General features: G+C 39.0%; 2 protein-coding genes across 13 annotated transcripts; one reads left to right on the top strand and one right to left on the bottom strand.

The window, feature by feature from the left end:
• The first annotated feature begins 33,419 nt into the window (after positions 1 to 33,419).
• Positions 33,420 to 76,518, top strand: ITGA4 (integrin subunit alpha 4). 6 transcript variants are annotated; one of them, XM_064161791.1, is made up of 28 exons: positions 33,420 to 33,849; positions 33,937 to 34,058; positions 44,745 to 44,851; positions 44,949 to 45,078; positions 46,390 to 46,457; positions 47,596 to 47,725; positions 51,180 to 51,265; positions 51,594 to 51,653; positions 51,742 to 51,879; positions 52,866 to 52,977; positions 55,552 to 55,646; positions 56,019 to 56,109; positions 56,626 to 56,671; positions 57,057 to 57,211; positions 59,383 to 59,537; positions 62,043 to 62,192; positions 63,420 to 63,496; positions 66,278 to 66,428; positions 67,406 to 67,504; positions 67,917 to 67,996; positions 68,356 to 68,442; positions 68,992 to 69,082; positions 69,758 to 69,865; positions 70,301 to 70,420; positions 71,804 to 71,923; positions 72,434 to 72,532; positions 73,260 to 73,379; positions 74,860 to 76,518. In XM_064161791.1, the coding sequence occupies exons 1-28, from the start codon at positions 33,665 to 33,667 to the stop codon at positions 75,049 to 75,051; spliced, it is 3,174 nt and encodes a 1,057-aa protein (XP_064017861.1). In that variant the 5' UTR covers positions 33,420 to 33,664; the 3' UTR covers positions 75,052 to 76,518. The 6 variants fall into 6 exon arrangements, 5 of the variants coding, with proteins under 5 accessions (XP_064017861.1, XP_064017870.1, XP_064017888.1 ...); XM_064161800.1 differs by having other exon boundaries at positions 74,238 to 74,952; XM_064161809.1 differs by lacking the exons at positions 33,420 to 33,849; positions 33,937 to 34,058; positions 44,745 to 44,851; positions 44,949 to 45,078 and adding an exon at positions 45,540 to 46,036.
• A 1,041-nt stretch (positions 76,519 to 77,559) lies between these two features.
• On the bottom strand, positions 77,560 to 139,031 carry CERKL (ceramide kinase like). 7 transcript variants are annotated; one of them, XM_064161736.1, is made up of 14 exons: positions 138,724 to 139,031; positions 113,648 to 113,890; positions 104,664 to 104,795; positions 96,519 to 96,582; positions 92,552 to 92,694; positions 88,466 to 88,540; positions 86,141 to 86,318; positions 85,207 to 85,275; positions 84,845 to 84,873; positions 84,653 to 84,761; positions 82,181 to 82,240; positions 80,539 to 80,635; positions 78,571 to 78,746; positions 77,560 to 78,322 (listed from the first exon to the last, which is right to left on the bottom strand). In XM_064161736.1, exons 1-14 carry the CDS (start codon positions 138,977 to 138,979, stop codon positions 78,241 to 78,243), a joined length of 1,713 nt encoding a protein of 570 aa, XP_064017806.1. In that variant the 5' UTR covers positions 138,980 to 139,031; the 3' UTR covers positions 77,560 to 78,240. The 7 variants fall into 7 exon arrangements, 6 of the variants coding, with proteins under 6 accessions (XP_064017806.1, XP_064017847.1, XP_064017838.1 ...); XM_064161777.1 differs by lacking the exon at positions 138,724 to 139,031 and adding an exon at positions 121,389 to 121,462; XM_064161768.1 differs by lacking the exon at positions 113,648 to 113,890.
• Between the last annotated feature and the right edge of the window lie 5,148 nt (positions 139,032 to 144,179).

Genomic DNA, 144,179 nt, shown 5'->3' with positions numbered 1-144,179 from the left:
ATCACTTACTGGGTATTTTTCTCTGACTCATTCATATTTTCACCTAAAATTATATAAAATACAGCAGGATCACATTACAAAGAAATTATGAGGTTTTAAAAATCACATACATTTAAAAAAAAATAAGAGAAGGGGTTGAAGCAGAAAACTCCCTTAATATTTTTCATTTTATACATGGTTTTGTCTCTAAAGAGGATGCTCCCTTCTGAGTGGCCACAGCAACATCATCATGCACTCTTTAACTGTGGGGGATAGCCCTCATTTAGATGTTGCTGTCAAAGTCTTTCACATACAGCCATCATCTTCTCACTTTGAAGACATCACTGAATAATACTTGTGTCCTTGGAAGGCTGTAAAGAATCAGCTGGCGTATGTATTAATGGGGGGATTTGTATGTGCCCATCAGTTAGCACTTTGCACAGAGAATGAGTATCACACAACCCTGTTAGCAGTCACGATTCACTTGCCCACTTCTCTCTGAATCAGACATGTGAATAACTTGAAACACAGCACTTCCTTTTCTGTCCTTTCTGCTCAAGGGACACATGGCATACATCCTTTGACTATTTAGGGAATTTAGTAGATACATGGTTATGCTGGTGTGAGGGTTTCTGCCCTTATAGAGAGTGACCCACCACACACTGAGCTGTGTGACACAGCTTCCTTCTTGAATCCAGCCATGGCATGTACATTGGTGTTGTTGGGACAGTATAACCATATGTTAGGATTGTATGGATCGTATTTTGATGGCAATGATCAGCAACAGCTTGATGCAAGGTGCATAAGGATGTGCATTAGCCTACAGCTAGCACTGCAATATCCAAAAGGATAAGGCTGATGTGTTTGATCAAGCAAAATATTTTAATAAATGACTGTGGAATAATTGTATGGGGTTTATATCTATGAGGCTCTTTGTATGGGATGAATCAACCAAAAAGTCACTGTGTGAAAGTGGCTCAAATTAATGTTAATGTATGGACAATTGTGTCCAGACTGTGCCATTTAAACTGAGTTTAAGTGAATAACGTTCTATGTTTTGGTTTGTTTTTTTTACACAGACATTACATAAAAAAAAAAAACCTGAAGCAAATAAATATGAATCTGTCATTACACATGGAAAATCATAATGAAAATGCATGTCTGCCAAGAGTTGAATGGAATTAAATCTATTTTTCTGAGAATTGCTATAAAATTTCTTTTGCTCATGATTTTTCCAGAAAATTAGCTTTATACTCAACCACAAAGTGCCAGTAAAAAGGGCCTTAATAAAGCTGGAATAAATTGTATTTTTCATTTGGGGATCAAAATAGAAATACTGATTTTATTTTTTTTTCAATCAAGAATCAAAATAAAACATTCAGAAATGTTTCAAATCCCAAGATGTTCAGTTTATTTTTTTCATGTGAATTAACCAAATAATTATCTTCTAATTTTCTTTTAAAAACTTTCAAAACAAGTGCTCAACATTTTATATTCTAAAAGAATATCAAAAGATTCACTGTTTTTTCTCTAAACAGTACTGCTTTTTTCTAAAATAGTTCTGTCAAATTTAGTATATTTTGAGTTTGACAAATTAATGTTGATGTTCATTTACTTACAAAAGTAAAAACTGTTGTCTGAGAAAATTTCTGATTCATCCATGCCCCTGTGAGCTCCAGGATCAGATTTTAGTTTGATAGATGCCTTAACCACTACTATACTGTAGGCTTACTTGCTTGGGATTTGAGGTTGTTTTGTGGGAGGGGTTTTGAACTTCTGCAATCAAATCTTGTAAACTACCAGGGTATCTTAAATAAAACACATTTTTTCCATAATAAAAATATTTCTGTAGTGGAAATTCTTCATCTTTAGGGTATGTGTTCTTGCTGATGTAGGAAAGGCAACACTGCAGAGAGCCAGGATGCTTGATATACTGAATCCCCAGATTCATCAGGAGTGTGGTAGACCTTTCTCACTAAGAGAAAATAGACATTTCAACATGACTCTTGGATTCTATATGAACATACTGATCCCTTGTCATGTTAATTTTTAACATGTGAAAGCTCAGAGTTGTGGGTGTTCTTTTTCCCCAACATAGAATGAAGGCTAAATGTTTAAAATTATTTGCAAAATGGAATTCTTGTTTTGCAGCCATTCTCACATCTGACTTCATTGGAGCTATTTACATGACTAAGAGAAGTAGATTTCAACCATAGTAACTGTGTTTAGACTAGTAGATTTAAGAGTTCCAAGGATGTGCTTCCAGGCACTGGAATTTGATTGTCCACACAGCTAAATCATTAAAAGAGACTCTGGCACACTCCTGGCTTTTCCCCAGCTAGAGCAGTTCCAAACAATTCACAAGGACTTTTCCCTATAGGTAGCATGGACACAAATGCCCTTTGGACAGTGAGACAGTTTCACGGCATGGATGTGGCCCAGTCTGCACCACACACCAAAGAACAGTTATGAGTAATGTTAATTTAGAGGTATAGAAATAATCAATGGATATCATAAAAGAAAATAAAAATAATGATTTTCTATTCATGGAAGAGAAGAAATGTCTGAAGAAAGCAAACAGATTTTTTTTTTCAGTTTACTATTATGTCTTTTCACCATTTTCCTATATTGTAGTAACATATCAATAAACTGCATGGATTTCACTTATTAGTAAATTTCACAATTGAAAGTGTAGCTATACTAATTCTGAGCAGGCCTTTTCCAGCCCAAACATTTTACTGAAGATTCTGTGCCAGGGGCAAAAAAGATGGCTGTTAGAAATCCTTTTCTTCTGAATAACCTATGACCAACAGAAAAGATGGTTTTGAACACCAAGGATCAGCTCACTCGGGGAACTAAAGGCTAAATTGTGTTTGTGTCTTTGCAGAAATACACTAGGGCAGAAGGGCATCTTCTTCAGGCATTCAGTCTCTGCCCAGGATGGAGTATAATGGCAGTGATTGTATTCATGGAATGACAGGACTCTGCAAGGCTAAAACCCCTAGAAATCACATGTGAGAAGGGCTATACTCTCTCACCCATTTTACTGCATCATGGATACGGCTGCAAATGGGAAGCAGAGCTCTTGGCTCTAAAGTTTGGGGTTTTTTTTGCCTGTACTGATTATGTTTACCTTTAGAAATCTGAGGACTGCTTCACTGAGGCACAATAGAGAGCCTCTGAACTCTCCACTGCTACTGCAGTGGTTCAGGCTCAAGGACCTTTTCAGGAAATGCACTGTATGCAATCCTGACAGATACACTGAGGTGGGCAGGTCTGCTAAGTGCAGTTTGAACTGGTTCACAGAATCAGGATTAAGGATCTGCTTTTCCTTTTATCTTTCTTCTAATTGGAATGAAGCAGCACTCCAAGGAAATGGTCATTGCTAGTTTCTCATCTATACACTGTAATCTACCCCATAGAGCTGATCTGTGTGATATTTTGGAAATGAAAAACAGTAGGCTGGTTAATAGCTATCTTTTTCAAGAGTACAACACAGTCTAAGCATGAAGGCCCTGTTATACAAAAAAAAAAAAAAATAAAGGTTGCATGAATTAGTTGATTTGAGGATTCCTCTAGCATTTCAGAGGGAATTTATTTAAAACCATGTATCCATGTATATTAATAAAGCAAAGCCCATGGTGTTTCCAAGCATGCTTGGTGACATGTGCAGAACTGCCAAATGGTCCATTATTTCTAAAAATTATGTGTCCCAAGGCAGTAGCAAGCTTGTTCTCCAGACTGTGGGCATTGGTTTATGTGCTAGATTTAGCACATCCCTTTATCCTATGTTTTCCAAGGCAAGTTTGTTTTATAAAGTCCTATTCTCTGAAAAACTTTCTTTTTTTTCCCAGAATGCACCCTAAAATAACTGCTTATTCTATGTTGTCCACTGAGCATCAGCACTGTTCAAGGCAGAGAATGGAAAAGGCAAAGTATGAAAATGAAAGGAAGGTCTGGAAAGTAATGGCTGTGTTATAGCAGCACATAAGGTCTATACAGTAGTCAAAAATAAGATAATGCCACACTTTTATATGCCCCATGTGTTTTATCATGTTAATTATCTGTTCATTAATATTGGTGAGAGCAATTGTTCTCTTTAGACATATAATATTCCATATAAATCACGATGTTTGAGGATTTTTAGAGCTTTAGTTTTGGTTTTGGCACCTACTGGATTATTTCATACTATAGTGACAGTAAGAAACACAGAGATAGTATTTTAGGTAGTTTACTTATAGGAAAAAGTAGTTTGCTTGCATAAGAAAAGGCTTTTGAGAAAGATGTTTAATTGAGTCAAAGCTTCTGGTAGTGGTATCTTGTCAAAGATAAAAGTACAGGTTACCAGTGACAAATACTTAGGAATTTTAGATTGAAAAAAAAAAACAAAAACCAGACATTATAATAAACCAAGACATATTCACTGTTCTTTACAGATCCAGAGGCTACTTGTGAGCATGTTGATCACGTTAGGTACTAATTCAGCAACTAAATAAATGTATTTTCAATGTTAACAGGCCTGCACTCTGGTGCAACAGACCTCTATCAAGTCAACTCAGTTATAAAGCATTTTGCCTAAAGACAGTGCTGACAACAATGTAGGATTCACAAGGAATTGTTGAACAGATCTCAGCTTCCCCCTGAGCCTGCTAAAGAGAATTCATGGGAATGGTGATTTAGAAGATGAGAACATTTATCAAACAGCTACACTGTTCTCAGCACAGTGTGATCTTTCCACTTTTAAACAGCCTTATAGAGCACTGAATGGCATAGCAGAGATATCCCTGGCTTAGTATCTGACTTCAGGGAAGTCCGTCTATCCATTTTTCATCCTCTCTCCTGCTTCTCCTGTTCTATCATGTGTGTGAACACACATAGTCACTGCCTCAGTTTCTCCAGTTTATAGACTGAGCTAATGACACTGAAGTCTGTAAAATTCTCTGAAAACTGCTGATGTGATGTAAGTAAAGCATTACTCATGTACAGCTAAATCTCATTTTCCCTTCTTGATGATTTGAATGCCTTAGAAAATAAAGAAAATTAAAACTTTTCTATTCATAAAATCATTAGTCTGTAGTAGAAGGATGAATGCTTGGAGTAGATCAGTTCTGCCCTCACCAGCAGAGCTGATAATAATCAGTCACTTATGTGCTATTTCACAGCTGATACCTCCTCCAAAAAAAAAAATTAATTGCAAAAGTTTCACAGATGTCTGCAGCAGTTGACCAGAGCTCTTGGGTTATTGCTTGTCAGACTATTAATGGGTTTGGCTAACCATGACAGTCATTACTTTCCCCCTCCTGTGAGCTACTTTCTGTGTAATTTATGCATAGGTTTTGCCAAGATTTGACAACTTTCAGGATATTAACATAAAATTAGACTGCAGAGCTGAACAATGGGTGGCATTAAAATTAGCAGCAGTGGAAACCAATCAAAGAGAATTGTTTTCTCTCCTGCTTTGCTTTTAAGTTGATATTTTTATTTATTTTTATCTTATTTCATTATCATTTTCAGTTTTGTTTTATTTTGCTGGGTACCTTATGAACCTTCAGAATGGTAGAGAAATTTCAATTAGAGAAAATGCCTGACAGCATCTTAAACAACAGCTATCCTGAAATCACTCACAGAGGAAGAAAAGTTTGAAGTGTTTTGGTTTGGGTTTTTTTAAAAAGGGACTTTAAATGGAGCAGAGTCTGCTCCACACAGATTGTTCAGTGAATGCCATTACAGAGTGCAGTGTGTGTGTTAATAAGTAAGGACATCTGGTAACCAGCTTTTTTCTGATTCATTAACTGACTCGGCTTCTGTGGCCACAGGGCTTGATAGTGAAGACTGTAAGACTTCTGCTCCCAGAAAACGGGACTTTGATGTATGCTTCATTTCTTTGACCCAACCATATCCTTTAAATTTCCTCTTATGCCTCCATTATAAATATTTAAATTTGAAATGTTGCTGGAAATACTTAAAACCTCACAAGAATGCATTCTTCTGTTTAACCATATGTAGCAGGAGGTCATAATTAAAATTCCTTCATTGATCTTCTACAAGTCACTCTTAACACACAATAGTATGTGACACTCTCTACTTGTTAGCATTTACCATGGCTGTATTTAAATATTAAGTTATTCTCCTGTTTCTGAGTGTTTGCACTCTTTCATCCATGGTTCATGACAATGGATGGAATACTCCTGAAAAAAAATTGCTTAGGAATTATTCCTCTTTTTGAAAACTACAATTTGTGCCAAAACAGTAGGATTTTTTTTTTTTTTCAAATCTTCCATGAATTTAATGAGCTTGGACAGAGAAAATAAAAGCATCACACTGCTCATATCAAGTGCTGTTTTTCTTCATATAATACAAGTAAAACAGCCCCAAATGCTCTAGAGAAAATGATTGAGCAAAAGAAATCTAACTTGATAGTACATGTTGAGGGATGAAATGGACAATGAAGTATCCATATGTTGTTTTTGCGCAGTAATTAGAAACTGTCACACACCGTTTCATTTTTTAGTTTCCTTGGGCTTATTTGCATCTATGAGGCTTTCCTTAGAGCAGAGTTGCAAGCATCAAACTGGCACCCAGTTGAAATCCGAGGCAGTGACACGTGGGCTTCTTCCACCTCATGGACAAAAAGCCAGCGGCAGGTACTGTGACGGCCCAGAGCAGCTGCCAGTTGCAGCCTCCCTTACCTCTGACTCTAAGTTTTCTTTTTCAGGTTGAAGCAGTGGCTGTTCTCATGGTGTGAGTCTGTATATTATTGGGTATGCAGACTAGTTTTTGTTTCCAACAGGAATTTAACATATTAACCTCCATGTACATTCGATGGGAGGTTGAATCCTCATTGCCTCAGATTCCTTTGAAAATTCTTGCTTCTTCTCAGGGGAAAGGCAGGCAAACAGTGCACTGGTTCTCAGTTTTCCTACAGATGCAGAAAATTGCCCACAAGATTTTGACATTTTTTTCCAGCTCTTTGGTAGTGATTTCCTTCTATGTCCTGATAAACAGATGGTTCATTTAAAACATCCAGATCTGATCTTCAGGATTGCACAAGAGCAGAATGATCAATAAAACTATTTGGCTTTTATCTTGGTCATCTCAGTGGTAATGATGACCAAGAATTTGGGTGTATTGGCATGTTTTTTCTAAAATAAGGGTGATAGGTAGATAGATAATGTATACATATATGTACACTTTATTGCCAGCTAAGAAACAAAGTCAGTGTGTCTGTTGTATGAGTTGATGTTTACCATCTCTGAACTATTTCCCAAGCCTCTGTAAAATACCAGAAAGCTTTATGCATAGTTCTTGTCCATACAAGATAGTTTAGGTCTCTGGACTGCTGTTAAATGTCAACTCTTAAATGATCTATAACCTCAACAAGCAAGCCTCTGAAAAAACATCAGAGGACATTGATTACATCCACAGTTACACCTAAGAGGCAGAATTCAAAGAACTGTCATTAAACTAGTATTTTTTTAAACACTAGGCCAGTCCCCTGATGTTACTAATCTTCCTTTGTTCATTCCTGACTAAAGCAAAATTGAATTTGTTTTCAAAGAGCTGAATAAACTTCTACTGTAATCAGTAATTATTTGTACTATAATAGCACTGAAACACTCCCCTCTGTCAACTTCCATACAGCTTCTCAGAGATCCTCATCTTCACACTCAGTATAAAATGGCTCTACATTAATCTACTTTATTCACACAAATAAGCCTTCAAGGAGAATGGGGCATGCTTACTCATAGTCACTCAAAACTGTGAAGCATAGATTCTTGCTTTTACATGTATTTTACTGAAAAATTTTAATAATTTTAGTTATTTACACTATATTCAAACAATAAGTAGAACTTGCTTCTAAATATTGAGGCAAATCCACAGGAAACTATGATGATACCAGGAAAAAAATGGAAATATTATACATTACAGAAAGTTTCAAAGGTAATTATGGTATCTTACTTTATTTTTACAATTGCAAATACAGGGAAAAAAAAAAGGAAAATTATGTAAAGCTATTTTGAGAGATATCAGAGTTATTGGTCAACACAGTGGAAGGCATGTCACTGGTTATAGCACAGCTGCTGGAGGTGACTGTGTTGGTATCTGTAGCATGTTGATGTGTGAAGTGAAAAAATGAATCTTATTCCTCAGGAGAGTCCTGCATATGTCACGTATATTGTCTCATTAAGCCAATCCATTTATCAAGCCACTGAATGCCAATTAAATTGCACAGGATGGTGCAGGTATATGGTGGGCTGATGGTGCCAAACTTTATTACAGCTGAGCTTTTCTGGCTCAGTACATTCCTACATAGCAAAATGGCAGACATATCAAAGCCAAATTAAATGTTCTTGAAATAATGCCTTTAAAGAGGAAGAAATGCCACTGTTTGGCACAAAAGGGTATGAAATGTAATGTCACTTCTTAGTGTACTTTTAGTTCCAATGAAGATGTCACGGCTCAGATCCAGCCAGTGCCAAATGTCTTCACAGCGTGCAAATTAGATCAGTGTAATTTCATCAGGACGATGATCAGACTCTGTTATAGTTATATGGCTGCATACACAGCTTCTGCTGTCTGATGCAGTCAGACTGGCACAGCTGAGCTAATGCTGCCATCCTCAGAAAGAGACAGAAGTTGATTTTATATCATTCTCCTGATGCCAGAGTCCAAAGAACATTCCTAGATTCTAAGAATATACTGAATTAGTATTTTCTTAGAAGCGTTGACTCAAATAACTCTCATTTTATCTCCCACAACAGTTCCCTTTTTATCTTCAACAGCAATAACATGAACACCTTTATTCTTTTTTTATATTATCAGATTATCAGAATTTGGGGGAAGGTTTTTCCTCCATTATGACATGAGTGACAGTATTCTAGCCAAGAAATCTGTTCTGCCCCTCTGCTCCAAGATATTGGCTGGTACCAGAGAGCAGAAAAGACCTATTGCCCTAGTTACTTCAGTCTACAGCCTATTATATGAACACAAACTTAACCCTCTTTGGCAGTATCAGTAAGGATCCTGACAGATGTACTCTGCTGGATTTGGTATCAGTCACTTAAATATTATTGCTCCGGCTGTCCATTTCATTCCTTTGCTGGAAGTTACAGCCTGCATAGCAGGGGTGGGAGAAGTGACTGTTTCCCAGCTCCCTCAGTTCACAATTCACAATTCAACATACTAGCTTGACTCGCTACTGCTTAACTGAATGTATCTAATATACTAAACCTTGGTATATGAAACCATCTCTGAGAACGGTTAGTGTATGAGCATGTATCTTCTGACGACCAGGTGTAGGTCTGGTAATTCCCAGCACCTTGAAAAACAGACACATGGGAAAAGTATTGTCTTCAAAAGGTTCAGCCTGACTGCTGCCTTTTTGTATGCCAGGTCTCCAGGTATGCAAAATGGACCTGGCTCTTCTCAAAAATACTGTTGCTGCACAGCAAGATTTAATCTACTAAGTCAGTGGCTTGCTGCTAAATGCCATGGAACGTGATATTTGGTGCTTGATAATGATACCAGGGCCAAGGCATACTTTTCATATATTGAAGATTTGGGTTTGCTTTATTTTTTTGCATGGAGGATTTTATACATTAAATTGTTGTATATTGTGATTTTTTTTCTCCCTAAAGCATTTGGTAAAGAGCAATTACTTACATATATAACAGCGAAAATCCCTGAACACCATGGCACGCAGCCATTTGAGGCAAGTTGCCAAGTCTGTAGCTTCAATTAACCTTCATATATCCCCCCAAACTTGGAACACTATCAGAAGGCTATTATGTTCAAACCTTACTCATGCAGTGAGTATTTAGACAATGAAGTTGAAATCAATAGCACTGGTAGATACATCATTGCTCATGTATCCAGATTTGCACAAGCAGACTTGATTTTGTGGCAGTCTCATGCAGACTGAAGTAGGGAGACACAGAATCTTGCAGACACACAGCCAGTTCAGGATTTTGTCACAGAGATCAAGCCCATTGTCCCTTAAACAGAATTCATTCATCACAGAACCTATTTGGGCTCAGGTAATAGCAACTGGAGGTGGACTGGACTTAAAGGGATAGGAGCACAGCAAGATTCAGACACCTCATTAAGCCTGTAAAGTAGCCACTGCTTTCAGTAATAGCTATATGTTCAACAGAGGTGCCACCTAAATGGGTTGCTCTCTATGAAGACTCAGACACTACGCATCTCAGATGTTCCTATGCAGTATACTTAACCTCCTCCGTGCACATTTAAATCTCAAGATAGATGGAGAGGGAGCAAAAATGGAACATGAAATAAAAAGTCAATTTTCACTCGAAAATGTTACTTATGCTCACGTGGAAAATGTAAAGCTTCAATAAAAGCAGACAAACACAGTTTTTATGTGGGGGCAGACAAAGGGCTAGATGCCCAGCTGGTATGAACTGGCATAGCTTCACATTGAAGTTGATTAGGCATACTGCAATTTGTGCCAGCTAAAGATCTGGCTTACAGTTACTGTTCAGTATCCCTATTGTGTGGGTGAAATCCTACCCATCTAGGACAGAATATGGCAACCAGTTATGGATATCTTAAGAGCAGAGGCCTCAGGAACCTCATAAGATTCTGCCTGAAAACTTCCATAATTTTTAAACCTCATAAATGCCACTACAAATTGCTAGAAACTGAGAAAAAGTACTGACACTGAACCTAAAATCATGGAAATGCAGTAGCTTCTATCAGTAGAAGAAAAGGATATAATATTTAATAGATGCATAAAATTTTATATTTAGTTAGAAATATTTACTTTGTGGTGCCTTTACTCAGACATTTCACATCTGCATTCTACAGGACATGTAGTCTGAAACAAATTAGATCTTTCAGATGAGACAAGAAGCAATTCACTCAGTCTTTCTGTTTGTGCACCTACCCCGATGAGGGGGGAGCACCTCAGGCCACTCCTGGGGCATGCCAGGACCCAGATGCCAAGCTTGGGAAGGCTCTAGCAGCAACATCTGGCTGCATGGCGAGGTCTGAAGGCAGTTAACGGATCTGGAATAGCCTCTGGGTCTGGGCTCACTCATGCTCTCCTAGGACACATTTTCCTTCTGCTCACCTTTGTTTTGTCAAATGTGTGGGGGTTTCATTTATTACACACTAGAGTAATGTGGAAAGGCTTTCTGTCTTATCAGCAAGGATATTCCCTTTTCTTCTCCCACAAATCTTTGCATCAGTGACTGCACTTTATACAAGCTCATGCCACTTGATTTTTACTTCCTTGATTTCATCATTCTACTCTTTGTAAGATCTAATTGATGATCACAAACATGTGATATGAATTTGTTATCCCATTGAAAAAAATTAAAAATCAGTTTAAGCTGACAAATATCAGGGATACTAGTACCTTGTGATCACACTTCATATTTTTGTACACATTTGGGGTAGAATTAAGCAAAACTGTTTGAATTTGCTCAAGAATTTGCTTGAGTTACTTCTGGTAATGCAAATAAAATAATATGAAGCTATGAAAAGTTGCTGCCACATTTAAAAATCAAACACTTGCATATTATTCTTACATCTATAAATCTTTGCTATGCATTGGATATACAATGCAAAACTTACGACAAGGCAGATCCTTGCATCATTAATACTAAATTTAAAAAGTTAAAGATTTTTTAATTCATAGCATGCAGTGTGCCCAGGTGGCCAAGAGGGCCAATGGCATCCTGGCCTGCATCAAGAATGCATCAAGGAGCAGGAGCAGGGAGGACATTCTGACCCTGTACTCAGCACTGGTTAGAACACACCTTGAGTAGTGTGTCCAGTTCTGGGCCCGTTAATTTAAGAAGGACATTAAGATACTTGAACGTGTCCAGAGAGAGCAACGAGGCTGTTGAGAGGCCTCGAGCACAAGCCCTACGAGGAGAGGCTGAGGGAGCTGGGATTGCTGCCCTGGGAGGTGGTGGAGTCGCCATCCCTGGAGCTGTTCAAGGCAGGATTGGACGTGGCACTTGGTGCCATGGTCTAGCCTTGAGCTCTGTGGTAAAGGGTTGGACTTGATGATCTATGAGGTCTCTTCCAACCTTGGTGATACTGTGATACTGTGATACTGTGTTCCTGAAGTTGCTTGAAATGTACACACATGACCTACTGAAAAATTGCTCAAAAACTTTGAGTTCTGTTGCATCAACTTTTACATGCTTCCAAAATTTGAGAGATTTCTTTGTTCCCTTTATTTTAAAATAAAAAATTAAGAATAATGGCAAAACATTTTAACATAATTTTAGCTTAAGATGGATGACAGCTTAGGAAGTCATGAGGTAAACTAAATAGTATCTTGCAAGTCAGACACTAGCCTTTGGCCCTGAGCTAGCAAGAACTAAGTCATTCCACATCTAACATTCACAAACATTGAGTAAATTAATGTTTACAGTGTGCATTTTTTTTCCATGGGCAGTGTACAACAAGAAATATTACAGGATGGCGTGTGCTAGTCACAATGTTCTGTGCACTGCTAAAAGTTTTCAACAAATGTTGATACAAACTGATTTTTTTTCTAATTCTATATAGCAAATAAGGAAATACATGGTAGAAAAACAATGCTCAGAGCATTACAGGTGTCTAATAGTAAAAAATTATTTTTTCCTCTAGCTTTGTGGGAATTATATGACTACAATAGTTACTGTTTTGTGGAACTAGGAAGAATTTTGTTCTTCAGGGATTTAACAAAAAAAAAAAAACCCAACAAACCACCAAAAACCCCACAACATTCAAGAAAGGATAAATCCAGAAAACATAATCCAAGTAATCAGAAAGGACATGTGGATTAATATGAAGAAAAATTAATTGGAGCATTAAATGTTAAAGAAAGCATGAAATGGATAAATGAGACATCTCTAGCTCAGAATGTTGCTTAAGGACTTAGGTGCAGCTCTGCTTTACCACAGGCCAATTCATAGTTTTAGGTTTGGTTTCTCTTTCATGTTAATCTTATGGCACATCTACAAACCCATGCCAGGGCTATAGCACTTGTGAAGTGCCAGAGTGTTGGTTGAAACAGTACATTTAAAGGAGTGTGGTGTTGGGAACTGAGATGATACTGTGACAGTCATTGCCATGATATCAGACTGTTACTGAGATATTTGATTGAGATAATCAATAACCTTAAGTGGGGTTATCACCAAAACTATCTCGGAAAAGACTAAAAAAGAAAGTTTGTAAACCATATTCACACATAGAAAATCAAATCTTGGGAAGATATTTACTAATAATCCATTTAGGAAAGACCCTTAACTATTGTTTCCTTGCATCACAAGGAACATGCCATTCACAGTCTCCTAGGCCATTATACACTGAGCTTCTCTGTTTTTTCCTGGCATCTGTGGGACTGAGAGAAGCCTTTCTTACTAAAATAATTCAAAATTACTGGAGTTAACTTCAAATTACTGTGGAATCTCACATTACATTCATCCTTTCTAAATTAACGTCCTTCAGTAAGCCTCTATATTCAATGCATCAGAGGCATGGATCAGAGTCTTTCCCACTAACTATAACAAGGGGAATACTCTGTTACAAAATACCAGAGTCCGGAATGTATTTGGCAGGTTTATGGCAATGACTTTGGAAAATGTTGGTTTACAGAAGTAATTGCCAGTGTTGAAGTAACTTGGCTGCTCTTGGGAGTTTCCTCTTGTTACTATTACTCTTGATTGTATGAACTACAGGGAACTGGGATCAAATGCTTGGATCCACAAAAATGAGCTTTCACAAAGGCCATATAAAACAAGCCATTGTCCCTTTATAATTGTAAGTAACAGTGCCAAATATTTGTTAAATAGGCAAGGTCCTGGAAAACTTTACATAAAACATTCTTGTGGAGGGTTAAGAGCTGTCATGACCTCGAGACTGATTTACATAAACTCTGTCCAGGACAGAATTTATTCTAACTTGATGGCCAAAAAGATCAGTAATGAGAAAGCAATTAACATAGATATCATTGCTAAATGCAATTACAAATGGTAAAGGAAACATGTTCTTATTCTGTTTCCCTTCTTGACTTCCCAGTTTCTTGGGTCCAGGTCAAGAAGGGAAACAGAATAAGAACAGAAATACTGTATCAGACAGTGATCCTCTAAAGCAGAAGCCATCATTTAAGCCCACATGCAGAACAAAGAGAAGTTGAATGTGCTGGAACACTTAAGAGGATTCAAGCTTATCTTTAAAATGTCTGATTGATATATGAAATATGTGTTGAAACATGCAAATCAAAACTACTCCATTCCATTATTCTAACTAAACCATTCCACAATTCTAACACTGCTAAAATCTAAACCTTGTCCTTGTTTGGAAAAATTTAAACTAACCAAGTTGTTTATTTAAATTCATATATCATTTATAGAGACTTGACTGTCATATTAAGTTACTCTACAATCTGAGGACAATATGCAGATGCTTCCCATTGTAGTTCTGTTTGAGGCTAACAGGAGTCTGTGTGGTTAAATACAACTCACTGCTTTGACAGCACATAATGCCCTTAAATTTTCACACAGAGATCAGATGTGGGTAGTGGAAAACATCTGTTTCTGATCGTATATTATAGGAAAAAAAAAACACCAAATATTAGAAGTTGGTAGAAGAGTTGCAAAATTCTGGACCAGAATTCAGGCAGTCATAATGTTAGGAGTCCCTTCTTTCCTGCTTTGCCTGGGCCTTGTATTTTAAAAATATTTTAATACCAATCTATTGTTTCATTCTATTTGAAAATTAAGCAGCCACAGATATTATTGCTAGTACTAAATAAATATAATTTTGTAGCTAAATTGTTTGAAGCTTTGAACAGGAAAATAAGATACTTTGAGGTCCATTCAGTCCAATTTAGGAGTATTAGCTTATTTCTGTCTGTTATGGGGTGTTAGAAGAGCAGCAGAAAACAAATTACATCACTCAGTGGCACAAAATTTCCAATTTGCCTACAAAGCAGAATGTGTATGGCAGGGAGATGGCAATTTCTGTTTTAAGGTCTCTATTCCACAACATGCACTTACTCTGCAAATACACAAACATCCAAGTCTTGACTGACAACTCAAGGGAGCATGACACTCACTCCAATGCACAACACATCCACATCGAACCAGTCTTCCAGGCATAAGACTCTCACCTCTATCTCAACTGCCTGCGTGGTGTTGGAGCTCTAAAGAGGTGTATCCCTGATCAACTATTTTTCTGTGATTTAACCATCACCAGGTTGGATGGTCAGGAAAACCACCAATAGGCTTATTAAATCATTTGGCTCTCTGGCATTAAAGGGGTAGGGGGGAATCTGTAAAAAGAGCCTTTGACTGTCTCATCAGGTCACCTACCTCTGTAGGTCTCCAGCCTTCCCATTCAGAAAGGCAGCTACTCTTCAGTGACCAAAGTCTGCAGGTCTGTTTGACCAAACTATAACTGCACTTTTCAGCAGAAAAGGATTCTGTTAGAAAACTTCTGCTTGCGATTGAGATGGTTTCTCTCTTGAGCTTTTCCATGTGAGTTCTGGATTCCGTTATTTTATTAAGTTTTTTCTCATATCACCATTAAAATTGCTCTTACAACAGTGGTAGTTTCAAGTTATATTATTTTCCACATGTATGTCATGGATACTGGTTTACTAAATTAGGCATTTTCAACAGTAGTCTAGTCTCTTTTGAATTCAGTGGGGAAATTCCAGGGTCCTGCCTCCACCATTTTTCTGGATAATTTAAACAACTTAAAATAACATTATCAGGTAATGTATGTTCTATTTATCACAAAGAGTGGTGATTTAATACAGAAGCTATCCAGTTTGTATTACTTTATAAATATTTAACAAAGTAACTTCATAAAAATATTCATGCTGTTTGTTTTCATTGTTCTTTATTATATTAATTAACAAAACTGTTAATTAATATAATAAAACAACCATTATAGCAAGCAAGAAATCTAACATTTTATTAGAGGTATCTTCTGTGACTATGCCAGGTATTACCTCCTAGATGTAGTTTATTTGCAGATGGACTACCTTCCTGTGTGAACTATCTTCACTATTTTTTCACACATAATGTTACTGTATTGCACTTTGGGGTAAGAAAAAAATTGCTACAGATAACTGAGCAAATACTAGATCAGCATCCACATATTCTGCCTGTTTTTTCTCCTGTATCTTATTCCTATTCAGTACTAGAGCATATTTGCAGCAGATGTCATCTGGACATTTTCCATGTAAGGTAGAAGGTTATCATGTAGATAACCCCAAGCAGACGTAATAAAGCACATCCCTCAAACTGTTGCTTATGTAATGTTTTGATTTCAGACAGGAAATGGACCCTAATGCTTAGCACCAGTATAGTTCACTGGGAACATCTCCTGGATAAGAAAACAAAACAAAACAAAACCAGCATTCTTTTATTCTAGTTCAAAACCAAAACAGTTTGCATAGTTTTTAATTTATTCCAGATATTGATGCAAGCTGGTATCTGTACATTTTAAAGAGGATGCTGGTACTGAAGCCTTTACCCCGAACTACTTCCACCTAGTTTCATGGCTAACTCAAGAGTACATGACATGGTCAGACCTTTGGGTTAGAAAATCATTACTGTTTTTACAGACCATGTAACTTCATCTTAATTCTGGTGATAGCAATAATAATTGTATCTAACAACTCTGACAATCTTTAAAAAAAAAAAAAAGCTATGTGCCAGAGATCTCATTTTTTATTCTGTCCTTCAAAAAATCAGCCCACTTTACCTCTTATATACAATAGTCTCTTTGTTATTCCCTGACTTCATGTTTAACTTTCATTCATAAGTACTTTGTATGTTCTATACTATCTAAAAGACTTTAAGCCTTCTTTTCCCCATAGTCAGCAGGAAATAAATTTGATACTGATTCTCAGATTTTTTATGTTCTTAACCGAAACCAATAAATAGAGTACTGGTTACATTTTCTTTCATTTCTTTGTGAAAAGAGAATAATACTTTAGGTATGTTTCAAAGAACTTTCAAAACCTGTATGTTTGCATGCTATAAAATGTTTTGCTAGTAAGCATATTACACTAGAAATATAGAAAAGACTATATTAAATTAACCAGAAGATTTTTCAAAAGCACTCAAGAAATACTAGGCAGTATCTCTAGAAAGGTCATAGGACGGGAGATAAAGATGTGATGAAAAACAAGTTAGAAATGTTCAAGTTATTTAACTAGAATGTAATTATTCTTATGAGTTGGACTATAATATAGCAGATTTTTCCCAGTCATACAGCATGGGAAGTTTAGACTGGATATTACTGAAAGAGTGCTAGAGTCATGATCCCTGGAGGTGTTCAAAGAACAAGTAGATGCGACACTTTGGGACATGATCTAGTGGTCATGGAGGTGGAGGTGTTGCATAAAAGGTTGGACTCCATGATTTTGGTGGTCTTTTCCAACCTTAATGGTTCTATGAAATAAAATTAATATTAGTATCAAACCATAATTGGTTTTCTGAAATGCCCTAATCCTTCCCAAAAGATGTCCTTTGTCTGTCAGGATCTAGCCATATATGTACATGCAGTCCCCTGCAAAGTTCTTTCCTGTTGGGCTTTGTTTACAACAAGCTTCCAATTACCAGAACCTCTACAGAAAGGTCTCGTGCAAAGCATTGCTGTTGGATTGTGAAAGAGAGCTCTGTGACTGTAAGGGGAAACAAGTATATTTTGAATTTATCTACGTAGAAGAATCAGATCATATAATGAAAATATTGTTGTAGTTTCAGTAAAAGAAGTCAACTCAAATAAGATATGCAACTAGACTTTGAATATTTTTCATCTCCTAGGCTCATTTGAGATTACATTCTGAGAGTATCAAATTAAAACTAAAACCTAGTGAAACTACTTGTTCTCTAATAAATCGTCCAGACTTATTGCTGTTTCATGCAATTAATGTCTCTCAGTTACATTCATGCTCCTTCAGGAAATTTCATCCCACTCCTAAAGTGTGTAGGAATGAAAAAGTTAGCAATCTCAGTCCTCCAAATCCCCCATGACTTATGGAAAAGTAGAATGACATTTTTATTCTGAATCTTTACAAGAAGTACTCAGCTACGTACACTATAGGGTGATTCAGTTTAGCTTCTTTCAGGGCATAGTTTAAAGTAAGTCAGAAGAAAGTAAAAGTAAAGAATTGCTAATAAGAGAGAAGCACTCATAAAACTAATTTGAAAAAAGTCTTTGCATTCTTTCTACTCCTTTACCTTAGAAAATGTCACCAAAGCTGGAAATAGAATTATCCTATTTATCTGGTTTTTGAAATTAAAACTTTCTAAAGACCATGAACAATTACATTGCATTGTTGGAAAACAGCCATTGCTGTTGCATAAATACTGCTGCACTCAAATGGGAGTTTAATGTTTCTGCTTCACAATTTCCTCTGTTTTGTACAGGCTAAACTGCTAATTTGCCTGCACCTTTCTTAGTATCTTTTATATTGTTTAGTCTGCTCTCACCTTGAGAGAAGATGTTTGCAAGACAGGAGACTTTGTTCTAGCACATCACTGGAAACATAATCTATCTAGTATCTATGCTTATTTGAGCATAAGGAGTTTGAAGAGGTCAAACCACCCTTTGAGGAGAGCAGAAATATCTAACCAAATAGAAATAGGTCATTGCTGCAGTTTCAGATGCTGAGAATGCATCTGTCCTCTCATTCACCTCTGAGATGGTTTAACTATTGGCAAATTCATTTTACAAAAAGAAAGATGACATTAGCTCTACCATCTAAAATCTCAACAATGTTTAATTTTTTTTTATGCCTCACAGAAAAATTACTTCTGTTCTAAATATTTAAAAGAAAACCAAAAAAAAGCATGAATATTTGTGCACTGTATCCTCCAGATCAATCTGTTTTTGCTGAAGTTTGCAAATCAAACTTAATTCCCTAAGTCCCTAGCTTTTGTTCTTTTGCTTTAAATATACTCTTCAGAATAACAGATAAGTATTGTAGCTACCAAACAGAAGGTACAAGTTCATTTTCCCTACTTCTGAGCCATAAAATTACTTCTGTCATGGTTTAGACCCAGTTGGCAGCTGAGCCACACACAGCCACTGACACAGTCACCCCCAAGCCCCAAAAGGGACAAGGAAAATCAGGAGCAAAATGCTCCTGATAGTTTAATAAAATAAATACAGAGAAACAACAAGAACAATAGTACTAATGAAGTAATATATAAAGTGAGTGCTATAAAACCCTACAGGCACGATGTCAGTATGGTAAGGAATAGTCCACTGACTGGTTCATGAAGCTACCTTGGAGATGGTCCCTCCCAAAAATGAATTCTGTCTACTTGAGCCCAGGACAACAGCTCAGAAGCTAGGACGCTAAGCTTAGATACACATCTAAGGTGCAGAGCTAAGACAAAGTCCTTTTATTTTGCCCATATATGCATGTTATTTCTTGTCATAGTTCATTAAAAAAAAAAAAATCAAAATGCCTTGCCTTCCTGCTGTTGCTGTGTTATGCTGTATGGTATAAGCATGAGTGTAATCACAACATAGCTCTCTTAACAGGGAAAAGTATAAAATTGCACTAAAGGGAAAAATATGCATTGCAATGAAATAAAGAGAAAACTTTGCTTTGCTTTCTATTCTATGTTTTATTTTCTGATGAAGGAACTTCCTAATCTGCATTGAAAGGTTACAAAACTGAGGACTGTTTTAGTACAAATGAATAATTTGATTTAAAAAAAAAAAACAAAACACTTATTAGCAGAAGTAGTGCATTTTCTTTCAGAGGAATTTTCCCAAATTCATTAGGGTTAAAATCTGTATCTGGGTAAAATTAGAACTCAGATATAAAAACAGTAAAATACTCAACATATCCTATCCAATAACTGAGATGCAACAGTGTATAACACCCCTTTCTTTGCTGGAGGATAGGAAAAATCTCTTTTTTAAAGATACTGCTGTTAAAGCTGTACCTAAAAGAAGAAAACCTGATTTTGCATGCATATCAGAGCACACTTCATCTTGGCAGGTCATACAGGAACAGGGAGCACAAAAGTTGCTTCCTTCTGCTATTTCTCTAACACAAGATGATAAAAAGGATTAAACAGATGTGCGTGCAACCAGCCTTCAGTGTAAGGATGGATGAAGATGAGCTGTGTGCTACTCGAAAGATGAAAGGACAGACTTGTGTAACATGGAAAAAATGACAAGAAACATTACTAGCTCTTGGCTGAATGCTGTATTCAAGAAATAATTTATGCTACTGTACACCTCAGATTGCAGGACTTTCATTCTAAATTCCTGAAATCTCAGAAAGATGCTACCTAAAAGATGTCAGGTCATTTGGACTGCTCTCCAGTGTACTTGCTCATGAAAACAAAAATCTTTAGGACATGAAAACTGGAACCATGTGAAACTGACAAGAAAATCAAATATGAAAATGTTATACATCTGGCTTTTCTGGATTAATGCTGTCAACAGAGAATGTTCTTTTGTACACACAGCTAGAGTTGCTCACGTTGTAAAAGGGCAATTTCCTAATTTAGTCTCTGACTTTTTTGCAGTACAGAAACTAATTGCTGAAATTGCAAATAGAAACCTTGTCATCCTTTCCCTAACAAGACTTTCAGAGCTGAATGAAGCATTCAAAATTAACACTCTGTATTCTATGTTTTTTCCCTGTTAGAATTGAAGAACAAACCAACAATGATCTTGCAGAATTTGCTCATTATTCATCACTGTTCACTGACACTTGTCCAAACAAATTACTGCCTATAGATTATCTGAAATGTTGTTTACACATAATTATATGTGATAGATCACTCAAGCCACATGTTAATTAGATGTTAATTAGATAATCTCTATTTCATAAAACTGAGCATACCTGAAAATCATTCACCATTACAATTTCTAAGTGATAAGACAAAGATCTAATTCCAGGAATCTGTTTATTTGTTTATTTTGTGTGTGTGTGTGTGTGTGTGTATGTTGCAGGGTAAATCTAACTAGACACATCTCTGCTGGTAATATATGGAGATTACAGACTTCAAAGCTCATTCTGGTTTGAGTGAGCTGCTTAAAAAACTTTCATTTCATTTTTTGTTGATGCTAAAGTTGCAAATTATAGTGTAGACATGTGCTTGATGTTGTTCATACACACTGTCCACAGAGCCTCATCTCATGTCAACTGCTTGCATCTGTATGCAGGAATCACTGTATCCTGCCTCAATAGCACTCTATTTCAGATGTCTCTTTCATGCTTGGCCTGAAGCCACTGGCCTTTGTATTAACTTGAAGAGTCATACATAATTCTGTTCTCTTAATTTTGATAATTTTCCATCTCACTAGACATGTACTGCATAAAAAACCTATACACAGTGTTACTAGTCCAATGAGTATAGCCCAGAGTACTACTGGAGCCCTGAATATCCCAGGCAACAGCCATACTCCTCTCTTCCTGCCAGTTAAAACTTCAGGACAAGACAAAACTTAGCTTTAAGATTCTCTCTATTAAACAATAACATCCCAAACCCATGTTTTTACTGATGAATGTCTGAAAACTCCTCAATGCCTAGTTATTTCTACTTTTTAACACCTAGAATCACAGAATCAGTTACCTAATGATTTCTTCTTCTTTTTTTTTTTTTTTTTTCAATTATCTAGTGGAGGGAACTTAACTTCTGATCTGCTGCCTGAATCTGAAAGGATTATACATGATCTGCATTTTGAGTTTCTTACAGTTGCAGGACATTCTATTTATTTTAAAGCTAATTGTAAGCATTCTGTTTCATCAGTCATTTTATCCTGCAGTCTTGGAGTTTCATCTGTTCAGGAAAAACATTCACTTCAGTCAATGCTACTTTTTGTGGAAGAACAAAAAAGGTATGAGCCCAACATGTGGCTCGATGAGTTAAACTTCCAGTATGTTACAATGGTGTATTTATATTGCAGATGCAAATGTAACTCAGTTTTCTTTCTTCTTGAGATAAAGAAACTAGAAGCAATTTTGTCAGTTTCTTAACATAAAATAAAGCAAGACAAATCCTAGTAATCATTTAAGTTAATAAGCCATTTGTGTCATTTCAGTGGAGGGTTGTTTTGATACTCGAAATGGTTCCAACATGAGAAGTTAAAGTTAGTCAGACACAAAGATTGCCACGCATTCCTTTAAATATTCTCTACTTCTTATATTTCTCTTTTGTTAAATAGAAGATCCACTGGATATATGCTGTGGGCATTTCCTCTGATTTCTTTGAGTAATTTTCAATGCCATTTGATTATTATATTTGTATTGAATAATTATTTTAGCGTAAGATATTAGTGAACTACAATTATTTTTAGACTTCAGGGAGTTGTACATTGTTCCTGGCTGCATCTGTTTAGATCCTGGAAAAAACGAGCCAGATGCTGCGTGGTATGCAAACACTCTGAGTTGCAGAGATCATATGTGCAAAGACTACAAAAATACTCTCTAAAAAATAACTGTGATAATGATCAACATGACAGGCAGCTAAGACTGAATTCAGTCAGTTTAAGTTGCATAATCCACACAAGTTTATGGGAAAAATTTCAGCTGTCACTGAAGTCTACTTCTGTCAGAATTGCTCTCAAACACTTACTGTCAGTAATCATTGTGGAACAAAGGCAAGAGAAGATGAAAATATTTTAGAAAGATAAAAATATATCGATTGCTCAAGGAGTGACTGGAAATAATTCACCATATCAAATTCTCAACTAGTGTAAATCAGTCTAACTCCACTGACCTCCCACCTCCAACTGTCTCTCAGGCGTATACTGTTTAGCTTTAAGACAGGGAATAAAAGTCTACAGACTGCCTAACTGTATTGTTACCTCTTACAGTTCCTAAGATATGATCCACACGATTTGCTATGGTGCATTTCTCTACAAGTCACAGGTCATTTTAAGTTCTGCTGGTTCTTACAGCCTAAGATGGCAAACTATTACTCGTACACATGCGTCTATTGAAGTCAGATCTTGTGCTCAACTGATTAGAACCAGAGTTGCAATTTTGATCCAAATACCAGAACTATGCATGACACTTCCTTTGTGCTTATGAATCTGTCTTTCAGATATTACCCCAGACCTAAACAGGCCTTTCCTCACTCATAACACAGCACAGAGCTTGCTGCATTCTCTCTTTTCAGTGACTATGAATCTTGTTGGAAAATATAGTTTGCCACACTATAGACTTTAGAAGATGCATAGACAACAAATCATTTTAAATGCTACTATTTTTCCTTTCATGGGTGTATGTGTGTGTGTATAGATCCTTATCTATAGCTATATGCATGTGTACATTTTACATTTGTCTTCCTCTATTTAAAAGTCATTACAGTAACAGACTTCAAAAAACGTTGTGACAAAGTTTTGTTTCCAGATTACATCTTTTTTTTCTCTGAAATTTTAATGCAAATACTTTTTTTTTGCTTTATCTTTTGTACAAATTAATATGAAAATGAAGGAAAAGTAATATGCCTTGTGAATAATTATCTAATGCTTATACTTACCAGTTACCAGGCATAAACAATGATTAATAGAAAAAAAGTTTAAGGTTCTTTTCAGCAAGTAATTTATGTAAGTGTAAACTAATAAAGCAAGTGTCAGGGAATGGCACATTTGCACTGAAGTTTCTGTCCGTGAACTTATTCCTTTAAACACAGACAATTGAATGGTTACAATTCTTTTTGCTTGTGGTAAGCAGACCTCTACTACCCGTAATTTTGGAGGCTATTCTTATCTATTCATCTATCATAAGCCTGAATTCTAACAGTCATTGCAATCTCCTAGTGTTTTCAGAAGCACTGGATTACCCTCTCTATGGAAAAGGCTCACAGACTTGGTTTCAGCATGCTATAAATGTATTCAAGTGGAGATGTACTCAACTTGTAAGCTTTCCAATATAAAAAAATTTGGTTGATTGTCAAGTTGACTTCTGTAAGTCTTAGTTACCATTTCAGATAACATGTAATTTTAAAAATTACTCAATGGCAAAATGGTAATTTTTTTTCTGGAACAGGTAAAATTACCACAATCAAATTCACCTTTTAACCTTTTTTTATTTTAAACCTGTTGACTGACTTTTTAAGCCTTTTGAATTTGTAAAGACCCATGACTTTGAAAGCTTTGCTGTCCACACAGGAATCAATGAGTCACAAGGGGGATGTTTAGTGACTTCCTCCTCACATTAATGGCTGCACATTTATAGCAGGAAAAAAGGTTGTTCAGAAAAACATGTATGATCTTACACTTGATCCTACTTATCAAGAAAAAAATATGCCAAGTTTTGGAGAGAATGTTAATTATTATATCAGTTGTCATTAGCTAGAAAATCTAAAAACAACAACAAAACAACAAACAAACAAAAAACCAAACATCACCTCAAAGCATGTTAATCTCATTCTGCTTCAGTCTCCACACAGACCAGACAAATGCACAGATGGCCAAAAGTGTGGTCCAATTGAAAACAACAGAAAAACTCCATTAGCCAGTGAAAGACCTAGAACTGCAAACTGAGTATAAGCTTAAATAATGAACAGTAAGGGCAAATCTCTGCTTTACTAAGTGAAATGCCAAATAATTTTTATGGCTACTGAGGGTTAAAGAGACATTGCCCGCTGACGAAAATGTTCAGCATTCACTATCTCTAGATCTGCTTGGGTTTGGTTGCTTTTCTGAGAAATGTAGTTTTGTCTTAGCTACATGAAATACATATTCAGTATCTTATTTTTACCCATCTGTGATGACACTTAAATTTTGGATTAATTTTCTCTGAACTGCCTTCTTTGAAATCAGTAAGCAGAACTAATTTGTTTTAGGTAAGCAACATTCACTTCTTAAAATAGATATTATGCCTAATTATCCCACAGGCATGTCTATGGTGGAAACGGCATGCTCATTTATGGTCAATCTGTGTGCATGAAATAATGTCAACTGTGAGAATAAAGAGAAAAGTGTGGTTCAGATAAATCTGAAGAAATAAGATGGCTCAGTTATTTTTCTTCTTATGAGGTAGATTAATACCCATATTGCATTTTATGAAAAAAATTAGGTGCAGTCACCAAATGGCTTATAATAATGCTTAAATGTAGGTGTGGGGTTTTTATTAACACATTTCAATTGCTCAAAAATTGTGACAGACCATAAAAAAATAACTGTTCTCTGCCTAAAATAAGAAAATTCTTTGTTCTCAAATTTACGATACATCTTCGTATCTTATTATGCAATAAATATTATAACCATAGATTCTTCACTCACCTTATCCAAAACTAGTACAAGTTCACACATTTAGGGCAAAATCCGCAGCCCTTTTTTTAACTTTTAAACCCTCAATACAGCCCAGGGAAGATTCTTATATGGGAGACATAGCAGGCAAGGGTTATCTCAAGACATAATCAGAGGCAAGATCACAAGACATAATGCTGTAGAAGATGTAAGCCTCAGAGAGATAATTGTGTAACCAAGAGCTTATAGATAACGTGAAAAAGTCCACATCACTTTCAAGTCTGGAAAAGGTGAATAATGCATGGCTGGGGAAAAATAGAATCATAGAATCAACCAGGTTGGAAGAGACCTCCAAGATCATCCAGTCCAACCTAGCACCCAGCCCTAACCAAACAACAAGACCATGGCACTAAGTGCCTCATCCAGTCTTTTCTTGAAGACCCCCAGGGACGGTGCCTCCACCACCTCCCTGGGCAGCCCATTCCAATGGCAAATCACTCTCTCTGTGAAGAACTTCTTCCTAATATCCAGCCTATACCTACTATAATTTCATGACAGTCAAACTAGATTTGAAGAGTGAAAACCAAAGACATTAAAATGCCACCTTCACCACTACCAGAGCTTTTTTTTCTGGCTCAGCTTCAGTCCTTAATTCCCAGGTGTCTACGTGCCCTAAATACAACCAGAAGGTTCAAGGGGAGATGGGGAATGTAACTACTGTAAGTGCATAATAGTACCTCTCTGTTTCTCCATCCTTCCCGCGTTTTTCCCCAGCTCCAGTGTGAGTCTTCTCCGTGGGCTGTTGCTCCTCTCCACAGGCCTCAGTTCTTGCCAAAAGAACCTGCTGCTTGCTCCTGTTCCAAGGCCATGTTTCCTGACAGGACAACATGCTGCAGCAGGAGGTCTCCATGACCCACAGTTGTGGACACTTCATGGCCACTGTTCCTGTCAGGAGAACCTCTTCTAGTGTGGGCTCTCCATGGGCCACAATCCCTGTAAAGATAACCGGCTCCGGTATGTGTACAGTTCCTGCATGGAGAACATGCTTCAGCATGAGACCTCCACTGGCCACAGCTGTCAGGAACAATCTTCTACAGTATAGGCTCTTCATGGATCACAGCCTCTGCTGGAGAACCAGCACCACAATGGGCTCTCCATGGACACATTTCCTGTCAGGAAAACGTGTCCCCGTGTGGGCTTTCCAGAGTCTGTAGTTCCTTCAGGGCATGTCCCCTGGCGCCAGGGTGGGTCCTCCACAGGCCACAGGCTGTTATGGCGTTTTCCTTCCCGCAGGCCTCACTGGAGTCTCTGCTCCGGGATAATTCTTCTCCTTCCTCCTTTCCTGTCCCTGTTGTTTGCAGGTCCCTTTCTTGGTATTTTCCCTCACACCTTGCTCCCTCTGCCGTGTTTTGCCCTTTGCTAGGTATTTTCTAGCCACCTGCTTTGCTGAGTGGCCTAGTCCGCAAGGATCCTGCTGCAGAGGTGGCTGCAGTCGGCTGGAACCAGCTAGAACTGGCTGCGTCCAGCACAGGGCAGCCTCTAGGCTCCGCCCCCATGCTCTGCTGCCAGAGGCTTGCCATGGACAGCCAAAAGGATTCTCCAGGAAGCACTCATTTAAGGCATGAAGGCTTTTAGGACTGTGCAGGACTTGGCTAGCCCTTGTGCCTCTTGGTGCTAGAGCCAGAGCAAGCACTGCTGGGGAGCCAGCTTCAAAACAAAAGCCAGGAGCTGGTACAAAGTCAGCCACCGAGTCTCTAATTAGGATAATGACGTATGAGATGAACTCTGAGTTCATTAAAATTCAAGGGTGTGCTTATATGGTCCTCCAGGTCTTAAGTGATTTTCTGAATCATTTTGTGTCATTGGAATTATCAGTTCCACTGTTCAGTCTGCTCCTTTATGAACTTCTATGTGTCAGACATAAAATGCCTGGATACGTGTGCCTTCAAGCTTCTCCACCACAAAGAAAATGATTAGTGTGCTTAGACGAAGGCAAACCTGCTATGTGGAAGGCAGGCATGTGGCCTTTCCTTGACTTTTGGAAGTATTGTCTCACTAAAAGGAAAAAAATCTGGCAAATCCTGCTCCTTCCTTAGGAAAACAATGATGCTTTAGAATTATAACATCATTTTTAGAAGACTCTTTAGATAAAGTTTCTGTTTTTCAAAGCATCGTGCTTGTTGTGTGGCTGTAACATGCAGTTGTTTTGGGAATGATACATTTTAGCACCGAAGAGCTGAATATCAATATTCTTTGATAACAGGAGGAGCACTGTATCCAGGGTGCTCTCTTCTCAGTACAGACCATCCTGTGAGGCACCTGCACAGGTACAATAAACACCAACCAACCAAGGAGAATAACAATTTTTCAGACCTGATCTCCTATGTATATAAAGTGTGTACATATTTGGAATAAGTTAGTGAAAGAGTATAATAAGTGTATGCTATGTGTACAATAGTGCTGCTGAGCATCATTTGACCCATTCCAAGCTGTTACTTGTCCAACTTTCACCAATCATTTGCCATGTGTGTTTTTGGTCACAAGATATTTTTTAAAATATGCAAAAAGAAAAGAGAGAGAGGGAAGAATAGCCCTTTTCCTCTCAAAATATTCAATCCTTCAATGGCCATCTTTGGAAAAGAATAGCTGTTAAGGCAGTCCTGTGTAACATAACTGTCTCATTGTATTGACAGATGCTTATGCTTCAGTGCTGACACAAATAGAAACTGTAGTATGTCCAAGTGATTTTAGTCTAGTGATGATAAGTGCTGTATAAAATCATATATGAAGACAGAAGTGATGCTTCCTGTCATCAAAACTAGCATCTACTTTGTTTGACTTTAGTTAAGTAACCAAAGTTTGTACTTTTAATCTGTCCTCTGGAATGTCTTTCCTAGCACAAGCAACAGACCAATTTGTAAGTTGAAGCTGCTTTGCATCTGAGAAATAAATATAGGCTTGTTCTTGTGGATTTTTTTCTGTTAACATTTCACCCTATCTCTTTAGCAGACATGAGGAACATATGGAAGAAAAAAAATATTAAATAAATAGAAACTTTGGATATCAAGAGATGGTCAAGAATTTTTCTGTGGAGATATTAATATGTTGAACTGGAAATGAATTGCAGGAAAGAGTCGATTAAAATAAGTTTTTCCAATGGGAAAAAACAAACAAACAAACAAACCTTTTTTAAATGTTTCAATTCTCTGAACATACATGTTTGCTTTTCATGTCAAAATAGCTGCATCAAATCTAGACTATTTGTTTTTAAAAAGTGAAAATAATAAAAAATGCTACAGCTACACTGACACAGACTTTTGCAGCAGAATACACAGAGGTGGAACATGAAAACTGTTGTCATTTGAGATGGGAAAGTTTCAAAAGCATAGAAATTTCTCTGTGGTGGTAAAAGAGATTACTACTTAGGTCCACTCAAAACTAAAAACTTAAGGTTGTATCTGATCTTGCAACTCAAAAATCTTAGACAAAATTCTAAGAAAGAAAACAGATACCAACATATAACACACATACATAATTAACTTCAAGTCTTATATCCATCTGTAAATCAGAATGCAGTTATTAAGCTGTCATTAACCATAATCATCTGTAGTTTGCTTCTCATAGTCAGGGTGCCATAGTCTTTGTACGACACCAATATAAACTTAAATATTGGAAACCCTGTCTTCACCAACACCAGCGTTCAAGGGAAGAAAAAACTACTTTAAGGTATTTCCTAAAATAATAAGTGTGAAGACATTATTTATAATTAAATTAAAGTATTCTTGTATTTAACTGATTATAAATTAAATTCAGAGAATGTAAGTAAAACGATAGAAAATAAAGACACTAATACGAGCTGCTTTTTGGTGCCTCAGACATCTGTGCTTAATGATACTTAGAAGTGGAGAATATTCTCTTTGTGCAAACTCATAATATCTTAGAGCACAGGGAAGATGACGTTTCATGAAGAGAGAATCTTAGAGTTTTAACAGTATATTTGGCCTTTATACATTCTCAGATGACAGTGTACAAATAAACTTTTTGGCCCACAGTCGTTGTTAAGGTGGGATGGGACACTTACAGAAAAACAAGACATAGTTCTGGCCTGAGCAAATCCCTAGATGTTCCATGATTTGGTGAAATTTCAGTTTTAAGTACCAATATTTAAGTGGTTAGACAATTTCAGAATGAAACTTTCAACTCTTTCTAGTTAGGAGCAGGAAATTAACCACCAATTTTTTTTTGTTTCTAACTGAAAGTGTGTTTGAAGACACTTTTCCAAAAGCAGTGATAGGTTTACATGACACAAAGGAAGCCAAGGACAAACACAGATGAAAGCAGACATATGCACAAAGATTTTTAGGAACAGGTGCTTTACCTTTTATTTGCAACACAGTGAACTCACTGATGTGACCAGTTACCCAATGTCAGGCAATATACAGGGCTTAATTTAATACAAATGCCTTCTAAGTTATGGAATCAACATGGAATCAGTACAGGGTGCACTGAAGAAAGCCATGACAGACATTCAGGATGAGCATATTCTTTCTACAGTGATTTTCTTTCCTTTCTTTTCACCAGCAGTGGGATATATTACAGGTAAGCAATGTTGACAGTGATTAAAGACTCAAACCATTGCTTTTCCCAAATTGAACAGCTATGGGGAATACAACTTGGGTTTGGTTGTTTTTTTCTTTTTTTTTTTCCCCAGGAACTTCCTTTAATATCCATTCCAAATGCAAAACCACATGAAAATCTCAGCAGTAGCTGCTACCCCATAAATGCATTTGAAATAATAAAATTTGAAGGATCATGTATGATCCTGTGTATCATCCTGTGTTCACGTGTTGCATGTTGATATTCATCGCATCAGTGAATCCAGTTTAAGCTCTCTTTAAGCTGGAACCCTCAGGGCACAGGCAGAAGAGTATTTGGACCAAGATGCCTATACTCCAGCAAGAAATCAATTTTAGGGAATGGATTTCTGTTTCCATTTTAAGGAGGATGTGTATATGTTAACTTTGCAGGCTCTTGCCACTTCTAGAAAGTTAAGGCTGTTGCCTGAGAAGGCTCCTAAAGCTGCTACTAATACACCTGTCCAGCCACACAACATATGCACTGCAAATATGATCTACATTTGGAGGTTTTGCTTGGTTATTTTTAACCTAAACCATTTCTCTGATTTGGTTCACTGCTCATGCACAGAACAGTATCAGTGTACCAAAAGCAGCAGTATGATTCAAGAATTACCAGCAAGACATGAGGACACAGTCAGATGAAGTGTACACATCTGGTATTAAAAATGCTTGCCAAACTGCAGACTAGTACACCTTCTCACTAAATAAACCATACCAACAGCTCCTCTGAAATTGCCTTAGATGGTGAATCAATGTCAAGTGGAAGAGCAAGTCACTGTGGTATTTTGCTTCTAGTGTTATTAACCCACAGAGGACTGTGGGAGATGTGCTGTCCAGACTGCATAATAGAAAGATATCTGGGGAATAATTTATTTTTATTAATTCAGGATAACTTTATCCATCTATTTACATATTTTCTTCATAAATACTTAGCTTCCAGTGTCAGTTTCACCTTTTCTGCAAGTTGTCCTAATTCCTAATGTAACTCAAATTCTTTCTCTACTACACCATTTTGTCAGTTATTGCATTGATTTTACTCTCTGCCTGGTGCTGCATCTGATAACTTAATTTTTTTTTTCTAGAAATAGGGATTTCTTGCACTCCAGTAGATTGATGTTTTGCAGATTTAATTGATGTCTGGTGGATCATGATCACACATACACTAGCACAGTCTAGGAGACGATGCATTTCCTCCTGCCAAGACAGGTAAAATGCATTTCTCATCTGCACAAGAAGCAATTTTTGTGACAATATCTGGATCCAAGAGTTCACAACCCACGTTTTCCTGTCTGTTAGGACCCCTGACACCTGTTCAATGCCCTTTGTAGAAGCCTATCAGACCACTAGACTGGAGGTTCTACAAAGTGCGTATAACTTTAAGCAGTGTCTCTCTTTCGCTGTATTCTCCCAGCAGTGCTTGTGTGGAGACTGAAATTTGTCTCTGAGTAGCATAAGTGGTTTGTGCACATTTACCCCTTGCTTATGTGACACTCATTGATAAGGTATAACATCAAGTGTGAGGGACAAGTCGTCTAACGAAGGGTTAGGGTGGGGTTCTCTTGAGTGGTTAGAAACACAGCTGCAATGAGATTGCTCAGACACAGTCACATATTTACTCCATCAGCTATACCAAGATGGTAGACTTAAGATTGCTCTTGAGAGAGGGCAGAAAGAGCAGAGACGTTAAGGACATAAACTTACAACGGAAAAGGAATCTGAAAACTGTTCTCTTTCCTGTCATTCGATGGATAAAGCTATCTATCCGTTTTTGTGAATAAAACAACCCCAGGAGTGGTAATCATGTCTTGGAGAAAAGCCTGAAAGTCCCCCCCAAATTGGCTAAGTGGTCAGGGCAGTGGTGAAACGTTAAAGTTTCCCACCAACTAAACCACAATTTAGAATTTCAGGTTTGAATCATACTTGTTTTCTGATGCTTTCAGAATGACAGTGAAAACATCTTGACTGGTAGAAATGCAGATTCACAGCTGCTGTTGATTGCAGTAATTCCTTTGATGTCAGTAGTTGGAGGGAAGATGAATAGCAGATGAGGAACTGCTTAACTTCTTTACACAAAACAGTCCTGCTCCACATCAGTGTGATCCCGGAAAGCCCTCTGATGATTCTACAGACAAAGACTTTAAAAAAGATACGTTTCTGACTGACAAACTACCAGATCTTGCAGTGTGCTGATCTCATTCTAGGAGCTACACATCTGCATATGCTTAGGATGACAAGATGCTCGAGCACTGCTTCAGTGTCCCGCTCTGGTAGTTGCTCAGCATTTGGCAGAAGCGTTAAAGTTTCCACATTTCCAACTGAATGCAAATGAAAGGGAATTTTACTCCAAGAATCTTGAAATGCCGTTTTCTTGAATTTCCAGGGGATAGCACTCTACCATATCAGTTACTTTCAATGCATGTAACATTTCATAGTTGAAATTATACTGGATTTCTTTTCCAGATACAGTAGAGTAGACGATCTTTGTAACTAAACTTTCCATTTTGAAGAACTGCTTATGTTATTTCTCCTCTGTCTCAAAATACCATTATACATATGTGATCTATATACACGGATTATTTTAGCAGCAGGGTAGCCCTAATATTCAAGGTATTAAAGCAAGGCAAGGTTTGCAGGAAGAAGTAACAGCTTTGATTTCAGTATAAGCTAAACCAGGAGTCAGTGACTGACTTAAAAACACTCTCTAACATCAAGGGAGCCTTCCCAAGTCCTGCTAAATACCTGATACAGTGCTCAGGTTTTACTTCGTTCCCACGGTATCTAGAGGAATGGCTGGTAATTTTGCCAGCAGCTGCAGTACTAAACAGGAACGTGAAAAAGTTACTCTAAAATGTTTTAAAGCAAGCAAACAAAACCCTAAACAAACAAATAAAGTAACAATGAAAAAGCAGTGGGAGGGTTGTTCCGATTTCACCCTACACAGGAGGATGTCAATCACCAGTGAGCAGTCTTTCACGGCCTGGGTAGGCAGAGCTCAGGATTGCCCTCTGCTGCTAGGGCACTGGTTACAGGACTCATACCCTCCCACCGGGTGGGAAGGAAGGACAAGAAGGACCCTCTCGGCACGGGCGGTGTGGGAAAGCTTACAACACAGGGGTAATAGATTTTTTTTCCCCCTAAATCTGAAAGGATAACGCAAGCACAGTTTCCCTCCCAGAAGACGGGCACACACGTGGCTGGAGATCCCTGGCTGGTGCTCAGGAGACGAAATCTCAACTAACCGAGCCCAGGTGCTTCAAGGGCTGGTGGGGTGGGAAGTTGTTAGGAAAAGCCTGGTAGCTTCTTCTGCCCCCAGAACTCTCGCCATCCACTCCAGCCACACAGGCAGCTCTCCCGCGCCGCCCTCCGGGCAGGTGTACTGGGGCGGAGGTGAGGTGACGGTGCCGTCCCGCCGCGGGTAGGGATGGCCACAGCCCACGGGTTCGTGCCCTGCCCGGGAATATGGGGGTCTCACACGCCGTACCGTCCCAGCGCCTGTCGGCCGCGGCCCCTTCCGCAGCAACCCCGTGAGGGCGGACTGGGCGGGGAGAAACCCGACCTGGGAAAGGAGCGGGGCTGGCGCTGCGCGGGAGGAGGCAGCGCGGTTGAGTGACTCCCTCATCCGGAGGGGACACCCCCACCCCAGCCTGCGGGGCGGGGGGCGACTCGCCGGTAGCACAGGCAGCGCAGAGTGCGGGCTACCGCCGTCCCGGGACAGGGCAGGGGTGGGGACGCAGCCGCTGTCTTCTCGCCGAGTGGGAGAGCGGAGCGAGGAGGGAAGCCGGCGCCGGGCCCCTCTCTCTCTCTCTCTCCCTCCCTCCGGCCGGCCGGCCGGAGCCATGCGAAGCTGCGTGAGGGTTAAGGGGGTTGCGGGCTGGGCTACCCCGCTGCTCCTGGTCTGGCAGTGGCTGCCCACGGCGCGGCCCTACAACCTGGACACTCAGCACCCGCTGCTTTTCCAGGGGAACAACGAGACCTTCTTCGGGTACTCGGTTCTCCTGCACAGCCACGGCGAGGAAAGATGGTGAGTCCCCGGCCGGGCCCGTTCTGCTGGTCGCGCCTTCTCCCGGCTCCGGCGGCCCTTCTTCATGCTGCCATCTCTGCCCCGCAGGCTTGTGGTGGGTGCCCCCCGGGCCAACTGGCCCGCCAACATCTCAGTGGCCACCCCTGGGGCAATTTTCCGGTGTCGAATTGGGAATAACCCCAGCGGACGATGCGAGCAGCTCCAGCTGGGTAAGTCGGCGGCGGGGCGAGGGAACCCCGGCACTGGGCCGCGATGGGGCGGGAGTAGGCGACTGCGGGGCTCGGGCGGCGCGGCGGGGCGGATGGCAGGAGTGACCGCGGCGGCGGGACAGGACGCTCCGCGCTCGTCAGCCGTGATGCTGCCTTCAAGAGGCAACGGGCTGTTGGCGCTTTCCCTCGAATCCTTTCCAAATTGTGCTTGTATAGCTCGCCGAAGGGTGAGATCAGCTCTGCTGACAAAGAGTAGCAAACGAGGCAACTTTTTTTTCTGTAGCCAGGATGAAAAGCACCAAAACTTAGATATCTAAGTCGCGTGTGACAGCTCCCGTTCCCACAGTTTTCTTTCCCACCTTTCAGCACCGGGTTCTAAAGCCTCGTGAGAGTTCCAGCCTGTCTCTCGTACTTCTTGGCAGAAATCTAGTTCAACTTCCAAAGCAAAGGGATCTGTCATGAGCTCAGAGATGGGCGGGTTGAAGCTTGTGCCTAAATCAAGCCGTCCCTTTGCAGAGTCCACTCCGAAGTAGCTCTGAGCTAGTGGTCGTGCAGATGCGTTCTCCCTGCCTGCAGATGTGTTGAAATTTTGAGTTTCAGAGGAACAAAGTTGTTGACTGAATCAGTTTTTCCTGCTTCTGCACTTCAATCTAACTTCTCCCTAGCTCCCTGGTGCCTGTGAGATGTAACTGGATGCACTTACCCAACCTCAGAGTGCTTGATACTTATTAGGAGAACACTTTGCAATGGGTTACTGTGAACATGCATGATTATCTTTGGGCTCTGTTGTTGTCAGTGCCATTAGTTCTACTCCTATGCTATTTATTCCTATGCTTTGCATAGAGAGCTTCCTGAACTTTCTGTCCTGCTGTGGCTAAGATCATCCAATCCGTTAGAACTGTAAACTTGCCGCCCAGTGAGGGTAAGAAGCGCGGGAAAGGGTTTTCAAAATATTTGAAACCAACAAAAGTGATAGTGCTCTGTGACCTGGTGGGCTTTCAGGGCAGAAGGCAACCTTCTGTAACAAATGCTTGTAAAAAACTTTCTCTACACATCTATACATATCACACAGAACTGGTGAGTTCATTTCTTTCCTACAAATGCAAATAAGAGAGTTTTTATACCTAAGTTACAAAAACATAAGTGGTGCTTTACTTGTAGGCACATAAGGAAAAAAAACAAGCAATTTCCCATGGCAGGAACAGCAGTAAAACTTATGCCAGCACAAGTAGTCTCTTGTTTGCTTTTCTTTTTTTTTCATTAAATTCATCCCAATATTAGATCTAATTAACTGGCCAACTAAAGTGGTGGAATAGCATATGCAAAGGGGCAATAAACTCCTTCTCCTGGCTTGGAGGTAAAAATAGTCCTTCACTATGTGAGAGGAAGGAAAGGAAGGGAAGGATAGAAAGGTTTAGGATCTTTAGAACTATGTGCTTTTTTAGCACTGCTCAACTCACTCGTTTAGCCAGTGGAGAGACAAAAGCTCTGAAAGTAACTTGATGGGTTTTTCCTCAGTGGATGAAGAGATTCTAAACCAAATGATGCAACAGGTGAATGAAAATGTTTGCATGGTTCCAGAGGTTACATTCAGCACAGCTTCTGTTCCCAGGCTGTACAAGAGATACTTCTTAAAATGTTTGTTTCCCTTAGTAGTAGATGACATCTTTACATCACTAAGGTGCATGTACAGTATTTCTGAAGTTGAACAGATACTGAAAAGTGTTCTATTGTACAAAACTGGTCAATGAGGTCAGTGAAGAAGCACCAAAGGCAGCTGTGGTTAGTGGGTTGTAAATGAAGTTGGGTGATATCTGAGTTTTGTTAAGCCTCTACTATCATGCCGAGTGGTCACTGAAATACACAAGAGAACTTGCAGTTCCAAAGCTGAACTTCATTATCTCTCATTTTACTCGTTCAGGCTGTCAGCAACTTCTGGACATAATTGTTTTATCCACATTGTGTGTTCAGTCAAATACATCCTCATTCTCCTGCTTGGATTCTCCCTGGTGACAAGTTTAGGTTCTGATCTTGTAGAATAGGGTAATTTCCTTTGAAAGTTGTGCAGGAATGTATTACATTGCTGAGACAGGCAACTTGAGAAATAGTTCATTCTGGTTTTCTCCTAAATACTTTAATTTGCATTTCTTTCAGTAAAAGACTCTTTTAGGTAATAAGTTTCTAATTATGAGTCATAGAAACATAGATATTACAACAGGCAGTGGAAGCTGGGTTTTTCACAAGTTTGGCCTCTGCAATAAATGACTGCAAGTTACTTAGAGACCTATGCTGAAATACTTTGTTGCTATTTTTCACTGAAGTTGCCTTGTAACCAGTGTAACTAATTAATGAAGAATTCATGCACAGTTAGGAAGCCTCCCATCATACAAAACCATCATTGTGTTTTTATGTCAGGCATTTGCTGGAAATAGTGCTGTGCAGTAGTTATCCTAGCATTTGCTGGAAATAGTGCTCTGCTTTAGTCATCCTAGCATCTGGAAATAACTCATCCAGGTGTTGCAGGGGCCTGGTCTAGTTTAAGAGGAGCCATGAGACCTACTGCCGTGAGATACATTAGCAAATCTTTGTCTTCTTAGTGGGCACTTTTAAATCCCACTCGGATTGCTGAATAGAGAAGTAATATTTTGAGAGTTTATTTTCTAGTACTTTTGTCAATGAAATCAAGTATTCTAGACTGCTTATGTATTTGGAGTAGTTTCAACATTGACTTTAATCAAGCTCTGGGCACAAATACTAAGTACAGTGGTTTAAATGTATTGTTTGGAGCATTAAGTGTCCATCTACCAGTTCTCTGGTCTTCTGAATTTGGGTACCTTGTCTATGTCAGTTTAGAATAGTCACAGATACTTCAGAGGATCTTGCACAAAGTTCTTTAGATGTTTTGGTTTATTACATTCTGGACTTGCAAAATGGCTCTCAGATTTGAAACAGAGTGATTCATTAACTAAAGATTCAGGAAACAATTTAGGAAAAAAAATGCTATCCAGTTTAAAAAACCAAAGTTTTAACTCAAATGTACACAGTAAAGTCAGTGCATATTGCTTAACATGGGGCCGGGAAGCTCTGCCCAGAGTTTCATCCTTCCACCCTTTAGTCCCTGTCACAATTAACCTATGAACAAATTGCCCTCTAGCTCCCCCAGCTGAATCATTGTAATGGGAAAGTGAAGGTAATGGTTTTCCCAAAAAAGCTGACCTGTTTGTTCAGTTTTGACTCCAGTAAGTTTTGGCTTTGGTAGTCTGGCTTCTCAATCTCGCTTGCATTGCTCACACGTGGTCTCCTTTGAAATAGCCACATTATTCTGAGACAGAACCTTTTGGACCTAGGTCTATTACAGAGTTATGGAAACAGCTGCCACTTAAAGTGTTTTGGGAACAGGCAGTTTGAGTTACGTAAAAGGACTAAGGCCTATCAAATTTGTGAAAAGATTAAAGGTTGCCCTCAATGAATGGAAAAAAAGAGTCTAAGATCCTGACAACTAGAAGCAAGGTTTCGAGGCTTGTAATCTTTGCAGTAGACTTCATTGTTTTAATAAATTAGAAATAGGGCCAGAGGAGTTCTACAGGGGTAAAAATTACCATGGGAGTCTACTGGATGTGAAAAGCACTGAAGCAAGTTATATAAAATTGGTTTCCCAGATGACATTGCAAACATCTGTATTAAAGTTCTTGAGGCCAAAGCTAGAAGTGGTTTTATAAGTTGTGACTTTTTTTTATGTGATTGTGCTGTTTCTGAGGATGCTTGCAGAAGGGATTATAGCAGAAGTGTATCTTCCAGCTGTGTAATGTACACAGGCTGGGCAATTACTTATCTCTTGGTGACTTTATGATAGTGCATGCTTCTTTTCCCTGAGGCAGCCAAGCTGCCATGTCCTCTTGAGCTTATGCAGTGCTGCTTTTGTTGCTTTTGCAGAATATAGCTTTTTTTTTTTTTTTCTTGTGAGATAAAGCTTTTATAATGCTGTACTCTGTGCAGGGACTCATCATGGTGACTGGGATGTCAATCTCATATTTCTCTCACCCACAAAGGCCTATAATTTTCAAGATAATTGCATATTTGTCAGTCAGAGAAAGGGAGGAGGTACAAGACAGCAGGTTAGCAGATGGCTAAAGTGAACCTGGATTAAGAATGCATGATGCAATCAAGGAAAAGGGGAGTGAAATGCAATGAACGTGAAGGAATGGTGGTGTTTGTCCTTGTTACAGACTTCTGAAATAGGCAACAGGAACAAAATGCTGAGAGAAGCGAAACTTCCTCTTATCTTTCACATCATCATTATCTGATCTTGCCTGATGTACCGGTAGAAATTCTCAGAAAGCCTTTTGAGATTTACATTTCTGGTACTGATCTTCTCCACTTCTTCCATTTCTGGCAAATCCATGTATGCTATAAAGCAAGTCCCAGGTAAATCACTGTCATAGGAGGATGGAAAGCATTGCTAGAAGGAAGTTACCAAGAGTAGCTTTTGTGATTTAAAGGACTAAGTCTTACACTTGAGAGTGTAATGGAATTTTATTTTCTGAGGGACATTCAATCAGATTAAGATGCTCTGTAATTCATGCAAACCATGGAAACACCTCCTTTAGGAACTGAAGACTTCTACATACCATAACTCTAAATCAAATTCCAGAAGTACATTCCAAACTTGTGTCTGAAAATGGTTTATATTCAGTACATGAAACTTCATGTTCCTGACATTAGACAAATAGGAGAACTCAGAAGCTCATAGCTTAAACCTCAGTAATTGACAACCTACAGAAATATCTTATTTTAGTAGATTTCTGAAATAATGCATTTTAGTTCATGCTTCTCTTGGAGCAAGAGCCCATATGTTAGTTACCATTCACCATCTGAATTGTTAAGTTACAGTAACACAAAGTCTTTTGGTCCAAAGACAGCCAAATGCGATATTACTGTGAGTGCTAAGGTCAGTTCCTTGGATTTTGCATACTCTTTCCTTGATGTCTTAGGGAAAGGCACATGGAGGGGGAAATGATAAAAAAGAAATGAGGAAGGTTCATACACCTCTTGGCCATGGGATGGGTGCTATTTTTGAAATAAGGTAGAGTACAATTGCAGTATGCAGGGTGCATCATCCTCTCTGCAGTATGATGAGAGGTTCTTGGCTGCACTACTCTGGTCTCTTCACTGGAGCAGGGTGACATTGTGATGCTTGGAAAAAGAAGTGGAGAGGCAGTCGTAGTATAGAAGTAGAATAAATCAAAGCTCCAGCAGTTTCTTCAGAGAAATGTCAATTGCTAGATGTCTCACAAAACTGAAAAGAATGATCTCTAAAATAAAGATGGTTGCTGAATTTAAATCCTACAAATGCTTCTCCTCACATTTTCTTGCCATGTGATAAAGTGTTATCTTGATTCCATTAATCTGGTATTTTCTTTCCAAATGTCTATGAGACTCTAAGTATACAACCATTTAAGTCAGTGTTGGTCATAAGAATATATGTAGCAAAGCCCACTTTATTTGTGTCTCTACTGGGTACTGAATAGACAAGATGTAACTTTTTATTCTGTTTCCATATGCAATCAATATTGTGCAGTTTTATGTCTTGTAAAAAGAATTCAATAACTTCACTAAACTAGGAGTATATTTATGTAAACTTCCTGGTAAATAGGGTAGTAATAAATTTAATCTCTGGTTTGAGTATGGTTTGGGGAAGTGGTTTGCTTTATTATTACTTTATTTCCCTGTCTGTCCCTGTTCCTGTCCACCCCACTGAGCTATGGTCTGCATTGGCTCCCTTTTCTGGGTAACTAAACCCTATCAACCTCAGAACTTTTGAGTTGACAGGATGTCAGGGTTTGAAAATGATCAAGTCCAACCCCTTTGCCAGAGCAGGACCATACAATCTAGCTCAGATCACAGAGGAATGCATCCAGACAGGCCTTGAAAGGCTCCAGAGAAGACTCCACAGCCCCTCTGGGGAGCCTGTTCCAGTGCTCCATGACCCTTACAGTAAAGAATTTCTCCCTTGTGTTGAGGTGGAACCTTTTGTGCTGCAGCTTACATCCATTGTTCCTTGTCCTATCACAGGGAGCAAGTGAGTAGAGCCTGTCATCCCCCCTCCTAACACCCAGCCCTCAGATATTTATAGACATTTATTAAATCCCCTTTCAGTTTTCTGTTTTCCAGACTAAAAAGTCCCAGGTCCCTCAGCCTCTCTTCATAAGGCACTGTTCCAGCCTCTTAATTATCATTGTATCCCTCCACTGGACCCTCTCCAGCAGATTCCTGTCTCTCTTAAACTGGCAAGCCCAAAACTAAACACAGTACTCAAGATGAGGTCTCACCAGGGCAGAGTGGAGGAGGAGGAGAACCTCTCTTGATCTGCTGGATACACTCTTCTTAATACACCCCAGGAGCCCGTTGGCCTTCTTGGCTACAAGGGCACATTGCTGTCCCATAGATAATTTGTTATGCAGCAGCACTCCCAAGTTCCTCTTCACAGGACTGCTCTCCAGCAGATCAGCTCCCAGACTGTACTTGTGCAGTTTATTATTCCTCCCCAGGTGCAGGACTCTGCACTGGTCCTTTTTGAACCTCATTTGGTTCTTCTGTGCCCAGTTCTCCAACCTGTCCAAGTCTTGCTCGATGGCTGCACAGCCTTCAGCTGTATCAACCAAGCCTCTCAGTTTGGTCTCATCAGCAAAATTGCTGAGCAGACACTCTGTGTCCTCATCAATACCATTGATGAAGATGTTGGGCAGCACCAGACCCAGCACTGATCCCTGGGGGACTCCACTAGTTGCAGATCTCCAGCTGGACTTAGCACCATTGATTACCACTCTTTGAACTCTGTCTTGTAACCAGTTCCTAATCCACCTCACTGTCTGCTCTTTCATCCCACACTTCCTGAGCTTGCTCACTAGGATGTCACGGGAGATGGTGTCAAAGGCCTTGCTAAAGTCAAGGTAGATTACATCCACTGGTCTCTCTGAATTTACCCATTCAGTTATGTCATCAGGTTAGTCAAGCATGACTTCTCCCTGGTAAATCACATGCTGACTACTCCTGATAACCTTCTCTTCCAAGTGCCTTGAGATGCCCTCCAGAAGGACCTGCTCCATCATTTTCCAGGGATAGAGGTGATTCTGACTGGCTGATAGTTTCCTGGAACCTCTTTCTTGTGCTTTTTGAAGGCTGGAGTGACATTGGCTCTCCTCCAGTCCTCAGGCACCTCTCCTGTCTGCCACAATTTGGCAAAAACATCGGAGAGTGGCAGTTCTCTCAGCATTCTTGTGTGCATCTCATCAGGGCTCATGAACTTGCAAATGTTCACTTTGTGTAACTGATCTCTAACCAAGTCTGCACTGACTGGTGGAGAGTATTCCCTCCTCCAGGCATTCTCTCCTTCATCCAGAGTTTGGAGTACATAGGGGAGTTCAGCCTGAGATGTAAAGACTGAAGCAAAGAAGGCATTCAGCAACTCTGCCTTCTCTGCATCCTCAGTTCTCAGGGCTGCCTCCTCGTTCAGCAGTGGTCCCACATCTTTCCCGTTCTTCCTTTTCCAACTGCTATATTTTTGAAGAAGCCCTTCTTGTTCTCTTTTACTTCTTTTGCCAGTTTCAGTTCACCAGTAGCTGCTTTGAATCTCTGAAAGACTTAACTCTGCAGAAGAACTCCTTCAAATTACCTGATGTATTTTCCTATTTTGTAAGAAGATTTTCTGTAAACTGTGCCATGATGATACATGGAAAATACTTATTCATAGAATCAGTTCAATAATCTTGTTAATAGTTGCTCATGGTAAACATAAAAAATAAAACCTTGGGGTTTATGACATAAAATACTTTAAAATATGTCATTTCTTACCATGGATAGAATCATAGAATCAGTCAGGGTTGGAAGAGACCGCAAGGATCATCTAGTTCCAACCCCCTTACCATGGGCATCAGGCTGCCCAGAGCCTCATCCAGCCTGGCCTTAAACACCTCCAGGGATGGGGCCTCAACTGCCTCCTTGGGCAACCCATTCCAGGCTCTCACCACTCTCATGGTGAAGAACTTCCTCCTCATGTCCAGTCTGAACCTACCCACTTCCAGCTTTGCTCCATTCCCTCTAGTCCTGTCACTCCCTGATATCCTGAAAAGTCCCTCCCCAGCTTTTTTTGTAGGCCCCCTTCAGATACTGGAAGGCCACAATAAGGTCGCCTCAGAGCCTCCTCTTCTCCAGGCTGAACAGCCCCAACTCTTTCAGTCTGTCCTGATAGGAGAGGTGCTCCAACCCTTTGATCATCTCCATGGCCATTCTCTGGACATGCTCCAGCACATCCACATCCTTCTTGTAGTGGAGGCTCCGGAACTGGATGCAGTACTCCAGGTGGGGCCTCACGAGAGCAGAGTAGAGGGGGAGAATCACCTTCTGCGACTTGCTGGCCACACTTCTTCTGATGCAGTCCAAGCTCTGGTTGGCCCTCCAGGCTGCAAGTGCACACTGCTGGCTCATGTTAAGCTTCTCGTCCACCAGCACCTCCAAGTCCCTCTCCTCAGGGCTTCTCTCCAGCCAGTCACTGCCCAGCCTGTGATTGCCCCAACCCAGATGCAGGACACTGCACTTGGTCTTGTTGAACCTTATGAGGTTGGCTTGTGCCCTCCTCTCCAGCCTGCCCAGGTCCCTCTGGATGGCATCCCTGCCCTCCAGTGTGTCTGCTGCACCACACAGCTTGGTGTCATCAGCAAACTTGCTGAGGGTGCACTCAATGCTTCTGTCCATGTCACCCACAAAGAGGCTGAACAAGACTGGTCCCAGGACTGATCCCTGAGGGACTCTGCTTGTCACTGGCCTCCACCTGGACATGGACCCGTTGACAGCCACTCTTTGGGTGCAGCCATCAAGCCAGGTCTTTATCCATCTCGTGGTCCACTGATCAAACCCATGTGTCACCAGCTTGGAGGCCAGAATGTGGTGCAGGACAGTGTCAAAGACCTTGGTGAGGTCCAGGTAAATGCCATCAGTTGCTCGCTACTTATCTACTAATGTTGCGACCTGTTCATAGAAGGCCACCAGGTTTGTCAGGCAGGATTTGCCCTTGGTGAATCCATGCTGATTGTAGCCAATCACCTCTTCACTATTTTTATGTCTCAGTAGTGCCTCCAGGAGGATCTGCTCCAGGATCTTACTAACTGGCTCCTCCTTCCTACCCTTCTTGAAAATGGGAGTTATGTTTCCCTTTTTCCAGTCAGTGGGGACTTCACCAGACTGCCATGAATTTTGGAGTATTATAGAGAGGGGGTTACCATTAATGCTTTCTAGAAGGAAGCAAATATTTGCTAACTCTACCTTTTGGGGGAAGCCAGAAGAAATTTCATTGTGTTCTACAAGGTTTAAAAAATTGACTCTCAAGAACAAAAGCACCTACTACTAAATAATTGCCACAGTGCAAGGAATACACAGGGCATGCATATGTTTAGATCTGTGATCCCTAGATCTCTTTGATAGCCTGTGCTAGTTTGAAGCAAGCTGGAATGTTTTGGTAAAAGAACTTGATAACGGGCAGTGAAATGAAAAACAATTGATGTCAACTTCTCTCACAGTCTCGCTGAGAGCTCTGGGAAGAAGAAGTAAACATTCTCCATTTTGTTTTTCTCTTGCCTTTGCCTTCAGACCTGGTCACATCTCATTAACCCTGCTCCTACTAACCCTGCTCCCTAACCTCTTGGCCGCACCTCTCTTCTTCCTGAGAACTGGGGTAAGGTTGAGAGGGCCGGGGGGAGGTGTTGGGGTGGTTTGAGAGCCCCTCCTGGGGACTCAGGTTTCTGGGAGGGGAGTTGTGCTTCTGTATTGTTTATCCTTTGTATATTTCTGTATATAATTGTATATAACTGTATATATTGTAAATAGCTGCTTGTAAATTCTGCTAGCTGTAAATAAATTGCTTCATCTATATTCCCAGGGTCCATCTGAGTTAGCTGGGGCAAATACAAAGTGTGTGTGGGGGGGTAAGAGCCCAAACCATCACATAGCCACTTGTAGTAGACATAATTTTTAAGAATGCTACTGGTAGATGTGTACTTGGAGAGCTGCTTGCATTAGAGTTTAGATAGGGCTCATGGTTATAAGTTGTGTTTCTCAGGAGCTTTTAGGCTGAAGAGCACTTGCAAAGCTAATCCTTCCATCAGGTTGAGTGTAACATCATTTTCTTTATTAATTTCAGTACCAATAGAGAAGCCAGTCCTCACTGCCAACCTGTCACAGTATGCTTCATTTGGCTATGTGCAACTGTCCCTTTGTTCAGTAAGAGTATGAAAAGTTTGCGTGGCCTATGTAACACAGAGCTCAGATCCACCTTAATTACTGCAGTCTCCCTGTAGAGTTCTTGGGAGTCACTGTTAGCCTACACATGCAGCACCAGAACAGAGGACACAGGCTCAGGCTGCGCCAGGGGAAATTTAGGCTCGAGGTGAGGAGAAAGTTCTTCACTGAGAGAGTCATTGGCTACTGGAATGGGCTGCCTGGGGAGGTGGTGGAGTTGCCGTCCCTGGGGCTGTTCAAGGCAAGGTTGGATGTGGCACTTGGTGCCATGGTCTAGCCTTGAGCTCTGTGGTAAAGAGTTGGACTTGATGATCTGTGAGGTCTCCTCCAACCTTGGTGATACTGTGATACTGTGAACTTGTCCTCCCGCTCAGAGCATTGCTCTTTGTGTCCTAGGCAACCCCAATGGAGAGCGCTGTGGGAAGACTTGTCTGGAAGAACGTGATAACCAGTGGCTGGGGGTCAGCTTATCGAGGCAGCCAAAAGAAAACGGATCCATCGTTGTATGTATTAACTGCTGGAGCTGCATGTCTATTTCTCAGCCTGCCGTCACCTTTCACGTGCTTCTGTGTCAAACATCCTATTTGTTTTTTTCCATAGGCTTGTGGACATAGATGGAAAAATATCTTTTACATGAAAAATGAACACAAACTCCCGTATGGTATTTGTTTTGCTGTCTCTTCTGATTTTCGAACTGAACTGAGCAGAAGAATATGCCCATGCTATATAGGTAAGAATAGTTGGGCCCTTTGTAGGAAAGGGTCAGATGCATAATTGCATGATACAGAGTTTGTGAGGACCTGGTGTTGCTCTAAGGCTGTCTGCAGCTGAGGGTTTGAAGATTGACTGCAGGTGACACAAACTCAGTTTCTGTTGTAATTTGTTAGCAAGATGTTTATCACTTTAAAGAAAATCTGTGTTCAACAGGTTAATAAATTAGTTTAAATTAGGGCATCAGAATACTTACTTCTTGCACTGATTTGCTGAAGAGTGTGTGCTCCTCGAGGGTAGGCCAATAAAGGACATCCTTCTTTCTTTTACTCTGTCAGTTGCTTGCTCTGCTCATGAGAGTGCCTCCCCAGCAGAGCAGCAGTTAATACCTGCAAGTGATTGTTGCCGTCTGCTCATTAGCTTTGATACAAAGCTGCTGTGGTTCCTTGACACAGTGTGTGTTCCTGTTGCTTATTTGCCTCCTGCCAAGGCCACTGCTGTGTTGTGAAACTTTTGGTGGTCCTTCTGCAGAGAGCTTCGGAAGCAGAATGAGTCAAGACCTAAAGCTATCAAATGAGTTCATCCCTACCTTCCATCTCATACCTACCTCCCATCCAGAAGAGCATTCTTCTGACCCTGCCCTGTGCCAATGCAAAGAAGAGCTGACAATGTGGTGTACTTGTGCAGACCAATAGAGTAATGCCACCAAATGTTCTGCTGCTCCTTTGGAGACTGTTAAAAGCATTGGTGAAATCATGCTTTTATCATCAGTGACTTTTTAAGTGAACAAATCTATGGTGGAGCTGAAAGGAACCCTGATGGGAAGCAGTTAGCAAAGAAAGGCAGGAAAACAGAGCTGGCAGAGGTGGATATAAAGATACCTGCAAAGCATGATAGATACTAATATGTCTAAGACATCCATAGCACAAGTCTTTCAGAGCACTAGTGGAGCATCAGGGCAACTGCTATCAAGATAGGTAAGCCTATCAATCAGATTATCCCTAAATTATGCACAGTAAAATAGTTAATCTCACTTAGCTGTACTGTGCTCAAACTGTTTATGCTAGTTTATTCATGGAAGAATCTAGAAAGAAAAATGCAGCTGTTAAAGTCAAAAGGATTCAAAGGCAGCTGTGATCAAGTGATACCCACTGCTTTGGGTTTGTTTCCATACTATATTGAAGCTAAAGATACCAGTGGTTTTAGTTTTATTACAGAACTGAAAGCCAATGTTGTTGCAGTTTGGTCTTTAACTTCTGTTGGTGACCTGGCAATAAATTGTGAAACTATTTGCTTCACATCCTTTTTAATATTTCTTGCTTGTTCACAGATCATGTGCGAAAGTTTGGAGAAAACCATGGGTCATGCCAGGCTGGGATGTCTAATTTTTATATTGAGGTGTGTATTAAAGATACCAAACCCCTTTCTATAAATACTTACATGTATACATATGGAAAAACATATATGTAAATGCTAATGGTAACACTGTCTTTTATTGTGGGAGGGAAAAATCAGACTATTTGTCATTTCTCTTTAATTGAATCTTTGTAGAAGTTGCCTGGTTATTCCCAACTAATACTTTTACATTTTATTCCCAAGAACACTTGTATACCTTTCTAAATCCAAAGTTACTTTAAATCTGGAAGAAGAGTGAAAATATAACAGAATAGGAAGCTTTATTATTGTCTTTGAAGTAATGCTTGATATAGCATTAATACCAATAATGCTTACCCTCTTGCTTATTTCCATTTCACCCTAATGCTATGATTTCTTAAAAAAAAAACTTCTTGGAAAAGAATATCCTCTTTGTTACTCTTTGAAGTTCTTCACAGCTCAAAGTTTTTAGTAATTATGTTTTTTAGGAATGTCAGGAAGATACTGTCTGTGATCTAGTAGCAATTCCCCAGTACTGAGCCAGATGAGTCTCCAGTAGCATCTCACTGAATTCACAGGAGTTTTGAAGAAAAGTGTTTGACTTATCATAGAATCAACCAGGTTGGAAGAGACCTCCAAGATCATCCAGACCAACCTAGCACCCAGCCCTATCCAGTCAACTAGACCATGGCACTAAGTGCCTCAGCCAGGCTTTGTTTGAACACCTCTAGGGATGGTGACTCCACCACCTGCCTGGGCAGCCCATTCCAAAGACAATCACTCTGTCTGTGAAGAACTTCTCCTAACATCCAGCCTGTACTTCCCCTGGCACAACTTGAGACTGTGTCCCTTGTTCCGTTGCTGGTTGCCCAGCAGACGAGACCAACCCCCACCTGGCTACAGCCTCCCTTCAGGTAGTTGTAGACAGCAATGAGGTCACCCCTGAGTCTCCTCTTCTCCAGACTAAACAACCCCAGCTCCCTCAGCCTCTCCTCGTAGGGTTTGTGTTCCAGGCCTCTCACCAGCTTTGTCACCCTTCTCTGGAAACGCTCCAGCACCTCAACATCTCTCTTGAATTGAGGAGCCCAGAACTGGACACAGTACTCGAGGTGTTTTTCTTATTTTTATGAATGACATGGCTTTGTTTTATTTTTTCTTGTAGGACTTAATAATAATGGGAGCCCCAGGATCATTTTATTGGACTGGTTCTGTCTTTGTGTACAATACAACTGCAAATACAATCCATGCTTATACGGATTCAAATAACCAAGTGAAATTTGGCAGTTATTTAGGTATTTAAAAACATTTACCATTTTACAAAAATACAATCCAAATACTTAGGTAATTAGCTGATGGAGTGCAGTGCTTGTAGTGCTTTCATTATTAATGCCAGAAGTGACAATGCTAAAGATGTGTTCTAACTTTGTTACATATTATTTAAGCCTTCCTCTGTGTTGTTCTTCCATGTAAATTTCTGGTTTTTTTTTAAATTTCTCCACTGATTTTCTGTTGTTTCTTGACTTAAAAGGTAGAGATAAGCTTCATTAGCAATGATTTGCACTTCACTGTAAAGTCTGAAATGCAGCCAAGGGCCTTCATAGCAAAAGGCATGACAAATTCACATATAACAGAACTACACAAAGTTTGTTACAGTAAAAGCTGCGAGAAAATGTGTCATAATTGCATTGTCAATGTGAGGAAATGTGCTATGACATTAGGAGACAGGCTTGCCTCCAGTTGTGTTTGGTTATATTGTTGAGTGGTTTTAAGGGCTTGGTTGGTTGGGTTTTTTTTTATTCAAGCCATATCTTGGACTGGACACATGGGAAAGCAAACCTTATCTGTGAATGCAAAGAAAGCCATGAAGTTCCTACTCATCTACCTGTATTCAAGTAATTAGATTAATTTAGTGCTAGAACTTGTTTTGCTAAGAACTATGAACAGCTTCAGTTTTCTCACCAGACACTAAGAAAAGCTTGTCTGTCCTTCCTGAACAAGAATATTTTTGCCTGTGACCACTGTTTTTTTGCATTTTCCCATTCCTGGGTCCAGTTCACATGGACAAATATTTCCTGTTTCTAGTTTAATTCTTCTGACAACAGGAAACAGGCATACATTACAAAATAACTATTATGAAATAAGAAGTGACTGACACTTCAGAATTCAGTATTGAGCCTTGCAGAGACTTTGGGCTCTGTGGGAAAGGCAAACAAAAGAGATGCTTGATGGGAAAAGGTGATTAGATACCCAGATCGCAATCATTAACCACTAAGGTTTCTAACTGTGTATAAAACAAATGAAAAACTCCAGAGAATGGTTTCTAGTGACAATCAGGAGGAAAAAGCTGTTGCATTTATCTGAGGGAAAAAGTCTCATTCCAGATTTCTGCTTCTACAAGTATAAGAATGACAAGGTCCATAATAAATGAGCCAAGTCATTGACAGACAAAAGCTGTTGGACTTGATGATCTGTGAGGTCTCTTCCAACCTTGGTGATACTGTGTGATACTGTGAATACAGGTGAATCAGTAAAAGCTTGCATAAGGACTCTACTGGGGAGGATGGAGGGAAAGCCTTCCCTCACATACATGGGATCTCCTGGTTCCTTTGGCCACCCAGGACCTGAGATCTGATGGAGCTTGCTTCACAAATACTTCTCCAGTAATGTGGTGCAACTGTTAGCAGCACCCATGCTGACTCAGCAGAGCCATATGCCTTTTAGACTTGCCATTTCTACAGGAAAGTGAAGAAAGGGTTCATTAGCTCATCTCTTCACAGTAGCAGCTGTCAGAAGTCTTAAGTTTTCTATTGTTTCATGCTAGCTATACTCTACTTTGTTCTCTTATAATACACAGTGTGGTTGATAGAATGTAAAGGTACAATCTTTCTCCTTTCAGCCTCTGTTCTGTTGCATCTTTAGCGTTAAGGCATTAAGTACTTAAGACCTAATTGTGTTACTAAAGTTTATATTTTTTTTTTAAGTCCAAGTTTACTTCTCTCTTAAACAATGAACAAAAATACTCTTAAGTAGTGGAGTATGTTCCACTGTACTCCACAGCAGTGGAGTGTATTGTGACCAGAGTGTAACTCAAACATGTGACTAGACATAACTATCTTCCTACCCTATCCCTCTTTGGGCAGGGCCTGAGAAGTTGGCTTCTTTTATTTGTATTTTCCATGAAAATTCTGAAGAGTAATAATTAATACATTGGAGATGGGCAGCAAGAGTGTGCAAAAATAGCCTTAAGTTGAAAGAAATAAATGTTGTGTAAATTCCAGAACATTAAAAGAAACTGGCAACACATAACTTTTGGTAGTATTTCCTTGAACACTTGAGAGTATCTTGGAGATTAATAATGGACTTATTTTTCAAAGAAGTATTCAGTCTTCCAAATCATCAGGGCCTTGACAAACTGCCATAAAGAAGTAATAGATAGTTTCTGTTAGAAGTCTGACATATTTTAATATCACAGTAAAATTGAGGTCACTCTGATTACTGTTGGGTTTTTTTGGTGTATTTTGGGTTGTTGGGGATTTTTGTTGGTTGAGTTTGGAGGTTTTTGTGTTGGGTTTTTGTGTGTGTGTGTGTTTTGGTTGGGTTTTTTTGGTTTGGGTGTTAGTTTTCTGTTTGGTTGGGGTTTTTGGTTGGTTGAATTTTTTAAGTTCACTAGGTTTATCAATATCTGGAGTTCAGCAAAACCAAAATAATTAGAAAATAAAGGTCAGAGGAGGTTAAATTAAAGTGCAACTACTCTAAGCTTAATTTTTTGTTGAATAAGTAAAAACTAAGTGTTGACCTTTAAAAGATAAATTGCTTTATTCACCTCTTTTAGCTTAAAATACAAAAAGAAAAAGCCAGCTTAATGAGAACTTGAATTCTAGACAGTTATCTTCACAGATAAAAGATCTGAGGCTCATTCTCATCTGATCCAAGACTATTTTTCCACTTTCTTTGCATGCTGTGAAACTCAACAGCCATCCAGTAAATGTGAGAGTAGCAGAATATGTTAACTGTCCTCCCTGTTTCAACTTAGCCATAATGTATTCTGGAAAGGGTAAGGATGACTTCTTTGTAGCTACAGATTAAGGTGTTAGTCTTCAGTTTGCAGTTCTGTGGCTGGATGTTTGCACCAAAATACGGTCCTGTTTGTAAAGAGCTGTCTCCACATGTGGCACTGTGTTACGTAGATTCACTTACATAAACTGATGCAATGTTTTCTTCTTGCAAAATCAATCTTTTGCTCTAATTTGAGCCTGACATTTTCATACATGGATGTCACAGTGCTCTCTCTGTATATGTGCACATGCATATAAGTAGCACAGTGTTTCATTTCTCTGAAATCCAGGTACAATAGTCGAAGAGTAACAACTGAATCAAGTATTTCCACATTGCACTGGGTTCATCATTTCAATTAGAATAAGAACTCACCAAACAGTTGCAGAATATGTAGTAACAGAAGGTGTATGCAATTATTGGTCCTCAAAATACAGCAGAAAATTGAGATCTTGGGAAGAAATTACTGTTTCTGACACTGCTCTCTGCTTGCAAAGACTTAGTGTTTGTATTGACCTTTTGCTTGTATTTTGAAACATTTTTTTTTTCTGTTTTCATTGTTAACTTGCATGAGGTCTGAATGTTGGATTTGGAATAATTTGTGGTGTTGATAGCTTTTATACGTCATGCTCCCATTTTTTTTTGTCTTTGCATAACATTTCCAGAATTGAAAAGCACATTTCTAATTTGCAGGATACTCTGTTGGAGCTGGACACTTTCTGACACCAGACAGTATAGAAGTAATTGGAGGGGCTCCCCAGCAGGAGCAGACTGGTAAAGTAAGAGAGCATTTATACTGTTGGTTTGAAAAATACGCCCCCACATACCCACTCATGATTTTCTAGTTAACTTACCAAAGACAACTATCAGACAGATGTGATTTCTCACAGAGAAAAAAGTCAAAGAAGGAATAAGGGAAGATGATTGTCTAGGCAACACTGCTGTGAACTACAGTGTTAAAGAATGGCACAGATAACAAATAGTAACTAGCTGTACATTGTGATATGTTTCTTTGTTGATTTACTAGTGCATTCTGTAGAGACAACACAGTGAATTATTTCAGATTACTGTTTGCTAAACTCCAATTACATTCTCTTTTCATTTTAGGCATACATTTTTAGCATTGAGAAGCAACTGAATATTCTATTTGAACTAAGGGGGAAAAAGGTAAATCACACTACTTCTCTGCACTTTAAAACTTCTAACATAACTTCATCAAAACTAAAACATAATGTGATTTCTTGTTTGCACACAGTTGGGTTCTTACTTTGGAGCTGCAATTTGTGCTGTGGACCTGAATTCAGATGGCCTCTCAGACTTGCTAGTTGGTGCTCCAATGCAAAGTACTATCAGAGAAGAAGGAAGAGTTTATGTTTATATCAATTCAGGTTCTGTAAGTGTTTTCTCTTAAAAACACATGGTAACACAGTCACCTAGTATAAAAGCTAGGAATAGATTTCCTTTCTCTTACTATACACTGTTTCAGGACATAGGAAAAACAGCCCTAGAACCATGACAATCCCAGTAGGGCTGTGCATGACACCTGCAAAGGCTACCTGTAGAAGCTAACTCATTCCTTACACTAGTGTTAGAACCGAGGGCAGACTGGTTTTGTTTCTTAGTAACTTTAAATGCTGACAGCCTGCCACTACACCCTCTTTGCAAGCTCTCCTCCATTACTATGCTTACTGCTGAATGTGAAGAGCAACTTCTTTAGTTGCTCCAGAGACAAGTGAGAATTAAAAATTTGCATGCATTTAGTGGTACCAGTTCAGGAAAGAGACTGATAGTCCTCAGTTTGGCAAATAAAATAACCAGACAGATTATGCATTAACTTTTCACTTCCTTTTATTGTTTTTAAGGATCTGAAGGGAAAGTACAATGACTACATATTGTGTGATTTTGAATTTATTCAACTTAGTGAATTTTACCTTCATTTCCTTTTCTTCCTTTCCACACTAATACATATTTATTATCTTAAGCTTGCAATTGACTTTCTCATAGCATTTTTTCCTTACAGAGAACTAAGTCGCTCTGGGGGATTCCTACAACTAAGGCACAGGCAATAGCTCTCAAGCAGCCATTGTTTTCCACTTACTGAGCAAATGCAGTTTTCTCAGAGCAGCAAGCCCTTATATTCTGATACAAGCTTGCTGTTTATTTGTTATACAGATACAACCTATGGGCACACACTGCTGTTCTCCTTTTAAAAAACAACTTTCTTATTTTTTATTTTTCTTAGACTAAATGCTGTCCAGTGACTTTAATAATGCTCACTTCTCCACCAAGCTGTTAAGTAGGATTATGTATTGGTGTCCCATGCAGTTCTATAACTTTGAGTAATGCTCTGAACGTGATATTGACTCTGCTTTCCTGTAGGAGGCAAAGATGGTAGAACTGAACATAGAGCTCAGTGGGAGTGACTCATATGCAGCCAGGTTTGGAGAGTCAATAGCCAATCTAGGAGACATAGATAATGATGGCTTTGAAGGTAAGTATATAAAGAAAATCCCCTAGGTTTAATTTTCTGTGAGCAGTGGACTGTTGTGATAAATGAGAAATTATGGAAGTCTTAGCAGGCATTCAAGTGGTGACTTGACCTTTCTTTTCTAAGCCAGTGTTTGAAATACTGCTGTTTCACAGTCATTGATATGTAATACCAAGAGATTAGGTTCTGTCACTAATAAAGAGCATGTTCATAAGTGGTAACAGTCTGCAAATTCAGGTGCTGGACCTTAAAACCTGTGTTTTAACACCTAAAATGATTGTTATGACTTTATACTTTCCTTCAGGGGTATGGACTAGATGACTTTTAAAAGGTTCCTTTGCAACCCAAAAAATTCTATGATTTTGCTTGCAGTCAGGCTGCCAAAAATGTGTTTGCTACAGAAAGCCTCATGGGCTGCTTCCAGGTTCTTTCCTTCCAAGACATTCACTGGCTGTTCAGGTAGCCTGCAAAAGCATAGCCGACTGAAGACAAGCAGAGGTGACCTGATACAGTGGCTCCATTCATCTTATCATGGTTTCAAACAAATAGGAACAGCCAGTATGCCTGAAAACTGGCATGTGCTACCCTCCAGCAGAAGGGCAGGCACAAAAGGCTGTGAAGGGACAGGATAAAAACACGTTTTTGCATTTCCAAAATTTCATAAACAGTTTCATTTTTTTCTACTAAAACTTGGTCTGTATGCAGGAAGCCAATATCTTGTGTGCAGAAACAAACCATCAGCTTTTTCTGGGCTGTATCTTTATCAATTCCACATCTTTCCTATCACTTCTGAATTAACTTTTTGTATTTGCAGTTAATACCCAAGGTTCTTCTTGCACTTTCTTGTCTTGTGCTTTTGATCCTGTTCTATAACCTGCAAAGCTTGGAACAGTTGTTTTCTTATCTTGTTTCCTTTCCCATAAAGTATTCCTCTGGGTTTTTTTCCACCCATGGTCCCTGTTACTCAAGCTTTTTTTGCATTTCATTTATCCCATTTTGCATTATTTTCACAATTAGACAAGTTTCAGTATTTGCCCTAAAACATTTGCAAACCACAAAGGAAAACCATATCCAAATGTAGGGCTGGGGAACAGAGAAGTCAAGTCAAATTAACAGCAGCATAGCAAGTAGATGAATGACACAGAAGGTACTGTAAAATGGGCATCCTAAAGCTGCAGGGAATCATAGAATCATAGAATCAACCAGGTTGGAAGAGACCTCCAAGATCATCCAGTCCAACCTAGCACCCAGCCCTATCCAATCAACTAGACCATGGCACTAAGTGCCTCATCCAGGCTTTTCTTGAAGACCCCCAGGGACGGTGCCTCCACCACCTCCCTGGGCAGCCCATTCCAATGGGAAATCACTCTCTCTGTGAGAGGCAGACCAAACAAGTCTATTAGCTTTTGAATGGAACAAAAACATAGAAAAGAAAAACTGAAGGCAATATTGTAAGTGGCAGCAGAAAAGTTTGTAAGAAAAACAGCTGGAAGAAAAATATAAAGAGAAATTAGGTGTTAGAAACCAGTTGTCTATAGTAAATAATAAAAAAAAGTACATCAGTACTTTTTGAGTGACCTAAGCAGTGTCAGGCCTGTGAATAGAATGGCAGAATGGCATGCATGTTGGTGTGGCATATGACCTCTTCAAGAACATATGTGTAATCTTAATGAGCACAAGTTGGCTCTCCTATTTTCCTCTCGCCAGTAGAGACTACATATTTTTGTATATTTTAGTCACTAAAATATGGGTTCAATCATGGAATTGTTCAGTAAAGCCACATCATCAGATCTTAGCTTGTCTTGTGATTTTGATTTGTTGCAGCATGTGGTGTTTCTCATTTGCAGATCCATTTTGCTTACTTGCAAAGGGAAGTTTACTCTCATTGACTTGTAATAGTGACTTTCAAAATTAAGTAATTCATCTCCCCTTCCACCACTTTTTGGTTAACAATTCCTGGCTACTGGAACTGTGGTTTGTTTGGTTTTTTTTGGTTGGTAAGGACTGTTGAGGGTGGGTGGGTTTGTTGTTTGGTTATGTGTCACCACACTACTCTGAGATTAATTCATACAGCCATAAACCAAATCACTTTGTGTAAACCGGCTACCATCACTTACTTGCTAAATGCCTGTTCAATCCTGTTATCAGCTGTTAAGGATATTACACTACCTGAAGTGAATAATTTATTTTTATGTGAAATAAGAGCACTTTAAGTCATTTTATCCACGTGGAAGTAGCACAATGCAGGAAAAGCAGCATAGTTCTGTGAATACAAGGAGGGTTTTATTTTGAAAGACTAGGATAATTTTGGCTATTCTCCATTCAGTAATGGTAGCAACAGACTTGAGCAAAATGGCTCTATCTGGCCCTTATTTTCCAGAAAGCTAGCATTTATGGTAGAGTCAGGTTACTGAGCAGGTCTGTGTTGTTTCCATTTGCTTTGTATCTATCATCAGCTCTTTCGAGTTCGGTTAAATAAATTGGACTGGCATTGCATGCATCATGGTTTGGGTTTCTTGATCACTTCCCTGTATTTCCTAGTCAACTGATTATTGTTAAATTGGTTTTTTTTCACAGATGTAGCAATTGGAGCTCCACAAGAAGATGATCTAAAAGGGGCTATTTATATATACAATGGCAGGGAAGATGGAATTAGACCCTCATTTTCACAGGTATGCTCTTCAATGTAAAGTGTTAAATCCAGGAAAACCTCAAGTTTAAATTTGGGAGGGTTTTCCCTTAATTGTACCTTTTGACTATCTGAGATACTTTAAAAATATTTTATATAGTCTGTGACTTCCAGTTATAATATAATCTGTATCAGAAAAATAAGTTGGTTTGGAAGCCTCAGGCAGGATTTATGGGACAAAACAGCAGCAGAAACTTAGAAGTGTTACTTTCAGAGATATACTTTCTAGCAGAGGCAAGCATGTAACTGCCTTCAGCAGCAGGATGGTTGTGCTAACATTTTTCGTTGGCAGTTGTAACTCAAAGATTAGCTTTCCAAGGATAATTTTCTCTATTGCTGTCTTTTTCCTTCTCAGAGAATACAAGGACATCAAGTCAGTAACTCTTTAAGCATGTTCGGGCAATCCATAGCAAGTGGCGTTGATGCAGATAACAATGGCTACCAAGGTGATTTTGTTTGTTTGTTTGTTTGTTTGTTTTTCATTTTCAAATGAGTAGAGAATCACGGGGGAACAATTCTATCGTGGTATTTGTTACAGAAGCAGATGCACATGCCTAGGATCCTGACCTGTGTTTATCACAAAACAAAGCAAGCTGAAAAACAAGGCCAAATATGAGGTCTGTGAGAGACTGAGAGGCACCAAAGCTTTTGTCTGCTTTCCCACTTCTTCCACCTGGGAAGAAGAAGCAGGAAGGGGGGGGGGAGGGCAAGGTGAGTATTCGGGCAGGTATGTAGGGCATGTGATGGATATGTGTTCTAAGCATAATTTGGACCTTCCACCACATCTAGATGGAGAAGAACACGTTTAAATGTTATTATATGCCTTGTAATAGAAGGCAGCTGGTGTTTTAATGCTGACTAAAAGGTGAATACGCTACAGAATGCTCATACCTGAGCAGTAATTCCTTTGGACAAAGATAGATACTGATCTTTTTGGTTTTTTCATTATTTTTTGTTGACAGATGTGGCAGTTGGTGCATTTCTCTCTGATTCTGCTGTGGTTCTGAGGTAAGACTCTTGCATTTCAGTGCTTTTAAAGACCATACAATTTAACTGCATTTTTAATGTAGCTTAATACAACTCAGTAGTATATTTTTAACCTCCTGATATTCTTCTTGGTGTCTTGGGCTTCAGTTGTTAGGTTCTAGAATGCTCTACATCTAAAATGTTTAAGTAAACACTTTGAAGTAAAAGCAAATATGGGAAAAGAAAATATGGGTAGATGAAACACTTTGAGGCAACAAATACTATGCACACAATTATTTGTTTTCTGAAAAATGTATATAGTTTAAACATAATCATAAAATATAAACATAGACTGTCAGAGATTACGTTCTTAACAATAAGCTACTTCTGAAGTATTTTAAGAACATTTAATCTTTTCTATTCTTAGAGCAAAACCAGTGATAATTGTTGAAGCTTCTTTAAAACACCTTAATTCAGTAAATCGAACTAATTTAAACTGCATGGAAAATGACCAGCCTGCCGTCTGTATGAATTTGAAGATATGTTTTACCTACACAGGACGAGATGTACCTGGTTATATTGGTAAGCTACTTGCAAAAAATTGGAGTATATGTATAACTGCACCTATTTACAGAGCGATGCTGTGAGTATTCAGTGGAGCATTAATCTGAGTTGAGTATGAAATGAAAAATTTACCACGTGGATACCTATTTTAGCTCATAGTTGTATAGGGTTAACACTCACAGTATCACAGTATCACCAAGGTTGGAAGAGACCTCATAGATCATCAAGTCCAACCCTTTACCACAGAGCTCAAGGCTAGACCATGGCACCAAGTGCCACGTCCAACCTTGCCTTGAACAGCTCCAGGGACGGCGACTCCACCACCTCCCTGGGCAGCCCATTCCAGTGTCCAATGACTCTCTCAGTGAAGAACTTTCTCCTCACCTCCAGCCTAAATTTCCCCTGGCGCAGCCTGAGGCTGTGTCCTCTCGTTCTGGTGCTGGCTGCCTGAGAGAAGAGAGCAACCTCCTCCTGGCTACAACCTCCCCTTCAGGTAGTTGTAGACAGCAATAAGTTCTATCAAATTTATTAGAGTATGTGGGAATTTAAATTAGAACCAAGACAATAGTTACCCTATGACGTTGAGCCATTACACATTTATTCCTACTAGGAGTAAGAGAGTTACATGGCATAGAAGAGACAGTGATGAAAAGGATGAAGGTAAACTCCAGGTTGTCTACTGCATTGGTGATGTAACCTAAATTCCAATGGCAACTGATTTAGACAAAGGAAGACTAGTTTTTAGTTGGGTTCTGATGTTAGAGTTTAGCTGGGGCTATGGAGAACCATTTAGTAATACTTTCATATGGGTTTTGCAGGAGCACTCAATCAGTACCATCTTAGATACACTATTTCCAGTACCTGAATTACCTAACAGTACCTAACAGTGCTGCAATTAAATTCACACTATACTTTTGAACTACATTACAATGATGCAAATTCAGGTGGTCCCTTTCATAGCATCCTAATAACTAAATCTATTATCCAAATAGGTTTATAAAATGCTGTTAGGTTTTATGAAAAAATAGAGTGCACCTATTCTGGGAATGCCTTCTTTTACATGGCTACCCAAGGACCTAGTTAAAACATGAAAATAAAAGTTATAATTTAAAATAACATTTAAAGTAGGGGGAAAAAAAAGTGAAATGCTTGTCCATGTATGTTGAGTGTTGAAAATTAATATCTGCCCTGTAAGTAAATGAAGCCAGTTTGCTTTAAATAGATTCTGATAGAAAACTAAGTGAGCTCAGGGTTTCAGCCTAGAGAAGAGAAGACTCCAGGGAAACCTTTTAGCAGTCTGCCAGTACCTGAAGTGGGCTACAAGAAGGCTGCAGAGGGACCATTTGCAAGCCTGCAGGGACAGGGTGAGAGGAAATGGTCTGAAATGGGAGAAGAGCAGATTTAGGTTGGACGTCAGGAACAAGTTCTGTACCATGAGGGTGGTGGAACACTGGCACAGGGTGCCCAAGGAGGTAATTGAGGCCACATCCCTGGAGATATTCAAGGTCAGGCTGGCAAGGCTGTAAGCAACCTGATCTAATTGGGATGTCCCTGCTGACTGCAGGGACTCTGGGGCTAGATGACCTTTGGAGATCCCTTCCAACCCAAACCATTCTGTGATTGTCATGCTCAAATATTTCAATGTGATTTAATTCAGGTAGTGACAGGACTAGGGGGAATGGAGCAGAGCTGGAGATGGGTAGATTTGGACTTGACATGAGGAGGAAGTTCTTCACCATAAGAGTGGTGAGAGCCTGGAATGGGTTGCTCAGGGAGGTGGTTGAGGCTCTATCCCTCGAGGTGTTTAAGGCCAGGCTGGATGAGGCTGCGGCCAGCCTGACCTAGGGTAGTGTGTCCCTGCCCACAGCATAGGGGTTGGAACTAGATGATCCTTGTAGTCCCTTCCAACCCTGACAGATTCTATGATTCTACAACTATAAATGCAACCTGACAAAACTATCCCTGCTGTAAAAACACGTATCAGGGATCAGGCATTATGCAAGCTTCAGAGGGCCAGAAGCTTTCATTAGATATGGATTTATGTCAAAAAACTTTAATCAGAGCACTTCAAAATGGATATTATGGAACATACTTAAGGAGTCAGAACACATAATTTCTGTAATAAATTCATTAAAATTATAACACTTTAGTTTTAATAAGTTGCATTTTCCATGGCTTTTATTTTGCAGTACTGCTTTATAATCTGAGTGTTGATGTGAACAGAAAAATGGATACCCCAGCAAGATTTTATTTTTCCTCCAATGGAACATCTGATACAATCTCAGGAAATGTCAAGATTTACAGCAAGAATATTGCCTGCAAAGATCACCCAGCATTTATGAGGGTAATGTAATTTTCATTATGTATTGCCCTGTAAATCCTTTGTTCTCCTTTGTAAAGCACACCTGCTGCAAAAGAACCTATTTTGTTTTACAATTGCATCCCATCATTTTATAAGTAAAATATTTGTGTTTATAACTTTCACACTTAGTGTGTTTTAACCCTGCTGCTTTCTCAGCTTTCTGGGTGGAAGTCAGTAGATCTGCCATCTCTTCTGTCAGGGAGAATGGGCATAATAATAATAACCATGGTGATCAAGCAGGACAATTGTGTACTTGACATTTTTTTTCACCCTTTTCAATGTTTGACAGATCATAGATTGAGGCTGGATTGGAGCAACCAGGAATATCCAGTAAAACATCCTTTTTCTGATGGAAATCTCTTCTTTATTCCTTAATGCAAAATCTTCAAACTTATAATTACACAGAGAAAATGTGCACTGTTTTGCCACTTGTAATTATTTCAAAGAACATATGTATGGTCTTGCTGTCCTTTTTGCTGTGAGTAGAGGAGGTAGACTCACTTGATGATCAGAAAAAAGCCACCACATTTCTGATCTATATGAAGTGAAACAAAGATGATTGCTAGATGGGAGTCCATAGTGAGGTCTGTTTTGTAAATTTGTTGAAAGGGATGCAGCACTCACCAAGAGAAGTACTCAGATAATTATGATGTGGAAATAGGGTAGGAAGAACTTGTAAGAGTTTCATGAATTAATTTAGAGCTTGGAAACTCTTTGATGCAGTTTTCTTCTACCTTCCTTCTACCTATTTATGACACCATTAGAAGCCAGTTCCTCATGATAAAGCTTCAGGATAGAGAGGAAAATGCCCAGATGCATCTTAAATGGTAGTTGCACCTAAGTGAATGTTACTTAGAGGAGCAATGGCGAATTGCCACATCTAAGAGTTTTGTAAGCTAAAAAAGATCTGACTGTCAGTTGACCACACACAGATTGCTGTACCAGCATCAGCAGGTATTTGTGTAGGAGGAAGGATATGATTTGGCTCATCATTCCCTATAGTCTATCATTAGTACTGTTTCCTTCATGTAATTGAATTTTCTTCTTAATTAATAGCATTGCAAGCATCTCCTTCCACCTGCTGAGGTTTCTGTTCTTGTATGAAGCTCCTAGAGTTAAATAAGTGTGAATGTCTGTCAAGTACAGTCCTTGTGAGAGACAATGTACGTTTTATGTATTTTGAGTAAAGACTAATTAATAGCTAATTAGTATAATGGAAGTAATATAAAGCAGATGCAGAGAAGACCTTGTGGAAAATGATTATGAATTAGATAATACGTGATTTGGCCAGAGGAAGCTTGCAGATAAGAATTAAAGTAGTGGCCATGTGGAGGGACAATCGGTGTCTGTCTATCTCCTATACTTGGGGAATAATTTAACCAGGTTTGCTATTGTTAGTACTTGGTGCTTCAAGCTGTTCAGTTTTCACAAGTAGGTAGTTTGGGCTCTGATCTGCAACATTCCTACACAGTTAAGGCTTCATGTGCAAAATGGTCATTTATTGAGGCATTTAATCTTTTTAAGACAGTAAAGGGAATAAAGCGGCAGAAAATAAAATGTAGCCATGATCTGATTTAGCGGCGCTGTGGGAGAACTGCTTCTGAATTCACACAGAAATATCCATGGGTTTTGTCTGGTGGTGTCCCACTGATTAATTTTCTCCATTATAGCCAACTTTTGCCTGTTTTTCCATTTGGGCAGTTTTCCATTTGGGCAGGACTGCATTTCTTAGGTATATAAGACAGAATTATTGGCAGAAATAGGTTCACTATTCAAACTTCTTTTAATGGCAGAATCCTTTGTTTCAAACCAGCTGATGCTGTCATGGCATGTATTGTGCTTTTCTGCATTTCTTTCAACAGAATATCTGGGGGGAAAAAAAGTATATGCATAGGAAATTATTTTACATGTAAAGAAATAAGTGTTCCTGTTTAGTTCTAGGGAACTTGATATTTAAAACATAAGTGTTGGGAACTGGCTGGAAAATAGGCGGCACGAGCCCCTGGAAGCTTGTACTATCAAGCCTTGGATGTGAGGTCTGAGTGTATTGGAGCTGCAGTAAACCACAGCACTGTGTGTGAAGAAGCTCAGAGAAATTTGTCTTTGAGCCTTCTGATAAGCAGCCTCTGTGGGACTGTGTCCAGAGTAGGAGGGAAATAGAAGGAATATGCAAATTCTAATGTCTAGGTGCACTAAATGCTTTTGCAGTAACCGCAAGTAGGGAGGATTATGCACGTTCAAATATTTAGATGTGCCAAATGCTAGTGAACAGTACCATGTTGCATGCTGTGTATGCTCACTTTTCTCACCCTAACTGAAAAGTATGTGCTTTGTAACTTGGAAGTCTGATGCTCTCAATAAAGAACTGGATTGCTTGGATAGCACAGCTCATATTGAGCCGTCTCCTTGCTTTCCCATTCCCATCCGCGCATAAGCATACATGTCTTGTCTTATATGATTAACTCATTAGGTTTCCAATTTTCATAGAAAGATGTAAGGGATATCTTGACCCCTGTAAATGTTGAAGCACGTTATCACCTGGGGCATCACATTCTACAGAAAAGAAACGCACAGGAATTTTCACCGCTTCAACCTGTTCTTCAGCAGAGGAAAGAAGAAGATGTTATAAAAAGCAAGGTTAGTATACACATTCTCAGCAAGGTTAGTATACACATTCTCTTTCTTCAAATGTACTAATACTCACATTTTAATCTTCAGTTAAAGAAAGCTTCACACATCCATGACATGTGAGAAATGCGTTTCCCAGACCAGCACCTACTGCCTCGATGTTAAAATAAATCAGTATTTGCAGAACAAGTATGCAATTTGTAGTATGATTTTCTTAAAGAGAAAGCTTGCAAGAGTATGAAACACACTTTGAAATACTCCTTGTTTCTCAGCTACACAGGATGAGTGACTTTCCAGTATAAAACTATCCATTCATCTCTGTTATATACACAATATCGTGTTGGTACAGATCTTGAAATGTTTCACTGGTGCTGCTGAAATATACTGTGAAGGTATTGCAGTCCTTCAAAGACAAAAGTGTGTGGATTAAAAAAGATCATGCTCTTCATCCTTAAATGAGTATTAAATTAGGGCTGGTATTTTGTTGTTTTTGTTGTTGTTGTTTTTTTTTTAATTAGTAAGAGTTAATTGCTTAAGTCAGGAGAAAAACCTAAAGTCAGGATGCTCAGCATTTTTAATTACTAAATGATTCTAAATGTATGATGACTTCTCAAAACAGTAAGCTTTACAGAATTTCATTAGAGTTGACCATCTGAACTCTAGATAAATAGAAGCTGCTTTTAAATGGCATACTTTTCATTTTCATCTTCATTCAAAATTTTATTTTAGTAGTCATAGCAACAACTTTGTTCTCTCTAATTCTATAGAGCACATTTATCTTCCTATATTCAGCATACTTATAAGACATAGACATGTGCAACTTATGGTATGTCTAGTCTCATCAAACCCTACCTTATCAGTACAATATATAAAGTTTGTGTAATGAAACTCTCTTGCAAAAGTTAATGTGTTGTATTATAGGAAAGACTGCAGAGATGTCAGTTCTGGATCCTGGAAAACACTGCCCTTTTTATGTACTATTAAAAGATCAGCTCAATACACCCACCAGTTTGTCTGTGAGGTACTGACATCTGAGCCTGGAAAACATCTCTCTAGTTTGGGTGCAAGTGATGTGTTTGGAATAATGGCAAATTGTAGCCTGATTGAATAGTTTTTAGCAGTAATTCCAGATACTTGCTAACAAAGTGATAGGTTTCTTTCTTTGGAAATATCTGTCCCAACTATAATGTGCACAGTATGCTAAAGTGGTGTTTTAAATTTACTTGTCTTTTGTAGTTTGTTTTTGCCAGATTTTGCTCCCAAGAGAATTGTTCTGCTGATTTGAGAGTTTCTGGAAAAGTTGCTTTTCCAAAGTAAGTATGATGTGGCTTTCATTTTTTGAGAGGTTCAGTTAAGATTTTGACACAATTATTCCTTTTTTTTTGTTTTAGTTTTGTTTTTGTTTTTTTGCATGGAAACAAAATTAATTCACAAAAATAAGACTATAGACTCCCTGAGAAAATAAAAGGAGTAAAGCAGTGTTTAGTTGAGAATAGTAAATCTTCCAAGAAATGTGGCAGAAATCCATGGAACTGAAATACATGATTAGAAACAGAAATATTAGCTGATAAAATACGTCTTCTCAAAAAAGTGAACTTGAATTCCACCTTCTCTGGAGACTTAAAAGACCCACATGGGCATGTTCCTTTGCAACCTGGTCTAGATGAACAAGATTTAGCAGAGGGCTTGGACTAGATGATCCACAGGGGTCGCTCTCAACCCCTAACATTCTGTGACACTGTGTATAAGTAACTTCCTAAGTAACTGGGCTAAGATGCAGTGCACACTGTATACTCAGGATGTAACTAATGTTAAATTGACAAGCTGTTATCTATTTCTGCTGCCCTTGTGAAGATACTGTACTTCAACTGTTCAAAGAAGGCACTTCCTTTTGCACTGGGACATTCTATATTTATTATTTCAATTATCAAATAATTAAGTGTCTCTTTTTTCTAATTTACTTAAGAATACTACATCTTCAGTTTTATAGTGAGATACCAGATAGTTAATTATTCTGTAAAGTTTAAACTTCTTTTCTCTACATGAATTAACTTTTTTCATAATTAATCTTGCTTTATGATATTTCTATTTTAATTACAGCCCTACTTTTTATATATACCCTTTAGGATGTTTCCCTTTTCAAATCCTTCCTATCGTGTTATTAAACAAGACAAAGCACATTAAAAATATTTAAATACAATCATTATTGTAACACAGAATCTGCATTACACCAGGCAATACTTTGTGAGAGTATTTAGTCAGAGTTTTACTACTATGTAGCATCATCTTTGCAAAGTTTTAAGCCATGCACCATCATTTCTATCCAGAATGCTTAAAGTAGAATCATTAAAATCCAGTTTTATCATCACAACTTTTCTTGCTTCAGAGCACAGTATTTGATAAAAATGTAGGTTGTTGGTGTGTAAAAAAAAGGACATTTTACCTGTTGTGGATCTCTGCTAGTTAAGTATTTTGTGTGTGACCTGGATTTTCTCGTGTGATTTATCACTTTTAAAGTTGACTCAACTTTAATCAAGATACTGGGCCAAACAATCAAAAATGAAACCAAATTATGATGGCAGTCAATGTTGTTTAATCACACCCATGTGATCCTGAGCAAAACCTTTTTCATCTTCATAGATTTCAGAATAAGATTAGCATTCTTTCTGCCTCCTTTAACACATGGCTTGTAGCATGTGTTAAAAACACCTTTGTTTGCTCAGGCTTGATGGTTATTTTATTTGAACCACTATAAACTTTACAGAAAGAAAGGCTGTGCAACGTTTCCATTTGTGACACTAGCAATGCCATTTTGGAAGCTTTCTAAGAAATGAAAACTGATTACAACATACCTGCTTAGCATTAGGTACCAGTAGCAGATTTTCAGTGTAAATAAATAGGCTAAGTATCTTGATACAGTGTGAAGTATCACCTTAAATTACATTGTGCCCCTAGAATCTCGATTCAAAACTAGTTAGCTGTGAAGCGTTAATTTATTTTGTCTAGACAGAATGCATTCATTATCCTTGAACAGTATAGCAAACACTTCCAGTCTTGAAAGAATGAAATAAAGATTATCAATGTAATGCTTTGCTCACTGAGTCTTCATATACACACTATCATGTTTTGCTTAAATTGCTCAGATTTTGGCCTGCTCTGTAAATTTCTAGTCTGCATCATGCATTTTTTAATGAAGAATGAAATACGATTACCAGGGAAAAGCTCTAGTTCAGCTTTGTAGTCCCAGATGTGCACCTGGTGCTTTTTGTTAAGCTGGGAGGCATCTTTGTTGACAGCATCTTGTTAATGAGCTTGGCTTTTAATGCATATAAGAAGACTAAAGGGTAAGCATATAACTAGTACAACAACTTTAAAATTTAACCTAAACTTAAGCTATTGAAATGTTAACGTTAGCTCTCTCTTTAATTTGCTTTTGTCTTGGAACCTCTCTGCTTATGCAGTGCTTTTACCTTCTGTTGCTTTTCTAAGTGCCAGCTCCTTTCCCAAAGGTGTTTGGTGACTAATGCTTTGGTTTCAAGCCAGAATATCTGATAAATGTCTATTTCTAGGCAGCCTTTCTACAAGTCTTAATTAAACTTTAATGTCAAGCTGAAGTTTACTTTTAGTCCCCCATAGGGTGTAACTTGTAACATGACTACAGAACACTGCATAGATCTTAAGACAGGCATGTTCATTTGCCCTCTTTGGGACCTGTTTCATATTAACTCACTTTTCTACTTGGAGTACAAAGGCTGAATTTTGAGATGATGTCTGAAAAGACTGTAGCAGTAGCACATTGCTCCTCTCCTTTGTAAAGAAAAGGACCTATCTTGTAAAAGCCAGAAGTACGACTCATCTGATAGTGCTCTTGCATTAACAACCTCAGGATTTGAAAAGTACATTACTGGAGCTGACCATCATGTAATTGGAGTACTTTCAGTTCCAGGTCTGCATAAAAACTTTCCTAATGATCTACAACTGAGCCTTGTCAGAACTAAACAAAATCAACTGACAGAGCAGTGGAGGACACTTTTTGCATACCAACTGTATACAGAATTACTTTTCACTTTATATTGTGGCAATTATTTTTACAGGCCTTATGATAAGAAAACATATCTTGCTGTTGGAAGCATGAAGACTTTATTATTGAATATTTCTCTTCTTAATGGTGGAGATGATGCATATGAAACTGTTCTCCACATTCAACTCCCTAAAGGTCTTTATTTCATCCGAGTTTTAGATATGGTAAGAACAACAACAAAAAAGATCTGTCAAATACTAATCCTTTGATGTTTTTTTCTTTTTAAGTCATAGCCTTTAAACATGACGTTAATGGAACACTGAGTTTCTCTAGATACTTATAACCATCCCCCCAAAAAAAGAGCTGACAGAACTCCAGTTTTTAACTCCTCAGATTTCTAGCTACCTAAAGCACTTCAAAAGTAATCGGTACAAGTGACTTAATTTTAGTAACAGAATGTAACATTAATAGCTACAATTAAAATAATGGTTTCTAAATGTATTTCAGGATGTTACTGCTACTTTTTGTCTGATGTGTTTGTGTTTTAAGTGATGGGAAAGGTCTCACTGAATCTCTGCTTCACAGAAAGTCTTAGAAAGAAGTTACAAATTAATTGAGCTCTCTCTCTGTGTCTTTTTTTAAGTAACTGTTTTCTGTAGAACCCTCCAAATACATTTCAAATGTTGACACTAAATTTGAGTGGGTCTGGGCCCAAAGCACACACCTAGCAATAGAACGAGGGGACACAGTCTCAAGTTGTGTCAGGGTAGGTATAGGCTGGATATTAGGAAGAAGTTCTTCACAGAGAGAGTGATTTCCCATTGGAATGGGCTGCCCAGGGAGGTGGTGGAGGCACCGTCCCTGGGGGTCTTCAAGAAAAGCCTGGATGAGGCACTTGGTGCCATGGTCTAGTTGATTGGTTAGGGCTGGGTGATAGGTTGGACTGGATGATCTTGGAGGTCTCTTCCAACCTGGTTGATTCTATGATTCTATGATTAACTTCAGCATTAGCAAGCAGAAGATGTAGTAATAGGACGCAGTAACCTATGTAAGGATTTGTTACAATAGTCATGAATAATGTGAATGATCTGCATATTTGCATCAGGGAAATAAATCATTCTGTTTAGTGTGTGCATGTAATTTGAAATGTCAGGGGCAAGCTGTTTTATTTTAATCATTGATAATTTGTCTTTCATTTCAGGAAGAAAAGCAGATATATTGTGATGTATTAGATAAAGAACTTCATACAGTAAAACTTGAATGCAGCGTTGGTGATTTATATGTTGATCAAAAATCAAAGGTAAGCCATATGTGAAATAGCTTTAAAAACACCCTCAATATGTTGTGAGGATTTTCAGGGGGGTAAAAACCTTATTTTTCAGAATCTCTCCCTCACCCTCTACCAGTATCTTTTGTCATATTGGTATCTGAATCTCTCTCCTACTCTTAAAATTAGTGGCATAAACACTGTCTGGAGAAACTGATTAAGCAATAATATTTGTATTATGCATCAGCTGATTGTGCTTGGCTTCCTAGACAAGTAAGCTGACTAAGGCTATGAACAGATCTGTTAGGGTGATAGAAAGGGAGTAGAAGACAAAAAATGAAAGGGTTTTCTTAGTTCAATATTTTTCAGAGCAGGAAATTCTAAATGAGTTTACTAACAGAGTTTAAATGAAAATATTTTAAGACTACTTTTATTTGTTCTACAGCTGGATTTTAGTTTCCTCTTGGATGCAAGCTCATTTACCAGAGCAGAAGATGACCTCGACATCATCATTAATGCTACCTGGTAAAGTCTAATAAAAAATGCTTGATAAAAGGTACAGCTAGTTTTGGAAAACAGTAGGGAACAGTGGAAAATACTTATCCAAAGTTATCAAAACACAACTGCAAGAAAGCAAATCAGTTGCAAATCTGTAGAGAAAGGGTAATTGCAAAACAACCCAACAACCAAGTAATAGGTATTTAAATTAAATGAGCAGATTCCTGCCAGTATAAAATATACTCCTTTTTTGCAGCCTGACATGTTTTTTTTTAAGCAGTGTTTCCAATCAGCCAAAATGCCTGATTAATATTTGTATAAAGAAATAGTGCATAACCTATGATGGTGCATTCAATGCTCACTTCTCTCTCATTGCATTTTCACAGTAAAAATGAAGATGGGCACATGTTGATGGATAACACGCTAAGCTTAGCCATACCTCTGAAATATGAGATTGAGTTAAATACTCATGGGTAAGTCAGCTTTTGCTAGAGCTTCACAGCCATAGAACTGCCACCTCATTACTATTCTAAATTGCCAAAGCCTTGAAGCAGAAGTGCAATGAAGCTGTAAAATCCAGGAGACAGCACAGCTGTCCTGGGCTCTGACCCATACATTTTGAAGATATTGTTTCTACTGCCAGGAGATGAGAGCAATGATATCCATGGTGCTTTCAGCTTGTTTCTTAACAGACTAGTATTTTTTTAAGAATTGGATTTTTCTTTAATGGAAAGGGCTGTTTAATAAGAGCACAGCAGATCCTCAGACTCCTTGCTTAACATGGCCAATATTCTGGATTTGTGGTGGGGTGCTCATATGAGTGAGGATTTATGACTTCCAATTCATCTACCTTTAAGAGAAAAGACTGCAAATACAGAGAGGATTTCTGTTCAGTGATCCTAGAGTATGTGTATACTTAGGCATTGTTTTGGAAGCTGTCTCCCTGGAGAAACCATGGAGCAGAAAGTTATGCTAAGGATATGTAGCAATTCTATTCCTTAACAAGTTCTGAACCTCTGCAGGTTTGTGTCACCAGCTTCATTTGTTTATGGGACAAATGAGAAAGATTTGCCAGTTACATGTATGAAGGAGAACATCAACTTCACTTTTCATGTAAGAGTTTTCCTTTGTAAATCTTGCTGTTGTGAAGGTTAATGCTTGTATTTCCAGTGCAGCTAATGATAGTCTGAACAGTCCGTAGGGGAACTTTAAAAGGGCATAGTGAGCCATTTCTGTGCATTAGTGATGGAAAGTGGCTGCTAGTACTTCTTTGAACACTTTTTTTTCAGCCTGGACATTCTTCCACTGAATGGTGAGACAACACTTAGCACAAGCAGGACTGAAATTGGTAGAGCACTTCTGACTTGCCACTTCTTCCGTTAAGACACACTTTAAAAGAAATTATCTTACGAGAAGAGGAACGAGTTGCTCCTTTTAAGAGCATCTATGGGTATCAGATTTGTCTCCAGTGGATTAAAAGCAGGAGTCAGACATTAATCACTCCTAGCTCCTTTTGCATATTCTCCCAGAAGGCAGTCTGTATGACCTCAGGGGAGTTATCATAGATTAGGGCTACTTACTCCTTGGGTTCAGAGAAGTGAAGTGTTCAGGAAGCCCATGACTAAATTAAGCAACTGCTAACAAAATCACTTTCATGACAGCCTAACAACACAGGTACTACTCCATTCGGTGAAGTTTCATATATTAGTACTTTAAATATACATATTTTGTTACTTGAATAACAACCATGAATTAAAGCTTTATATGTCTAACATTCATCCCCCCAAGGTTATCAGTGCAGGACCAAGCATGGCTCCAAACACAAACTTCGAGATAATGATACCTAATGCTTTTCCACCCCATGACTTCAAATTATTCAACGTGCTGGATATCAAGGTAAGCACAGATTATTTAATATCATTTTAGTAGCTATATGTATTCTATTAAAAAGAGAAGCAGAGCACAGTAAAATTAAGATCAGTTTGCTAGCTATAGTGAAGCAGAGAGAGCAAGAATAGTGTGATCTTTTCACTGTGAGGGTGACAGAGCCTTGGAACCAGCTGCCCAGGAAGGTTGTGGAGTGTCTCTCTCTGGAGACAGTCAAGAACTGTCTGCATGTGTTTCAGTGTGAACTGTTCTGGCAAGGGGGCTGGACCAGATGTTCTTTCGAGGTCTCTTCCAGCCCTTGACATTCTATGATTCAGCCCCCTGTGTTTAGAATTCAGAAAGTAAAATGTACATTTCTTTTGAGCTTCTTGCCTTTTAGAAATCTGTATTGTAATTATTATCTGGTGTTTAGATTCTAACATTGATGATGCCATTTATTTCCAGACAACAGTTGGACAGTGCTCCTATAATAAATATCCCAGAAACTGTAGTGCAGCAGAAAAAAATGAAAACATACTGAAGGATGTTGTCACTTTCTTTTCAAAGCCTGCTAAGAGACAAATGGTAAGGTCTGTCTTTTGGCATCAGTGACTATATGAATAAGCTTTAAGACAATGGTATATCTTATCCTGTGAGGTCACTAGAGCAGTCTTTCAAGGATTTATGATGAGACCCATAGTAAGTTCAGCACAGTCATAAGTGACTTCAGTGGAAGGGGTGAGAACTGAGATGAGAAAGTTGATTAATGACATGTCCCTGAAGTCAATGTGGATGACAGTCATCTACAAAGAACTGGCAAAGGGTCATGTAACTGAATAAGTGGGCAAAGAGAACAGATGAAATTCATTAACAGAAAATGATGGAAGAACAGTCTTAACTTTAATTAGACAAAGTATGCAGATCAAATATTCATTACCTTTTCCACGTCAAAAAAGTGCCATCAAACAGTAACTAGTAGGAGCCATGTTAAAAAAAACCAACAAACACCACACCAAAACCTGTAAGTAGTACTTAACAGTGGAACCTCTGACTGAAGGGTGTTACAAATGCTAAAAATAGGTTAGTTTCAAGGGAGATTATACAAGTTAATGGGAGTGAAAGACATTAAGAATTGCAAAATATATAGAAATCATTTTTGGCTCAGGAAGTTCTTACTAAAAATATTTGAGAGTCTGGAAGAGTATCACACCTGCCTGGCCTGTTCAAGTTCATTCCTAGGTACCTGGCCTGTCCAAGTTCATTCCTCTGTACCTGCTGGAGACAACAATCAAAAATTGCTATCCTGGCCCTACATTTGCAAGGGTTTGTTTCATGTTTCAGCCTTTTAAAAAGGTGACAATTTTAAAATATATAAATTTGGTACCCTAAGGAAGCATGTTATAAGGAACATCAACCAGTGATTGACACACAGCCTGCACTAGAGGATCAAATCAGAACTCCACAGAATCTTTAAGGTTGGAAAAGACCTTTAAGGTCACCAAGTCCAACTGTAACCCAGCTACGATGACCACTAAACTACATCCTGAAGCACCACATCTACAGATGTGTATGCATCTACTTGGGCATTGCAACCTTGGATCAAGAATGTAATCACACCCAGGCTTGCTTTTTGTCATCTCCAGAGTGCTTGCTGTCAGCATACACGTGTAAGGCTCACTTGTACTGGATATCATATACCTATTGTTGTTTGCCATTCTGTAAAATCTGTTATTTTTCAGTTGGAAAAAACTTGACTTTTTCAGAAAAAAATATTTCTTGTCTTCTAGAACAATTAGGTTGGTTCCCTGTACTGTTCCTTTAGCACTATGGATCGACAGTGTAGGGGCACACTCTGAATTTCCAAGAACAAACATGGATATTTTAGTTTTTCTGGATCCCTGAATGTCTTTAATGGTAAAATTATTAACTCAAAAAGCTTAAGCTTTAATCTTTCCTTCCCTTCTACAGTACTGCATGAAAAATGACAGCCTTTGCTTACAAATACATTGCAAGCTTGGAAACATGGAAAGTGGGAAAGAAGCAACAGTTCAGTTGCAGCTGGAGGCTACTCCTTCACTTTTAGAAATGGTAACACATGAATTTTTGATACTTGAGGGGAATATTTCAAGGCTTATCTCCATTATTTTCTGCATGTAAATCCCAAGTATTATGTATTTTTGGAAACAGTACAACTAAATCCAACTCTCAGGTTTTAACCTCTTTTGTTTTCAAGGCATAGTCTCAAGGTTATATATAAAAAATGAAGGCGCTGAAAAACCTCTATTTTAGCTTATAGCTTTATTTTATAGTGGGTATTGCTTTGCCTCTTCTGGCTGTGTTACACAGGATTGAGATTTAATTTCAACTCACAATGGTACTTTTCTAAGAAAAGCAGCATGGATGGGGACTTAAGTAAAATCCAACTGGGCTTCATTCCAGCTCCTGGTACTAATTTGTTTTGTGATCAGAAAAAGGCCATTGTGTGTTTGTGTGAGATTCTGTTTCTGTGAGCAGCTGGGCTACCATTTTTGCTGGGCAGGAATTAGTGTTGGAGTTATTTGTTTTAAAGATGGCATTTTTAATTTTATTTTAAATCAGGATGATGTATCAACACTGAAGTTTGAAATAAGAGCAACAGCCTCACCAGAAAAAAACGTTAAAGTTATCGAACTCCACAAGGACAAACAAGCTGCATATGTAAGAATGCTCTTAATGAATTTGTGATAAACTTGTTAAAAGTAGTGTTTGGGTGTTACCTGTCGTGTGTCCCCTCCCCCCCTCAACTTAAGAAAATCACCCAGACTAGACTTAGCCCATATGGAAATTGAATGAAGCTCTATATTTACAGCTTAGCACAATATACAAGCAGATATTTACAATATATGCAGCTGTAGACAGAAATATACAAGTAATACAGAAACACAACAGCCCTCCCAAAAACCAGAGTCCCCAGGAGGGGCTCCCAACCACCCTTCCACCTTCTCCCCACCCCTTTACCTTACCCCAGACTTTGCCTTATGCACAAGGTGAGTTTGGAGGGTCGGCCAGGGGTTAGGAAGCAGATGGATTAGTCACACAGACAGCAGGTTAGAGAGAGAGAAGTTCATGCAGCCTCAGAGACAGCGAGAGACTCTGTTATCTGTGTTTGTGTTCTTGTTCTTATACATCTCAGCAAGCTTATGAGTGAAGTAGACATCACCATTGTTTCCTTTCCACAGCCTGTAATCTAATTCCTCTCACCAAAATATCTCAGCTAGGCTCAAACTAGCACAAGTAGAAAAACCAACAGCAATTAAAACTGTGTAATTTTATACACAGGCAATTACACTTTTGAGTACTTAACATTATAGTCATTAATTTTCCTAGGTTGTGTCTTTTTAAGGGAAAATAATCATTGGTACTAAACTTATTTGCTGCTTTCCAGGTCTATTTGGAAGGAGTGCACCACCAAAAGCCAAAATACCATGTTACTGTGCTAATCATTGGCATAGGCTTAATAGTTGGTGTTACCTTGCTTTTGATTCTTTCACTTCTATTATGGAAGGTAAGTTTTCAGTATTTCTCACTTGTTCTCAAGTTAAAAATTCACATTGTTAGTGGATGGTGTTTGCTAATGCAGGTTAAAGGATAAATAATATCTGTCCTTTCTCCAAAAAAAAAAACAGGCAGCCAGAATTCCACCCTTAGCTTCTGTTTTCTAAATGCTTCCCCATTTTCCTTCATTCTGTCTTTTGCCTATTTTACATCTCCTGTTATTTACAGCACAAATTTTCTTCCCGTGTTTTCATGTGGCATCACATCTTTCCAAGTGACCTTGTATCATTTAATACCTTCAAATGGATCAGTAAAGGTGGAGCACCATCTTGCAAATATGCCACTTGACACATGATGATTAATTGTCTACAAAATAGTTTCATGCCAGAATAAAAGGTTTAAAATCTTAAAACTGCAACATAAATGCTAAAAAAATCCTGTGCTTAAGTAAACCAGAAAACTATGAGAGATTCACCTTCTCTGATGAGCAATTAAGTGACTGTCAACTACTTCACCTATATGCTGACCTTCTCCACCCCTCATGCTTCCCAAGGAAGTGTACAAATGAAATTAATTCAACAGGGAAGTTCTATTACCATTTTACAATTGAAAAAATCCTGTATTCTGTGCAATTCACTAGCCCACATGCCTTTAACTCCTTGCAGGAGAGTATTAGCTCCCCAAAACAATAAAAGAATCAGCAAACCCACTGTTATGATTGAGAAGTAATACTTGCTTACTACTTGTATGACAAAACAACAGCAAATACTGTTGTTCCTTAACACCATGCATATTATTTTGCTTTCTCTTTTATGGGTTAGATAGCAAAAGATGTTGCTGACAATAGATAAAAAATTCTGTATTTCAGGTTGGCTTCTTCAAAAGGCAATACAAACCAATTTCTCAAGACAGCAACGGAAGAAACAGCTGGAGTTTTACAAACGGGAACAAAGATGACTAAGATGGCAAAAAATGTTTGATTTTTTAAAGTGAAGAATTTAAGATTTGGGTTAATTGACAGGAGAAATACCCATGTCAAGAAAACTGGTCTTGAGGTCACTCACTCTTACAAAACACACTTGTTTCCTTGAACTTTATGGAGGACTACATCTTAGAGAGTACTGTTGTGTTTCTAATTTGATAAACCAAATTGATTCGAAGTCATATTTGAAATGCTGGGTTCAAACAGACAGAAGAACACTAAAGATAAAAGAAGAATTACTTTCTGGAAAGAAGAATTTGTAAAAAGTTTTATGTTGGGCCAGTCCTGGAAAAAAAGATCTCAAACATATTAGCCTGAGTTACTCTATTCAGTAACCTTTTCACGTGACATTCAAGAAGAAATCCTCCCTTGTCTTGCTTTGGCTTTTTTACAAGGGTAAATTAACTTGAACCAACAGAAGGACTGGAAATAAGCACATGGATGTACAGAATGGCTATCAGAAACTCTCTGGGGCTTCTGAAGGTAACCTCAAACTTTGGCTTCACAGGTACAACCCCAACACTGCAGAGACTTACAAATCCAGGTAAAGCAGAACCAGAAAAGTCAAAGGTGGATCCAAACTGGGACTTCTGTGGGGCAGCCTGGAGATGCAGCACAGAAGCCTCCTTCAACTGTAGAAAGAGTAATGTATTTGAGATCATCATTTGTAGCCATCTTGGGCTGGGACTTGCAAACATGAGCTGTTTCATCCTTTCCTCAGTTACTGCTGTCATGATGTTTTAGACTTCTCCAATGACAATTTCTCTGTGGGGTTTTTTGAAGCAAGTATTTATTTTTATTTATTTGAAGATTTTTCTATAGTACTGGGCATAGTTGTATTTAGTACAGGCATCCTTCCAGGACATGAAGAAACCCCAAAGACTTCACATGATGACAAAATAGTGAAACACCTACCCAAAAGATTCCAAATAGCAACCTTCCTGGGCCAAATTTTATCTTTAGATGTGCCATCTTTTGCCTGACAGTACTTAGTGAGGAAGTAATTTGGAGAGCTAGCTTGGGTTCGGAGGAAGCTGTCAGATAAATATGATCCAAAACAGGCATCCTCAGGAGCCATTCTGGAGAAGCAAATGACTGAATAGAAACATGGTTCAAACCACTGTTCTGCTATTACAGGAAGTTTCTTCAGCTAGATTAAGTTTGCACTGCCACCTAGCTTTGGAGAAACAGTACAAGCCAGGGGAAAAAAAAACTTGTTACTTTGCTCCCCAGCACAACTGGAGAACGTACAACTTCTTCAGTAACTGAATTAACTGCAAGAGCAGGATGGCCTTTTTTGCTGTGCCTTTGATGTCTTTCTGAACTGCAAGGAGAAATGAATGTAATATCTACATACACTTTGAAGCTGCACCATCTTACAGGAATTAGCCTGAGACACAAAAGCAAATGGAGTGCCTTCGAAAAGCACTTTTGCTAATAGAGTGTTTGGTGCCATAAAAGTCATATTGTCCACAGCCTCTAAAGTTATTTGGGACCATTTTGTAATTTCCTTTCACTGTTTGATGCCAAAGATGTGGATTACGCTGAAGTAAATATTCTCTCTCAAATCTTTTGCAGTGTAAGGACAAACCAAAGTGCATATATTAAAGAAAATCTACACAACAAGAAACTCGCACCCCCCAAAACCAAAATAAAGTCAAATATTTTCTTGTAAGTCTCTGAAAATAGACACAAAATGCTTATCTTCCAAATTTCTGCACTTTAACAAAAGTACCTTTGAATAGAAATTGATTTGGTAAGTATATACCTCAAGTACTGGAAGAAGCATTAACATTCTTTTTTGTACAAACAATGCAAAGAAGTGAAACCAAAGCATTCTTTTTTTAATCTCTGAAATGGTTTACATAAGGCAGTAGCTGTAATAATACTGCCTTGGAAATTGTATGCTTCCTACTCAGATTTTATTACAAAGATGTAAATGTTGGCTACCTATTCTTAGGTCATGAAGCAAAATTCAATTAGCTTTTATAAGCCAGATTGTCAAAAATGAATGTACAATGTCCTGCTGGTGGCAAGGTTATAAATTATCATTCTGTTTCATGCTATTAAAAAGAACTCCAACCCATTAAGCACATGAATGCTATTTCTTCTGCAAGTTCAATTATTTTGTTAATGTTCACTTATGTAATAAAATCAGGTAAATCTACTAGATGTAGCTGGAATCTCCTTCTTGGGCAACTTAAGATAATTTGAACTAAATTTCTTAAACATGTTAAAAATATTTTATGTGATGTAGTATCAGCTGTAGTGGCTTACCTGGGGACTACTCACTGCGACTCAGACAAGAAGTATATGCTGAAGTGAGAGGTTCCAACCAGATGTGAGGAAAGCATCTTCCTCCTGAGGACAGCCAGGCCATCTTGGAACTGAGGTGCAGAGAGGCTGTGTCATCTCCATCCTTGGAGGTTTCAAGGCTGGACTACATAAAGCCATGAGCAATCAGATCTGATCTTGTAACTAGACCCACGCGTAGCAGGAGGTTGGAATACAGCCCCATTAGGACCCCATCCAGTGCAAAGAGTGGTGCGACTCCTATCCTGCCCTGCAGCCACTCGCTGCAGCACAGAGAGCAGAACTAGCTGTAAGACTCCTATACAGATTAATTGCTTATGAAACAGGCATTTGATTTTCTATTAATTTGGCCTCTATTACTGGCCAGGTTTGTCTGCAGAATCTGCACAGGACTTCCAACAAGCAACAGCTTGTCCTTAGAAGACAAAGAACCATCTGCAGCCCTGTAGGTGTAGTACATCTTTGCCTGACGCATTTAACAGTTTTGCACAAATAGTATTTAGAATAATATAATAGCTGTAGCTCCCATCTATAAAGACTTAGGCACTGCATTTACCACAGTCTTAAAAGGACTGGATTTCACCTTATATTCAACTGCTTGAAGAACTTAAAGCAAGTCACTCCAGCTACGAGACAATACAACTTCCATACCGTTATTTGTCCAACACCTGAAGGACTCACAGACAAGCAAGAAGGGAAACGTCTGTTATACCTGTGGTCCTGCAGACAGACGAACTTGGTCAATCCTCTCCTTTTCATCATGGCAGAGAAGGAATTTGAGATGACAGCAAATAAGCCTATAGAACTGTATTAATAAATTACAACCCCCCCAAACATTCATTAAAAAAAATATGCTTATTCCCTATAAAGAAGTAATAATAATTCAAGCCAGGTCTAAGTCATTTATCATTACTTTATTCTCAGCAACTAGGCTGAATATCATTTCAGTTCTAGGGTAGATAAAATATTTTTAAAGATTTCTTTTGTGGAAAGAGTAGTCTTTAAAATACATTTCAGTCAGGAAAAGCCACGTAAAACAGCAGCATATTGTTTGGTTCTACTTTTTGACTACAAACAATTTGAAAGCAAACACATTAAGGCAAGAGTAAAACTGGTAACTACAAATTAAGTACTTGATTAAAAAAATATATCTAGTTTTTGACATTGTTCTTCACCATGAGGTTGCACCAAACCTCCATTCACTCACTCTACTTGAACTGACAAGGAGAGCAGCATAGTACTGGTAGCACAGGCTTACAACTATCTCATACTGTATAGCAGTAGGTAAAATAATATTACAGAAAATCATTTTCTTCTGCTATAAATGTGAGGTTTCACTAAGGAAACAATATATAATCAGATTTATTTTTTTCTTGTTAGGCCCAATAGTTTCTTTACAGTTAAATACAGCCAGATAAAAATATATAACTTTATAATAGTTCTGGTTTAAAATGTTTATAAACAACCCAGTTAAGCACAATAACTGAACTCAGCGAGTGAAAAACTGGGGCCTTGAAAAACTCTGCACAGAGGTAAGAAAAGGATTCTTTAACATAGAACTTGCAGTGCCTCCCTTCTATATGCAATTGCATGTTGCTTGGGAACGCTCCAGGTCATCAGTGTTCACTCCATAGAGATTGATCAGTTGAGGATGCACCCTGTGAAATAAGGAAAGTCAAACTTTTATCAGTTTCATTAAGAAAAGTCCATATGGGTCATAACAAACCTTTCCAAAGATGAGCAGAGGCCCAAACAACAGCAAAAGAGCCAGGCTGGGCAGTGCATGCCAGTACTAGCCTCAGTCCCAGTTTTGGCATCACCTGTGTTCCATACAGATGTCACACAATTCTGAGGGCAGTACTCATCTGCTACAGGTGCTCATCCACAAACACAGCATGGGCCTTACCGAACGTGAACTTCCGAGGCTTCTTTCAGTAGGTCTCCATCTATATTCCAAGGGTGATGCCGTTCTGCAGAGGCAGCATTCATACATTTATTTTCTTTGGCATCAAGCCCACTTCCAAGCCTTGGTTGTACTTTTACTTCTTGAACCGTGTAGGTCTCAACAAAGGGAAAATTAAACTAAAGCAAACACAGATATATATTAAATGAAGATGAAAGACAGAGGCAGTAACTTAGCAACAAACTGGATTACCTGAAATAAAGAGCTTCCCCCTTTTTTTCTTTCTTAAATAAATGAGAACACTTAATTCCAGTAGGCATTATGTAGTCCAGCTAGCATTTATAGATTAACATGCTATTTTTGTCCCAAACTGCCTCAGAAAGAATGGTAGTGTCCTGTTTCTGTTTCCATGCCAGACTTGCTCTGCCTGCAGATGAAGTGGTATATTTTGCACACTCCAAAATGGCAAAAGTCTTCTGAAAATGTGGCATTCCAAGCAGATTTTTTTTTCTGTGCTATATTTATCACAACCACTAATCCTGTCCTAAACAAAGCTAGTCAGAATTCTAGTAAATGGTTAAGGTTAAAGGAAGGTCCACATCTCCTTTTCTAATTTCTAAGTACAATGGTAGAGATAAAAACAAAGCCTTTCTTCAAAGGCATAACTGGAAAACATATATTATTTCCTAAATGAAGCTGCTTGTGCTGTCACATGGAATTGTCAGTTTGCTCTCCAAACTGTCTGACTGCTGATGCACACAAAACTAAACCTTGTAAAAGTGATTTCACATAATCCAGAAACATCTGAAGGAGTTACCAGTGTGCTTAGCCCACACATCAGGTCTTTTAGACAGCTATGAAGCTCTTTTCTGCAGACACGCAATAATGACCACAGTTTGAAATGAAGTTCTGCAAAGAGTCATTAACTAGGTGAAGTGCATACCTGCTAAAAATCAATGATCAGAATCCACTGCTACCAGCATAGCACAGAATCACAGAATCAACCAGGCTGGAAGAGACCTCCAAGATCATCCAATCCAACCTATCACCCAGCCCTGTCCAGTCAACTAGACCATAGAATCATAGAATCAACCAGGTTGGAAGAGACCTCCAAGATCATCTAGTCCAACCTATCACCCAGTCCTAACCAATCAACTAGACCATGGCACTAAGTGCCTCAGCCAGGCTTTTCCTGAACACTTCCAGCAATAGCAACTCCAGCACCTCCCTGGGCAGCCCATTCCAATGGCAAACACTCTCTCTGAGAAGGACTTCCTCCTAACATCCAGCCTAGACCTCCTCCAGCACAACTTGAGACTGTCCCCCCTTGTTCTATTGCTGGTTGCCTGGCAGAAGAGACCAACCCCCACCTGGCTACAGCCTCCCTTCAGGTAGTTGTAGACAGCAGTGAGGTCACCCCTGAGCCTCCTCTTCTCCAGGCTACACGACCCCAGCTCCCTCAGCCTCTCCCCAGAGGCCTTGTGTTCCAGGCCCCTCACCAGCTTTGTCACCCTTCTCTGGACACATTCCAGCATCTCAACATCTCTCTGAATTGAGGAGCCCAGAACAGGACACAGTACTCAAGGTGATCTGCAATTGTGGATGTTACCTATTTCTGACAAAGAGTTGCCTGATGCGCCTGTCCCCCACCCCCCCTAGTCTGTGTTCTCGATCTCTGTACTACACAAAATTTTACCACCCCACGTGTTTCCTTTATTGTGGTGAAAGGGCTTTACATCCATAAACCTGCAGTACAACACAAATACAACTTAAACCACAACAGATGGGCTGAAATAGGCTAATCGGTATTAGTCTAGCGATTTAAAAAAACCCTCAGATAAAAAGGGGGCTAATGTATTCTGACAGGAAGCTAAGTCTCCTTACCAGAATGCTAACATTAACACTTGCAGCATGGCTACCTTCACCATTAACTGTTCTCTTTATAACCACCAGAAGATAATTAAACCCTACCTGATTTCTTTCGCTAGTGTATCTCTTCAGGTGCTTGATAAACTCTGTCCGAGAAGTATTTTGCACGAGAATAAGAGCCATGCTTCCATTATTCAACCTGAAAAGCACACCAGTTTAGTTCTCAAAAGGAAAAAAACATTCATTTGGAAGTTCAACAAGCTCTGTAATAGTCTAAGTTACAAAAAAACCCCCAAACCAAACCCCAAAACCCTACCAAGAATAAATAAAGAGCTTGCTAAATCTTTTTGCCAACTTGCCCTGCAGCTTGGTAAGAAATGAGGTTACTTAGATTTATAACAGGTACTGTAATAACAACATTGTACTCCCCTTTATCAATACCCATTATTTATTGAACATACAACATATGATTTTTTAATACCCTGCTTTTCCACTTAACAGATTGCTTTTAAACGTTTGGGATCACAAATTTATCTTTTTGCTTTTATCTCTAGCAAAGCATAATGATTACCATAAATGGTAGAAGGCAGAGCTTTAACAAGAAAGCCTTGCTGCATGCAAGCACATCCCTATCGTACAACCCAGTGCAGATGGGTTCATTTACCTGTGTGATGGTTTGGGTGTTCCCTGTCACCCCACACATTAGAAATCACCCAGACTAGACTCAGCCAGCTCTGGAAATATGATTGAAGCTTATATTTACAGCTAGCACAATATGCAAGCAGATATTTACAGTATACACACAAATATACAAGGTAAAAGGTAATACAGAAACACAACTCCCCTCCCAGAAACCTGAGTCCCCAGGAGGGGCTCTCCACCACCCCTTCACCCTCCCCCTACCCCTCTCAACCTTACCCCAGTTCCAAGGAAGAATAGAGGTTCGACCAGGGGGTTAGGAAGCAAAGTGGATTAGTCCAAAATGGAGGGTGAGGTTAGAGAGTAAGATGTAGCTCAGCCAGCAGCCCCCAATGAGAGTGGTTATCTATGTTTTTATTTCTTGTTCCTATCCATCTCAGCAAGCCTATGAGTGAAGTAGACATCACCATTGTTTTCCTTTCACAGCCTGTAATCTAGTTCTTCTCACCAAAACATTCTAGCCTGCTTCAAACTAGCACAACCTGCTCCACTAACACCCTTGCTGCCCTAACAAAGATCCTGATAGTCAACTGCGCTGCTGTTCAAACTCTTTGAGCAGTTCTCAGTACAGATCTACTTACACATTTCACAAAGCACCTAAAAGTTAAAAGCCAAGGGAATTTTGTTCAAGGTGAAACAGCCATACCCTAGAGATTAATCAAGAAGAGAGCCTACAGTGCAGACACTCCACAGTTCTAGGTACTCAGCTGCTGTTGATATTTTAGCATCTTTAAGAATTCAGGTCAGACAATGAGCCAGGGTCAGTTTGGAAATTCCTTAATGTGATTTTACCTTGTCAGAGGAGCTAACAGCCTGAATTTCAATTATTCCTCAGGGTTAAGTTACAGAGACAAATCAATGTTCAACAAAAGTAGCTGACAAACATGACAATCACTGCTGAGATTGTATTCTATAGAGAATACAGAATCTTCTGCATGCATACATAGGTTATATATATTTATTCAACATGTATGCTTGGAAAATACACAAAGAATATTTTTGAAGAGTACTTACAGACTACCTCCATGGATTTCTTTCTACTCACAGTTCTCTGGCTACTGAACAACTGCTCCAGGAATGTCCACAGACTATGCAACAGCACAATCTATGAAGGTAATTTTTACATAACCACTGAACAAGTCACCTGGCATAGCATTACTTTACTGATTTAGAAAACAGTGGTAGTAAAACTGAAGTTGCCTCATCATATCTGCTGCAACATATAGGCACAGTAGGCTACTGGGCACGTTTGGCACCGTGACCTCTTGTCTTTAGAGATCACTAAGACTTCTCATTAAGTCTCTTGAAAGTTCAATGTGCAATGAAGCACAACATCTATGCTGCAAAGAAACAGATGTCCCAGAAGGCTTACTTAGTACAGTTAAACATATCTTGACAATTTCTGCAGATTTAGACTAGTATAACCAAAGCCACAGGCAGCAAAGACTTCATTCCATGTCAAATGTCTTCACATGGCAAAAAAAACAGAGAAAATATGACAGAGCAAAAAAAACCTTACTGAGTTTAGCTGATGCTTCCATGACCAGTCCTGAGTCTTTAACTATTAGTGCAACTGCATCAGGAACAGTGTGGCCAGCAGGACAAGGGAGGTTATTCTTCCCCTGTACTCAACACTGGTCAGGCCACACCTTGAGTACTGTGTCCAGTTTTGGGCTCCTCAATTCAAGAGAGATGTTGAGGTGCTGGAACATGTCCAGAGAAGGGCAACAAAGCTGGTGAGGGGCCTGGAGCACAAACCCTATGAGGAGAGGTTGAGGGAGCTGGGCCTGTTTAGCCTGGAGAAGAGGAGGCTCAGGGGTGATCTTATTACTGTCTACAACTACCTGAAGGGAGGTTGTAGCCAGGTGGGGGGTGGCCTCTTCTCCCAGGTAACCAGCAACAGAACAAGGGGACACAGTCTCAAGTTGTGGCAGGGGAGGTATAGGCTGGATATTAGGAAGAAGTTCTTCACAGAGAGAGTGATTTCCCATTGGAATGGGCTGCCCAGGGAGGTGGTGGAGGCACCGTCCCTGGGGGTCTTCAAGAAAAGACTGGATGAGGCACTTAGTGCCGTGGTCTAGTTGACTGGCTAGGGCTGGGTGCTAGGTTGGACTGGATGATCTTGGAGGTCTCTTCCAACCTGGTTGATACTATGATTCTATGATTTATGTTTCCTCTACTGAAAAGCCTTACAGTCAAGATGCTATGCACTGTGAGAAATGAAGCACCTGTCTGAAGAGTCTGCTCTTCCTACCCTACTAACTGACTACACACCTAAGATTACTTTTAAAAAGAAGGAAAGATAGGTGCCCTTACATAAAAGGATAGGGGGACACACTGAGCTACTGCACAGCAGGAGAAACAGGTTCTTTCAAACTGTAGTCACGGCACTGAGTTGTCAAAAAATCCCTGTCACTGAGAAATGTGCCAAAACAGACAGAAAGGAAATGTAAAGCTACAAAACAATTTCTTCAGTTCTTGTCAGATTTTTTTTCCACTGAATGCTGCGTAGCACATTAAAGGCTGAACAGAGTAAGTGCCTAAGAGGAGACAGCCTTGAGATATGCAAGGCCTAGCAAGACTGCTGTAGCAAAGAAAAATTCTTAACAAGAGCTTCATCCAAAGGTGGAGTTTTCTGCATTGTTTCCAAGAAGACAAATCCTACCAGACTAGTCAATAATTTTTAATCAAATCACCTGCTAAATTCTGAGGCACATTTTCACCTATTGATTATCTATTTTCACCTAATGATAATCAAATGAAACAGAATGAATCATTCCATAAACTCCTCTGAGTGCTGTTGAGGTTTTTTTAAGAGAGAGACTGAGAGAAATGTTTCTGTGTTCTTGTTTGAGAGTGTTGCTGTATTTCAGGCACATCTTATTATTTTACTTGTCAACTGGATACAAGTACAAATATTTATCATACAATAACTGTTTTGATCACCACAAAGTATGCTCTCAACAACAAGCTAAAGGCAAAATGAGTCAGTATCAACACCTAGACTACAAACTTCTTTGTTTCCTAAAATGCCACAGGTAGAAGCTGCCTTTCCCAATTTGGGGGAAATAAAACTAAATAGAATACAAGTGTGAAGTTCAGTTTGTCATAACAGGAGGAAGATTCACAGCCTGGTTTTGCTTGCTGTGAAGCAGAAGATGAGGGGCAACTTTACATCTGAGAAAACCAAAACGCAATCAAAAAATGAAGTATCTGCATAGAGCCAAATCCTATGACAGATGACTGCTCAATGACTACTCCTTAAGCCAGACTTGCCAACTAACTTAATCACAGCAATTATCCACTCATTCTAGTTAGACTGCTTGACCTTATTTGCCTGATCCAAAAACTGATTACAATTCCTGGGATTACCAAGTCTGCTGCGGTGCGTGCTCCCTCCCCCATTCCAGAGGGACTAGACTACCTAAACACAGGCTCATATTCTTGGAAAAGACAAGGTCTTAAGGTAAGATGTCAGAATTTATAGACATGTCTAATTCTCTAAACCCCTACTGACCTCGTATTAGGTGCCAAGCCTCTTGGTGCCATTGAACACAGACAAGGGATTGCCATAATGCTCACATTCAGGAAGTGACCCTGAGTTTTGTGCCATTGATTCTTGCTACCTAAATATAACAGAGTAATTCTCTGTTACTCCACTTTCAGCAGCCACAGTTAGCTTTCAAACAATCACAAAAGCCAAACTCACCTTTTTTTTTGGTTTTCACTTTCTTCTTTCTAAAAGAGTGGAAACATGCAAGCATAACAAGTTAAATTCATTTTAGCACATTCAACCCACATCTATTTCAGAAAAACACTAAGGTATTAATGCAACTGAACAAGGCAGTAATCCTCAGTGGAAGACTGCTTTGTAACAAATCCTCTGCAGTCTATAGGGAATGTTTTACAAAGTGCACAAGTTTGCAGTTCTCAAGGCATAGATGTATGTTTTTTTTCCAAGATTGTTTTATCACAAGATCAAAGCTGAACAAAATGAAGAATTTGTACAATTTTATCTTCAAAGAGATATATTTTTCTCACTTTGGAACTGTTTGACTTAGTTTTACTTACCTGTCATTCTCATGATGGTCTCCCTGTGGAATTTGTACTGGTACAAATGATATTTCACATTCCTCTGGCCTAGAAAAATACTGATATTTACCATCATGTACACCAGTATTCTGACTGCTAGGCAGACTTTTATCCATGTCAAGGTGGCTTTAAGAAAATCATGAACATAACAAAATTTATCTCCTTTTTAACTTGTAAGAGGGATATACACCACACCTGAGTTAGAATAATAGAATCAACCAGGTTGGAAGAGACTTCCAAAATCATCCAGTCCAGCCTATCACCCAGCCCTATCTAATCAACTAGACCATGGCACTAAGTGCCTCATCCAGGCTTTGCTTGAACACCTTCAGGGATGGTGACTCCACCACCTCCCTGGGCAGCCCATTCCAATGGCAAATCACTCTCTCTGGCAAGAACCTCCTCCTAACATCCAGCCTAGACCTCCCCTGGCACAACTTGAGACTGTGTCCCCTTGTTCTGTTGCTGGTTGCCTGGCAGAAGAGACCAACCCCCACCTGGCTACAGCCTCCCTTCACGTAGTTGTAGACAGCAATGAGGTCACCCCTGAGCCTCCTCTTCTCCAGGCTAAACAACCCCAGCTCCCTCAGCCTCTCCTCATAGGGTTTGTGTTCCAGGCCTCTCACCAGCTTTGTCACCCTTCTCTGGACACGTTCCAGCACCTCAAGATCTCTCTTGAATTGAGGGGCCAAAACCTGGACACAGTACTCAAGGTGTGGCCTGACCAGTGTTGTGTACAAGGGAAGAATAACCTCCCTCGTCGTACTGGCCACACTGTTCCTGATCCAGGCCAGGATGCCATCAAGAAGTCAAGATAGCTAACTACTGTTGCCTATATTTTCAGCACAGTAACCATTGCAGTTTCTTAAAGGTAATGAGAAATAATAGAAAGCCATAAGAGCTCATGGCATACTTAAGATCTGCCAGTGTTTTGAGAAAAGCAAAATCCTTCCGCTGACTGGCGGGCATCCAACGGTGCTTTTCAGCCAACTCTAGAGTCCTTGCACCAAAACCAAACATAGCTGAGAACCCAAATCGCAACAGCTTGCTTGGAGTACTGAAAGTACAGACATCCACTGGTTGAATATGTCCTAAAATTTCAAAGAGAAAGATCAGCAATTACAAACAATGTCTGTGTAATTTCAAACAGAATGAAAGTTACTCTTTCTTTTTCACCTAATTTAGCAGCAGGGAAAGAAAAAAGCCCAGACTCTTCTTCCCTTAGGAGGTCAGGTTTTACTGTGGTAGAGCAGAACCAATCTAGATATAATTAAGACTCCATAAAAGTGGTCATTTCAAAGAAAAACATCCAGATGCTTCAAATTGTTAAAGAAGTTATGGTGAAAATTCATCTGCTTCATCAGGAGGAAGTTTTTCCCCAGAGAGAGTGATTGGCATTGGAATGGGCTGCCCAGGGAGGTGGTGGAGTCTCCACCTCTGGAGGTGTTCAAGAAAAGACTTAGTGCCATGGTGTAGTTGACTGGCTAGGGCTGGGTGATAGGTTGGACTGGATGATCTTGGAGGTCTTTTCCAGCCTGGTTGATTCTATGATCCTATTCAAATTTTCAACAATTAGTATTAAAGGAAATGTAATATTGCAACCTAAATATTTACAACCACATTTCACCAAATACTTGTAATGACCAAACACTGCGCTGAAAGAGATGTGGGAACTCTTAAATATAGGTTTTAAATGTATTTATGTTTACAGTTACAGAATTTAGGCATCTAATTCTGTTCAAGACTGGGTATGTAATTCACTTTTTTCTTTTATAGCATCTGTGTGGTTTCCCTTGGAAAAGACAGTTTTAGGTTTTGACTGTAAAGGCCAATTACTATCTAAGAAACAGAACAAGGGATCTTCCACTGCTGACTGCTAGGTCTAGAAAACAAATACTCAAGATGAACCCATTCCCCATTATTATGTTTCCATTTATTTTTTTTCCTTTTGACAGGAGGAAGTGCTCTAAACAAAAATTGCTTTGAGAGGAATACTAACACTGCCCAGCTAAGTATTTGCTATTCCATAATTCCTGAAAACAAGGTTTGGAATAGCAACCTCCTTTTTTCTTTTAGCATCATTAGATTTTCACATTCAAAAGCCTACTTACAATGCAGACCAAGGGGAAAGTGGCACAGGGTTTTTTTTCTACTAACAAAGCTTTCTTACAAGAGCCATTAGTATTTAAAAGAAATGCAAATGGTGTTAAAAGGTGAATGATACTTTCTCAGAAATAAGACAATGCTTTCCTGACCTGGCCAGTCCTAACCACTTAAAGCTGAAAGTACTGCATATTTCTCTATTGTCTGGAACACAAGGCCTGTGAGGAGAGGCTGAGGGAGCTGGGGTTGTTTAGCCTGGAGAAGAGGAGGCTCAGGGGTGACCTCATTGCTGTCTACAACTACCTGAAGGGACATTGTAGCCAGGTGGGGATTGGTCTCTTCTGCCAGGCAACCACAGTATCACAGTATCACCAAGGTTGGAAGAGACCTCACAGATCATCAAGTCCAACCCTTTACCACAGTGCCCAAGGCTAGACCATGGCACCAAGTGCCACATCCAACCTTGCCTTGAACTGCCCCAGGGACGACGACTCCACCACCTCCCCGGGCAGCCCATTCCAGTGTCCAATGACTCTCTCAGTGAAGAACTTTCTCCTCACCTCGAGCCGAAATTTCCCCTGGCGCAGCCTGAGGCTGTGTCCTCTCGTTCTGGTGCTGGCCACCTGAGAGAAGAGAGCAACCTCCCCCTGGCCACAACCACCCTTCAGGTAGTTGTAGACAGCAATAAGGTCACCCCTGAGCCTCCTCTTCTCCAGGCTAAACAACCAGCAACAGAACAAGGGGACACAGTCTCAAGTTGTACCAGGGGAGGTCTAGGCTGGATGTTAGGAGGAAGTTCTTGCCAGAGAGAGTGATTGGCATTAGAATGGGCTGCCCAGGGAGGTGGTGGAGTCACTGTCCCTGGGGGTGTTCAAGAAAAGCCTGGATGAGGCACATAGTGCCATGGTCTGGTTGATTGAACAGGGCTGGGTGCTAGGTTGGACTGGATGATCTTGGAGGTCTCTTCCAACCTGGTTGACTCTGTGATTCTACAATAGAAGCACCTGGGTTTAAAAGACTTACAATACAGTGACAGAGCACAGTGAGTATGCCTTCATTAACCTACTGCTTATGACAAACTTCTAAATCCTGTTTCATTATTTTAAAATGTGGTAGTTTTTGTGAAAATATTTACCCATTACAATGTGCAACGTTGCAGTCACTGCATGCTTAACACCATAGAGAGTGTGGGCCAAAATATTAGTAGTACCTGTAAAAGTGAACACAAAGTATTGTAAAAATATGACAGGTACAGAATTGCAAAAGAAAAGAATATTAAAGTTCCTACTATGTGAAGGAAATTGTCAACTTGAAAAGCTAAATGCAAATCTTGGCTATTTTTTCCCCTCTGGAAAATTTCTCTGGATACTCTAACAGGAAGTTCACTTTTAATTATTTTTATCCAATAATTTATATCCAACAACTCAAAAGGAATTTGAACTTTCCTTTCTGTACAATGCCCATTAAAAAAGGCAACATTGTAGCTCTGAATACTATTTACTATGCAAAATAGTGAGTTTTTCAATTAAGTGAACATAAGTTCTATAAGGAACATCCAGAGGGGGGATTTCACCCATTACAATGTGCAACATTGCAGTCACTGCATGCTTAACACCATAGAGTGTCAACCTAAAATACACAGAATAATACAAATATATGCCCAACACCATTCCATGTTCTAATAACTTATGAGATTTAGCCTCACAGTCTAATTAATTCTGTTTAGCCAGTGAAGCTAAAGCAGTAGCTTGAAAATACTCCAATGCTCTCTCAATCAAATTTTTGCATCTCTTATCAGTTTTCTGGGTACCTCTGCAGAACCAAAGGAAATCACATGCAGAAGCAGTAGGTCACCACAAGTCATGCAAATCATGTTTATCTCCTGTAAACTGACAACAGGGAAGTCGTCACTCTGCAAATATTTGTTTCTTGTCAGTGAAGGTCAATGGAATGGAAGAGGATAGGATAGAATATACTTCTAAAGACCAGGCTTGGCATGTCTGAGAACTGGGATTCCTCATTTAAGCAAAAGTAATTGATCAATACAGATGGCTGCAAGATAACAAATGACCACAGCTGAAGTCAATACCAATCTTCATGGTGACTTTAATGAGAGTTAAATCTCAGTCTTACTGAACAGGACAGGCACAAGTAATTGCATCCTTCTCTTAAATCTGTGGAGCTCATTAACGTTTGCAGAAGTAAACAAGGCAAAATCCCACCCTTTCATGACAAATTCTGTCGGTGTTTAAAGCCATGTACTGCATCCAGCCTTCCACAAGCAGAACATCTAGAATGAGCACATTTTTCCAGTAGCAAGTACCATCATCTTCTCTAAAAACGAGTCTTAGTACAAGCCTAACAGAATTTCAATCAAATAATGGCTGAATAACACAGCAGCTCATTGCCTCATTCCTACACAAGCAGGATGCCACAAACACAAAACCCCACAAACAAACAAAACCAACCAAACAAAAAGAAACCCTAAACCTCACAGGGTAAAAACAATGAAAATTACCATATCAACATAGTGATGATACAAGCTTTGCTGATCTAAGTGGCGATTCAACGATGGTTTTAATCCCATTATTCATCTTTCCAGGTCATCTTTTTCTTCCCTATGTAAGCTCAGTTTATTTACCCATAACATGATGGGTCCCCTTCAACAGTGTCATATTACTTCAGAGACTAATAACCCTCTTTGATGCTGATATACATGCTTGCACCCCTCACAGATTACTAAGTCACATTTTTAGATCTCTCTCCAACTACTCAATTTGCTGTAAAAATATTTCATCTATACAAGACCAGCCTCTCTGTCACCAGCACCTTTTAAAACAGAAACAAAGAAGAGTTTATCATTCCAAAACAACAATTTTGTTCAAAATATTAACCCCTTTTCCTGACCCTTTTTCCCATCACAGTAAGGACACAGTATCTGCAGGTCCTGTAAAGCATGACTGAGGAAGGTACCAAACAGAAATTGGAGAGGAGAAAAAAAACAAAACAAAACCCTGTCCTTGGAAGTGCAAGCACTTCTGCAGTACAATTAACTTAATTAACCAGACAACATGAATATTCATAAGGCTGTTAATGTCTCCCCCATCCAAACAGATAACTGTGATGTAATGACTTCCTAGTCAAGCATAGCTAAAATTCTCAGGAAAACTGCACCAACATTTTGGTTCTTTGCCTGACATAGCACAGGAATTAAAAATCCTTCAGTAATTTCTGAATTAATTGGAAATAATTAATTTATTTAAACGAATCACTTAGGACCAAAAGGTTCAAAGCCATGAGACAGAGAATGTCTCTTGTTCTGTAACAACTGGATAGCTTTTATAATGTCCTTCCAATTTCCCCTCCCCTTTCTCCCATTTCCCCTCCGTACAGTTTCTTGGCAGTAGTTCCCATAGCAACAAACACTCTTGCTAATGGCCAGCAGTACAACTGCAGGCTTCCCTACATCTCATCCATCTGACTTGGACCAGAATAAGGCAGCTCAGTAGTGAAAACATAGTCCCCTCTGGACCTTCGTCTTCAGGAAGTAAACTGTTTCAAGAGCAGTTCCTTCACATTACATTGGCTGAAACTTCAAAATGCTGTCTTAACAAATTACAACAGGATCTAAACCCAGATTTTAAGCCACTCAGATAATGCCACTCCCCAGTACAGTTTTTATTTTGACACATCTGGAGAGCCCTAGCAATTTGCCACAATGGATTCCTGGGAGAAGAAAAAATAATGGACCACCAAATTCCATCATACTTAGTCACTTATACAAGTATCATACTTAGCTGTTTCCTAACTGAGTACTATATGGAGTATTGGTGATATGGAAATAAAAAAAGCTGTAGGTTACTTTTAAGAACCTATGAAGGGTTTTTCCACACTGTTTTTCTATAAATTGTTGTCACCTGCTTTTAACAGTCTCTGGAATTAATTGTAACAAGGTGTACAGCACTCCTTTAGGTTCACAAATGCATCTGGTTATGACATATTTGCCTCAAACTGAAGTGAGCAGTAACGATGAGGCACAGTGACCTAAAGATGCCCAAAGAGTGTTCAGTCAGGTGCTGGAGTGATTTCATTCTCCACCATGTGGCTGTTTGAGCTGATTTTCTAGCTCAGACATAGGGGAGGGATGGCCACTCCAGGGATAGGCCATATAATGACAACAATAGATGTTAATATAATTTCATGTGTCTAGAAGCACAGCTTGTTCTCCCCCTTTTTGCTGGCTTCTAGACATTAAGCTCTTGATGCTCCAATGAAATTATATTAACTTATCTATTGTTGTCATTATATGGCCTATCCCTGGAGTGTCCATCTCTCCCCTATCTGAGATAGAAAATCAGCTCAAACTGCCACACACCATGAAGATATTCACAACAACTGAACTACTAAGTGATGGTCTAATCATCATACTAAAATGCATTTGCTCATGACTTTGAGATTACCTTTTACTAAGGATTTTTGAACCTTAAAAAATAAAAGCTAGCACAATTTTTACAAGCAATTAGTCCCTGTCTTAATACTGCTTTTACAAGTGCAAAGAAAGTCAGAGCACTTAAAACCTGCTTGCTCGGTTCAGAAATGAGTTATTCCCTTTTTTGTGAAAACTAAACCCAAGAATTTGCTGTTCACACAGCTGCAGGAATTTTTTTCCTCACTAATTAAAAACATCTGAGAAATTACTTCACATAGTCACATCAACATCCACAGCAGAGGGTAGTGTCTACTGAAAAACAGCTCCCCTCCCAAAGAGTAGTGATTCATATGCCAGTCCAGAATCAACCCTGTCTGTATTAATCCTAGCTCAGCCTTCCTACCTGGTCTGAGTTACACTCTGAAAAGAGCACATAAAAAAAAAACCTGACAGGAGAAGGGAGACAAACCCATCCAAAATCAAAACAAAGCAGCAAACAAGGGCAAAACTTGATCTGTGCATAGATCAGCTGAAAACTATTTTGGTTTTCTTCTCCTTGAGTTTCTTCCTTTAGGCAAAGAGCTCATCTGTGTCATTACTATAAATTGTCATAATAATTTAAAGTCTAGTCGTTTGTAATCAATCTAAATCACTCATTTAGGACATTTATTCAATAGTTCCCTTAAGTAACTGAAGCTTTAGCACCAAAAACTGCCTTTAGTAGCCAAAACTGTACAACATGTGGGACTTAATGCAGATGACTTACAAAATGCAACTACCTTTAAGTCTCACCTGCTGGTATTACTCCAAGAGGAACTGGTGCTTTGACAGGCTTTGGTATATAGTCTGTGTCCTTTCCAGCATCTATCTGGGCTTTAAGTAGAAGACCATGAGCAACTTCACTGACAGATCCATCTCCACCAACACAAACTACCCTATTGCAAAACAAAAATGCAAAACACTTCAGAACAAACTCTTGCATAGCTGAGCAAGCAAAAAGGCAGCAGCTACCACACACCTTTTACATCATGGTATTTCAAACAGCTGAAAAGCATTATTTCTTATAAGGACAAGCCAGGGCTTCACTGTCAGATCAGTGAATGTTAACTAGCAAGATATAAACATCCTTATTTCTGCTTTCTTCTCGATGTGTAGGAGTAAATATATTTCACTTACAAAGTATTTCTTACCTTATCACATGTTTTGCAAATGAGCTGTTCAGGTGGAAGTGCTCAAGTGCCCCAGTGGAAAAGTTCTTTAGATCTTCCAGTGCTCACCCACACAAACATTCCAGTGCTCTTTAATTGCCCTTATAACAATATGCTACAAAATATTACAATAAAAATAGAAATACTTGAAAACAGCTAATTCCATGCACTATGCAGGCAGTTGAGGGACTTAGCAACATGGAAAACCCAAATGCCAGCAGTCCTTTGCATGAAGGTACTTAATCACTGCTTCTGGAGCATGTAATTAAACTCCCACCTGCTGTGGCTATAAAGAGAAATGCATTTGTCTGTAAAAGCTCTGTACAGCAAACATTTTTTTCCCTTTCCTTTTTTTCTGGTTTTATTTAAGTTACTATTAAAGTGATTTTTCCAAATCAGTAACGTTTGAAAGGTAGATTTTTTTTAAGGTAAACCTTTTAATGATAAAAACAGTACACAGTACACTCAAAATATTTGTAATACAAATGTCAGGGTTATTTAAGTGCCTCCTGAAGTGTTTTGTCACGTATCTAGAAGAACACAGTTGCTAAACTATGTCTAATAATTCAACCACATAAAACTGGTGAGCTCTTTATTAAAAAAAATACTCATTACATTATTAAATGCTTACATTAAATTATCTCAGCTCCTTTAACATGTTCTTCCAGTTCCTATTATAATTTCCTAGCTACTCTTTAATTTCTAACTCTTTAGGAATGTTTCCTCTATACAAACATAAAAGAGTATATAGCAAAACTTTGGAGCACATTTTCCTTCTGCTCATAATCAAGCATCATCTCCTGTCTTTTGTCTCATTTTGGGTTTCTATTGGTTTATTTCTAAGCCTAAAGGGTTCTGCTACAGCACTAAAATCAGTTAATCTTTGTAGTCTGATAAACTGCATATCTGGAAGGGCTTGTGCAGGTTGTCATCTGGCAATCAGACTTTTGAAAACAGATGTATTTTCCTCTGATTTTGGGGAGCCATGTTTATTGTAACTGGAAATAGATGAAAAGTCCAAGGAATAACATAAAAATGCTGATAACTTTAATGCTACATTAATAAATACAAATCACTAAGAGTTGCCTTCTTGGTGAGAAATACAGATACTGACTGGGATCAGAGATTTCAAAGCCAATCTGCAAGAATCGGCTATACATAAGGAGTAGAAAGTCCTGTGCAAACAGATTTGACTAAGGCTTCTTAGAGGAAGGAACATCTCTCTAACCATCAGTCTGACCATCACACACAAGTTTTCTAACCAACTATTCACTAAAATCTGACTAACTCAGGCTACTCTAAACTATAGCCATAATACCTTTGGCTTCTGATTAGGGAAAAAGTACTTTCATGTACATTGTCCCCCTATACAAACAAGAACATGCCACTGAGACAGCAGCATCACAAACACACTTTTATTTGTCACCATGTTTTAACTCCAAGGTGGAGGTTAAAAAAGCACATTACCAATCTGGAAAAGTAGCTACAGGGCAATGGGTTCAAGCTTGAGAAGAGCAGATTCAGATTGGATGTTAGGAACGAGTTCTTTACTGAGGGTGGTGGAGCACTGGAACAGGTTGCCCAGAAAGGTGGTTGAGGCCCCTTTCCTGGAGACATTTAAGGTGAGGCTGGGTGACCTGGTCTAGTAGGGATGTCCCCACTGACTTCAGGGGGGCTGGACTAGATGACCTCTAGAGGTTCTTTCTGCATGGACCACTCTATGAGTCTATGATTTACAGTATTGATTTTTAAAAAATGAAATAGGAGAAATACTTGACATGCTTGTGACTAAAACATAGCAGTACTGCTTACAGAAAGTGCTGATATACAACCTTCCAATTAACTACTGCAAATCATAAGCTTCAGTTTGCTTCACATACTGTTTGACATGTAAGGGGCAATAACCTCTGAAATTCAAGATTAGATATCACAGTATCACAGTATTATCAGGGTTGGAAGAGACTGTACACTGCTGTACTGCTTATTTACTGTAATGAATAAAAAACTACTGTGTCTTACCTTTCATACATTCTATTGAATTAGCTTTCAATCAGTTTGAAACAGGCAACACCAGAAAAGCATATGCTCAGTTAGAGCAGCAGACCTATGCATGCAGGCACAGCCTTCAGTTCACACCTAACTCACCTAGAGCTGCTTCCATGCATGGGCAAGGCAGATCAGGTCTACATGAACACTGCCACACAGAAATAGCCCCAAAGCCACCTTACCTCTTAGCACCACATGTAGTGCCTTCCACATCTAAAAGGAGGTACAGCAGTGCTATTCTGTTTTCTAAATAGGGAACAGATACAGCATCTGGCTTGAATAGAACTGGACAAGAAGCCAGGGCAAAACCATAAGGAGGTGAAGCTTGCCAAGTCACAATCAATGCTGATCAATAAACAAGAGAAAAAATTACCAAGACTTAGTGGAAATAGTGAAAAGATATTGCATCAGGTGGCAAAAAGCATAATTTTTCATCTGTAGGACAATTTCATTGTTAATTTTCAATTCAATCATAGACTCATAGAAGCATGATTCCATGAAACCAAATCCCAAACATTTTCTGGTTTCATTGTCAATAAGCCACAACTGTCATTAAGATTTTAGTTAGGAAAGACTGAGATAGTTTTGGGGGCCTATAAGATTTTTATGGCAAGAAAAAAAGTCTTAGGCTAGACAATACAAGGACTTCATAGGAACACAATAAAAAATATACCATAAGCCTTTGAACAATCTAAAAAATACCAGTTTCAGTTATTCTCATTCTGTTCTTAAGAACAATTCCAAAACTTATGGAGAAGCAACAAAACAAGGGGACACAGTCTCAAGTTGTGGCAGGGGAGGTATAGGCTGGATGTTAGGAGGAAGTTCTTGCCAGAGAGAGTGATTTGCATTGGAATGGGCTGCCCAGGGAGGTGGTGGTGGCACCGTTCCTGGAGGTGTTCAAGCAAAGCCTGGCTGAGGCACTTACTGCCATGGTCTAGTTGACTGGGTAGGGCTGTGTGCTAGGTTGGACTGGATGATCTTGGAGGTCTCTTCCAACCTGGTTGATTCTATGATTCTAAGAGAGAGGTTAGTGATGTTTTGTAGGTTTGTTTTCAAAGTAACAGACCTGAATTCTGCCCTCAGTCTAGAAGTCTCTGTAGAAAACACCCTAAGTTAGCTATTTAATAGGATCTCCTGTATTGAGCACATAGATGGAGGCCAGGCTATTTAAGTTACTTGCAGATAAAATGTTCTCCTATTTGAAGGGATAAAGTGAAATACAAGGCACTTGTGCCATTCTTGCAAATACAGAGATTGAAGCTTTCAGGAAGTATACTTAAGAAAGTTTTATGTTTATTTGCTTTATGTTTATTTGCCATTTTTTACATCTATAAGCAAGTAATAAAACCCAAACTGTCTAATGAGGACTAATTTCTCAGGATTGCTACTTATGTGAACCAGAGCAACTCATTACATACCTAACTAGCACAGTGTTGGATGGAATACAAATGAAAAATAATGTGATGAGGTTTACTAATATTCATCATCACTAACCAACTTACCCATCAAATGCCTGCAGTTCACAGTCTTTAAGTACTGAGAGAGCATGTCCTTCATATTCAGTTACTGTGAAAAATCACATTGTTTCATTATTAGAAGATTAGTTTTAAAGGGTTTAAAGTTTTGTTCTTCTAACAGAAGGAATATACAACAACTCAGACTGATTTTTTTTCTTCTCCAATTATTAAATGCATTAGAAGTATGAAAAAGTGTGGTTTACAGCTATGCTAGCTAAAAGGCAAGACACAGCAAAACTCAACTTCTATCAGATATGTGGCTTTTTAGTTCATTTACATTCAGAGATTTAGAGAAGATGTTTGTTGTATCAAAATGCAAGTTTTAGCACTAACACAGTTGGTAAACTTCAGGAGAATGTAAACATACACTCAGTTAAGACTGAATTATTTCAGTATCAATCAAATGTAATTGCTTTGTGTTAGGATATGCAAATTGCTAAATCAAAAAGATGAGGAGTTAAACACAGAAGTATGAAATCAAGCCAAATACCAGTGACAACAGAATATAAAACACAGAGGAAGGTGGCACAAGTATACACCAGAGTTCACAGCCTCTGGAGGAAATGAATCTGTCACTCTACATTGATGTCTCTGTGTTTGCTGATACCCTATATAGTACTTTAAATGCCAGTGAAGACAGGATAAACTGGCATACTACAGATGGCACAAAGCATCCTAACTACATTTAGCATTTTCTAGGCCAGCTTTGCCAGAAGAGACAGCCCAGCTGCAGCCACCCATCAAAGATTTTTGCTGACTGACATGACACTTGCAGATGGATTTTTTGTGTAAGAATGTGCATCATTATATGCAAAATTACATTAATCTTTCATGCTTGTCTGTCCTTGGTGCTGGCATAGTTCAAGGCTGTTCTCCAGTGTTTCTAAACACTGCTAAAATTATTAGTCTTGGTGTCTAAAACAATCATTCCATATCCTTACCTGTTATAACAGTATTTCTACAGAGGAGTTGAGTACTGCTTACAGAAACTGGAAACACAACTCCCTCTCCCTACATATATGTATATTTATATAAGCATGCACAGCAATGTGTCTATTTTAATTCTTTTTTTATTACCAGAAAAAGTGAATTTTTTGCACTTTACACTAAACAAGTGTGCATCAGTATTGTGATGGTTTGGGTGTTCCCCGACCCCCCCGCTCTAGAAATCACCCAGACTAGACTCAGCCAGCTCTGGAAACATGAATGACGCTTATATTTACAGCTAGCACAATATACAAGCAGATATTTACAGTATATACAGTTATATACACAAATATACAGGGTAAGAGGTAGTACAGAAACACAGCTCCCCTCCCAGAAACCTGAGTCCCCAGGAGGGGCTCTCATCCTCCCCTTCACCTTCCCCCTACCCCTCTCAACCTTACCCCAGTCCCAAGGAAGAAAGGAGGTTCGGCCAGGGGGTTAGGAAGCAAAGTGCATTAGTCCCAAAAATGGAGGGTGAGTGTCCTGGAAGTCCTGTGTACCCCTAAATTCCTTTCTCTCCGTGGCTTGAATGGGAGGGGGAAAGCCACCTGGTTCCCCCCCCTCACCTGCCCTGCAGGCGTGAAGTGGGTGAGCAAAGGGGTCCTGCCTGCATGAGGAGTGCCCCGTGCAGTGCCCGCGCTGGGATCGAGCCGGGATTGGCTGTGCCTTTCACACCTAAGGTGTGGTAACTCTGCCCTTTGTCTAGCAAGGGTATAAACTGGGGGGCTTCCCGCCTTTGGGGGTTCCCGCCTTGGACTTGGTTACTGCCTGGACGGTGGTGTCTGCCTGAGATCCCGCTTGCCTTGCTCACCTAATGTGAATACAGAAAGCTTCAAAGGATGCTTCCCCATTGACACCTTTGTAAGAGCTGAATACCGAATACCTCTTAACGACTCTCCAACAGCTTCTGCAGGAGAACGAGAGAGACAAACCTCACCAGGAAGCCAGCCTGATCGTGAGTTATTTTGGCTCAGCTTTATTAGGAAGAAACCCGCTATTAATTAATAGCTAAAGCCTTTTCCAACTTCTGACTTCCAAAATAGAATCATAGAATCATAGAATCAACCAGGTTGGAAGAGACCTCCAAGATCATCTAGTCCAACCTAGCACCCAGCCCTAACCAATCAACTAGACCATGGCACTAAGTGCCTCATCCAGTCTTTTCTTGAAGACCCCCAGGGATGCTGCCTCCACCACCTCCCTGGGCAGCCCATTCCAATGGGAAATCACTCTCTCTGTGAAGAACTTCCTCCGAACATCCAGCCTATACCTACCCTGGCACAACTTGAGACTGTGTCCCCTTGTTCTATTGCTGGTTGCCTGGCAGAAGAGACCAACCCCCACCTGGCTACAATAGTCAGATTATTGATGGTATCCCTGTAGATGATTCTCATGCAACTGAATCTGCTAATTAAACTAAATTAATCTTTGTATATATAGTTTTGGGGGCGGGTTTTTGGGAAAATAAAATAACTATTTTTGTATAAATTCCCGACTCAGCCACACATTAATTCCTGCCTCCACAACAGTGAGGTTAGAGAGTGAGATGCAGCTCAGCCAGCAGCCCAAGCTAGAGTGGTGCCGAGTGTGTTATCTATGTTTTGACTTATGTTTTTATACATCTCAGCAAGCCTACGAGGGAAGTAGACATCACTCTTGTTTTGATTTCACAGCCTATGATCTAGTCCTTCTCATCAAAACATTCTAGCCTGTTTCAAACTAGCACAAGTATTTAACTTCAAAACCTCCCAAACAATATTAGCACAGTTCTAGTGCTTGGTACTGTGGAAATTCTTAATTAAAACCTAGTTATTTTCACAGTATCACACAGTATTATCAGGGTTGGAAGAGACCTCACAGATCATCAAGTCCAACCCTTTACCACAGAGCTCAAGGCTAGACCATGGCACCAAGTGCCACGTCCAATCTTGCCTTGAACAGCTCCAGGGACGGTGACTCCACCACCTCCCTGGGCAGCCCATTCCAGTGTCCAATGACTCTCTCAGTGAAGAACTTTCTCCTCACCTTAAGCCTAAATTTCCCCTGGCGTAGCCTGAGGCTGTGTCCTCTCGTTCTGGTGCTGGCCACCTGAGAGAAGAGAGCAACCTCCTCCTGGCCACAACCTCCCTTCAGGTAGTTGTAGACAGCAATAAGATCACCCCTGAGCCTCCTCTTCTCCAGGCTAAACAATCCCAGCTCCCTCAGCCTCTCCTCCCTGCTCCTGCTGATCACACCATTATTTTGATTATATCAAAGGCATTTTGCTTACCACTGTAACAGCTTTCAGGAATTACCTATAGAATTTATTTGTAGGACCTCTTCTGGAAGATCAAAACACAATATTTAAGCTATTGTACTCAGTTTTGCTTTTATGCATGGGAACTTAATCATTATCTGTAGACTGTGGGAAAAAAGTGACCAATAAAACTGCACAGCATGTGAAGATGCAAAAAGGTTTGAATATCTTACTATGTTGTAACTGTGAAAGAAGCTCTTGCCATGAAAACAGAGAGTTGGTTACTAGGTTACATGCCTTTTTAAATGAACATGGTGACATTTAGAGAGTTATCAGGGTAGTCTAATTAAAATGGCACAGCAAATAAGATTTGATTTTCTTAAAAAGAAAACATGCTCAGTGGTTTCCTAAAGTGTGTAAGCTGTATTTATTATCACAAAATTAATTCACTCAAAAGAAGGGCATGAAAATAGAGAACTCGTGTCTGCAGAGAAATCAATAAAGGCAGTGAAACTGACTAGTGTTAGCCAGCTTGACAGGGACTGCCATCCTCTTTGCATCTAACAGCTTACATCTGGAAATTATACAGAAGGACTGCTATAAGGCTGAACATTGGCAATAATTCCAAGCAATATATTAATTTGATGAGAGAATGACAGAGGTATGCAGCACCTATTTTGAAAAACGGTGACAAAAAAGGTAATAGAAAAAAAAAGAGGAGAGACTGAGGGAGCTGGGGTTGTTTAGTCTGGAGAAGAGGAGGCTCAGGGGTGACCTCATTGCTGTCTACAACTACCTGAAGGGAGGAAGAGACCTCCAAGATCATTCAGTCCAGCCTATCACCCAGCCTTATGCAGTCAACTAGACCATGGCACTAAGTGCCTCAGCCAGGCTTTTCTTGAACACCTCCAGGGACAGTGACTCCACCACCTCCCTGGGCAGCCCATTCCAATGCCAATCACTCTCTCTGGCAACAACTTCCTCCTAACATCCAGCCTAGACCTTCCCTGCCACAACTTGAGACTGTGTCCCCTTGTTCTGTTGCTGATTGCCTGGCAGAAGAGACCAACTCCCAGCTGGCTACAGCCTCCCTTCAGGTAGTTGTAGACAGCAATGAGATCACTCCTATTCCACGTAACAAAAATTACCCAAAACCCAACTAGTTTGAAGCTAGCTAAATTGTTTTGGTGAGAAGACTTAAATTACAGGCTGTGAAAAGGAAACAATGGTGACATCTATTTCACTCATAGGCTTGCTGAGATGTATAAGAACAAGAACACAAACACAGATAACAGCGTCACTCTCTGTCTGGACTTTAGGATGAACTTCCCTCTCTAACCTAACCTGCCATCTGCGTGACTAATCCATCTGCTTCCTAACCTCCCTGGCTGTCCTTCCAAACTACCTTGTGCATAAGGCAAAGCCTTGGGTAAGGGAGAGGGATGGGAGGAAGGTGGAAGGGTGGTTGTGAGCCCCTCCTGGGGACTCTGGTTTCTGGGAGGGTTGTTGTGTTTCTATGTTGCTTTTTAACTTGTATATTTCTGTATATATTCTAAATATCTACTTGCATATAGTGCTAAGATGCAAATGTAAAGCTTCATTCAATTTCCAGAGCTGCTGAGTCTAGTCTGGGTGATTTTACAAAGTGTCTGGTGGGGGCAGGTAACACCCAAACCATCACACCAGCAAAACACAATCCACTTTCTGAGATCTTTGGTTAATTCCATTTAAATTAATGCAGCTGTAGTACACAAAGCAATCTGGGAGGAAAAATATCCAAACCCAAACCCAACCAAACAAAAACACCCACCAAATTCTAAGCTAATTGGAGAAAGCAGATGATATTCAAGAAATAATTTACATACGTGCCCTTTGACTCAATACATCCCTGAGTGAAAATACCTCCATTCTAACCTTCCAAATAATGAAAAAGAAAGTTTATTCCAACAGAAGTTACAATGAAGAATGAGATCTGGCAAGTTTGGTCACATAGGAAGCCACAGCTAGCTATCAAAATATGAGATTGGATGAGGAGAGTTCTGTCTTTCAGCAATCCATTGTCAAAGTTTCTTGTGTGGTTGGGGTTTTTTGGCTACCTGCAAGTCTGGTATTGTGGCTGCACTCAAAAGTCACTTCAGATGTTCAAATTTCCTTTTAAGATTTTTGTGGGCAATGAATTTTAAGCTGTGTACGTGAAAAGGCTAAAAGTAAACTATCTTCAGGGTATAAATTGTATAAAAGCCTTCAGGTTCTACCACCTTAAAGACCTTTTCCACACTACTATGTATGTAAATACTGGTAACATTTCAATAACACAGTAACAGCAAAATGTACGCTGCTACTTCACAAAATCCAAAACAATTATGGGAGGAAAAAACTCAGACGTTCTATTTATTTGAAATGAGACAGTTTTAACAGAACATGAGATCAATGGGCAGGACTTTCACTCCTCATTCACCAGCATCACTCTATTATTATTATTATTATTATTATTATTATTATTATTATTATTATTATTATTATTATTATTATTGTTTCTGGTTTTGAATGCCTACTTAATTGTTCCCTTCTCTGTTGGCATCTAAAACTGCAATGTAGTTTTGTTGTTCTGCCTGTAGGAGGAGTGTTAGGCAGTTAATAAGCACAACAGTATTTGAACACTGCCAAAATAACCTTATTGTAAGCTAAACCCATTAAGTTTCTTTTCAAACTTTAAAAGAAAAAACAATATAAAAATTCAAACTAAGTTGTTTATCCAATTAGGAAGTTTTTAAAGCCGCTACAAATTCTATTCATACTTTACATCAAATTCTAACAATTAATCTTTAAAACAAACCAAAACCAAACTATTGACACAGATTTTTTAGGTCAGCTTCAGGACTTCAGGTCACATCACACAGCTAAAACTGTAATCCTACACATATTAATGATAATGCTGTATTTAACAGATTTTAACAAGGTTATGCTCACAGCAAAGATTAAAAACTAGTCAGCAGTAAAGAATGAAAAAGGTACTTTCAATTAAAGGGTTGTCTAAAGTAACAACTAATTTAACAATATTACAGTCAGGTTTCCATGACATTAAAAAAAACCAAACTAAACAAGCCACAAAACCAAAAAAACCCCACCCAACTCTGCCCAAATGATGCTTACTTCAATTTGTAAGAAGACAGCCTTATTGTTAATCTGTTTATACTAGTGCCTGCCTTGTGGGTCAAAAAATATGCCTCTGGGAATCAAATCTTAAACAAAACTGCAAGCATTCACAGTATCACCAAGGTTGGAAGAGACCTCATAGATCATTAAGTCCAACCCCTTACCACAGAGCTCAAGGCTAGACCATGGCAACTTCCTCTATCAGTTAGGGGAAGTTAAGAAAAATATCACTACAGAATTCTAATAATCTTTTCATACTTATGCATCTTTAATCTTCAATTGATTTTATCTTGAGTTGTGGCCTAAATAATTAAAAAATAGATGCAGGTACTAAAATTAGCAAACATTCGTTGAGTCATTTTATCCTCACGCCTAAATCAGACTTGCTCAGAATGATTTTTGGCCTGCAAAAGCCAAACTAGTCATGATTACACATGCTGAAGGGACAACTTTAGGCTGAGCACTCTGTTTTATAATTTAAGCTGGAACTGATTATTTTCCAAGCCAATTAAGACGTAGGAAAAATAATTTTTGGTGTTAAAAGTTCTTGCAGCAGAGTTTACATTTCACATGGATATGAAATGCATAATAATAAAAAAAAACCCAGTATACTAAAGGACTTTGTAATACTATGGATAAAATATATACATATACACAAAATATGTATATATTTTATCCATAGTATTACAAAGTCCTTTAATATACTGTTAATTTTATATATCTAAATATATATGTGTATATATATATTAATTATAATATTTATATACAATTATAATATAAATAAAGGTATATTTATATATTTACATGTTATTATTTATATGCAAAAAACACAATATGAATGAATAAATATATGTTTATATGTAATATATATTTATTTATATACTGTACTCTATATATAAAATATTTTTAATATATATATTTCCCATTTTATATATGTGTAAAATGAGAAATATGATTTCTCTGTTAACTTGAGGGTGGTTTTAAGGCCAAATTTGATGCAGTACAATTTCAATCTCTTCACATAAGGGGACAGAAGTAACGATGAGGTCATTAATATTTTACTTTCTAAAGAAAATTCATTGTTTCCCTGATCAATTTCTTATTTAAAGAAATCAATCAAATGAAACAGCCAAAGGATACATTCAAGACATGAAGTAGAACTTGGGCAGAAATTAATGCCTTAAATCCAAACCTGCTACCAGGAACTCATTGTTTTGCAGAAGGCAGCATCACTACAACATTAAACTGGCACCTTCACGTTCTCTAGGCACCAAGTCATGCCCATGTGCCTTGTGAGAACTGTCCTCGTCATCATAGAACTTAATCACTTAGGCTTCCAGGTCATCCCTGAAACTGAGTCAGACTCTGAAATAATGTGTCCTCTGGATAAGCCACTTACATTATGTCATCAGGCCTATATATGTTGTCATAAGTAACATTTAAGGCATGTGTTTGTCAGAATGCAGGAACAAGTCTGATCTCCCATATATGAGACTGTCAGATGTGTAATGCTTGTTTTGTTTTAAAGAATAAAATTATAAACATATATGTAACTATTGATATCTACAGGGGAAAATAATGAATAACAAAAGTATACCTTTTTTGACAAAATAAAAACATACTGCATTCACTACAGTTTCAAATGCACTCCTTGGCAGCAAAGCCAACACGGATTAGCACTAAATTCAAAGTGTCTTGCATGCTTAAGTAATAGTTTCACAAAGGATTAAACTGTTTTTGAAGCAACTTACTGGTGACATCAGTTTTAATGCCAGCAAGCTTAAAAAGAGGTGAAACTTGTTCATAATAAATATGAGTGGCTTCTCTTTTGTGACTCCTTGGATTAACAAACACCTTTAAGGATTTGGGTCTATTTTGAAAGCCTAAAAAGAAAACACAAAACACAGAAGATTACAAACACAAAACATAGAAGGTTACACACAGCACAGCCATTTTTACAGCCTAAGTGAATTTTCAGTATTAGAACCATTAAAATACTTTAACAGAATAGCCTCAAAAAAGAAAACAACAACCAATTTAATTTCTTCTTGGATCACTTTTGTGTGTAGAGCTAATAAACAGTAGAAATTAACAACAGACCAACCAAAACATTGTAGAAGGCAGAGGGTAAAAAGTGTCTAAATGTGGTAACTTAGTTCAATCCTGATACAAGAGCAGGGTGAATCATAGAATCAACCAGGTTGGAAGCAACCTCCAAGATCATCCAGCCCAACATGTGGAGAACCTAAGGCTGAGCAACAAAATGACACTTAAAACAAACAAAAAAAATCCAAACATATCCTTTTTTAAATGCAACATAAAACACTTCCAGCAGACCTACACCACCAACAAAAGAGCTGATACTACAACAATACTTTTGCAACAGTGCAAAGTTAAACCTAGGTCCCTAATATAGTGAACTCTGAACAAACAACATGGAGAAATACTGCTATACAAACTTGCACATTCATCTTATGAAGTAATGTTATTATTTGGAATATGGAATTATGTTGAACAGTAAATAATTTGTAACTTGCTTTTTGACTTTTCATCTGCCACCTCTGAAAGCATCATGATTCAGTGAGGTTGATTTGCTGCAAAAAGCAAGCTGGTGGCATGCAATACTTCTGCTCCTTTGGTAGCTATTGAAAATACAGGATTTGAACAATTTGGTACTCAATTGATTCATTTGTAACTTCTATGTTTTATTTAAGTATCAGGTTAGCATGTCACTTTCGTAGGCAAATGAAAGCTAGAATAGCTAGCAAGCACACTGCTTTCAATAGTCAAGAACATTGGTAGGAGGCCACAACTGCTAAAGAAACCAAGGGTGAAAGCATGAGTTCCTGACCCTTATAGGGTATTACTTCAATTTCTACAGGCTCATGTGTCTCCAGAGTGTCAGCTGGGACTTCTTTAAGCTCTTCCCACTTATTCTGCCTTCCAAAACTGAAAAGGAACTTATTCATGCTTATAAATATCTAAAGGGCTAATGTCAAGAGGATGGGGTCAGACTCTTTTCAGCGGTGTCCAGTGGCAGGACAAGAGGCAACAAGCACAAACTGGAACACAGAAAGTTCCACCATAATATATGAGGAAAGACTTCTTCACTTTAAGGGTGACAGAGCACTGGAAGAGGCTGCCCAGAGAGGTTATAGAGTCACCTTCTTCTTTGGAGACATTTAGCAGGGGGGTTGGACTAGATGAAGTCCAGAAGTCACTTCCAACATCCACCATTTTGTGGTTCTGTGAAGAATTCATCAGAGAAATTATAGCTAAATACTGTTTTGGCATCAAAGGGGAACATATTCCTTAAAACCAAAACATAACAATTACAAAAACTCCATAGATTTTTTTTTCATTTATTTAAATACATCAAAGAACCTGGAAGTTAAAACTAGAACTGTATCTAGTTTATCTTAAGATATTCCTTAAAGACACTGAAGGAAATGATTGGCTCAGCTTGCTGCTCTAAGGTGAAAGCACACATAAGAAACAAGATTTCTAATTATATTTATGGCAAAATGTTAGATGCAGTGCCATGACACTGCACAGCAAATTAGCCCTAATGCCTGATGAATCCTGGATGCCTTCAGTAACAAGTCTCAGTACATATAATAAAAATATCTCCTTCAAAAAGGAGGTTAAAAAAAGGTATGGAACTTTGTGAGAACAGCAGATGTGCTGGAGGGCAGAGCTGCCATTTACAAGGTACTCAATTACCTACAAGAACAGATAAAAGCCTCAAGGTGTTCAATAAAGATCAGCATGTAATCCAGCACCTGGCTCAGTAAAACCCTAGCAGTATAGAGTGGGGACTGACAAAACTGTGCAGCTCCTCTATAGAGAACATGGAAAGATCTTCATGGACAAGGAGTTGAACATCAGCAAACATATCACTGATGCCATGAAAGCCAAGTGCTCACTGAGTCGCAGTAACAAGGAAAAATCAACAGCTCGAGGGATATCATAATGCCCTTGTATGTAAAACCTTTCAAACCTAAATATCAAAAATTACATCCACTTTTAGGGACTTCTAGGGACAAGATGGTGCCGCAGCCAGTCACTAGTGGTGTTCCCCAAGGATCGGTGCTGGGCCCAGTCCTGTTCAATATCTTTATTGATGATCTGGATGAGGGGATTGAGTCCAGCATCAGTAAGTTTGCAGAGGACACCAAGCTAGGAGCAGGTGTTGATCTGTTGGAAGGTAGGAGAGCCCTGCAGAGGGACCTGGACAGGCTGGATGGGTGGGCAGAGGCCAATGGGATGAGATTTAACAAGGCCAAGTGCAGGGTTCTGCACTTTGGCCACAACAACCCCAAGCAGCGCTACAGGCAGGGGACAGAGTGGCTGGAGAGCAGCCAGGAGGAAAGGGACCTGGGGATACTGATAGATAGTAGCTGAACATGAGGCAGCAGTGTGCCCAGGTGGCCAAGAGAGCCAATGGCATCCTGGCCTGCATCAGGAACAGTGTGGCCAGTAGGATGAGGGAGGTTATTCTTCCCCAGTACTCAGCACTGGTCAGGCCACACCTTGAGTTCTGTGTCCAGTTCTGGGCCCCTCAATTCCAGAGAGATGTTGAGGTGCTGGAACATGTCCAGAGAAGGGCAACAAGGCTGATGAGGGGCCTGGAACACAAACCCTATGAGGAGAGGCTGAGGGAGCTGGGCCTGTTTAGCCTGGAGAAGAGGAGGCTCAGGGGGGACCTCATTGCTGTCTACAACTACCTGAAGGGAGGCTGTAGCCAGGTGGGGGTTGGCCTCTTCTGCCAGGCAACCAGCAATAGAACAAGGGGACACAGTCTCAAATTGTGCGGGGGAGGTCTAGGCTGGATGTTAGGAGGAAGTTGCTGCCAGAGTGATTGGCATTGGAATGGGCTGCCCAGGGAGGTGGTGGAGGCACCGTCCCTGGGGGTCTTCAAGAAAAGACTGGATGAGGCACTTAGTGCCATGGTCTAGTTGATTGGTTAGGGCTGGGTGCTAGATTGGACTGGATGATCTTGGAGGTCTCTTCCAACCTGGTTGATTCTATGATTCTAAGACTGATAAAGCAGAGAGAGTCCCAGAGAGAACAGTGAATGTAAAGCAAGACTGGAATGGACCACATAGAAGAGGCAGAGGCTCCTTTTATGGCCTCATGAAAGCCAGTCTCATAGAGCTAACTTTGTACAGCCTTGAGAAAAGAATCTACCTACTCCAAGCAGGAAGTTGGAACTTATTATCTCCATAGGTTCACTTCCACCTAAACTATTCTTGATTCTATGGAAACAGAAACAAGCACCACAGGTATGTCCTGTAGTGCAATATCCAATCATAGGAAATACACCACAAACAAGGAAGACAGCATGAAAAATCCCTAACATTATTACAACACACAAACTATCATCATGAACCACACTATAATAATCATTATTCAAGACACTTAATGAAAATCTGATGTTATTGTTACAGTCTCTAACAGGTCATAAAAATATAAGGCTAGAGAAATAATTTCTGTGACTTGATATGTTGCATAAAGAATCAACAGAAATTAAACTGACAACTACAAGACTAAAGACTCTTGATTTAAAGGAAAAAAGGTTTGGCCACATTTATGAATGTGCTGTCATGTTTCCTATCTTCTCTACAGGGACTCCTGAGACCAGCTGGCCCTAGATGCTCAACCTCCACCAACATCCAGAGCCACAAGTATGTAAAAACTGACTACAGTGTCTTTGATTTTTAAGTAAAGTAGGCCTTTAAGTTTTAAATGGAACACAAAATGATGAGGAAAAGAAAAGCACAGAGTTCGTAGAAGTAGAGAAAGGTGATGAAGTGTCATTTATTGTTACTCAACAGTGTCAGTTCTAGAATACTGCTAGGTCACCATTAGGAGAAAACTGAGCAGAAACAAAGCAAACATCTTTCTCTCACTTAACCAGTTTTGAGTTTTGCATGTAAAAATTTAAGGTGACATAAAGGTGTAAAAGAAAGTGCATGCAGGCAAAAGAATACAGATTTTTTCAACTAGTGCTGGGGAAAAAAAGGTAAGAAAATGGTTGAATTTTTATTTGTTTTGGTGTTTTTTTCAACCAAAAATTAATCCGTTATTCTAAACTAGAAATTGTATTTATGATTATCTATAATAGGTTACTGTTGATAGTTAGATCAGAGTAAATACATAAATCTGAGTGAGATTGTCAAAAAAACAAATGAACTCACAGGATAAGAGTGTCAGAATATTCTGTTTATGACTACTTGAATATCAACTTTTTTCAAGAAACAGGTATCACAAATAAAGCATTTGAGCAGAGATGTGGTTTTGTTTGTGACAAGTGATTGCTAACTGACATAAAAGGATGATCATGATATAAATCACTATTTATCATTCCTGGTATGCAAAGCATGTTATAACACATCAAACAACTGAATTTAATGAAAGGATATGCAATAATAGTAAAATACTAAACCTTCTTTAAAACTACTTTAAAATATTTTTGAATCTTTTAATATTCCTTAAGCACCAACTATATGAATTAATCAATGTCATTTACTACAGCCTGCAACTGATTTCAGTCTGTCAGCCTTTTGGTGTTCTGACTGGTATTGTTTTCTGTGGCTGCTCCATTTGAAATGAACCATCAGCCTAAAGCAGGAAGGCCAACTGTTCCTCTAGTACTAACAAATGTGCTAATATGCACTAGTTTAAACTTGATCTATCAAGTGAATCAGTGAACCATGAAGGGTGGTGGGTCAATCAGGGTGTTCTGAAAACAAAGGCTCATAGGGCAGCAGAGACGCTATGCTCAGACATACATCTGTGCTGCTTTCAGTTCTTAGCTTTATGAAAATGAGTTTATGTTACAAAAGTTAAGAGCCTGGAATCATCTCGTTACTGCATACATTTATAAATACTTCATACAGGAATATTATACATGAGGAAAACTAATAACATGAGACAGATTGGTTAATGTAACTATGGAGACACCATGGTTAATATTAACTAATGAAAGTTAATGGTTAACATTAATGGTTTAATTAAAACTTCATGCATGAAGTTTCAGACATTCATATCGAATCCCAGTGTGAGAGATGCTATAGAATAATAGACCCAAAAAAAAAAAAATGTACTTCATGCATTTTTGCTACTTTATCTTTTAACCACATTAGTTTACAGAGTTCTTAAGAAAAACTTTTCCAAATAAGCTTAATAAAAATGTCTTTTCTTTCTAAAAAATAATAAACTCCAACAAATGGATAAGTACTGATAATGACACATTTTCTCTCATACCTGAGCCGGTCTTAACCCTTTAAAAAAGCAAGCACAGATTGATTTTAAGTTAAACTCCAAATTCTACTGACACAGTATGTGCCCACTCTACATACCCATTAGGCCAGTGCAAAAAGATGCAATGTATAAATGGAAATCACTGAGAGTCAGGTGTTCAACAGGTCTGCTGTGAGATCAAAAGCATGTTAAAGTCTGTCATTTGAGGCTTTTCAAGAGGCAGTCCAAAAGCAAGCCTCTGTAGATGCATGTCTTAAGAGGGCAGTGGCCATACTGCATCAGTTTAACAAATACATGATTTACAGAAGATGGCTTTTCCTGAACACCTTATCACTGAGGGAGCTGGCATGCATTTGAACAGCAGCAATGTTACATGGAAAAATAAGAGTTTGTTTAAAAGTGGGAAGACAATACAGATGTTTTGTTACTGTCACACTCACATAAACAGCCATAATAGCAGCCACTGTAATTAAATGCTAAACAACTGTATCTGTGTGCTCACTTAGATGATGACAGGAGGCTTCACAAAAAAAAAATATAACCTAGTTAGAGTTTAAATTGAAGCATTCTGAACACAGTTTCAACTCAACGGAGGATACTCACTACGAAGAGAGCGAGAATGAACAGGAAAAAACATGTGAGCAAACATTCACGTCAGGTGCAAACCACACAATGGAAGAGAAACTATGTATGTAGCATTTCTAACAAACAAACAACAACAAAACTTCATCAGATTTCCAGATTTTAGATTGCATTATCACTGTATTTTATATGCATTAAAAAAAAAAAAATCTAAAAACTTGTCAAATGGTTAAGACAAACAAATGGAATTGGCATTTCTTTTCAAAAGACACACCTTTTACTGATACACAGCCATTCTGACAAATGAAAGCACATTTACTGACAAGATAGACCCAAATAGATATGCAGCCTGCTGTTGTAAATCACCTGCTTTTAATTTGCTCCGGCCTAGGAGCAATAAAATAAACCTTCAAGTAAATAATGCAGAGGTTAATGAACATACACTCTGTGATCATATTGATTAGGAAAAACAGAAGCATGTACACTTGCATTTTGAGTGCTTTAACTGCAGCTGATAAAAAACCCAGAGCCAATGTGAGTTCATTTTCAAAAATGTCACTGAGCACTATTATTGAAAGGAGTAGGAAAACTCACTGTATCAAGCAGGGATGTACCCATGCACCTTCTGAGATTTCACTTACTGAGGCACCAAGAGAACTTATCTGCATTTTATACTTTTAGTCCATTCTTGAATCCCACTGGGAGCTTCCTACCAAAGTTTAGTACATTTTAAATAGGAAGACTTTTCTGAATCCTGTCATTACTGTAACATCACTGTCTCCACTGCACTGAATGTGGAAATGCTGCTGCTTGTGATTTTCTGGATAAAAAGGCAGTTTGAATAGCTACTCAGACTTCAAAATCTAACTGTGAAAGCGACTGTTAACTATAATCACAGAACTTAAACCAAGATATACATTGGTAAATTATATTTCGGGGTATTGTGTTTAGCTATTTCCACACACATACCTGAGTCTTAACTGTTACTGAAGTAGAAAGGCAGAAGAAATATGTACTGATTAGAGATCAAAAAAATCTGCACAAGGTCTGAGTTTTTGGAGAAAGCCTGAAGCTGAAGACAGAAGGAGAAACAGCAACACTGAACAGAATGCCATTTTTTTTTTCAGCTTCAGGTGGCTTCCAATTACAAAGCTTTAAAACTGAGACGGCACCTCGAAGTCAAGGCAACCTGGGCAAGGGATACCGCAGCTTTTTTTTCTGTGAACATATGGTATCACTGCTCCTGATGGATGGAGGGTAATCTGGGAACAAAACAGACATTTGCTCCTTATGCAAATGTCCTTGCCTTTATGGGTAGCCTGAGATCTGCAAGAATCTTGGCACTTCCACAGGTTTAGATATTTCAGGATAAAGTTTTTCAAAATAGGGCACGGGGAGAGACATTTTAATAAACATTTAATCAGGAAAATCCCAAGCACACTTTAAGCACACAATGTAAGAATGCAGCGTTAATAACTCATGTCATTTTATTTCCTCTAACATCTGCTTTTTACCAAGTCACTTTACCAGAAGTACTCTATGAATTGCTAATGAAAGCATCATTACAAACACTGCAGACGTGCAAGTTTTGAGTTCTGTGATCTGGGTCGGTATTAACAATTCAGCTGGAATTTTAATAGTCTATTATAAGATGGATTGCTTTTCTTTTGTAATAACCAAACTAATTTTCACTAGTCTGCAAACACAGAGACACATTTTGGAGCTCAATCCAAATGGTTTGTGCTTGCTTTTTGCTGTTTTGTTATTTGTTTTTTTTTAATCACAAGTGTGCTATATTCTATGTCTTTTCAACATTGATAGTATTATATTACAGTAAAAGGCTTTGCTTTGTTGAGGGTTTTTTTTGTTGTTGTTGTTTTGGGGTTTTTTTTCCCTAGATGATGAATGCCTTTTTCTTGAATTTCATACAGTTTCCATGAAAAAAAACCCACAACTATCCTGGGTTAAATCATCCTGAAACTGCCATTAGGCCAGGCAAAAATAGAAAGGTAAAACAAACTTAACCAGGCTTTCTCTGGCTGGAAGTCCCAGCAGCATGGAGGGCCAACAGGAGGCTGCTTTGCTGGCCACTCTGAGGGGCATATGTGGCCCAATGAGGCAGAGGAAGAGGGAATAAAGAGCCCATTTCTGTTATGTTTAGAAAGTGTTACTTTTCAGGCAGTGTAGAAGCAACTATTATATCAAATGGATGGCATTCCTACTGGAAAACATATCACAGAGGATAAAACACACAGAGGAGCAGCCTTCCAACGCAAACCGTGGGAGAAAGGAGCAGCTCACTGCGGTACTGTGTGTGTTTTTTAAACACAAAGAATTGACTCTCATCACTAGATAGCATCAACACATTTTGTATCAAATCATACAGTAAGAATCCTACAGAAACTTAAAAGCACTTCCACCTGTGAATTTATGAAAAGAAAAACCTCTTCTATTGTTCTTTTCAAAAATCTGCAGATCTCAAGCGAGAGCTCCTAAACAGTCTCTGGGAAGTCCCTGAAGATTTCCCAGGAGTTCAACAACCGTAGTACCATCAGATGTGCTGCAATTCCAAGTGAAAGCATCAACAAAATACATTATTTCTTTAAGAAATAGATTTTCCAGGAGACCTTTTGGTCAGAATACAGAAAAATACTTCTTTTCTGTAGCTTTCAAAAAAGAGCAATTTAAAAAAAGTTCACAGATGCATTAGTGAATTATTGTCACTTGCCCAAATTTTACACTTCAGCATATCAAACTTCTGTAGGAAACATTTCTAAGCAACAATATTCATCTCTGTGTGTCTTAATTTCCACATGCAAAGTGTTTTTCTAAGGTCCACTCAACCTCACATCTTTGCAACAGAAAGAAATCTGAAATGACATCTTACCATTCAAAATTTCCTTTAGATGCTTAAACCATGAATGACAATGATCTTCACTTAAGTTATGTAAATGGATGGCACAGTCTGTCAGTTTATTCTCTTCTTTATTCAAGCACTTAAAAATGGTGATACCCAACAACATACCACCTTTTTTTTGCCCCACAAAACGACGACGTTTCAGTTTTACTGAAAATACATCTTTCATTTCAATAATCTCCTCTGGTGCTTGTAAGAGCATACTGGAATCACCTGTAAGGGGGTGGTGGGGAAAAAAAAAGTGTTATTGATAGGATTAGGAGTACTATCTAAAAAAAAAAAATATTGTTATGGCTTCATTTCAAGCCTCAAATGCTAGTCTTACATTGTATTAATTTTATTGTATTGAGGTAGGCACCCAGCTACAAATTACATGATTTCAAAGAGGTTATTTAATCCTTTTTCTGGTATTCAAAAAATAAATAAGCTTGTATGCTCTAAGAACAGTTAACCTTTCTTTTTCTCATCCAAAAAGCAAGTTCTTCATTGTAGTTTCCTAAATCATGGCAATGATAGCAGTTGTATTCTTCTAAATCATACATCACTACATGTGCTATTACCCAAGCTGACTGGATGTTCAATGCATTTTTTCATTCAATAACACTGCTGACTTTTGGCTTTAGACTAGAGACAGATCAGAAAAAAGCAATAATAAAGAATAAACCAAAAGCATGTTACCTATCCATCTTTTGAGTTGTTAATTTTCTCTATAAAACAAGAAATCCAAGTGACAGCTCAAGACCTTCAACCACAGGAGGTGTTTGTGGTAGGGTAGAGTTCTAAACTAAGCTTGTTATCTATCACCTCAGGGCTCTCATACACATGGACACAGTGGCTACAGACTCAATCACTGCAGTGATTTTTTATGATGAAGTCACAATAACAGTGGACAAGGGAAGAGCAACTGATATCATCTACTTGGACCCGAATAAGGCATTTGACTCTGTCCCACACCACATCCTGGTCACCAAACTGGAAAAAACACAGACTTGATGCATGGAGCACTGCTGAATAAGGAATTAGCTGGATGGCTGCACACAGAGAGTGGTGATCAAGGACACAATATCCACCTGGAGACCAGTACCAAATGGCGTCCCTCAGGGGTCAGTGCTGGGACCAGTGCTGTTTAACATCTTTGTCAGTGACATGGACAGAGGAATCAGTGCACTCTCAGCAAGTCTGCAGACAACACCAAGCTGTGTGGCACAGTCAACTTGTTTGAGGGCAGAAATGCCATCCAGAGGGACCTGGCCAGGCTGGAGAGGTGGGCCCAGGCCAACCTCACGAAATTCAACAAGGCCAAGTGTAAGGTCCTGCACCTGGGTCAGAGCAATCCCAAGCACAGATACAGGCTGGGTGGAGAATGGCTGGAGAGCTGCCCTGAGGAAAAGGACCTGGGGGTCTGGGTTGATGAAAAGTTCAACATGAGCCAGCAGTGTGCATGTGCAGCCCAGCACAGAGTTGCTGTCTGGGCTGCATGGAGAGAAGTGTGGCCAGCAAGGTAAGGGAGGGGATTCTCCCCCTTTACTCTGCTCTTGTCAGACCTCACTTGGAGCACAGTTCTGTGTACAGTTCTGAAGCCCCCAACACAAGGAAGGACATGGAACTGTTAGAGTGAGTCCAGAGAAGTGCCACAAAGATGATCAGAGGGCTGGAATACCTCCACTATGAGGACAGGCTTCAAGAGTTGGCGCTATTCAGCCTGAAGAAAAGGCTTGGAGGAGACCTTGTAGTGGCCTTGCCGTATCTGAAAGAGGCCCACAGGAAGGCTGGGGAGGGACTATTTACAAGGTCTTGCAATGACAGGAAGAGGGATAATGGGTTTAAACTGGAAGAGGGGAGATTCAAACTAGATGTTAGGAAAGGGTTCTTTGCAGTGAGGGTGGTGAGACACTGGCACAGGTTGCCCAGGGAAGTTGTGGATGCTTCCTCCCTGGAGGTGTTCAAGGCCAGGTTGGATGAGGCCTTCAGTGACCTGTTCTAGTGGGAGGTGTCCCTGCCTATAGTATGGGGTTGAAACTAGATGATCTTTGAGGTCCCTTCCAACCTAAACTCTTCTATGATTCTATGACAATAGCTCCAAATGCCTTTGGAGATTTATCAACCAAACCACTCTGGTACAAGCTTCTCCTTTTTGTGCTCTCTTGAGCTGTAAAGCACCTGACTGCTCAAAATCAAAGTCCAATACACAGACTGAAATAAAAACTTCATCATTCCTACAGGTGTTAAGATACTCTGAGCACATAAAGCTTCCCTTCCTTTCCTTGTACTCACAGCAGATCCCATAGTCTAGATGAATAAAGATCCTTTTGCAGTCCAAAGCAAGGAAAGCCAGAAACAAAACATCTTTTCTAAATCTAGCAATAACTCACTCAAATACTTTTGCAACAGCAAAAGCCATAAGAGATTCTATTTGATGAGCATCTGCTGCATACTGGGCTGAAGTGCCAAGGAGAAGTTGTAAAACTTCTATTAAATGTCTTCTCAGGAAAGATGCACAGCACTGAGGGTGAGACTTCAAAATAAAGTCTCACCTACTTCATTGCACTGTATCAATCTGAGGGGGCTTCAGAAAGTCCTACTTTTTTCTGAGCAGGAAAAAGAAGCCTGCATCACTTTTCTGTAACAATTTGACACTGGCTGGCATTTCTCAGCATCATTTCTTGAACCACACTAAGCAGTGATCATCTTTCCATCCAGAAGTCGTAGAGGAGTGCACCACAGCAATCCTGACAGATAAAGCTTAAGTCAGTATTACCTCTCCCACCAATTCTCCACCAGCCCATTTTTTCCTGTTCCATACCAAATAACCTGCTGCAGAAAGCATGACCTTTTTCTATTTATCACATATTTTTTCCAGCTCATTGCATTTTTCCACCTCAATTTCTCCATATATCAGTTACTAAGGTGTACAACTGGACTAAAATCATTGCTTTCTTAGCAGGAATACTGTGACAAGTAAAAGTTTGTGTATGCTGAGACAATACACAGGCAATGTCTGTAATGCAGATTTTCAGAAGTGCATGACATATAAACAAGAAGAAATGCACCAAACAAGAGAAAACAAAACTTTAAGTAGTGGAATGACTGCTGCAAAAAGCACTGTCTGTAATATATTGAATGAAACTGAGGAGTGAGGGAGGAAAAATAGTAAGATTCCATTTGAAGTATGATTTTGCATAGACTCAAAAGTCAACTAGATCTTGTACAAGCAACCTTAATATTGATATTATCAAATCCAAGATACTGATTTTTTTCCCCAAACTTGTTATTGCTCTTCTAAAACATTTAGGGCAAAATACTCCCTGTAGACCTTAAATGAAACACTTGAATCACTTATCTAGAACTAGATAGTTTAATACTTTTATTTAAGACTTGGTTTTTAAAAACAGTATTCTGGAAAGCCTATGTTTATCCTTTCCTACAAAGTTTCACTATCAGAGTTACAGAACACTTCGAACTCCAGGATAAAACCTCCACATTTTATGAAAATGGTTGAACCAAGACACATGAAATATAACAACTCTTCTGCACCAACAACCGAGCTGCAGCATTTATTCCCCCCAAACAATAAAGTTATGCTAAATGGTTTTGCTTTTTAAATATTTTAAAGTAAAAAGTATTTTTAATTACCACAAACTTTTAATACCACAAACTTTGTTATGTATGCATATGCATAACAAAAAAATGACAAAGATGAGGTTACTTGTCCCTAAGAAATCAAGTAAAATGAAGGCCTGTTTAAACATGTTGTTCACCCACTAGCTTTCATAGAATGACTTTCAGTCACAAGCCAGGTAAGGTAAGGCTTGCCTTGCCTTCTCATACCACTACAGTCAGCCAGATTTTTATTTACCTTGGGATCCTCCTGTTACTCTGTATTTGCCAAACTTTTGCATAGCTGAGATTGACATTAAAGCTGGTTCTTACTAGGCAGCAAAAATAGTATTTGACTGTCGTTGTACACTTCCAGATGCAGCTTGAAGAAGCATATAAACTGCAAGAATACTCAATTGTACAAAACCATCACACTCAAGTTTTAAACTGTAGGGGAAATATTGAACTAGCTAGTAGGATTTGGACAGCAAACTTTTACTAAAGCTGAAAGGAATCTGTGCAAAAGTCTCCAGGCATAATCTGCAATTTTCATCTTCTATTTTTGCTGAAAATCAGGAAAAAACGCAGTGACATTTAATAAAATAATTCAGATAAGGAAAATTTAAGTTATGAGGTACACATATGAAATGTTTCTCATATGAGACAACAACAAAGTTTACTTTAAGAATGAAGTATATCTCGAATCAGACACTTCAAAAGCCCCATTGGTTCATTAGTATCACATTTGTTATTGCTAGCTGTTTCAGGACATTAACTGTCCTCTCACATTACTTAGGAAGATATTGGGTACCATCTGTTCTTGCAAGAGATTTAAGTATACATCTATTAGATATCATGCTATTTATTTAATTCAGTACCCACTTCCTATTGTTGTATCTTCTGGGAAGAAAAAAAAAAGTCAATTTAATTACAAGGAATAAAGATAATCTCTTCTACCAGGCTGCCTTGTCATCATGAGAGCAGAGAGGGAACCTGTATAAAGTAGGTTACAGGCATTAGGGAAGAGTAAAACTAACAGCACTTAACATTTAACAAAGATCCAACAAAACCAGAATATATGGCACTTTAAAAAAATTTTACTATAAGCCAAGGGCTTGTCTAAATCAATCTCAGCACATCTGTCTGATGTAGAGCGTAAACAGGATTAGAGCTGGATTTATCTGCTTGACGCTAATTGTACTCACAGTTTCTGCACATGTCCACTTTTTTTTTTTCTTTTCTATTTTTTTCCCCAAAATACAGCATGGAAAAAAAAAAAAAAAAAGCCTTCCTGGATATATTAATTTCTAGGAAGTTTTTATGCCCTTGTTTATCCTCTCACTGATTTCAAGCAATGAGACTAGTCCAAGTTTTCCTCCTATTTACGATAGTCTAATCTCTTATTTAAAACAAAAGAAAATTATGTCTAAATATCCCAAACTGAGCTCAAAGGGTGAGGGAGCAATACACTCAAATATGGTTTCATTGTAAACAACCAACCAAATTTTAATTAGTGTGTTAAACTGAGCTTTAAACAAATGGCTTATCTCGTGTTTACAGCCAAATTGATGAAAACATACACAAAGGGAAAAAATAATACTAAAAAAATTGAACAGTTTGTCAAGAGAAGTGTATTATTAAAATATAAACACCAACGATTCAACAACAAAACATTTATTGGACTGTTTTCCTACCATTGAGACCCAAGGTGGTATTTGAGGATTTAATTTCCCTAACACATGCCTGGAATACGTGGGAAATGGTAGAAAATGCACACAAAATGTGGCTGTGTAATTCAAGTACAAGAGCTGAACACCAAAGAAAATGTGCTCCCTTGAGCATAGAGTTCATATGACCTTTGTCAAGACACCTAGACCCACTTAACTACATTTTAGGCTCAAAGTTTACTTCATTAATAGTTAATTGCTATAGCTGAGTGCAGTGTAACATAACAGAAGTTATTAGAAACAAAAATCAAGAATATACTTTAAAAATACAGCCATCAACAGCAGTCATTACACAATTGATTGCAGATCATCCTACACTGTATCAATGTGATTTTCACAACAACCATTCAGGATACGTAATAAATTACAACTGCATTAATATAAAACCAACATGGAAAAAACATTAAATTAATTTTGTTTTGACAATATGTCTGCAACTTTTTGGTTTAGGAATATTTAAAATTAATATACTAATGCCTAGTGCATATAAACCAGCAACTACTAACTTACTAATTACCCAGCCCATTTCCCCCTATACTTTATTCTACAAAACCACAGAAAGCAGAATGCAACTGATTCATGAAGCCTCTACAGTTCTCACTGTAACTTTAAGTAGAACTGGTGCTGACAAATAAAAGGAGTAAGTATGATCATTCTTGCCAAAAGAGTTAAGAATCACCATATAGCTTGCCAGGCTATTTAACAATAACTTAAAGCCTTCAAACACAAGGCAGAAAAGCTCTTTTCAGAACATTTGAATTGTCAAGGTTTGTTTATTACAGAAAGATAGATCATGCAAAACCTTTGGCAAAAGATGTCATGTCTCTTATGCTCTTATGCATGCAGAGAAAGCAAAAAAATCACACTTTTTGCTTGTTGAGAGTAACAAACAGTAAACTGAAAAGGTGGTACAGCAAGGTCCAGCTTGGGGAGGGGCTGGGTTTAATTTGGAGAGAATCTACACTGCTCCAGTTCTTTTAAGTGGTGTTGTATGAGAAGCATAACACAACCAAAGCCCTATTCTAGAAAAATATCTTTGTGTGACTGTGTGTAGTGACCTTCTCAACAACAGCAAGAAGTTCAGAAGATACCACAAAGTACTGAAGAGATGCACCTCATTTTCTCCAGAGCTGGGGAGTAAAAGCAGGATTTAACTCCTAACTTCATTTTTTAATGGCAGCTATACACTTGCAGCAACAGCTGTATTCCTTCAGGGCAGACAATTGAGATTAAAAACATCTGACAGGAATACAACTGATTTTATTCCTCCTCCTCTAGAGAGTCTGAGGGTGAGATGATGTATTTGCCAAGCCAATGCAATACCTTGCCACTAATCTCTCTTCCAACACAGACACCTTCACTCACCTGCCACAGGTGTGTAGTTCAGTCCTTTTCCTTATGTCTAGCACATAGCAAAACCAACCTGAGTCAAATAAAGTCACTAAAGTAACACAGATTATGTACCCTTTTTTTTTTAATGACTTAGTCTCCTGGCATTGTTTAATGTAATTGATTCAACACAAGTCCTACCAAAATAGAGTTGTTTTAAAATTATAAGAAAACACACAGCAGGGAAGAAGGAAGGACCTGGACTGTCTAGTTTCATCAGCAGGATTGCATCATGGTTTGAGCCAATCTGCTGTGCATTTACACTTCCAGGTGCTAAGTCCCCAAAGATGACAACAAGCACAGATCAGCAAAAGTCAGCAAGATTTGGAAAAGATGAGTAACAGTTTCTCTTAGTTTTTAAGACCTCTATTTACAGCTTAACAACTAAAAAAAATGTTAAGTCTCAGAAGAAAACTCCACTTTACAAACCCAAAAAGACACATTAAGTTAGTTTCACTGGACAGAAAGCTGCAAATTATTGGCAGGATTAAATTCACTATTCACTACTCCAGCATTATTCACTCTTCCGTCTTACAGAAGTCATCTTATTTTCAACTACTATCTCTAAAAATAAGATTATTATGAAGAATAATTGATATATTAAAATAAACTACCCTGAACCAATCTGCAATTCAGGGTGCAAGTTTTAATTTGATCTCAGAAAAAATCTGCAATTCAAAGGCTAAGTTTTAATTTGATCTCAAAAGAAAAGCCAAGAATTTTCCAGTGCAAATCCCAGAGTATGGGTTTAAGGCTTATAATAGGTAACAGAAAATTCATTCTTTTACTTCTCTGTTCAGTAACTTAGTAACTCTCACAAATAATTTTTAAAATATGTGATAAACACAACATCATAAAACTAACTTAGGCAGTCTTGTGCAAGTTTCAATATATTCTACAAAAAGTGAAGTGGGTTTTTTTTTCATTCTTTGCTCAGGATATTTCTTGACAATTTTACTATGATCATGACATAGCTAAAGACATAAAACTGCAGCTACCTTTCATCCTCTCTTGTCTCTCTCCTTGTTTCAAATGGCTCTTCCCTCCAAGATCCTTGAGCAGCTGATTCAAATTTCTGTTCCCCACCATGTTTTTTAAAGTGTCATCCTATTTCTTCCTCACCAATCTGAGAGGGCTGTTGCAGATACATGTCCCTATGCCAAGCATCCTATCGTTACAGCAACTGCAGAAGGAGCAGCTTCACGAGTCATTTGGGGTAGTCCCAAATTGAACCATGCACAAGGACTTAAAATGTGGTTAAGTTTCACTACATCTTTAAAAGATGGCAAAAGGCAAAATTCTGACAAAAATGCAGGAGTGATGCTCCCAGTATTCTGGGTCTCAACTATGCCCAGCAGGACATGAACAAGGACCAGGTCCTTATTGTAGTGAGGCTTCTCAGGCATCCACCCACCATGCTTTATTAGCGCCTTGCTCCATTTCTGCTTTAGAACAGTGAAGTACCTTGCTTGTTACAGACTTAACAGCAGAACTTCATCAGAGAACATACCAAAAGCTATAAGGCAGATGCAAAAGAAGAATAATCTCAGAAAGGTCATCTTGGCTCATGCAGCACTCAATGAAGAATCCAAGAAAGAAGAGAAATAAGGAAATGTACACCGACTTTTTACCTTGGGACACTCTGAAAAGAAGCCAAATAACTTCTGGAATAGATGTCTCCACGGAAGAGTTTGATTAAAGCTTAGAACAAGGACTAATGCTGTTCCAGGCATGAAGCTTCACTGAAAGGGTTTCCTTTTCATACTCCAACAAAGAATTTAGGGGAGATGATGAAATGAAAAATTACACTCCTAACAAGAAGACCTACAGAACAACCCTGCTAGCTGAAAGGAAGCATGGCAGACAGTGACTTAGAACCTGAAGTACTTGAGAAGATACATGCAGCACAGACTTTGCTTTTTAATAGTTACCATTAACATCACACAAAGAAAGAAGTCACAATCTAAATTCACTATAGAAAGCTCTGCATTTTACATTAAAAACACAGTCTAACGTTGTAATGTGATTGGAAAAGTAGCAGCAAACACTTTAGGTGCCTGAAACTTTGGGGCTTCTCACGTAGTAAACAAAAGGAGTTATGTAACAACCATCAATGACAATTCTGTAAAACCTCTGCAAACGCAAACATTGGATTAAATGATTAGTCTTACTCTGATCAACAATACAACCATCATATAATGGAATGTGTTTAAAGAGAGGTCTCTGAAATAAACCAGGAGACTGGGCTTACATGATGTAATACAATGGGCTAGCAGAACTGAAAGGCACTGAAGAATACCCAAAAAGGAAACACAAGCTCAAATGTTGTGTTCTTTTGAAAAAACATCACACATACACACACACTGATGTGTACCTAATAATTTATGTCATAATCCAGAACATTACTTCTGCCATTTCAGAAAACAAGGGGATGTGGGGAATCCAATAGCCTCTTATGGCCACACAACACCACTGATTTTGATTAACTATGAGTTAATAATTAGTTCTACTTGGACTCATACTGGTGTGAGACTTGCTTCAGCCTCTAGTGCAGACTTACAAACCATCCATACTGTTAAATGTCACTGCTAAATACTCAGGAAATTCAGCATGCCTCCCATAAATGAATTCTGGTCTTTTCTGGAAACAATTTTCAAGCAAACATTTTCTTCATGAAAAGTTTGAATGAACAGACCCCATTCTAAACACAGGACCATTTCCCTCCATAACCTATTGTTAATTCATGTATGTTAGAAATTCATGCTTTTAAGTATTGAAGCATAGCTATCAGCTGCTAGATAAATTCATCCATGGGCTCCTCATTGATAAACAGCTACACATTTGGCTTTATCCTCATTGATCTTTGATCTATTTTTAAGAAGCTTTCTTCATAAACTCAACCATCCTTCGTATGACTCTATCTGCACCTTCTACACTAGCCCAAGTGCCTTCTGACAAGCATAAAACCCTTCCCTCAGCCCAATACTCTTCAGCGAGGTTGCCACAGAGGAATAGAAAGAACATAACTACATCACTTTGCCTGCAGGGATGAATGAATCCTATTTTGTTCTTGTACACCACACTTGTTACAGACTTAAAAGCAATGAAAAAAACTGACAGAACTTTATGGGTTTTATAATATGAACAGTTCTGCTAAGAGGAAAAACCCATGCATATTTCTCTAACTTGTAAAATACTTTGGCACACCAAAAACAGTCTTTATGCTGTCTATATACAAAAATTACTTGGAGTACAACAGAAAATTTAAAGTATACTTAGTCAGTATCTCAGTATTCAAATCAGCCCTTCACATAAAGAGAAAGCTCACAAAATGTAATACTCCAGAAGTTCTTTGGTAACATAGCTATCATTATTATATGGAATTCACTACATTTGCAATTATGCATAATCCTGTGACCAAGGAAATTACATTCTCAGACTTTCATCAGTTTTAAATTTTGGGTTGTAGCTTACCACGATGATAAAGCTCCCACAGAAGATTTGATATCGATATGATGTGACACAGCTGATTCAAACCTTAATTTCACTCACAGTAAGAAATCACAGGATTAAGTAACACTGTGCAGTCTTTTAGAAAAGTTTATTGCTTCCAGATGGATGCAAGTTTCCTTTCAGCACTGATTGTATCTTCTGTACACAGGGTGCCAATGTCACTATACATACAGACAAAAGCAGTTATAAAGATAAATTATTAAAATATTGACATAAACAGGTTCATACAGTACTGCCTCTCTCCACAAAGTAAGGGCAGCTACATCAGTGATGTGTGCATCTCAGGCGCTCAATAGAAAAACATGTGCATCTTTTGCAGAAATTACAGCCCATATAGGAACAAGCACACATTTACAAGGTATCCATAAAATGACTTCTAATTCAAACTGCTTGCTCTTTGCCCCATGTTGTGTAGTGCCATGTGTTTCACTGCATGGTGCATACTACCAAGATGTCCACCTGTGCCCTTGTATCTGCGTAGTAAGCTAAGTATATGCTTACTTCATTTAGCCCCAGAATTGTTGAATACATACTGAAATATGCTTACATTGAAATCAAATTATAATTGTAAATAATAAATGCCTATAAGCCAATTTCAATTTCAAACCATGTACATAAAGACCTTGATAAAGTGTATCAACAGCTCTATAAAATGTTTTCCAGAAAAAAGTAATGCTAGAGAATATTTGATCAGACTACAAGAAAATTATGCATAAGGCTGTTTTGGAAATCAAAATATACTCCAAAATTATGAGGCAAAGTCAGTACTTTGGGTTACTTTAATATTTTATATTGCTACACAGGTCAGGAATTATATGTATAAATGGTAATGAGTCATTTAAAACACATTATGTGAAATTTTAATGAGACTCTCAAAAATCAGATCTCCATCTTGGTTTTCATTTGTGTAATGACCAGTGCATAAAGTAGAATAAGTCAATGCATTTTAAAGAACAGGCAGAATCCATTAAATGCTTTGTGAATAAAATTTCAGCATTAAGTACTACAAAATTAAAAATTAGCTATCAACATAAGTAACTCACTTTTACATCAAATTACATTAGTATACTGACTTACTACAGAAACCTGCTTCATTTTCTGGCAGGCATATTAATTGCTTCAGAACAGAGGCCTAGCAAAAATGAAAACAACACCACCAAAAAACCCACCTCAAAATTTTCCATGATGTATGCTTTGCATCCTCGCACACACCAACAGCTTCAAACAAGCAACCTCCTATTTATTTTAAGCAAATTCCTTGACATCTTTCTTTTGCTCCTCTTAATTCCAACATGGGAACTGTAGCCGCGCAGCATATTTACATATCCATTCCTAATAACAGTCCACTCCTAATCCTAGTAGTAAGAAGTACTAAAATCAAACAGAAAGACCATTCATCAACACATCAAAACCCCAATTTCAGATGAGTTTTCACTGTGGGAGAAACACATCAGATGACAGATACTCAGTTCAAGCCTCTCAGAATACACACCAATTTTTACTCCCCCAAACTTTTAAATGCTAGCATCACATCAAATGGACACATATGTACAGGCATTACCACTATGAGGAGGAAGTAAATACTTGTAGATCCTAAGAATCCTACTCATAGCATAACAATCTTGCATATGGCTGCAGGATCAGAGAGCAATTCACATGCAAAGCACCCATACGGCAACTAACAAATAGATGCATCTTCAGACTCCCCAAACAGGTATGTGCATTATTGTTATTATTCTATCTAAAATTCCCTCTATCACCATATTAAATTTGCCTTGCTCATTTTAAAGTAAACATGAGAAATCTTCTGAAAGAGACTTATGGAAAGACCATCTGTTAAGTGTACTGAGGCTGCACTTTTTCCTACTCCTGATGTTGATGAAGCTACTCTTCTGAAATGATTTGTATTGTTCTCAGATACATATCCTGTGCAAGTTTAGCTATTGTATTTGGAGTCTAACTTCTCTTCTCCAAAAGAAGAAAACCAAGACCATGATGAATTATAAACACACACACAAACAATGTTTTCAAGCCACTCGTGGCTAAAAATACAGGTTTCCTATACAGTCCTTGTATAAGAAATTACAGTATAGTAATTTTAAATGAAATTTGGTATAATTTAACTCTTGCTATTTAGACAAAGAATATACATTCTTTAAACTACATTGATCAATTGATAAAAATATATGCTTTGCAAATGGAAGGCTAGACAAAGCAAAGAGAAAATTCTACCAAGAGAATTTGCTTAGTAGTGCAAATACAGAGGGTTACAGACTAGTCCCTGTGTGTGCTTTTACCTAAAATATCCTTCAATAGACTTTAACCTGTTTCTGGTATATAAGACCAGCAATATCAGGTTAGAGTAAAAGTCCATATGTCCCAGTATCTTATGTCAAATCATTGCCAGAAACAGGTGATAACAAAAGAAGGAATAAAGCAAGCATTTATTCTGTTTTCCACTAATACTTTTCCACTCCCCACTTGTTTTCATTTGGAGTGCCCCAAACTGACTGCAGTTTCTACATATTTAACAACACTCAAATGAGGCTTTCTATCTCCACAAAACATTTTAATATTAACAATATCCTTTGACAGTAAGTTTTGCAGTTTGGCTACCTGCTGCATCATTATCCCTTTTGCCTGTTTTTTCTTAGCCTTATTAGGTGCATTGTATTTCCTACCAAAGAATCACAGAACATTAGAGGTCAGAAGAGATTTCAAAAGGTCACCCAGTCCAGCTCCCTAGCAGAGCAGGATCACCTAGAGTAGGTCACATGGGAATGTTTCCAGGCAGGCTTTGAATGTCTCAAGACAAAGAGACTCCACAGCCTCTCTGGGCAGCCTGCTCCAGTGTTCTCTCACATTCACAGTGAATCATAGAATAGAATCAGTATCAACCAGGTTGGAAGAGACGTCCAAGATCATCCAGTCCAACCTAGCACCCAGCCCTATCCAGTCAACTAGACCATGGCACATGGAACTTCCAGTTTGCACCTATTGCCCCTTCTCATATTACTGAGCATTACTGAGAAGAGCTTGGCTTCATCCTCCCAACACTTACCTATAAACATTAAGGAGGTCACCCCTCAGTCTCCTCCAAGCTAAAGAGACCCAGCTTCCTCAGCCCTTCCTCACAATGCAAATGTTCTACTCCTTTAATCATCTTTGTGGCTCTGCACTGGACTCTTTCAAGCAGTTCCCTGTCCCTGTTCCAGATAGGACTCACCAGGGCAGAGCAGAGGGGAAGGAGAACCACTCTCAGCATACTACACACACCCCTTTTAATACACCTCGGGATGCCACTGGCACATTGCTGGCTTATGGTCATCCCGTTGTTCACCAGGGTCCCCACGGCCTTTTCCCCAGGGCTGCTTTCCAACAGGTAAGTCCCCAGCCCATGGTACACAGGGTTGTTGTTTCCCAGATGCAAGACTCCACAGTTGTATTTCATTAAATTTCTCCCAGCCCAACTCTCCAGCCTGCCCAGGTCCTGCTGAATGGCAGGTACCTGCTGACAGTACACTCTGTGCCCTCATCCAGGTTGCTAATGAATATATTGAATAGTGCTGGTGCCAACCCCTAAGGGACTCCACTAGACACAGGCCTCCAAATAGACTGTCCCATTGACTACAATTCTCTGACTTCTTTCCTTCTGCCAGTTCACAGTCCACCTCATGACCCAATGGAGACCACACTTCCTCAATTTAGCTACAAGGATGTTGTGGGAGATGATGTCAAATGCTTTCCTGAGATCAAGATAAAATGCCATTGTCACCTACTCTCTCCAAGCCCCATCCCAACCGCTTCTCTTTCAGACCAAAAGGTACTGGCCTTGCCTGTCACTCTCATCTAGGAGCCATTCCTTATCTTTAATTATTTTCACACCCTGAACATTCTCCAGTCCCACACTGCCTTTGTTGATAACACCAAACCTGCACACAGTATTCAATATGTGGTTAAACAACCATTTTATAGAGCATACAAACATCTGGTTTAGCATCTACGTATGTTTTAATGACTCCTAACATAATAATCCTAACAACTGCTAAAGTGACAGGTGACATTTTCTACATAATAAACCTATGCTTACATACATTAGAATGGTCTAGCTACAGCTCCTGAACTTGATCCCAAGACAGCATTCAAATATGAGATCAATATATTACACTGTGCTTAGTCACATCAACTCTTGGATTCATTGTCCTATTGTCTCACCAAAGCTGTGAAATGGCCATATCTCTAAGGCTGTGCTGTAGGACATAACTGGCAATCTCAAAATGCTTTTCCACTTCTATTTTAATGGTCCCAAAACAAATTCAACACACTTAGTTTTCTTTTTTTGTCCCATGCCACTTGTTCCTTTTCATACTCCATACTGTTAATATACCAAAGGCACTATGAACTTTTCAGGAAACGTTCACTCCATGAATTAGACAAAAAACTCTCAAATATTAGAAACACAAAGAAAAATACTTAAGAACAGCTTTCTTTCTACTGTAAATTAATTTCATTAGCCTGCTCCTGCACACAAACTAATATATAAACTTGCAATTTTAAAAAGCAAGAGCTGTTTAAAGCAAGACAACCATACCCATATGAATTACATAGTAAATTCAGTACTGGATTTCTGTGTATGTGTGCATTCCCCACATGGTTTCCATACAACAAGTGAGACCTAGGGACAAAATTTCAAAAACACCACCTGCTTGTTTCCATCATATTTTAAATAATTAACTACCAAACCCAAACCCAAAACTACTAATATTTATCAGGTACTCTATTCTTCTACTATATATTGTTTTCAAAGCAACCACAGTTATTACTCCTCCTCCATCACAAAAAGGTCTGTGGAACAGAAAAGGATTTAAGGGACATTCTTAGTTTAATCACAGCCTTATTTAATGAGTGTGATGAAGGCTGAAGTCAAGTGACCAATAAATATTGCATTAAATATTCTTTTTCCTTGAACAAAAAATAATACCAATAGACATCTATGTATAACTTTCTCCTGATTACTGCAACATACCAATATGTTTAGGTTTACCCTGGAATGTGTCATTGCAGAATTCACTAAATGAAGCCACAAATCCTCTCAGAGTTTGATGTTGACATGAGTTACCACCATCTATAGCCATCTAGCAGTGCATTATTCACTGGTGCTATGATAATTTTGATCCCTAACTAATTACCTCACCCCCAGTTACACTACATAGATGTGACAGAGAAGGCCTTTGGGAAGTCCAAAATCATCCAAGTATGAAATCTTTCAGTACCTTCCTGACAGTGCTGCCTGATGAGTCTTCAAAAGGCCCTGCAACAAACAGGGTACCAGGGAGAGGACTTTGACAGGAGTAATCTTATTCTGAACCATCTTCAGAACAGTCAGACAAAGATGTGAGTTTTCACAGAGAAAGACAGCAAGTTATCTTGACATTTTTCCTATTTACTTTTAGCAATTTATTTACAAGAATTTTCACTTATGTTAGAATGTAACTATATTTTCCTATGATGTTATTTTAAAATGAGAATACTTACTCTATTTCTACTATACTAAAACAATACAGGAAAAATACAAATATTATTTCTAAACATCTGTCAAATAGGCGGTTTTAAGAGAATGATGAACATCTAAGTACTCAGAACAGAATCTGCAAAATAGCATTAGATTTTAGTCCTAAGTATTTATTGGGTTTGCCCTTAATTTCTATGTCAAATTTTGTTTTTCCAAGACTGTGTGCACTGTGTAAAGATCTGTTTCCAGGATACGTATAATTGTGCAGTACATAACATCTGTTGCTTTGCATTTTCTGAGCTCTGCAAAACATACTGCTCTATATTCACTTGAGTGTATGGACTGACAGAAGAGATATATTGTCACAGTTCAAATAAACTGACTACAGCAGCTACTTGGTACTGAAAAGCATTTAAGTAACTACCATCTTGCATAGCTTGAACAGACAAAAGCCAGGAAATTTAGAGTTCAGCATTGAGTTCTGTTCATAAGCTGACCATTTGTTTAAAACTGCAACTCACAGGCAAGAAACAGACACCTGCTAGATGAGAGAACTGTGAAGTAAATCAAGTTATTGTACAGTTTTTGCCAGAAGTTTAATATATTCCTATACCTGCAACTAAATAAGAAGCCAGGGTAGGAACAAAGGTGCAACAGATCTTAAACTTCAGCAGCAGAATTTTCTTTCATCAGCTCCCTTTCAGTAAGGCTACCATACATGGCCTTTTCCAACTTACAAAAGAAAAAATGCCTTTTTTTTTCCTGCAGAGCATCACCACAAACCAGTTTGATCATAAAATGTGAACTCCTACAAAAAGGTTTTCTATGCTTAGAGTGCACACACAGAAAATATCAATGTCTCCACCTCCTTACTGTAACTACACAAAAGCTACCCAGAGAGCATCTACTCATGAAAGACAGGGTATTCATCCAAGAGGAGTTTCCAACATATTAAGAACCCAATTCTATCTGCATTTTCAGGGTTATGACAGTTGCAGTGCCACATGAGCAACTGAATTTCAGTTGTGTTTGCATTTTTACTTATTAAGCTACACTCGAAGATGTGATCCTAAACTGGTATCACTGTACAAAAGCACTGTACTCCAACTAAAGTAGGAAGCATTCCTGAATAGCAAGAAGGAAGTTCCAAAACTTCTTCCCTAGTGAAATAGTTTCAGAAATACCATCTTTACACTTAATCTGCAAACATAACTATTTTTGAGAGCACCTAAACAGCTGAAAGATGGCATTTCTAGTCACTTATTTCAATTTAGCAGTTTAAACAAAAGTGAATCATTAAATGGTATTTTAAAAGGTTCATCTATTAATTTTACAGTTGCACTCAACTCTGTAGTACGCCAGAGAATGGTGAAACACAATTAACTCAAAAAATTGACAGTTAATATCCATGAGACAAGAATCAATTTAGAAAAGGATCTTAGTATAATGCAATTCTATAGCAGTCCCACAACTAAATGACTGAAAGGTCAAATTTTGAAAGGAAACAGCAGATACCACCACAAAACTAGCAGATGTTCCAAAAGGATCATCTGTACAAAAACATAAGCATATGTGAGAGAAATCCAACACTATCACAAAATCAGTTGGTGTCTAACATAATAGCAGTTCCTTATGGCAATATGGTAATACACGTATCAGATACTCAACACATTATGGTTTTTTGTCTGCACATACTGTTACAACATAAGTCATAAGAAACCAGGATCACTGATTTCCTTGGAAGGAAAACATTAGTTGCACAAGCCACTAATGTTGTTAAGGCACACAACTCAGTTTTTCAGGGTTTTGTTGTCAGATTTTTAGCCATTTAACTTTTTTCATATATTATCTAATGAGGATAACAATATTTTTACAGTACTATTTGCACTGAAGAAAAAACTTCCTTCTAAAGGCAGTGCATAATATAGCTGGATACACCTAAGTCAAACAATGAATAAAAATGAGTTCTTTCTGTGTGATACCTATTTGTTTGGGTTTTCAATAAATGCAACAGCTGTATTATTTACTTGCTGCTTTGTAACATGCAAAGTTTATAAATAAGGTATCTATGATGAAAGATTTTTTGTTTATATAACTTTTGTTTATTTTGACTCCAACACAAGCAGATGACAGACTTTCCTGCTTTATTTTTATTTTGGAGCTGTGAAATAAAGATAGAAATGCCTTAATGTGAGTGTGTGCTTTGCCAAGACACAAACCAAGAAAATGCAAAAGAACACATTATTTTGAATTCCAACTCATTTATTGTCATAAACAATTCCATAAAAAGTTATGGAAGCTCACTTAAATGGATTTGCCATAGTAGAAGGCCCCATTAGGCACCATGATCCCCACAATTATCGCACACAAGGTGCTACAGAACTACATCCTGCACACAGTCCAGGGAGAGAAACAGCTGCAGATAAAATGACAACCAAGGAAAGATTACAAAAGCATGTAGAATATGAAAAAAAAAAATTAAAAATGCTTAAGAAAAGGACTAATTAGAGACTGAGATACAATTCAAGAAAGATGTTGAGGTGCTGGAGCATGGCCAGAGAAGGGCAACAAAGCTGGTGAAGGGCCTGGAACACAAACCCTATGAGGAGAGGTTGAGGGAGCTGGGCCTGTTTAGCCTGGAGAAGAGGAGGCTCAGGGGTGATCTTACTACTGTCTACAACTACCTGAAGGGACATTGTAGCCAGGTGGGGGGTGGCCTCTTCTGCCAGGCAACCAGCAATAGAACAAGGGGACACAGTCTCAAGTGGTGCCGGGGTAGGTATAGGCTGGATGTTAGGAAGAAGTTCTTCCCAGAGAGAGTGATTGGCATTGGAATGGGCTGCCCAGGGAGGTGGGGGAGGCACCGTTCCTGAAGGTCTTCAAGAAAAGACTGGATGAGGCACTTAGTGCCATGGTCTAGTTGACTGGATAGGGCTGGGTGCTAGGTTGGACTGGATGATCTTGGAGGTCTCTTTCAACCTGGTTGATTCTATGATTCTATGATAAGGGATTTGACTGCATATTGGTTTTAATTTTTTAAAAAGAACATTCATTTACAGTGAGGAATGGACTCAGCCCTATAGCATGATCACAAACATGAAAATAGCACTAGCATGGATATCAAAGATAGGTTAGTATATCAACTCTTTTTAATGCACACTTTTGAATTCTTTCCATCATGGTACATAAGCAAGACCATCAATTTACTCGGGTACACTTTTGCACAGAAAACAGTCAAGAGTTGGCAATTCTTCTATGAACAGGAACATCATAGAAGACTGATGACATTTATTTTTTTAATGACATCTCTTTACCTCACCACCAAATTACATCGCCCCTGACTTTCCAGGGATTTCCCTACCCTGTATCACACGAACCTCATGTGCTATAACACCACCCTGCATATCTTCCCATCTGCTCAGTAACAGCTACAGTTTCCCCTCCATTCGCCAATATCCCTCTCCACAGTACCCACAAATCACTCCCACACCCATATGGCACTTCACCAAAACCCTTACACTCTCTTAATATATCAGCTCACTCCCACCACACTGTTCTTGATTGCTCCTTGATTCCAATCTTTTTTTTTTTTTTTGGCCTGCTCTGCAGCCAAAAAGCAGCATCAGCTACGTCTGGCTTGTTAGTAGTGTGCCAAATGCCTGGTGATGCATAACACAGTAAGCACCCAGCTAGTCACCATCCCTCACTCAACAAGCAGGCACAGGAGATAAATAAAGCAGACCATCACCTTATCTATACTAACGGTACATGGCAAGGACTAATTACTACATAGCGCAACAGCAGAAACAAAGAAAGAGAAAACAAAAAAAACAAACAATCACCTTTAGGCAAGTCTAAAACTTGTCATTTTATGGTCTACAACAACTTTAAGGTAACACAAACCACAACATTACCAATAGAAATAGTTTTGCATTTAAAAGACCATTTAAAAAGTGCTATTACTTTATATGAAAGCTATATAAGTCCTATTATTTCAGATTCATGTAGCATCTCAATCTAAGTCACTAACACTTGCATAACTTAACATGTACGTAAACCTAAACACAAACACAATTTCCAAGACCTAGCACAGAAGCTTATTTTCTGGAACAAAGATTTAGATATCTTTTGTACATACAAAAGCCACCGTTAGATGCCCAGGGTGTGTAAATCCTTTTTAACATAAGGAGGGAGGCTCATAAACATGCAAAATGCAGGGAAAACACCCAAAAGCATGAAATAATGTAAATCGTGCCACAAAAGCATAGCCATGGCCTGATCTGCTGAAAAAGGACAAAATACACGCAGAGAATTAAGGCATGTCTATAAGTCATCTGAAATAAAAACCAAATTTTAAGATGCCTTCAATGAGTACACCCCATTTCCTTATTTTTTTTTTTAAGAAGGAGTTGTAGATTAATAAACTTTTTTTCAGCTTCATGCAGCATTTATCTAAATGACATTAACTTTATGAACTTCCCTGAAAAGGTTTAGGAGCGTCTTACATGTTCCCCACAGGATTCTTTAAAACTGGGTGATTTCTCCCTTCCATTTACATCTTAAAGTCACACATTAACGTCACACATACACATCTGATTCTCAATTACACTTCATATTATTTTTATGTCTCTTTCTTAAAAATAGTTTTCAGTTCAGACAGTAAACCACTTGAAGAAAATTGTATTCTCTACATGTCAGAAGCAGAATCAAAAGCTTTGAAACTGACCAACGTGGAACTTCAGTAATTCACGTTTTGCAGCAGCCAGTTCCCATTTCCATTATTCCTGACTGACCGATAGACTGACAGATGTCTTACTTTAGAGATCCCAAACAGACTATTGGTATCTATTTCAGCCACATCTGTTCCTAAATAGCCTTGGCAGCAGGCCACTATGCACTCGGAATTAATTTTAAGTCCTTTAATGCTAACTCTTTCACTGTTAAAATACACCAGTTATTTTTTTCCTTATTGATGTATTTATATAGAACATTTATAATTTCATGTTTCAGATTAATATCACCAAGAACTACAGTATAAGAATAGTATACTTGAACACATTAATCTTTTCACTTCATTATGAAAATATGCATTCAATAATAAATTAACTTGCTTCATAGATCTTACTTTCTTAGCTTAGAATATTATCTTTAATTAACTGTATTAAAAATAGCAAGTTTTATGCAAGTCATTATTACTATCCAAATACTCAGTCCAGCCTACACACTGTCAGTCTGAAGGAACAACTTCATATACCCTTCAGTCAAGCACAAAACACACAAAACCACTTTTTCATAAGGATCAAAAGACTCTGGGCTTCATACACCAGTAAAACACTGAGCAAATGCCAGCTTTGTTCCATTTGCTACCTGACAGAAATCTGCTGAAAACCTGCAATTATTGTAAATTGGAAAATTCTGTGTCAATCTTGTAAAAGATGCTGAAGGTTATAAAGAAATATTAGGTTTGAACTTCTCATTCAACAGCAAAACAAGCCATAAGAAGAACAGCATAAAGAAGACTGAACTGACTCTAGTTCTACTGAAACTGTTCTAAAATACAAATGGTTCTCACATCCACTGCTGCTAATCATTTTATTAGCTTTTAAATTTTAGCCACGTCAAAACAAAAAATTCCACTCTGAGCATTCATCCTTAAATATAAGTAATTATTTTCTTCCATCATTCAGTCATCTTATCTTCTGGGAATATCTAAACACTACATGTAATATGAAAATATGTACTTAAGATATCTTTCTCTGCTATAGTTTTGAAGCAGCATCCAAAATGAGCAGCTCTACAGTCTGGAGCTAGATTATTAACGCAGAGAGAGAAGCCCTGTTTTTTTCTTATTTTCTGTCACTATATTTATAGCACAGGAAAGTCACATAGAATGAAGCTAAAGGAAAAAAAAAACCAAGTAACTAGTGCCTTGGAGCTTTACCTCTCATCACAACGCCCACTGCATTGTTAAAAGCGAGCAACCAGCTATGGGTCAGAGGGTATCTGGTGTCTGTGAAAAGAAAAGGCTCAGCCAAGTTGCACACCCAGGCTGTAAAACTGCAGTGCTTCAGAGAGGCTGGCCAAGCCATGTCTCACACTGCCCACATCCCCAGTTGACACATTCAGTCTCCTAGACCATGCACCCAGGTGCCTGTCCAGACCTTACTTGTGCCCGAAGCTTTATACAGAACATGCAAAATTGATAATAGGTCATTCTTATTTGAGAGGGGAGAAAAGGTTGTTGGGGAGCTTACTATAACATCTCGAGAGTGAACAACAAAGGAAGCCATCAAAAATCCTCAGAGAGCATAGGTGGCCAAAAACCTCTAGGAGACAGAAGCTGCAGAAATCAAAGAGAAAGCAAAGAAGGAAGTCTGCCTGATAATCACGCTGCCAAAAGCTCCACAGAAAGAGTGCAGTGAGGCAGAACTACACATACGTGCGTGTGACATGATCAAGCCCAAGCACAGCAGATGTTACCTGCTTGGGTACTTTAAGCTGAAGCTTTGAGTTCTATTTATAAACTGAAGGAGCTGAAGGTGCACAACCTATCACATGTATGAACATGTAATGGGAACTACAAAACTGCGGAACTTAATAAGACAGGAATACTTATGGGGAACTACTGAGGATGGGAGGCTAGGGAACAGGGAGAAAAAGTGACTACTTGTCAATTCTCTGACCTGATAGACTGAAATGACTGCCATAGATGAAAGGTCTTTTCCTACAATAGGAAGATTTACTATGTACAAGTCAAAGCAATTAGTATTTATCATCACTGGCAAAGTGCAAAGACCTGACCTAAGGGAAATTATATTACCAAGCTTTTGGTTTGGAGAAAGTACACTTAAACCAAATCCCAGCCACTGACCATCTCCTCTACGTACTGACAGCTTGGCCCAAGCATTGCACTACTGTATTTTTGTTACATGAATGAGACCATAACATAGCCAGCTCCTTCTAGCACCAGTACAGATCCCACACTTACAGCACCCTAGGGCAATTGCTCCTGAGATCCAAGAATGGGGGAGGAAAAAAAGCATTCAAGCTCCAAAATCTGTATTTGACCTCTAGAAGTGCAAAGACAGAAAACCATCCAGATCTACTGTATCTGAGATGGAAGGGAAATCAGACAAGACTTTTGCTGAATTCTTCACTGTGAGGGCAACAAGCCCTACTACACAGTGATACTTTCAGCATCTGTTCAGCATATCTGCAGTGACAGGCCCACATAGAGTCAAGATGGTCCAAAGAACAGGGTCATAAGCATTCTTCTGAATGCTGCGCAGGTAGGTTGTTGTATTCCCATCGCAACATAGCCAAAAGGATAGAAGAGTATCAGAAACAGCCTAATGGAGACTATCTCATTTACAAAGAGAGCCACAGATGACATTGTGATGACAAGTATACCAACAGAGGAAGAGAAAACCCTGTTATCTCCTGTCAAATGCAGGATATTTAATAATTTGGAAATCCTAAAGTAAAAACTTAAAGCCTACCACAGACTTCAGGAAAACTCCAGAACTGGGAAGACACCAGATTGCCTTTTCCACTGAAGTGAGTCAAGTAGGAGGACATTAAGAGCTTCTCAGAAACCCAAATATTCAGAAGCTCAGTGCTCCATTGTTGGAGACAAAGAAATGTTTGCATACATTTAATAAGCGTGCAGTAAAAGCCCAAATCCTGATGCAACTGACACTAATATGCCAGTGCTGTTTTCCGTAAGACTCATGAATTTCTGTCCTCTGCAATATGCCTGATTTTAAGCATTGTGTACTTCACTACCTTGCAGGAACTAAGACAAAAAAGCTCTGAATGTCTGCATTGACTAATCTAAGGATGAAAAGGTCTTACACGAAGTCACAACTTAAGGGGTAGATTTTTGCTTTGAAATGAAAAAAATATATATACAATAAATTTGCATTCCTGGAAGCATGGGGCAATAGAGACTGAAATTCATTCTTCCTGTCTGCACCTTAAAGTCCTTCATTAGTGACAATTAAAAGATGGTTGTGGACCCTAGTTCCTGATATATGGCAATTCAAACTACATTAGAGTCACCAGAACATAAAGTGGCCATCAAATTAGAGCATTGCACAAGGAACTAAATAATTAATACATCATAATTAATACATCACACCTTGGATCCCATAATCAGAGATCTGCAGTTAAGCCCAAAAGAGAGGAAGACAGGCTACAATATTATGTGACAGTAACACTAAGCACCCAGACTGGCTCTACAGGAGAAGAACTGCACACACATCAGTGCTGTTACCAGAACTCATCGGTCCTGCTGCAAAAGTAGGTATTCAAGTCCAAGCAAAACAATGCATTAACACATCACTCTCGAGCCGCTGCAGCACACAAGACTGCTTTGAGATGACTAATTATCATGGTATGTGGAAGAAACTCCTTTTCTCTGTATGGCTGGATCTTATGCGAAGCTTTAAGTTCTGTCCAAATTAATACTAAAACAGATGTGGTATTTTGGGCCTGCATAAGCTAACTATGCCATAGCAGAAGGCAACTATGCTGTTTGGAAACCCTGCAGTCTTGAACGCAACAGATTTCCTCCTCCATACAGGCACGGGGAGGTCACTGCAATAAACAAGCACTTTTAAGGGTGTGCATGCTGTTTTGAAAGTAAGTTTGTTCTCACAATTTCTAGGGAAAAAAAAGGGCAGGTTTAAGGAGCATCCCTTTATTTCTAAAGCTTTTCTGTGTTACTTGTTTCACTTGATCCAATCCTTTTCAGTAGCCCTTTCTCACAGGGTGTTGCTGTACCAGAAATGCACAGAGTAAGGACAACCTACAGAATCTTCCTCACAAAACTCTTGCACATCTCACAAAACCACACCCACTTAGATAGGTTTTGCTTTGTGTACCCACAAAAGAGAGCAAGTCGAGTAAAGCTGATGCAGCAGAAACAAAATCCAGTATCTTACTGCTCAGCTGGGGGCTAAGAAGCCCTGAAACCACCACCTCTTAACGTTTTGTCCTTATTGTATCACCCGCAAGAAGAAAAGGCTGTCTCCAGTAAGAACTATTCATTGCACTATGAACATTTTGTTTTCTTTTTATCACCAGAGAGAGTCACTTTGAGGCAAGAGGCATGTCTGACACTGCTGACTTTAACTAGTCTAACGTAGTTCCATTTGAAGGCAACTCTTCCTGCAGGGGCCTGAGGCACAACTCCCTTTCCCCGCTGCACCGTGGGAGACCAGGTCGCCTCAGCCCGGATCCCACCGCCCACTCCTAGGCTGAGCTCGGCCCCTGCGGTGGACACCCCCTGCCCCGCCCCGTCCCACCTGTGGGGCTCTCGGGCAGGATGGGGCTCCAGCGGAGCCGCCGGGCGCTCAGCACCACGTCGCAGCTCCTCTTGCTGATCTCGAAGATGCCCCTAAGGAATGGCTCTTCTCCCGCCTCGGCCGGCGAAGTTGCCGCTAGCGGGGCCACCCTCCGTTGCCTCTCCGCTACCACACCCTCCGAGCAGCGAGAGCGACCGGCACCAGTGGCCATCGCTTGCGAGCGCGGCTTTCCGCGGGGGGCGTCCGCCGGCCGCATTCTCGGGCCAGGCCCGCCTCTGCTTGCGAAGAACAGGGGCCGCGGCGCCTAGTATGGCGGAGCGACAGCGGCCCTCCGCCGCGTCCCCGCTGCTGCCAAGGCAGCGCCCGCTCCGCCCCGCGGGCGGGGCCGCCGCCGACCCGGGCGGGAGCACGTGCCCGGCCGCGAGCCGCGTCCTCTCAGCGGCGGGAGAGCGGCGGTCCGGCGGGAGTGCCTCAAGCTGCAGGGCGGGAGCCCTTCGCTGCCAGCGACAAGGCAGGACGCTGCCGGGAAGTGGGCCCGGTGCAGGCTAGCGCCGTTGCTGCCGCCCGATGAAGCTTTCCCTGACGCCCACTGCGCTAGATAGCGGCCCAACCCCGGGGCCCTGCATTAAGTTTGATGCTTGGTACGCCCACAGCGAAAGGGCTGGAAGGCGCGCTGGCTCCTCTCACCTGCCTCTGTGACTTCCTCAGGGAGAGCAATGAAGGAGTGCTCTGACTGCAGAAATTCTGTTTCGTTGTCAGAGTCCGATGTACGTTCTGCCTTTCTGTTACCGCTGACGTGACTGTTACTCGGCGTTAGAAAACTATGACACAAAGTTAAAATAGCTCTTCCATACTGAAAACGTTGTCTTCCACGAGTTGTGTAGGTGGCTTTACCTTAAACACCACAGTGAGATCCATGCTGCAAAACAGTGTTATCGGTGAAGGTTCACAATTGCCTGCACCATTCATAACAAGTGAGGCATAAAATGCCTCAGAATCTGCTATAAACCACGTATTACAGTCTGTATCAAGTGGGCCAATGCAGAAAGTATACCCAGAAGGCTACACAGTCATCCCTCACCCTCAAAGCTTAAATGTAGAATGGGAAGCTCACTTCTTTCCTCCCACTCTGTAAATGATGGATGTTGCTGTTTGGAGGTATGACAGCCTTACTCAGAGGAGTTGTAAGATTCCCTGTTGACAATCAGATTAGAGCTCCAACTTAGAAGGTGCTCCTGAGTCCACAAGAGCTTAAAGGAAAGCAGCAAGGGCTTTTTAGTTCTGAGATGTATGATATCCAGGTGTCATGAAATGGCCTTTTTCAAATGAGCATCTTAGTAATTCTATCTTTGGTATTTATAACACCTCAAATATACAATACCCCGATGTGAAATAAAGCAATAAATATAAGTTATTTCTTTTGGGGGATTGTTAGGAATTACAGCTTGAATAGCATGTCAAATTATTGAAGACTACTCATAATGTTTGTCTCTCTAGAAGAGAGGCTGGTGCAGGTAAGGAAATCTGATTGTAATCCAACCAGATGAGTCCAAGAGATTATATGCAATTTCATAGCCATTAAGCTGCTTTTATTAATAGTTCCATGAACTGCTATTTATGTAGCTGAGGGCAGTGTTGAAACACATAAGTCACTATGATACAGATTTTTATACTTATTTCCAACTATTACTTTGACACATTTGAAGAATGCTGCAAGCATTTGTTAAATAGGCAACCTGTAAACCCTTTTTGATTTGCATCAAGCCACTGATACTGTTTTCACTTAAAAGCAGCCCTTGCCAATTCACCTTTCTGAATCATAACAGGACTGTGGAAAAGTTTCTGCTTGCTTAAAGCTGCTAGTGTCAGTAGTCTTGTTCTGACTTTGTGTCAATCTATTTCGTCCCTTAGATCTTTGTTGGGATATAAATACCTTGACTTCAAAATAATCAAATAAAACAAAGTGCAAATAACTGAAATTGTGTAAACTGTGGAAGTTTTGCACAATTTGCCTAAAGATAACCATGTGACAAGGCAGGAAAAAACTGCTAGCCAAACAAATTTGCCTTACCAATTTATCATTCTAGTGCAACAGTAGATGAATCAATTAAATCAGTGTCTGTTATTTAGCATCGGTGGTCTTTAATGTGTTTGCATTGATGTCATTCAAAAAAAGAGCTAAATCATTAACTAGAATATAAAGCACAACACAAGATTTAATACAGTTGAATCAGTTTTGAGGCTGTATGCCCCTTATAATCCCCTGCAGTCGGTTGTGTTTGTTTCTGAGACCATTTATTAGTCTGTCCCACCTATGTATATTATGTATCATCCCCAGAGATTTTCTCATAAGGTACAGGAAAGGATAAGTTGATGACTGTCTTAGAATCATAAAAGAGTTCTATTTTTTAGTTTCATCAGTGGAGGGCCAGTACAGTTCCTGAGAGACTTGTAATACCCTTCAGCTGATGTCATTAAAATGTCTAACACCCTTTTATTGACATTACTTGAAATGTGTATTAAATAGCTAACTGTTAATATACTAAAATGTAGTAGATAAAAACCATAAAATAGTATGAAAATTTATATAGTAGCAAGAACTTATAACAGTAAAAAAACCCACAGGAGGAATATATAAGTCTACTCATTCCATAGGAAGAATATAAAAGTCTACTAATTCCTGAACCCCTGCTGTTAACAAATTCTCAATCTACACAATTCTTTGTAACTCTGAGATAGACACTTACTGGGGAGGGAAGGGGGATTATTCTAAGCAAGTCTACTCTAATAGACTTGGTTTGAAACATCACAGCCTTCAGATCTGCACACTGAATTTAAAAAAAAAAAAAAAAACCACAACAAATAGTCCAGATATAATGTTTTTATTATCTTTTTCAGATGCAAAGAAACTTAAAGTAGAAAGGAAAAAATAAGTATGTATGGCACACCAGGAAGGAAAACAAAGCCATTGTCAGGGCATAGCAAGGACCAGCTTTACCTTAAGAGCCAGGAAGCCAAGGAGAATCCAGGGGCCTTTCTGGCCAGGACCTATATGGTGGCACCTGAATAGGAAAGGCCAGAGAGCATGCCAGAGACTTCAAACCATCCATCAGGTAAGTTCACAGTGACCAGGCAAGGCACTGAAGCACACTAGTTTACGGATCAGCAGGACTCACAGCCAGGTCAGGGTTGTAGTGGAGCTGGAAACCACTGTCCAACAATATCTCTGAAGAAAGTGATAACCCCAAGTGGAACTTAAATAGACTTCCAGACCCCTGGGTGGGGTTACAAGTGAGGCTGGTCAGAGGTTTTAGGGCTTAGTAGTGGCCTTAAGGCCCTGGTAGCTAGCAGTACAAGAGAAAGAACATTTAGGAGTACTAAGGCTGTTTTATAAAAAGAGTGGAAATAAGTGTGAAGAAGTGGGGACCAACACATCTGACCAAGGTAGTCTGAGCAGTGTGTAACCAAATGTCCAGATCACTAAACAAACACATTCCATACCAGGATAGCAGCCTTGAGCACAGAAAGATGGACTAGCAGAGGAGAGGGAGCATTCTCTGGGCCTGGACAAGAGGCACTAAGAAACAAAGAGTTGATGTGACCTCTCTTAGACTAACAACATTCCTCTCAAGATGGAGGAAGTTATGTCATGCTTGCTAGATGCTAAGAAGTAGTGGGAGTCTCACTTTCCCTCAAGAAAAATGGGTTAAAAATGCAACTAGGTGAATAGGCATTAAAGGAGAAAGATGAGTTTTTTGATCCATGGATAAAGTGATGCTGAAATTAAGGGACAGGAATTAGGAAGATCTGAGGGGATACTGTGAGGAAAATACCTTGTGCCCAGTCTGGAGGATTTAGCTGACAATTTCTGGTAGCTAGCTTGTTTCAGTGGCTAACAGAGATTTGCTTTTGGAGAAACCTGAGTTTTGCATGTGGTAGCATCCCCTTGGCTGGTATATTTTTCCAGCTACAATGACTGTTTATACAATGAAGGTTTAGCATAGCCACTTATACGTCAGCAATTCTTTTGCAAATATTAAGTCTCCTAAATGTGTTCTCTTCTTATATTACAGTAATGTTTTATAGCTCTCAAATTAATTCAGCTCTTGTATTTATTTACCATGACTGTAGAAGACAGCATTGCTGTTACTATGTGCCTTTCTACATGCTAGGACAGCAACGGGGAAACAAAAAAATGTAGAGATGGACAAATCTCTGCAAAGAGTAGAACAAGAATGAGTGAAATTATTATGCAGAAGCAAAAAGTCACAAGAATAGAGTTAAAATTTGAACTTATTCCTGAAGCTTGAACTGAAAGTGGCCTCAGAACAACAGAGGAAGATTTGGTAGTGAGAAAGAATATAAAATGAGATTGCATTGATGCAAAGACATTTTGTTTTTCATTAAGGTTGATATGCTGGCTTTTTAAGGTAATAAAGCTTTACTCTGAATCTTCTTTTCTGTTGTTCTGTCACTGAAATATTGGCAGCCAGTGTAAATCTTAGTTGCTTCTATTTTATTTCATACAAAATGCAGTTAACTCCACGCTGCAAACTATTACAAGCTAGGAAACTGAAAGCCAAGGCTGGTAGTCTATGTTTTACATACCCTGTAGGCAACCTAAATACTTAAGAGAACGCTTTGAGAGCATTGTCAGTTTTAATTTCGTATTGCATAGCTTCTGACAGTTTGTTAAATACATATATGAATTATTTAAAAAACACTTATGTGCATATTTAAATAACAGTTTATTTGTAGATCTTCAGCTCACTGTTTTGACATGTATTCATGTACTATGTTTTTCAAGGGTTTTGTAATACAAGATTTTCAGACAAGGAAAGGGTGTTTGTAGTTTCTCAATTATAAAGGTTATAATGCAACACATCCTGGTCAATAAAAACGAAGTAAATTGTCTACATATTTTCCCTGATACAGTACCAGGAAGAACTCCAAGTTTCATTTCTGTGAGTTTTTCCTCAGTAGGAATGAGTGAAAACTGGGTGGGTTTTGTTGTGGGGCTTTTGTTTGGTTTTAAGGGGAAGATGTTTGTGTGGTTTGATTATTTTCTTGGGGTTTGGGTTAGGTTTGGTTGGGTTTTTGTTTGGGGTTTTTTTTGGGGGGGTTGGATTTTATTTAATTCTTAGTTTATATATATACTTGAACATGGAATGTAACTACAATTTCAAAAAATGTTTTATGAGATGCTTCTTTTTACAGAACTATTGTGGGGTTTTACTTCTTAAAAAAATAATCATTTTCACTATGTCAAAAGCAATTGTTAAGGTCACAGTGGATCCAGTTTTAATCAGTTACTATAGTTGCAAGAATTTCTGCTGTTAGAATTTGTAGAAAATATTTGTTTTACTTGCTCTTAATATTTAGCTTGGAATTGGTTCTATTAATTCCTATTGCCTCTGGTATTGTATGTTACTGTTTAATATGAGCTTATTAAAAAT

Source organism: Pogoniulus pusillus, chromosome 2 (genome assembly GCF_015220805.1).
Source record: "Pogoniulus pusillus isolate bPogPus1 chromosome 2, bPogPus1.pri, whole genome shotgun sequence".
NCBI classification, from domain to species: Eukaryota; Metazoa; Chordata; class Aves; order Piciformes; family Lybiidae; genus Pogoniulus; species Pogoniulus pusillus.
This window is presented reverse-complemented; position numbering and strand designations above follow the sequence as displayed.

Coding starts and splice junctions, on each gene's coding strand:
- ITGA4 (XM_064161791.1), top strand. CDS start 33,665: ATGCGAAGCTGCGTGAGGGTTAAGGGGGTTGCGGGCTGGGCTACCCCG. Junction 63,497..66,277: donor GGAAAAGTTGCTTTTCCAAA/GTAAGTATGATG, acceptor TTATTTTTACAG/GCCTTATGATAAGAAAACAT. Junction 71,924..72,433: donor CTCCTTCACTTTTAGAAATG/GTAACACATGAA, acceptor ATTTTAAATCAG/GATGATGTATCAACACTGAA.
- CERKL (XM_064161736.1), bottom strand. CDS start 138,979: ATGCGGCCGGCGGACGCCCCCCGCGGAAAGCCGCGCTCGCAAGCGATG. Junction 86,319..88,465: donor AACGTTGCACATTGTAATGG/GTAAATATTTTC, acceptor TTGAAATTTTAG/GACATATTCAACCAGTGGAT. Junction 85,276..86,140: donor AAAACACTGGCAGATCTTAA/GTATGCCATGAG, acceptor GTATTTTTCTAG/GCCAGAGGAATGTGAAATAT.